Source organism: Lepidochelys kempii, chromosome 9, assembly GCF_965140265.1.
Source record: "Lepidochelys kempii isolate rLepKem1 chromosome 9, rLepKem1.hap2, whole genome shotgun sequence".
NCBI lineage: Eukaryota > Metazoa > Chordata > Testudines > Cheloniidae > Lepidochelys > Lepidochelys kempii.
Genome location: NC_133264.1, coordinates 89,728,206 through 89,855,039, shown reverse-complemented (window position 1 = coordinate 89,855,039; position 126,834 = coordinate 89,728,206). Strand labels below are relative to the sequence as shown.

General features: G+C 42.5%; 1 protein-coding gene across 4 annotated transcripts; it reads right to left on the bottom strand.

Annotated features, from left to right (window-relative positions):
* Nucleotides 1–23,879: 23,879 nt before the first annotated feature.
* Nucleotides 23,880–117,086, bottom strand: KIAA1210 (KIAA1210 ortholog). 4 transcript variants are annotated; one of them, XM_073361358.1, is made up of 12 exons: nucleotides 116,967–117,086; nucleotides 63,190–63,266; nucleotides 55,341–55,509; nucleotides 49,925–50,054; nucleotides 45,970–46,128; nucleotides 41,603–41,668; nucleotides 35,874–36,083; nucleotides 34,309–34,405; nucleotides 31,231–32,832; nucleotides 30,355–30,506; nucleotides 29,346–29,451; nucleotides 23,880–26,057 (listed from the first exon to the last, which is right to left on the bottom strand). In XM_073361358.1, the coding sequence occupies exons 2-12, from the start codon at nucleotides 63,254–63,256 to the stop codon at nucleotides 25,882–25,884; spliced, it is 2,934 nt and encodes a 977-aa protein (XP_073217459.1). In that variant the 5' UTR covers nucleotides 63,257–63,266; nucleotides 116,967–117,086; the 3' UTR covers nucleotides 23,880–25,881. The 4 variants fall into 4 exon arrangements, with proteins under 4 accessions (XP_073217459.1, XP_073217457.1, XP_073217458.1 ...); XM_073361356.1 differs by lacking the exon at nucleotides 116,967–117,086 and adding an exon at nucleotides 91,162–91,374; XM_073361357.1 differs by lacking the exon at nucleotides 116,967–117,086 and adding an exon at nucleotides 91,162–91,374 and having other exon boundaries at nucleotides 23,880–26,054.
* Nucleotides 117,087–126,834: the final 9,748 nt, after the last annotated feature.

Below are 126,834 nucleotides of genomic sequence, written 5' to 3'. Positions count from 1 at the left end.
ACTTTTCCATATCAAGGATAAGGAACTGTAGTGGGGATGTGCATGCTCCCACTGATTCAGAGTGCTTTAGCTTGAACAAAATCAGAATGCCTCCAGGACTTCATGCCGCCATCAGAGGTAGAATTGGACTAGTTATAGTGCTTTGGTGATGGAGTACTTGTTTCTGGAGGCTGCTATCTTGTGTACCATAATCTAAATTTTCATTTAAAATGAAAATTAAAGAGTCAGATTACAGTGCTCAGCACCTGAACTGTCACGGGTCTGGGCATCAGCTGCCAGGTTAGTGATCAGAGCCATGAGCAACTGTGCCTAGTGGTCGCAGCCAAAGGTCAGGAGACAGAGCCAAGGGTCAGAAACCGAGCAGGGCTGGGAACAAGGCAGGAACGGGAGTATTTGATGCTGCAGGTGTAAGTGTTGACCTGCTAGCTGCTAGGGCTGGGCTTCAGAACAGGTCTCTTGGTTCCTCCAGCCAATTGGATGGTCTGGCCAATCAGGTGATTCTGCTGTTAGTCCTCTGTTGCTCATCTGGGAGGTAGAACCAGCTGGTCCCAGGCCTAGCTGCAACCTGACATGAACTCAGTGGGAGTTGTGGGAGCTGAGAACCTTTGAAAATCAAGCTTAAGGGTCTCTAGCCTTTATGGTTGGGGTAACCTAAAAGATGATACTCCGGTGTGAATTGATGCAGTGATGCCTGTTTGCATCTGCAGATAGCCTGAAATAATACTCTGGAGGGCAGCATGAACTGCCTCTGATTATTTAAAGGGTTGTTAATTCTCAAGTGTATTAATGGCAATTTCAGTGTCAGCACTGTAAGCTACTGAACTACTGATCAGATCAGGCAAGAATTTACTGTGCGTGGAATCTCATTTTGGTGTCTCAAGTGGGTGGTTTGTTTGTAGGTGGAACTTGGGAGAGAATCAGTACTTTCTTTTTTCCTATCTGAGTCCTGCCTTCCATAAAACCTTTCAGGTTGCTTATTGTTACCTGGAAACACTAAATGTAGGTATTAGAAGCCATAATGGAGCATTATTGTAAATCATTATTATTTTCCCCCAATATAGTAATCAGTTAGACAGTTTTCTGCATATAGTTCTTTCTATCTTTCCATGTAAATCAGTTCCTCCAGATCCTTCATTATTTTTGTCTCTATCTTGTGAATTCCCTCTAGTCTGTTGATCTGTTCTCAGCATTGAGGATCCTGGAGCTGTGTGCAGCATTTTAGGTATAATTTCAACAGCACACCTCATTCATAAGAACCTCTACATTTCTCCCACCATCACCTCCTTTTTGCCATTATATTGCACTGCTGGTAATAGCTCACCTTACATGATCACTCTGGTTACAGTGTGTATGGTAACACCCATTGTTTCATGTTCTCTGTGTATATCAATCTCCCCACTGTATTTTCCACTGCATGCATCCAATGAAGTGACCTGTAGCTCACAAAAGCTTATGTTCAACTAAATTTGTTAGTCTCTCTAAGGTGCCACAAATACTCCTTTTCTTTTTGCGGATACAGACTAACACAGCTGCTACTCTTTGAAACCTATTAATTAAACAAATGGAATTTCATAACCTAGCACATGTCTGAATTCTGTTAGGAAATGAGACTCAACCACATTATTTAGCTGATTTCACTATACAGATCGCTCTAGTCTTCAGACTAAATATTATTTCTTCAAATTGAAGATGAAAATTGTAATTGGATATAGCCACAGATGTTCAGAATACAGAGGACAAAAATATAGGTTTCATAACTCATGAGTTATGCAACCAGTAGCTTTTTCACAAATTAAAATGTACATTTAAAGCGAAATGAATGAACAAAATCAATCTAAGCACAAATAAAACTATACTCATATCCTTAAAGCAGTGTTTTTTTAAAAAGTCCCTCAGATTTTAAACATTGTTATTTTTTTCTAGAAAGGCTCATCAGTGTTTAGTGGATCTGGTTCCATTGAGACTATTTGAAATTAAGGAAGTTATTTATATACCCAGGCACAAAAACAATTTAAGGTTACCTACAGAAGTGCTGGGGTGTCTGCACTGGCTTCTCTTTGAAAATAGGACCCAGTTTAGAATCTCTATCCTTTATTCAAAGCCCTAAGTGGGATAGGTCCCAGTTACCCAAGAGAGATTGTATCTCCCTCCATAAGCATCACTTCCCATAACAACTACATTCCATTGGAATTACAAGGCTCATAAACACAGGAGACTGAACTTTCATGCTAGCTGGATCGAGATTACAGAACTCAATCTCACAAGAGATAAAAACGACCGGAGCACTAACCGCTTCCAGAATTTAGCTTTGCTCCATTAAATTCTACACATACACACAAGTAAATGAACAAAACCAATCAAACAGGTTCTCCTACAGGCTAGAATGGATGACAGCAAAGAGAGAGAGATTCTTATGTTATTTCTATTTTTAATTATTCAGGAGATGCTCAGATACTATGGTTGGGGGTGGCGGGGCATGTAAACACAGAGAGAAGGAAATAGAAAGTGAAAGAGCACCCTGGGGGAATGAGATTATATTCCCATATTCTTAGTACCAGTGGGATAGAAATTTGTTCTAAAATATATTCAGGGATTGCATAGGTGCAACTGAGAGCAGATTTTGACGACCACAGGTTTGCCCATGTGTCACTCAGGGCAGATGTTGCCCTGCAAAATCCTAATTCCTGGTTATGATGCAGTATCTGGAAGAGGCCCTGATTGTATTTCAAATCCAAGTATGAGTTTGCAGGTCTGGCTGGCACTGTTTTTATTTTTAACCTGATCATGTTGATTGTATATCCAGATCAAATTTGGAGTCCCACAACGCCATTTTACAGACCCTTTTCAGAGCAGAACTGCACTTCGAAGAATTCAGAGGAAAAGAACTGAGATTACCCAAAATCTTGGTTTGAGTAAACACATAACTATTAATCCCTGTGAAGGGGATGAGAAAACAAGAAGCTGATCACTGCAGAAACAAAAGACTTTGAAAACTTGTTCTATTGCTCCATTTATAAAATCTTGATTCCTCTAAATACTTCTGTTCATATAGGCATGTTTCCCACAGTCCTGCCAAGGCCGTCCCCAGAAACAGATGCTCCTGATCCCTTCAGAAAATCTATTAATCTTCCCCTCAAGAATTTGACATGACTTGGTTGGCTGTTGTCAGTTTAAGTCAAGCTGTATGAATGTCAAAAGAGTCAGGAGTAGAATCTTATTGGAAACTAAGAGGGAGAAAAGCAGAGGAAATCCCCTGCAATAGTCAGGACAGTCCTGCTTCTGTGTATAGCACAAAGCATGCTCCTCACTGTCCCTAAATGCTTGGTGCAGTTACTAAATAAGAAGTGGCATCTCAGTGGGCTGCCTCAGTGGATTAATTTTAAATGCGTAATTCAATACTGTATAGACCACATAAGCCTTTAGGAATAGAAATAGAGGTTTTATAACTGAGTTATGTAAGCAAGTTTTTAGAGCTTGTAATGAGGCTTGGCAGAACTCATTTATTTATTTATTTATAGTAATGTTGATGGACAATATTGATTATTTTTAAGCTTTTTCATTTGAATCCATTTACATTTTCACGGTTGTGTGAAATTATGGGTTTTAAGCATTTTTTCAATTTTTATCTATTTACATTTGTGCAGTTGTGGGAAATTATGGGAGGGTTCAGAGAATAGTTATTTAATTACAGTAGATGTTGAGATCCAAAAAGTTAAAACTTTGCAGCCATTAAAACAAAATTGTCAATATCACATGTCAAAATATACCAAGTAAATATCTTTAAATCAAACTCTATTAAGTTCTCAAGCAGCATTTTTCTTACTTAGCCTCTCTGTAAATTTCGATTATCATCAATGAAAATATTTTTCTGACTGTTTCTGAGTGCACAGTGAAACGGGGGTTTACCAACATTTACCACTACAAGTCTAATCCTTGCAAGCCTACTTCTAACACAAAATTCCAAGTCCAATTCTGAGTGTAAAACAAGTGCTACCCTTTTTCCAATATTTTCATCTTCGCTCTGGTTAATTTCTTTCAAAATTTATTTCAGTGTATCAAATCAAAGCACTTTCTTCATCCAAGTGGACTACATTTAAATAAAAATGTCTCACTGCCAATGCCAGAATCCAGCTTCTTCCCTCGCTCCTTAAAGACAAATGTACCTCAGATTCCTCCAGTAGCTCCCCAGTCAAGGGCTTATGTCAATGACATTTAAAGAATGCCATTGAATCTGAACCCTCATTACCCTCAGTGCAGAACTGAATGCTCGGACCAAGTCTTGAAATGACCTGTGTGGTCTCACGAGGCCTAAAGTCAGCCGAAAAGATTCTGGGGGACACCTCTGGAGAGATCCAGTGCTGGAGAAGCAAGCACAGCCCTTCTTCATGTCAAGGAAGTCACTTTGGCAGCTTTCAGCAAGGGAATGGGGAAGAGGGAAGCAAGTGTGTCACCTGCGAACTGGGCAAGAGCTTTATGTCCACTTCATGCCTACTGTGGAACCACAAGGCTCAAAGCATGGCTCTGGGAAGAAGAATGAGTCAGGTCTCTTACTCTCACCCCATCCCAGCTGGTCATGGCCAGAATGAGAACACCAGGGTTATACCTCCACATACACATGAAATGACCAGGAGCAACTTTATAGCACCGGTGTTAGAGTAAGTGGTCACAGGAGTTATTAAGTGATTCAGCTATTATCTGCAATTTGATCCTACAGCTGTTACCTGACCAATGCAACAGACCCCAAAATACAGAAGCTTTGTGGGAAAAAAGGAAGTCCTACCTTAATACTGTTTTTCATGTGCCAAACAAACTGTTTCCCACAACACAAAGGGTCGAAGCCAGTATCCATGCTATAAATAACTGTCACATTTCACTACATAAAAAGGACAAAGATGTCAAATTAGTGCAAAGATCTCAAAAATGGAGCTTCTCACTCTTCTTTTGGACACGGGATTAATAGTTGCCCTTGAGTAATATAAATCCCTATTTCTTTATATATACACACACACAAACCAGGTGTGCAGCTTTAATTAGCAGCTTCAACAAATTAAAAATATTGCATTACTTTGAAGTTAAAATGACGGACTTGGGCAACTAGCAGAAATACGTGTAAGGCTATGCTGGTACCTTAGCTAATGTGAGCTGCTCCCTTTTAAGATGTGCACTAATATATTCGGCATCAAAATAAACGGAGCTGTGAAACTCAGAGATTGGCATGAATAAGAATCACAGTTATAAACATTCCCAAATATTACCGCAGTGTCCCACAGCAGATCTGATCCTACCGCTTCACAATAAGCAGAACCATAAGCCTTTCTGAATTTTGGAAAAGTTTGTACCTAGCTTCATATCCAAACTTTGTGGCTCAGGTCCATCATATTATTGGTGTGAACAATTATGTTTTGAAAGTTCTTCGTAAGCGAGACAAACTTAATGATTTAGAGCAATCCAAAAAAACAGGCAGAATTGCCTAAACATGAAAAAAACATTAATTATGGGCCAAGTTCTGGGGGTGCTATACAGAAAACCCAGACAGTCATCTAGTCATTTTTTCATTGTGGAACAAATTCTGGTGGAAGGCACACTAGCATAAATCTGGAGTAACTTCAACTAATTTCAGTGGAATTACTCCAATTTTATACTGGTGAAACTGGAAATAGAATTTGGCCCTAAATTCTTTTCCTGGATTTATTGTTGTGTCACAATGAAACAAAAGGCCTGATTCTAATCTTATTTACAGCAACATAATTCCACTGGCTTTAATGGATTTATTCCTGATTGACAGAACTGCTAATAAAATCAGAATGAAAGCCCAAACTTCCCCCAAAGTATCATTTAATACTGAAATCCTTCCTGTTATTTTACATTTTGCTTGGAAAATTGCATGAAATCTCCTCTTATTGCAGTAATTCCCTAGAAGGGAAGCTCTTCGCTGGAGGAACATGATTATAGACCCATATCACTAATTAAGATGGATGCAAAACTCTAGCAAAAATGTTAGCTAGGTGCTTGGAAAATTGTTGATCTTATCTGGTTATTCCAGAACAAATAGGATTTTTTAAGGTCTCTTCCTCAGCAGACAGCACAAAGAGACTGATAAACTGCCTGCCTGATGCACAGAAATTTGTCATTCCTCTGCTGCATTTTCAGGTACTTAGCAACGCCAACTGGCCCTACCTATTTCACATGTCATAGGCCAGGAGGAATTCATTTTGAGGACAAGATTATTATGCAATGGACTTGTTTACTTTAGCACAGGGTGGGCTCCTTTTGCATTATGGAACAGAAGATGACAGGGTTGTCCTTTCTACCCTCCGGTGTTGTGATCTGACAGCACAACCTCTCACACAGCTAAAATCAGGGGCCCTGAATAACAAGGCCTGAGAGTTCCTGGGATCAGTCAAAAACAGCGAGTAACTTGTCAGCGAGAATGGGGAATGACAGACCACTATAGTTCCCAACTCTGCCAACTTCTAATGTTCTGAACCATGAGTTGGGCCACAAAACATCACAAGACTAGTTAAAAATCAGGGCTTCTGGGCCTGCAAAGAGCCCTTGGCTCACGTTTTCTCCTCTTCTCAGTAATTGGGAGGGCCAGAAACCATTTTTTTCCTACCAAAGCCAAGACACTCGTGTAAGCACATGACCCCAGGAGCTGAGGCGCTAAGTGAACATCAACTTTTATGACACTCATGACAAAGTCACGGGAGCCAGCACCACATGCCTGGGAGATGGCTCCTCAGCTCTCCTCCACAGGGCCCTTCCCCTCTGTCAGAATATGTCTCCACTCCAAACCCCCCCAAGAGCCAGTGTCCCCCCTCCAAAAAAAACTCCACCTCTGTGACTAGGTTTCCCTTCAGCTCCCTTCCCCAAAAGCTAGGGTGACCAGATGTCCCGATTTTATAGGGACAGTCCCAATATTTAGGGCTTTGTGTCATACAAGCACCTATTCCCCTACTCCCTGTCCTGATTTTTCACACTTGCTGTCTGGTCACCCTACCAAAAGCCCCCCAAGATCCTTGGGCCTCCCAGTTCCCCTCTCCCGTACCTGAACCTTCTTTGGAGGAAAGAAGTTACTGGGCAGGGCAGAACTCACCGCAGCTCTTTCCTCTGGAATCAGCCCAGCCCTACCCCCTGCCTTCCCAGAGTGGCCCCCTCCCTCTATACTCAGGGTCAGTGGAGGTGCTGGCAGGGCTGAGAGCAGCCAGGAGAGACATAGCAGCCCCTAGTAACACTGCAGCTTCCTCCAACCCACTCAACAGGTTGCTGATCATAGGGGAAGGTGAGAGAGAGACAGAGCTGAGGGCTGTCTCTCTCCTGCTCCCTCCCTCCTGGTGGGGGCTAGAAGTTGGTGAGGAGAAATCTATTAATAATCCTCCCCAGCTGAAAGTTGGTTGGGTGGGGAGATGCCCCTTCCCCCCATGAAGTGATGCCTATGACCGAAACCTTTTGTGCTATGCTACCACCTAGCTATGGCATGGAAGATTACTAGCTCTTTCCAACCTGCTATCCTTTTATCCTTGTTCTTCCATATTTTATATTGCACTGCAGGAAACCTACCATGCAGTTAAAAAAAAGTATTGTCCAGTCCCTGAATCCAGTGTAAGCAGGGTTAATTCTCTACTAACTGTCTCTTCAACATTTTTTTGTTTATAAACAATTTGAATATGAACTAATGAAACAGGAAGAAACCATTTTGCCACCCTGACAAGACTGCATCAGCAGAGGAAGATCAGTGCTGGAGCCAGAGACACACAGAATGCCGGATTTCCACCCACTAAACCTAATCAGAAATATTCAGAATGTACCTACACGAACTGTGGGAATCTCTTGCTGTCCCCTGTGTTTCTGGCTGAAATGCTCATGTTACTGGGACGCTTGGTTTGTTGGAGTTATCTCTATAATGACTGCTCAGCAGATATCACTGGAGATTTTGAAACATTTTAAAATACTGCTTTGCATTATTTATTAATTATTGTTATTGTTACTATAAAGGCTCAGAGCCTCACTGCGCTAGGCACTGTTCGGACAAGTAAGAAGATAGTTGGTGTCCCAAAGAAATCACAGGCTAGGTGTCAGAACAGAATTTCCCTTTTTTAATTTTCACATTCTGATTAAGTGAATTTTCCTGTCCTGATCTAAGACTAATGCAGAGATATGAAAGGTTGCTTCAATTTCCCCTACAGGGAGTGAATTAATGTGGTCAAAACTGACACTGATTTCTTGTTAGGCCAGAGGATACCAGAGTGTGCATGCCTAAAATTAATGACACATTTACATATCTATGAGATGAAAAATAAACCAGGCTGGCCTCAAAGAAGTTACAAGTGCCAATGAAACTGGGAAGTCTTAACCAAAACAACCAGACATACTGCCTTTATTTTGAGCTGTACACTGAAGCAGTATCCTTCAGACACGGCCATTGAGGCACTCTCTGAGGAAAAACAGGCAGAGCCTTTTCTCCAAGATTGAATCTAATCTAAACGCAGGGTGCCTGATGATATACAGACCCAGTCACAGGGTGACTGGCCCCTTTAAGAAGGAGTAGGGGTGGGGGGGGAGTTTCCAGTGCACCTGGGATTCTTCAACTGCTTCCCAGTTGGATTTAAGAAAGGCACCTGAGCTATATAAAAAGGGAAGCAGGCAGGTAAGAGTTGCTGGAGGGAGAAAGTAGTAGCTATTACTGCCATACTAGACTAGAGAAATGGGAGGGGGGGGGGAAACAAATGGTGAAGAGGGCTGTTGGTGAAGGCTGACTGGAGCTGAGGAATCCTGCTGAGTTACAGGAAAGCTTGTGTAGAGGCTCCCAGAAAGAAGGGCAAGAACCAGCTTGGTTAAGGAAAGCCAAGCTTGCGGGTAGATACGGGAGGGCGGATCCCAGGAGCAGCGATGGAAGTTGCACTGAGGGAGGCCTGAGTGAGTGATACACTCTAGTGGCACGCCTGACCTGAGCCCCCTGGACAATGATTTCTTTCCCACAGCTCATCTGGGCACTCTCAGGTGGCTGGCCTGGGAAGTGGAGCCCAGGACAAGCCTCCAGAAAAGGAGGCTGGAGATGGCCTGTAAGGAGTGTGAGCGGGAAATGATCCCCTGAGGGGGCATGAGAAGCAGCTGTGATTTGGCTGTGCTTCAGGAAAAGTGGTTTTATGATGAGGGGTCTGTAGATTATTTTGGGTCTACAAATAAATTTGTGTGCCAAAGATGGGACTCTGAAAGGACATAGAGACTGCCTTCCTTTTTATGGGTGAGTGAAGGGGAAACTGAGGCAGGTGCACTGGTTGTGCTGAAGACTGCTGCAGGGGGGTGCCTGTGGCAGGAACTGCCCTGTCACCCAAAATAGTGGGACTCTTTGGGAAGCCTTTCTGACTTGCTAGGGGTTCATTCAGCATGGTTTCAACAAGCCTTTCTATGGATAAACTCTCTCCTGAGGACTCCATCAGTGTGGCCCAGATACTTTTTAGTTTGCACCAATGGGTTCAATATGGGGCAGTTAGAGCGCGTATGTTAGAGCATTCTATAAATTTGTACTCTCATAATCTGGTCTGTGGCACCAGGTAGACAAGCCCTGAGTCTGGGAAACGGAAACAGGGCCTACAGTGAGTCATCAACCTTAAATAGCCCTATGCTGGTGGGATGGGAGGGCTACTGGCAGAACCAAAGACTGTGAATGACCCTCTAGGACCAGCCACCCACAGGGGGATGGAAAACTCTAGAGTAAGAAAAGCAGGAAGAGGAGTCCAGCTGCTCCCTAGCAAGGAGGATCAGACCACTGCCAGAACCAGAAGACTCAGTGGGAGGAGTAGAAGCAGGAACAACTTGGCCTCCCTGAAGGACACATTAAAACCCAAAGACTCTTAGGAGTGGTGAGGAAGCTGAGGATGTGAATTGCGTGCAGCTGTGTCATGGGGTGTATAAATCCCACACTAATTAACCCTGGGTTAATAGGAGCCTGAGCCCAATTAGGCCACTGTAGCATCTGGTGAGTCTAAGGCATAATTGCATAGGTGCTGACTCCGTGGGTGCCCAGGGGCTCAAGAATATTCATATTCATAGAATATTCAGGACCTCAGAGGTCATCTAGTCCAACGACCAATTCCCGCCCCAGATCCCTAAATGGCCCCCTCAAGGATTGAACTCACAACCCTGCATTCCCAGTGCTCAAACCACTGAGCTATCCCTTAGAACCCAGAAGACAGATCTTGAGTGTGGAGTTTGATGAGTTCTGTGCTGCTAACAACTTCTGCCCTTGGGGCAGGAAGTCTGTTTATAAACAGAGGCAGGGTGATTAAGATAATAGGCTGTCATTATAGTAAATTAAGAATCATTAGATGATCCTGAAAGCATTCCCAGGCACTCCAGTTAAAATTAGGAAACAAAGGGTAGGAATAAATGGTCCATTTTCAGAATGGAGAGAAGTAAAGTGATGTCCCAGAGGGGCTTGTACTGGTCATGGACCAGTGCTGTTCGACATATTCATAAATGATCTGCAAAAGGAATAAACAGTGAGGTGGCAAAGTTTGCAGATGATACAAAATTACTCAAGAGAGTGTTGCCGGCACCCAGTGCTGAGAGGCTGAACAACAGCTTGAGTTGTTCGTTACCCGGTGTGCTACACCCAATAATCACAACGGGGTGGAGAAGCAGAAAAGTTTATTTGCAGCTGCAAAAAGGTACAGGGAGAATAAAATCTCAAATCCTGCACACAGAGCAGGAAGTTACACAGGCTTTTATACATCCTTTTTCCCAGCATACTTATCCAATAGCAAGCTGCCCCAAGTATCCATATAGCCAGCCAATCCAGTTCCCAGCTAGTTCCCTGACTCTCTGTATCATTTGTTAAACTATACATAAAGCTGCTTTATTCAGCATTGTTCTTCCATATCTGCCCTGTTTGGCCTTGCTTAGTTTCAGGCAATCTGACTCTGCAACATATTGTTGCAGATCCTCAGCATAACTGCTGTGTGTGCCTCCAGGTGGGGGGGAGGGGGGCAAGGACACCTGGACCTAGTGCGAGGGGGCTTCATTGACAATCGTGGTCTTCCATCCCCTCGAGTTATCTAGTGGCCATGCCCCAGTGTCCCCAACAATAGTTTAGCCCAAAACAGACTGCAAAGATTTACAAAGGGGTCTCACAAAACGGGGTGACTTAGCAACAAAATGGCAGATGAAATTCAATGTTAAATGCAAAGTAATGCACGTGGCAAAATATAATCCTAACTATACATACAAAATGATGATGCCTAAATTAGCTGTTAACTAGCAAGAAAGAGCTCCTGAAGTCATTTCCAGTACTCTGGAAGCACTATGTTTCCAGAATACTGCAAATTTATAAATCGTTCTCACTGTGCCTATATTATCCTGAACTCATTCTCCAGCTTCAGAAGACTTAAAAATTATCTCCAGTCATCAATGGGACAGATGTAACTGAATAATGTAGCTGTCCTTAATGTGCATCAAAACAATACCAGGGAACCTAGATGTAAATAAGATTGCTGACAGTTTCATCCAGAAAGCTAGTGAGTCATAATGTCTTTAAACCGGGATGTCAGTGAAGACAGCTTTTAGGTGATTGCAATGATTTTAATATGCTGTAATTCATGAGAATATAATTATATAGTTCATAACAACTGAATCACTAAAATAGTAAAGATACCAATGATAGACGCATATTCAATAACTAGAATATGAAAGAAGTGTATAAATATGCTGATAATAGCCTCCCCCCAAAAACTGGCAGAGTGTCTGCCCCAAACACGCACACCTCTTCTTCAAAAGCACCCATGGGCAAAACCAAAAGTCAGCACCTATGCATAATTGGTTATTAAAGCCAGCTGGGGAGGAGTTGGGCCTTCATAAAGGAAGGAGCATAGAGCAGGGGAAACTGAGGCCAGAGAGGAGATCCATGGGAGAGATAACTAGGAACTTTCTCTCTTGGGCTAAAGGCTGATAAAAGCTAGGGAGGCTGGAAGTTTGGATTCAGAACAGGTTGGGAGGCTCTGCTGTGAAAGAAGAGCAAGAAAGGACTCTGCTGCTATTAAGCTGAGTCCCAACAAGAAGCCCTGATGAAGGAGGGTGGGGGACCTGGAAAGGAAGCCCAGGAAGCTGGGAGTGTCATGGAAGGCTGCTAGAGGCAGGGAAAACCCTGATTATTGGCACTAAAAGGTAAAGGCTACAAGAAATGGTGATTTGCTCTCCTGTCTTCCTGGAAGAGGGCTCAATACAGAGCTGAGACCAAAGGAGTACCAAGCTGGCAGGAGATGAGGGGTTCTCACTGTGGGAAGCCCAAGTCAAGGATTGGTGAAGTACTGGGAGTTGAATGGGAGTAGGAGCACTAGAACTGATAGTTCCTTGTGTGGTCTACATTTGAAGATACCAGGTAGAACATGTGGATCTTAGGAACCACCATGAAGAGGGGCTGAAGGGACTGGAACTTTGGATATAGTGTAATGGGGACTTGGGAGTGGAGTACCCTGAAGGGGTTTGGAACTAACGTGATTTGGCTAGAGGGCAGAGTCACTGGAAGAGGCAAAGAACTGCCAGGCTGGAGTGACCCTCAGGGGGAATGATGAGGCGGAAAGAGCTGCTATGTCATGCCCTGCCACCCCAGTGGTGAGTCAGTACTTCTACAAGCATTTTTTCCCATAAATCTGTCATTCTGTTGTGCTTACCAAGTACAAAGTGTGTGTGTCTAGAAATTCCTTTAAAAACCTATGCCCCTTGCTTTAACTGTCATGGGGTCCCAGAAGGGTGTAAATGAAGAAACCAGAGCTCACGTAGCCACATGGATGCTGGAGGGAATGGGTCTAAGCAACGGATGGAGTGGGTCAAGAGGGTTGTGGCACTGGCTCCAGGATCTAGGTGACTGGACTGTGGGACCCACAATCCAAAAAGAGATGTCAGAGTGTCTGCAGCTGGGGCCTCTGCCTGAGAGACCCATAGCTAAGAACAGTGATCAGTCACTACCCAGAGCCAGGTTGGTGAGCAGGCCGTGGGATTCAGTGGTTGGGCCCCCTCACAACAGACTGCTGGCAGTTCAGAGAGTGGGACTGGAACAGGTTGTGGCCAGGGAATGCTGCTCCCTCGCTGGTCATGTGTGCATTTTTATGGATTTGTGATGGAGGCAAAAGAGGTTCAAAGTGGACTTTATTTAATAGGGGAAATGAGTTAACTGCCATGAAGCCACATATTAACTCCTCTACAGTTAGCCTAGCTCAAGTAAGAGCAGCCAGACTGTAAAAATAACACTCAAGGCTACGAAGAGTAGTTGAGTTAGTCATTCATCAGCTGCTAACACAAGCTTTAGCCTGTTCCCCAGACGGGCCAGCCCATTTGAGTTAAATCACCCCCACCCTTGAGTGAAGGGTTTTTGTGTGTGGATGGGACTCCAGTTAGGAGCAACAGAAATTGCAGGGAAGACAAACTTTCAGTTTTCAGGGGAGTTGTTCATGTTTGCGAATTTTTTTCCTTTTATTTTGTTCAACATATTGGAGCCTGATCCCCTGCTGGAATAAATCAGTGGAATTACACCAGCTGTGAATCTGTCCCATTATCCCTTGTAGAGCAGCATCTTTACATTATGGATCTTACATCTATATGGGAACTTGGTTAATGTAGCCATTTGCTTTACTAAGTTTATATGGAATGTACAGTATGTCCTGTTTGGAGCTTATCATAACTCAAAAATGTTTCTCTCTCAGAAAAGGATTACTATAGTAGCACCAAAATGAGGGACTTGTGCTAGGCACTGTACAGAGACATAGTAAGACAGTCTTTACCCCAAATAACTTATCTAAATAGACAAGACAAAAGGTGAAGGCGGGGTGGGGAGGAGGAATTATGAATTGCCTAAAGTCTCACAGCAGGTCAAAGCCAACAATCGAATCTTACCTGGTCTTCCAAGCCCCAGTCCAGTGATCCAGGCACTAGGCAACACTGCATCTCTACTTGGTGCACACTGCCTCTAAAGCAGTGAAACTGCAGCACCATGGTACAAAATGAACTTCAAGGGCCTTCAAAGGCACCAACTGTGTAGCAATCTCAAGCCTACCTGGCCAGAAGCAGAAGCTCTCACTGTGAAACATGTAGATGTCAGCAAATCCTAACAAGTACGGTGTGTGGGTGGTTTTTTGTTTTATAAGCTTTCAGAGCAAACACACTCCACTGGTGCCTAGCACTTCAGCTTTACATGAAAGATGTTTGAGGATCCTGGCTGAAGAGAAGCTAGCAATGGTAATATACCTCCACCACCTATATTGTCACCAGGACACATTCATCAAAAGGAGAAATCTACATGAAAGATTATGGAGAAAAGCTTCAAACAAACAGAGTGGGTGGAGGGCGTAAAGGGCCAAATTCACACCTGGTATATTTCCATGGACTTCAATGGATTTACACCAAGGATAGATTGGGCTCCTTACATTTAGCGCATGTTCAAGGCTGGTAGCCTGTAGTCTTCTTCTTCTTCTTTTTTTTTTTATTAAACCTGGTAAATAAATTGACAATGCTACGAGACACCAGGGAATACAGCGGGATAGTTACTGGCAGTAGCAACTCCCTCATGAAACTGTCAGAAGTGAAGCTGCATAAATATCTCCTCTACTTTCTGTGGCAGTACGGCGCATCTGTCTTCCTGTGAAGCAAAACATACCGTTTTCAAGAGTCTTACTGGCATGGATGCAACTGTGCTATTCTGGCTAGCTGTTTTTTCACCTGCACTTAAAGAAACAGTACTTATCCCATCATATTTGGGGCTGAAGTCATACTTGTCAAAACCTGAAGGTTGATGTTAACAGATCATTAAAATAGGATGCCTTTTCCCTACCAAAGAAAAAGACACAGTGAGAGCCATGACTCTAAAATAGTGTAGGGGGAAATATCTAGGGAGTAGGTCAGGGCTTTAACTGTACATTCTGTTGGAGGTATGAGTGACCTGTCCAAGTTTCAGAGCCATATTGGATCCATCACCAATCCTGGATTCCCAGGAGCCAGTGGGTGCACGTAACATCTTTCATTTATGGCTGGAGTAAAGGCTGCAACCATGAACCTTGTTACAGTTATTTTTGAGTTTGTAACCTCCATGCTAGATTGATTGAATGCATGCTATTTGAGCCATGTCCTGTGCAGAACCATGCACTCATAGGAGTGGGAAGACATGCATGTTTGAGAGTCCTTAGAAACTATGTGAAACAGATTCACATTAGTAGGATTGTGCATCATAATAGAGATGGTAGTGGGGAATAAACCTAATTACTTACAAAAGTAATCTGTATAACACCTATTTTTAAGGAAGGTCAGATGTTGAGATAATACAACTTAAGTGTCCCTTCCAGAAGACTGGTTTAGGAATGAAAGGATGCTTCTCAACAAGCATCAAGGTAAACTATGCAGCTGGAAGGAGACACTATATATAGGATCAAGTGGAAAAGGAAAAAACATATTGCAGTACCCACCAGTCCAGGACTGTCAGCCTCTGCGCTTCAGACATAACTGGCTATTTAGATTAACACTTTCTTTATGCTTCATTCTCAGTAATGCTCTTAACTGCATTACCAGATTAACTAATGCAACCATTATTTCTGAAAATTAATGTTAAACTGTCCTTTTTATGGGCCCAATTCTGCTCCCACTGAAGTCACTGGATGTTTTGCCTTAGCTTCTGTGTGAGCAGGACTGGGCCCGCAGGCCCCAATTCAGCAAAATAATTAAACACTTGCCTAACTTTAACCATGTGCATAGTCCCATTGCAGCCAATAAGACAATTCACTTTGGCTTGAGCTTAATTGCTTTGCTGAACCAGGATCTTGTTGGTAGTAGTGGGAAGGTATATTAAACTGTTATGAGTAGATAAAGTACTTTTTTCCTTTGTCATTTTAAGTATCCTGTACTTACCCTTCTGTTGTATCATTCCATCACAGCAAACCATATTCCTTAAAACCAGAATTCTTGTTTTAGGACTGTCAGGCAGTAAGGAGCTATTGCTGTAAAATAATAAATAATCACATTTATTATCAGGGTGGACATAAACTTAGGGATGTTTACACATTAAAATACTTTTTCAGACTGAAAAAAGCACACTGTCTACTCTCAGATATCAATTACTTCCATTAACATAGGTATAGATCGTGCCATTTTTTATTTAAAATGAGAACTTCTAATTGATTTCAATGGAGAATTCTAATTTAAAATCTCTAGTACGTTATGGGTCTCGAATAGGCATGATTCAAAGGGGGAAAAGACTCTACTGTCTTTAAATATAGGTAAAGTGCAATGTGGAAGCATCCTAGGCTTTCATAGGACTGGAAGGAACCTTGAGAGGTCAGCTAGCCCAGTCCCTTGCACTTTTATATCCAGCTGAGACACAAATCACTTTTTTTACTCCTTTCCACCAATAAAACATGGTATCTCTGCAGCTAACGAAGCCAACTGATATGGTTTTACCCTGCCAAGTTTGACCTGTACAATGCTGCCCCCTTGGAAGAGCTGTCCAGAAAACGTGTTAACTTGCCCATTGCTTGTGACTACATATGCTGCAGCTTGGCGTGGCTGTTCCGAGTGTTCACACCACCAGCAGAAGAGCATGTATCCAAAATATTAGGAAAAACTCTGCTCACTGCACTTCAGACAATAAACTTCTCTTCCAAAACATCAGATCAGAGCTGGGCTTGGTGATGTAACCGGCAGAGAGCTGTCACTGCAAACAATTAAAACAAACAAGTTCCCCATGACTTGGCGCCTTTCCCACAGGTTGCTGCTGTCGTTATTTTGTAAATTGGAGAGCTACCTAAATGCAGGTGGAAATGTTTAAATTTAGAAGCTTTCCACAGTGCTCTGGTATACAATCAGCCTCGCTCTTCTGTTCTGGAAAGAGGCCTCTGCAGAACAGAACTGAATTCATTAGCTCAATTTAGATGATGATCTAATTAGACAATGTGATCTAGTGCATAGGGCACTGACCTGGGACTCAGGAGATATGGGCTCAGCCACTGACCCCTTGTCTAACATTGGGTGAGTCACTTCACCTTTCTGTGCCTCAGATCCCTGTAAAATAAGGCTGATTATATTTAGTTTCTTTTGTAAAGTGCTTTGAGATCCACAGATGAAAAGTGCTATATAAGAGCTAAGTAGCATTAACAAATCCATTCTGAAATGGATAAAAGGGAGAATCTACTTTGAGAGTCATGTTGCAAATGACTTTCTTTTTAAACACAGAATATTTATGTCAAGCAATTGCTGTTGCACTAGTATAGTCTGTTAAATGCAAGTTGCTGTTTTCCGTTTAAATGTAATTTAAAGATTTTTTTGTACAATGTAAGAATGCAAAGAACATTTATCTTCAATAAACTGAATAGACAAATTATTTTCAGTGAGGCCTAGTCTACACATAAACTTTGAACTGGTCTAACTATGTCAGTTAGGGGTGTGATTTAATAGTTATACCAGTAGAATCTCTCATTTAGAAGCAGTTATACTTGTATAAACGTGCCTTATACTGACATAGGAATAAAGCAATACTCGTATAAAGCACTTTTATATCTATATAACTGCCCGTACTAAGGGGGTTGTACTGTTTCAGTGATACTGGTATCGTTAAAGCAGTACAACTTTCTAGTGTAGACAAGGGCGACAATGTCCTCCACTGCTTAGGAGCAGGTCTGTTTCCCTCCCTTGGAGCGAGGCCCCCACTTGTTTCAGGATTTGTCCTATAGAGCAATAGCCTCGCAGCATGACACTATGCTTCCCACTCCCTCAGCTATTTAAAACAGAGACTTTGTTTGACATTCTGTAGGCCGGTCTTGCAATATGTTTGAGTCATCTAGGAAAATTGGGACAGGCGGCTGCGCCAGCCACTCCCTATTCACTTACTTGAAACCTTGCTCTTATAAAAACACATTTCATGACTTTAATGTGTTCTCTATATAGACTGGCCAGCTCACTGTGTGTCTGCTTGTTGACAGACTGATTTACTGAACTATATACCAGTTTAACAATTGACAGTATCCCTTTTTACGTAACTTGCCTATAAAGCTTCCTGTAGATTCTGCATGATGGTTTACTCACACAGAAACTCTCCTCTGGTCCTAATGGCTTCTAACTGCAGCAGCACCAGGGGTCTTGCTAGCAGCTGTAGCTTTCACCACACTTTTTATGTAGCTTCCTAAATAAACACAGAGTTATAAACAGAAATGCCCCTCCACTTTCTTGGATCTATCTTTCCTTTGCATTAAGAAAAGCCTTCTTATTGTAATAAATGCAACCAAATTTTGAAAGGAATCTACTGCTCATAGTCATTGGAATGCTTCCTTGCTCTTTGGGGAAGGTTTGAGCACCCTCTGCTGCCATGCAGCAGCATAGTAGGTAGCCTAAAGCCATATGCCTGAGCCATATACATGACTGGCTTCCAGATGAGTCAGTAAAAACCCCAGCCCTAATTACCCATAATATTACATACCCTCTGCACTTCTATGCAGTTTATTTAAAATTAAAATCTTTGAAAAGTAATCTTAAATTTTTAAAAATACCCAGGTAAGCTTATTGCGTTATATGTAGCGAGGTAGGGCCCAAAAACCCAGTCAGGATTGTGCTGGGCACAGAAAATGGAAAGTCAAAGATACTATAATGGCTGTATGAACACTCTCAGGAACATAGCTAGCTCTCATGCCTTTATCACAAATCTCATGATATGTGGTGGTCTTCTTAAAGCCCTCGCTCCTGGAGTCAAGTGATTACATTGAGACTCTCAACTTTTTTTAACGTAAGCTTCTAGCCTTCATGGTTGCAGAGAGAAGCTTGAAAATGTGCACCTCAAAATCCAGAAAACAAATAAAACAGACCCCAGACGTATTTTCTTAATCCCATGATTGATTTTTTTTTTAAATGTTTGGCATTGGCAATACTGAAATCTACTCTCATGAGTTTTTGCAAGGTTTCCCGGGACCAGAGGACCACTGGCAAAAATATTGGTGGAAGGCTTGTTAAGCGGACTGTGTGCACTGCTGGTGCATAGTTCCAGCTTTCAATGCAAGAAGCTTTGGTGAATGCTGTTTTTGCAGTAGTTGCTCCGTTCTCCTGTGTGCAGTTATCACGCCCAGGATTAGTACATGTTGGCTCACAAACTGTACTCCATGAACCATGGGCTGGTCATATGATGTTGGCTCCTCCTCCTTGTTGCCACCTGCTCATTTGCATTAAAAGAGAGCTGAAATATGTCAGCCTCCAAATATTATTTTTCCCTGTAAGTGATTGCTGTAGTGCAAGGGGAAGGTGACCTATCTGATCGTAAACAGGTGGAGAGGTGGTCCCAGAGGTAATCTCTCTATTATCATAATAAAAGCCCAGAGGGAAAGTGTGGGAATCTCTGATGTATTATGTAAAGTCCTTCATAATCTAGGTACTAAATATGAAAGTGATTGCCTCAACTCCTAGCTAACACTTAGTCAGGTGGAGCTAGTCTGCTCTTGGGCCCTATGTATAATGTATATTTTCCACAGTATGCATCCAATGAAGTGAGCTGTAGTTCATGAAAGCTTATGCTCAAATAAATTGGTTAGTCTCTAAGGTGCCACAAGTACTCCTTTTCTTTTTGTGAATACAGACTAACACGGCTGTTACTCTGAAACCTGAGGAGAGTTCTGGTTTTTTTGGCCATGCCCTGCAAAGGACGGGCACTGCTGTGCCTCACTGGGTCTCTTTGTCTTATTTCTATTGTTCTAGTTTTTACTGCTTTTTGGAGGCCTCCACCCCTTGATTTTCCCCACAGGCTACCTTTTGGTCTCTCCTAGTCCTCCCACTAATTGGGAACTGATCTCTGGGAGCAGTGAAGGGTTTTGCTTGATGGCTGTTGTATATATCCTTGTTGCTGTGGACTGGCTTTAGCTGGACCTTTTATTTAGAACCTTTTTTTGAATTTTTTTACTGAATCATGTTTAGATGCCTCGGTATAGGCATGCACTGATTTGTAATCTAATCAATTTATTGTACGATCTGCTTTCTTTTAAGCATGAGACTGTCATCATAGGCAAGAGAGATTTGAAGGAATGTACTTAAAGGTTATCATCAGTATCAGTAGAAAAGCAATAACTCCATGGTAAGAGATGAATGAGGAGATTCTTAAGGGAACTTCTTAATGGGGAATAAGTTACTGTGATGAAGAAGGGCCATGGGAGTCTTGCAAAGGTTCATCAAACCTCAAAGGAAGAGCTGTATAATTCCTTCTATCCATCATATATTTTGTTTTTAGAAGTAACAATATACTGCCTTAAACATATCCAGTTTTGATTTTTTTGCAAAAAGAAAAGGAGTACTTGTGGCACCTTCGAGACTAACCAATATATTAGTCTCTAAGGTGCCACAAGTACTCCTTTTCTTTTTGCGAATACAGACTAACATGGCTGCTACTCTGAAACCATTGATTTTTTTTTTTTGTTTCTAGCCAATAAAGTTGGCTCTGGAAATATTTCAATTCTTCCTTATCACTTCTAGTTTCACCCTATTTCCAAATTCCCATTCACAGGAGGAATGCATGAGTCTCCAGTTCTCTGAATCTGAGGCTGCTCTAAGGAAATCCCTGAACCAGTTCAAGAGAGCTCCTCAGTGAGGAAGTTTTAAATAGGACATTTGGGGATGTTTGACCTACTGGAGATTGTGAGCCCATAGATCACTTATAGCAGCATGTTAAATGATTTCTCTCAAGTTACATATGAATTAAATGCTTCTGTGCTCTATGGCAATAGGATGTACATCCAGAACCATGGTACTATGCAGCTTTTCAGCTTCACACAGCACGCTGTGCCCTTCCAGTCATTGAATGACTGCCTTGAACAAGCATACCATGTAAATTGGCAGGGCCCACAGTTCTCTGATGTCCTGAGAAGAGATGAAGCACGTCTATCCCTCCGAACTCCTCAGTCACCTAAATGAAAAGACACTGAATTGTTGCTGATATCTTGCTGCCCTAGGAAACTGCCTATATGGTAGAGCTTTTAAATGGATTAGCAACCATATTTTCCACTTACTAGCACTGTCAGAATTTGGAGACAAATCAATATGCCTTTAGGCCTTGTTTCTGCTACCACCATTGTTTAGGGGATCTGAGAGTTTTCACAAATGGTGCATAGATCTAGGACCAGTATAACTAACTAAAACTGACATTGAATAAAACTTTATTTGGTTTTTATTTTTCTTTCCTATAACTGCTCAAGCTCACATTTATTTTTGCCACTTTCTAGAGATTCACTTTGGTATATTTTAGGTAGAACTGGCCAGACATTTAAAACTTCTTGCTTCTCTTTAATTGGAAAAAGAACCTTTCAAAATTATTCTCTTCCCCACCCCCACAGATATGCCAAACTGTTCAAATATTTTATTTTTCAAAAAAGTGACTTTTCCCAATTTTTTCCAAAACATTTGTTAAAAATATTTTTCAAAATTGTCCTTGAAATGGTAACCATGTCTAGAACATCTTAGATAATTTTTTCAATAAAAGTATTGGGGAAAACAGATCCATTTCAAACCCTGTGGAACAAAACTCTGAAACTTTGTAATGCTTCAAAAAACTAACTTTTTGATAAGCTCTAATTTCAGGGTGTTTGCATTTTGGAGAGTGAGAAAAAGGAAAAAAAGGAGAAAAAGTATCCATCACCAGGAGAACCTAAAGAGCAGGGGCGGGCAAATTTTTTGGCCTGAGGGCCACATCGGGTTCTGAAATTGTATGGAGGGCCGGTTAGGGGAGGCTGTGCCTCCCCAAACAGCCAGGCATGGCCTTGCCCCATCCAACCCACCCTGTTCCCTGATGGCCCCCCTGGGACTCCTGCCCCACCCACTGCCTCCCACCCAATCTAACCCCCCCTTCCTTCCTGACTGCCCACCTGCCCTATCCAACCACCCCTTCTCCCTGACTGCCCCCAGATCCCTTGCCCCTAACTGCCCCCCACCTCATTCAACCCCCCCTCTCCTTCCTGACTGCCCCCCCGGAACCCCTGCCCCATCCCCATCCAACCCTTCCTCTCCTTCCTGATTGCCTCCCTGGGACTCCTGCCCCCATTCAACCCCCCTGTTCCCTGTCCTCTGACTGCCCCGACCCCATCTACGCCCCTGACCATCCCCCAAACTCCCCTGCTCTCTATCCAACCCACTGCTCCCTGCCCCCTTACCGTGCTGCGTGAAGCACTAGTGGCTGGCAGCGTAGCTGCACCAGGACAGGCAGCCACACTGCCCCACAGAGCACCGGGTCAGGCTCAGCTCTGCAGCCCCACTGTCCAGAGCATTGCACTGAGCAGTGGCATGGAACGCAGGGGAGGGTGCCGGGGGCAAGCCTCCCGGGCCAGGAGCTCAGGGACTGGGCAGGACAGTCCTGCGGGCCAGATGTGGCCCGGAGTTTGCCCACCTCTGTAAAGAGGGTCTGAAAGGAAACTCCATTTGCTTTGCTTTGCTATGCCCAGGAGTATGAAGGTTCATAAGGGATCATCAAGTCTCACTATGAATAAATCTACTCTAGAGATAATAGACATTAAGTTAACACAGACTGCCCAAGGTACATTTATTCCACTCAGATTGCCTTGTTCAGCTGATACCACATTATCAGCTGTGTGCAAAGCTTAGTGCATAGGAACTTTCGTGTAAATGTGAAGGGACACCTTTAGGCTAACTATGGTCTAGTTCAACCAAGGCCATGGGGACTCTTGACCCTGGGAAGATAGGCAGCAGGGCCAAATTCACAAAACGGTGGTGGAGCAGGGAACACAGCATAGCCAATCTACCCCTGGATTCTGCAAACACCTGTGCTCAACTTTAAGCATGCACATAGGCCCACTGGAGTCAGTGATACTATGCACATATGCATACGTTTGCACTGATCTGCTGATATACGCTAAACTGAGAGAAAACATTCATGCACTTTGCTACTGAACCACCTCCCCTCCAAAAGCAGCAGTCAACTATGCCATACAGTGGAGATTTGCTTATTTTCTATTTAATGTGAGAGAAGAAGCAAAACAATTGCTGAAGGCTGGAGCTAAGGAGGATGGTATGTTTAGTATTCCCATCTTTACTCAGCGATACATGCAAGATAGGTGCCAATGATGCTGCAAAGTTCTATATTAGATAAACATTCTATAGCATTTCTATCCCCTGGCTTGACAGCCAAAGGTACCTGCTCCCTGGCTGTACCCCAAAGTGCATCATGCAGTATAACCAGCTGGATGTTTAAATGGACTGTTATTAGGAACTGTTAATTGAGGCTGGTAGGCCTAACATAAGGCCCATACACTTTGATTTTGTTAGGGCAGCCTATTGCTCAGTTTCTATAAACAAACATACTATAGAACTTTACAGAATCCTTCTCATGGAGAGTCAGTAAAATATATATAATAAGGATTTCTAGAATAGCTTCCTGTCCAGGCAGCAGCAGTTCTGCTGTAAGGAGTAGGGAACGTCTTCTCTGGTCACCAAATTCTTCTGATCAACTAATTTAAAAAAACAAAAACAATAATTACTGATATTCCAGTTCATCAAGAGCTTAAGCTCCATTCCTGTCATCAGTGCTACTGTGCCAGCCCCTTGGTCCTGCTGACTTCAAGGTCCACATAGCAAGGCACAACCCAGAGCTTTATTTCAGAATCACTGAAAGAACCCCATACCCCAAAAGAGACTGCATCAATTGTCCAATGACTTCAAAGAAGACTAAAGACAGTCCCTCACCTCTGTGATGCTCAGTCCAAAGCCCTGTAGGTAGAGTTTCCCCCAACCTGGAATCTATACAGTATATCAACCCACCCAGCACAAACAGTTCCTCTTAAAGGTCTATTTCCCTAATGCCAGTCCCTCCCCTCCACAAATCACAACGCATCCAAACCCTGAAAAATTCAATCATGACAATAGCATTTAATAGTAAACCAAATATGGGAATAGAATACAAAAGGGGGACCTCCAAAGGTGAGGATTACAAAAACGTATATACATACCATACAGAAAATGCGAGACACAATATCAAGAACAAAAGCAACAAGGGAATAGATAAATGCTGTTATTTGCAGTAGTTTAGGTGTGTGGTTGCAATCCAGACTGGCAAAGAACAGGAGAGAAATAGCAGTATATAGGAAAGTGCATATTTTAAACAGAGGGTCCGTAAACCATGTTTGTGATGTCACCTGTAGAAAACCATAGTAGATAATGTTTAAATTTGTTTTTACATAATACTTTTAAACTTTAGACAAATACAAGTGCTCCGGTACCTTGCAGGAGGAGATAAAGGTCTTAAAACAGACACTAAGTAGAAGGAAAACAGGCCTGTATTAGCAAACTGACTGTGAAACCTTTACTCTTTCCGATAAACAGTGACTCATCAGAGCAGACCCATTAATTTAAGTGGGACTATTTGTGCGAGTAAGCTGTTCAGCCACATGAATAAGAGTTGCACAATCTTCATGAGCAGTGGCTACAGATTTCAGAAGTAGGGACGCATTTAAATTCAGGCCAGAGCCAATAAGAGGGAGTCCAGATAAGGGGTTACTCCAAGGTCAAACGTTGTTTCACATTAAAGATGCTACCCAACTTGTTTGTGAAAGAGAGACTCTCTCAGACAAGTCATACTTCAATGTTTTCATTTGCTGTACACAGAAAATGTTTAGCAAATGTGCAATGTACAGGCAGGAGCGGTTTGGTTGTCATGACACTGATGTCACTAAGTCATTTTACAAAGTTTATTTTTAAAGGATCTGATTCTGCTCCCATAAAAGTCAGTGACAAGACTCCTACAGACTTCAGTGGCAGCAGAATTGGACTCTAAAAGAGCAGCTGTTTGCCAGCTGTGTGTCTTTAGATAGATGGTCAGCTTCAGCTTCCAGTTATGTACTGATGGGTAAGGGTGAATGTTGAGTGCATCTTTTTTTTCCCCTCTAAACTGTAAAGGAAATAGTCTAAAAACCATAGTGCCATGGATATGGACAGTGGGATGCTGTTTGTGGCAAACAGGCATCCTTCTTCACAGAAAACAAGAGTGGGTCAAACCTTCCCCACCTCTGCCTTTAGCAGGGACATTTCACAAAAGAGGCTTAGGAAGAGAAATTGCTCTATGCTAGAAATTTATAAAGATTTCAACTTAGATATAAGGACCAAATTCAGCATCTCCAAACTACGTTAAGGTCAGTGGAGTTATTCCAGATTTACAGAGGTAACTGACGAGAATCCAGTCCTTAGAAGGTATTGATTTTTTAAAATACATTACAATAGAACACAAAGGCAGTACAGTTCTGGGCCTGACCAGTAGGTGGTATAATACAAGGCATAAGGCCCAAGGCAGAGTGACTCTAGCCACCTAAGTAGTAAGAATCCCCTAAATCTGCCTTGCTGCTTGTGTCTTATTTCATTTAAGAAACAGAGACGTTAAAAATCAGAAGCACAGTCAGACCTGCCCTAGAGACATAAATGCTACTACATCAGCGACAGCCGGTCTGGATGCTCCAGTGCAGAGTTCTAAAACCATTTTGTGACACCAAACAAATTCAATGCTCAAAGTGAAATCATGCAGAATACTGTATTGTGTGCAGGGTACTTTAACCTCCCCTTTTAGAAAGGAAATGCTTCAAAGGCATGAAGCGCCTCCTCTTAGAGCACCACTGTCTTTTAGTCAAACGTGTAATCAGTATGAATCCGTCAATTGGAATTTCATAGTATTTTGTCGTGGAAAATGCTCAGTTTCCTAATGCTGGCGGTTACTGCAAGTCAACCCATCAATGGCATTTCTTCTTCACACATTCACAGCTACAGTCTGTGATGAACGTTCTAAGGCTTTTATCTCATCCCCCCACAGATGGTCTCAGCGAAGAAGTTACTATATGGAGTTAATACAGTTATTGGCAACACAGAGGAGGACACTCTTGTCATTTGCTATTGAACAATCTGAGGCATTTCACTCCAAGCTTTGGCTTTTTTCTTGGCCAGGGACAGCCAGGGTGGTTCAACAGAGCTGCACGGTGTCATTGGCAGATTACAGGATTGTCTCGTTTCCTTTTCAGCGGTGGGGACCACAGACGACTCCTGAGCCATAGGTCCAAGTGTAACTGCTGAGAACAATGCCAGTCAGTCATCAGAACACAGGAGAGTTAGACAGAACTTATGCTAACTTTTTTTCCTGCTCTTTAAAGTGAGATCATCTAGAGGCGAAACAAAACCGAAAGTGACACAATTTCACAAAGCAACAGAGATAAAAGGAGGAATTGCCAGACTAGATCTGACCAGTGGTCCAGAGACCAGTACCCAGTCTGTAACAATGGCCAGTTCCAGCTGCTTCAGGCGAAGGTTTCAGAAACTCTGTAATAGGCACTTATGGGGATAGCCTTTCTCCCAACTCCCAAAATTTAGGGGAGGGCTTAAGCCCTGACGCATGAGTAAATTTTTCCAAAATTCCTGAGGGATTATCATTTTGTTGTTCATATAAATATCCAATTGCTTTCTGGATCCTGCTAAAAACTCTTGGCCACAATTCTAGCTTGTGGCAGGGAATTCCACAGGCTAATTTGTGCGTTACACAATGCAAAGTGGCTCTAGGAATCAGCCATATGATCATGCGCTGCATGGGAAGAATCACTCCAAGTTTACCTTGGGCTAGCAGAGAACGATATGCATCTTCAACACTGAATGGCCTAGAGATTTACCTTCCAGTCTTTACTGCCAACAAAAATACTTCTACTATAAAAATGCTATTCGGAAAAAAATATGCATGAAACCCATACTACATCTTCTCGGACATGTTAGCCAGAGGGGATGGAAGTTGCTAGGATAATGTGACTAGATATTCTTTTCAAATATAGTTTTTGAAATCTGCAGCCTATCACAAGCCTGGTGACATCGGCAGATGCTAAGGAATGTTGATACTGTTGCTGGTAAGGCTCTGAGCTACTATTTAAAAGACGCCTACTTTATCGATCTTATAGAAAATATTGAAGACTGATGTCTTCTGACAGGTTGCATGAGACAGGACAGAATGCAGCCTTACACATAAGCAACTAAAATATCTTGAGGGACAGTTCACAAGCCATTTGACACTCTCCTTTCACTCCAACAGACTATTTCATTTGGAAATATAAATCAGGGCCTGAAAAAGCCAAACTTTTTCTTATGTTTAGTAAGTATCTACAAGTCTTTGCATGGCATACAGGAAGCGGGGGGCAAGGCAGCCGTGCTTCAACACAAACATGAATAGAAGCTATTTATGGGCACAAGTAAAGTTAAGCACAAGGGGCCTTGATCCTGCTGATGTTGAGACCAATAAAAAAATGCCCATTCACCCTGATAACACCTGTAGGCAAAGCCTGTCCCTGGGATCAGCTCAGTAGGACATTGGGCCTCAGCCAGGGTAGCCCTGCCGGGGGCAGACTATAGTGGAAGGGACAGAGCTCCCCTAATAAGCACCAGGTCAAGCTCCAGATGTAGGATAACTTTTTCAACAGTGCTTACATAATGTAGGGACGTAGGCCCAGATTTTTAAAGGTATTCAGGCACTGCTGCACTCAACAGTGACACACCTAAATGATTTAGGAGCCTACATCTCATTTTTCAAAAGGGAACTAGGCACTTAGGAGCCAAAATCCCATTGATAGTTAATAAGATTTAGGTTCCAGCAGGCTTAAATACCTTTTTTAAATCTGGGCCTCAAGTCTCAAAGGGAGTTAGGCTCCCAAGTGCCTAAGTCACTTTTGAAAAAGGGACTTGGACACTTATGAAGATTATACCCATATTCCTCTGTACTGATTGAAAGTCAGTCTCAAGTGCCTTGGACAGTCTCAAGAGCATAGGATTAAAAAAGGGCGGTGGAGTGTAGACAGAGAACGGGCACATCTGAGGAGACGGGCTTAAGGACAAGCCTTATCATGCTAATTGGGAGTCTAAATAAGCAATCCCCTTTTAGGTCTGACATTTGCTATGAGCAGTTGCCAATGCAGGATCTGGTTTCTCAGAACTCTGTCCTAATCATCCCATTTTACCTTGTGCTATACATGCACCAAGCCGCACCTGCTGACTTGTATGGGATGCATATCATACAGGCAAGTGTAGAAAGAAAAGTGTAGAAAGAAAACTTTTGCAACAGCCATTTACAAGACAAAAAGTGTGTCCAAGGTTACCACTAGCTCTGGAAATTATATACACTCCTTGCCCCTCAGCCAAGTCAAATTATTGGCTCCTTTAATAGGAGTAAAGCAAGGGGAGTCTAAGTTTTGAAAGTCTTCCTGTTTTGTTGGTCATGTGGGGACAATGCTGGCAGCAGGGCCTGGTGTTTTTCTGAACTGTTGGGTAATGGTGATTTTCTTGAGAACATCAACATAAGTCAGAGATATTCAGAATTTTCAAGAGGTGAAAGAATTGAGTGACCATAGTGCTACCACTGTGGGGAAAAGACATTGTACACCAGGATGATCCCTGGAGCAAGACAATGCAAAGAAAGGTTTAGTACTGCTGCAACTTTCATGGGTGGCATGAATTTCAGCCAAAGTGAAAATCCAGGTGACTCCAGCAGAGGCATGGGAGTAATATTCAGACCCGCCGTGACAGTACTCCAAAAGGAGACTTCTCAAACTTCCTAACTGCTTACAATTGTCTAGCTTTGTACCGAGTTTACCAAGTCTGGAAATGAAGCTGGCACAAAATGGAATCCTTAAAGGAAAAAAAATGGATCATAGCTGAATCACACACTGTTGAGCTGCAGCTAACGCAGCACTGCTCTCTCACTGCGATTCCTCAGCCAGTCATCCATTGCTATGTCAGCGACCCAGGATGGGGAGGAAGGCGAGAAAGTCTATTCACTTACTTACAGGAAAGCTTTGACATTAATACATTTCATTCAGTAAAATATACTCTTAGCTGCAAGTCTGATTAGTGTTATCTGCACACAGTTCCAGCTCAACTCTGATTTTAGGCATAGCCCTGAACAAGGGCTGGGGCATAAGTTGGATCAGTCTGCTCAGAAAGCACCATGAGGCACACACCTCTCTGAGCCACGGTTACTCCCTGCAGGTTGTAATTTACTATTGACCTCTAGTCACAGTGAGTCACTACATCACCAACCACCCCTTCCACACCCTGGTTCAGGAACTTTAGCAAGTGGGCTGAGGATGGAACTTTTATCTTTTAACCACCCACCCACCTGCTCTGGGGATGGAGTAAGCAGGGGTGTAGCATTCTCAACATGTCTGGACACAGTCTAGTGGGTGAAAAAGCTGAGCATCCACCCTCTGAAGATTAAAGGTTTCTCAGGCTGGGCAGCCAAAAATGGACACACCCAAGAAGTCACTAGTGAAACACACACTTGGACACACACACACACTTAAAATATATACACACACACATACACACACCTGCTGCAGCAGACATAGTGATCTTCATTTGGGATTTCTTCTCCTGAGCACACAGGCTGGGAGTTACGTTCTTCCCCAATAAATTCTCACTCGCACAGGTCACTCGCTTTAAGGGAAAAAACAAAGAATGCAAATAAGGAAACCAGCAACTGTAAATAATTACACACAGGAAGCAGCTCCCCTTTAAGATTCAATCAGAGGTGCACTTTGAGAATTCACCAGAAGAGAAATAGAAACAGGGCGCAGGTGCTATGGGGAATATACCAAGGCAGGCCAGGTGGTTCTCTCTTTACACGGCTTTTCAATGGCATGTTTAACAATCATTACTTGTGATATCGTATCCACTTACCATTAAATCTGTAATACATTTATGATCACAATGATTACTGAAACAACAATACTGCTTTGTCCTTCCTTGGCATTATCTATCCAAGGATCACCAAGTCCTTTACAAATACTACTGAATTCAACTTCGCAACAGCCCTGCAAAGAGGACAATTATCCCCATTTTACAGATTAAGAAAATGAGACACAGGTCAAATGACTTGCCCAATGTCACACAGGAAATCTGTGGATGAACCACAAACCTTTTGCCTCCAAGTCCACTGCCAGAACCACTGTTCTCAATGGCAGAGCAGGGGCTGCGGAAAACTGCCATAACTTAGAGCAGCTTTTTATGGCAGCTTTAAATTGTCCTGGGCATTGGGCAGACCTCTGGCATGGTTCAGAATATAAGAGGCACAAAAATGACTAGTGTAGGAAAGGTGTATTGCTGAGTCTGACCCCAAAATTCCAAGTACCTGAGCTGCAGATATGGCCAAATACACATCTATTCATTTGCATCAGCAATTGTCTGTGGGCACATTAGAAATTGGTTTTGAAAATTTGGTTATACGCATTACTAAAAACCTGCTGTCCAAGAACATCAAATTTAGTATTGTGTAGAGGCATCTGGTCAGACTGTCAGTATTCACAATGGTTCTAGTCTACCAGCCACTCAGTACCGTACCTCCTCTTGATCCATTTTGGTCAAAGTTTTGTCCTCCCTTTTATGTCCTTTGGCAAGAGGATGACCCTGGAAACCTTTCTGCTTTAGTTTTGCCATGGACACCCAAGCTGGTTCAGAGGTAACAGTTTCCAAATGCGGACTAGGGACTTTTTCTATAAAAGAAGAATTTTGGAAGTAAAGAAGGGATTTAGGGCAAGTCTGTCAAAACCTGAATAGTTTTGTGTTATAAATCCTCCAGTGAATACACTTTGAAAAGGGTGTAGATTACATTAATTTCCCTGCTGATTTTGTCTTTGTTCCTTTGCAAGGATGTTTGTCCTTTTTATCTACTGGAGTCTTTAAAGTCAATCAGGACAGGATACAGCCCTCAAAGCAACGTCCTGACAGTACAGGCTAAATGCAGAATGACTACCATTGTTCTGTTATGTAATCCAGTTAGAGACACGTTGCCTTTTCGTTTCCCAAATTTTTAGGGGGGGGGGGGAATCACAACTAGTGTGATACCTGGTTTCTTTCTAAATTGCATTGGCCTGACAATTAGCTGCAAAACAAATTCTACAAATTCCACAAAATCTGGACAAAAACACCTCCATGTGAAAGAAATGGCCCATTTTATATTTCTGATGCTCTGTTACTATTCTAGCTTGAACATATTGTATGGTGGAACTTAAGAATTTTCTTGAATAGCCTAAACCCAAGATACAAGTCCAAAACGACATCAGCTGAGTTACAACAGGGCTGAATAGGATCCTGTATTTCAGGGTCAAGGCTATTAAAGAAATTTTTTACCCTTTTTGTGTCCCTGGTTTGCCTTTATTGAGAATAATGGCTGTGCAAGGCCATTACAGTCTTTGGATACAAGTACAGCGTAAATACCTGAAACTTTGTTAGAGTGTTGCTTCTTTGAGACTTCTTCAGATTTTGTTTTGGGGGCATTTTTCTCTTCCACGACAGCTGATTTTTTAGCTAAAGCTTTTTGGTGGCCTGGAAGGCCGTGAGGTGGCCTCCCAGTGCCTAGTGATTTTTGATCCTCCTTGACAGAACCAGAAGAGGGGGTGTGAACAGCTAATGGAATCTGCTTTGGAGATTCACTGTGGTACTTTAGCAAAGAGGATGTTCTTCTCAGTCTGATCCCAAATGGGTTTTCAGCATTCTGTGTTTCATGCTCAGCCCCCTCCATGGAAGAATTCAAACTGGGCTTGTTGCTCTCATTATCCCTCTCAAAACCTTCAGGCTTATTTTTTGTAGACTCTTGCCTGGTAGTATCCAAGTGAGCTGTTCCTTCAAACAACTCTGGTCTTATGGGAGAGGATGGGGAGCTTCTAGCACAGGAATCTTCCTTGGAATTTGAACCCCCAGAAAGAGATCTTTGCCAGGCAGGAGCAATAGTAAATCTAACTGGTTTTGTAGCAGCAGATTTCAGTGGAGTCTTTACATTTTCCTCTGGGGATTTGCTCTCTTTCCTTGTTTTCTCTTGAGAAGTTACACCACCTAACTGGTTCTGCTTAGAACCACTAAGAGGGATACAACTCTTGAAGCCAGCCAAACTGGAGGCGGCAAGGCATCCGATAGAATGTTTTTCCAAGTTGTTGGATGCATCTGTCTCCTGATTGCTTTGGCTAGCCTTTGAAACAGGACCATGCATTATTTCTGGTTTAAAATGTAGCTCCTTGTTCACTTTACTCTGAGGCAGCATGCAATCTATATCTGACACAGAAACAACCGAGTCTTTTTGTAGGGATGTTTTTGAATCTACATGGTCTTTGGATGGCTGAAGTTCTGTAACTTTGCACATTTCTTTATCATCTTTTGCTGCTGGGGTATTTTCCAGCACCGAAACAGCCATCCACTCCACTTCAGAGGAAGTCTCCAAAGTGGCTAAAAGAACCTGTGACAGACACAGTGCAGGATCTGAATCAGGCCAGATGAAGTTGTTCTCATTGGTATAAGGCTGATCTTCCACTTTTTCTACAAGTGCCACACCACTGTCTCTAGGCTCTTTGTCACTTTGGTCTACAGGTTGTTTTAAGGATACCTTTGTGGCATCTGCCAAACTATTTATGTCCTCCTTTTCCATGGAAATGCCATACAAGTCAGATGCTAATGTGTCCTGAAATACAACTGCTTCTGGTTCAGTCTGTAGAGATTCAGAAAGTTCAATTACTTCATATGTATTTTGCAGAAGTAGTTTGAATTCACCAATAGATTCATCAGAGCAGTAAGGTACCAATACTTCCTCTGCCTTGTTCTGCTCCTCAGACTTTGCTAGAGAAGACTGCACGTTTGGAAAGGACAGTGTTACTTTAGATTGATGATCTGTTTCTATAGGGCATGCATCCTCTTCTAGCAAAGTACAAACTACGTCTGCAGGGGATACAGAATTCCAAGGGTCACTCGTGGAATTGTCAGTCTTTGTTATCCTCTGTGTCTCCTGAGCACCATTTCCTTTTCCATTATTCTCCTCCCAGACCAATGAACCTGTGTTGAACAAAAGAAAAACACATTTATGCTTGATGGTTACAATGAAGACTCCTGCACTCCTCAAACCCCCTTCAATTGTAATTCATAGTAGGTACTGTGGTCATTTGCTAATAGTTTCCCAATATCTGGATACCATTTACTAGATGCCCCAGGCTGACAAACATACTTAAAAATGGGGATGGACTGGCTGGCTCAGGAGACTGGTAATGAAATACATTATATTCCCAGTGGAAGCCAGCCAAGTAATAGTAATAGCTGAAAGCGGCTGTTGCCAGGTGCCTGCTCAGCAGCTGGTGTATCAAATGCATTGTTGCTTTCCGTTCAGATCCTAGTGTGACAGTATCCACATCAGTAAAATCACCATAACTATTGGCACTATTACTGGTAGTCTCAGGGATGCAACATCTGGAAGAGCAGCGTAGGGAAGCTCACCCAGCTGATATCTGCACTGTTCCTGTTCTTTGGCTTTGGAACCTCGATCTCTAGAACTGCCCCCTTTCACAAAAGCTGAATTCACGGATTACATCAAATACACCAGAAATAGTGGCAAAGAGATGCCCAACTACATACCACGCAGAACTGTGAGATTTTAAGAACCCTCAATCCCTGTTCACTTCAATATGGCTTGCAGACGCTAAGTACGTCTTAGGCAACACTTAGCATCCTGCAGGATCAAGCCTTGAGTTTGGTTTAACAAAACACTGACAATGTTACAATCAACCAATGCATTTAAAACGCACTGATCAAAATCAGGGATTATAAAAATGGGCTGTTTGGGAGAAATGTCAGTGGATTTTACTATTGCAGTGAGCAGCGTTTCCCAGACTTGGGACGCCACTTGTTCAGGGCTGCGGGAAGCGGCGCGGGCCGAGGGACATACTGGCTGCCGCTTCCCGCGGCCCCCATTAGCCAGGAACAGCGAACCGCAGCCAGTGGGAGCTACAATTGGCAGAACCTGTGGATACAACAGGTAAACAAACCGGCCAGGCCCTCCAGGGGCTTTCCCTGAGCAAGCGGCATCTGAAGTTTGGGAAACACTGGCAGAGAGGATCAATTATCAGCCAAAAAATAGAGGAAAATTGGACCTGCTTGTACATAAGCTATTTAAAGTCACACTACACTGTCTCACAAGATGGTTTGTTCCAAAAGGTATAATGCTCAGGCAGTATTTACAGATGTAGGATAAAATTTTCAGTAGTGCCTAGGTTACTTAGAAGCAGAATTAATGAGATTTAGGCTCCCGTGAGATATAGACGCTTTTGGAAAATGTTACGCCCAGTGTGATGTCTTCAGACAGCCTTCCACAGAGTTCATCATTTTTTTCCCTCACTTTCAAGCAGTCTGACGGCTCTCAGGCAGAGGGGATGGAGTTGGGGATTTTTTTAAAAAAGTAAACGCTGCCTAGTTTTAAAAGTTTTAAAACAGAATTCTGTTAACAGACTTAACAATTTAGCCTTCAGAATTATGCCTTACCTGCCCGATTTTCATACTGGTCAGCATCAAGGAATTTTGTTGTACTTTTCTTTTCTGCAGTTACAGGAAGACTCTGCTCCTTTTCCAATTGTTCCAGCTAGTGGGATTCAAAAAGACACTTAAGTTTTGTGCAAAAGTCTTTACTTTGAACCAACCCAACTGTATGTAACTTCATTTTGAAAAATATAAACATACACAAGAAAAAAAATCCCTGTATTGTAACTTCAACAATACAATGAATGAAATGTTGCTACTCCAATGAATTACACAGCAAGACATCAAAGCTTTAAAACTACAAATACAGTACTTCAGTTTTTGGTGAGTACCAGAAACATTCTAAGACAGATATATTTTGAGAGAGGGCGTTTTCAAGACATCACAAAGTTACATGGGTGTACAGAACAGAACAAATCAAAGATGTCATCATCAGTTCATAGTGGTAGCCATGTTAGTCTGTAACAGCAAAAAGAACAAGGAGTATTTGTGGCATCTTAAAGACTAACAAATTTATTTGAGCATAAGCTTTCGCAGACTAAAACCCACTTCATCGGATGCATGCAGTGGAAAATACAGCAGGAAGATACACACATTCACACCATGAAAAAAATGGGTGTTGGCATACCCACTATAATGAGAGTGATCAGTTAAGGTGAGCTATTATCAGCAGGAGAAGAAAACCTTTTGTAGTGGTAATCAGGATGGCCCATTTCTAACAGTTGACAAGAGGGTGTGAGTAACATTAAGGGGGAAAAAAGTGGCATCTTTGTGTAATGACCCATCCACTCCCAGTCTTTATTCAAGCCTAATGTAATGGTGTCCAGTTTGCAAATTAATTCCAGTTCAGCAGTTTCTCGTTGGAGTCCATTTTTGAAGGTTTTTTTGTTGTACTATTGTCACTTTTAGGTCTGTGATCGAGTGACCAGGGAGACTGAAGTGTTCTCCAACTGGTTTTTGAATGTTATAATTCTTGACGTCTGATTTGGGTCCATTTATTCTTTTGCATAGAGACTGTCCGGTTTGGCCATTGTACATGGCAGAGGGGCATTTTGGTTTTGGGGTTCCCCCCTTTCTTTTCCTTCCAGTGGGAAAAGGGAGGTGGGATAGAGAAATGGGGGAGGGAGGGGACCAAAAAGAGAGAAATTTTCATTTCAATTGGAATGACAGCAACAAAACAAATTAACTGTGAATCATTTCAGTGAAAAATTCCAAACCAAACAAAATTTTAGTTTCATTCAAAAATTTCCTTGGAAAAGAATTCCCATTTTTGGACTAGCTCTGAGACAGCTACAGAGTTCTCTATTCTATTGATTATTCCCATGTCAAATTCTCACTGTAACAAAATTCTCCCCTTCCTGGGCATTCAGTCAGAGTTTTAAGGCCAAAATAGGAGTAGGTGTCTGTTCCAGTCTCTATTAAAGCCAACGGGAAGATTCCCATTGGCTTTAATCACTTATCCTCCTGTATAACACATTCATGAACCCCAGAGCAGGGGAAGAACAGCAAAAGCTGTGCACGCTTGCACCCGTCTCCCTTTGCTTTGCACTCATCCTCCAGAAAAGACTTACAGGCGTTTGCTGGTTCTTACTGGTAAAAACTCTCTGTTTTCGCGGGTTTATTGCTATCCTGTGCCTAGCTGCCGAGGTATCTAGGCAGCCCATGGGACTGGCCGGGGTGTCGAAGTCAACGGGAAGCAAGCTGCTGACTTGTGTTGCTGGAATCACAAGCGCCACAGGGGACAAAGGGCTGACAGGTCTAGAGGAAGCATCAAAGGGTACCTACAAAACACAAACACATCGCTATTAATTTTGCTCAGATTTTCTGTGCATCTGATCCTGGTTCCCATTGCCTGTCTCACCACATTGGTTTAGAAGCAAATATACTCAAAATTAGATCTATAAAAATATTAACAGCTGAATTTTTGTGTGTGCATAAAACAGACACGCTTCCAGGATGTGTCCATTTTTATATCTGCTTCTACTTGCAATTAACATTTACACTCAGTTTTGTCTGATCAATGGCATTGTACACACAAGTGAGACAGCTTTCAGAGTGGTAGCTGTGTTAATCTGTATCAGCTAAAACCCACTTCATCGGATGCATGCAGTGGAAAATACAGTAGGAAGATACACACGCACACACACACAGAACATGAAAAAATGGGTGTTGCCATACCAACTATAACGAGACTAATCAATTAAGGTGGGCTATTATCAGCAGGAGAAAAAAAAATGTATAGTGATAATCAGGATGGCCCATTTCCGACAGTTGACAAGAAGGTGTGAGTAACAGTATGGGGAAAATTAGCATGGGGAAATAGTTTTTACTTTGTGTAATGACCCATCCACTCCCAGTCTTTATTCAAGCCTAATTTAATGGTGTCCAGTTTGCAAATTAATTCCAATTCTGTAGTTTCTTGTTGGAGTCTGTTTTTGAAGTTTTTTTTGCTGGAGAAACAAGTGAGAGACACACAGTCACATTCCTCTCCCAATTCCTATTTGAATGAGCAGTTAGCAATATCTTCTTGTACCAGCAGGAGACACTGCTGCCATTTTTATAACAAGGTCGTCTTGCTTTTCCTCATGACAGCAAGCAGATACGCTGCAGCAGTATGATTGCTGAAGGTCACAAAAGAAGGACCACTCTCTGTTCCCCACCAACTCTAAGAAAGTTACTATCGATTAATTTGTTCTTTCACTCTTCCCTCTCCCTCAAATCGCAACAGAAGTCACATGTCCCTTTCCGTCTAGCAGTCCTGTACTATTTTTGAGATAAATACACTACGCACAAGACAGCCCCACAACACTGCTATCCTTGGGAATCAAATATTTGTCATCTTAGCAAGAAATGATGCTATTATAAAGGGAGTCAGGGGAAACGTGTGCAGTGAAACCCAAAACCATGCAAAGTTTGTGTGGTTTTGTTACAAACTTGAAACTCAGACCAGGTTTGCTGGAAGGTTCGCACAGAGGCATAGACACTTCAAGCAAGCTTTATAGGTGTGAGAAATCTGCGGTTTTCCATGGTTCCACCACAATACCCAGTGAAACATTTGGATTGAGTTTGGCACTCTCATTTTGGGTTTGCTTGAATTTAAAACAGGGTCAAGAAGGAGTAATCTATGCCGACCAAATAAAAAGTTCCTACAAACCTCTCTGAAGGGAATGTGCAGAGTTTGCCACATTACAAATAGTATGGGGAAGTTATAATGTCTTATTACTCTGTTTCAGTCTCAGGGTTGGTAGGCATACATCAGACAGTGAGAATACATGGGGAAATAGCCTTATAAGGATGCTACATAGCTCCTTTCAGATGAAAATTCCATTGTAAAGACCCCTGGGCAAGTATTTAATAAATGAATATTTTAGATTCGCTGAGCCCATAAAGTCAGAAACTCACAGACTTAAGACTTCAGATGAAAATATTGATGACCATGATGAAACACAGTATTGTGCATTAAAGAAGAATCATGATCTTCAAGATCCTCCAGCGATACATAGTACGGTCACTTTAAGAAACTATCTGCTCTCAATCTTGGCCTGGGACAAGGCCTGTCAGATTTAATTCAAACCATCAGGTTGCATCTGGTTGCCTAAAATTTATTAAAAATCCTTTTACTCTGATTCTAGGAAAGTACTTATTCTCAGCTTGGGTTTTAAATGCAAGATTGGAACTGGAGCTGTGCTCTAAAAAGGCTTTCCCCGTCTGATCTACAGTATTAGTCTAGATATATATATTACATGCTTTTAAATTAACAAAAAGAAAAGCAACTCCCTCTTTCTTAATCACTGTTGACTTTTTAAGTTCATGGAGCTAAAACAAAATCCACACTGAATTTATTAATTCAGTTTTAGGTTCTCTTTTTCACAGTGTGTAAATTCAGGAGAAGAAGTAAAGCAGCAAACTATTATTGCTCCTGTAGAATTATAATAGGTTCAGCAAATCTTACAGGGAGGGGAAAAAAACAAAAACAACAAAAAAAACAGTAACTGTTGCTCGTTTCCCTCGTACAAGTTCTTTCCTCTAACAGTTTTAAAATTACTTGTGGCACTCTGAATTCATGTATGAAAGGCCTGATCCTGCAGTCAGGGACATGCTGTTTTATACAGCAAAATCAGTTGCTGGGCTTATATGTGCACCAGTACCTGATTTTGCAAGATATGTGATGCATTGCCACACGTTCAAGAGGCACAAACTCTGAAACTCTAGTTTATAGGTGGACAAAACAATTAATAGTACTTGCTTATTTTTGTCCTGTAAGTCTAGACACAGTAACCCGTCTTCTTCTCATAGGCTAGCAACATTTACTGAAACCTGGGGCTGGAGGAGGTCTTGACAGGGACTCCAAAGCTATGACAATTTACACCAGCGGAAGATCTGATTCTAGGGATGATAAACTTTCTCCCTAACACTGATTGGATGGTGATTTCCTCTTCTCTGGGGCAGCCTAAAGAAGAGTAGATAGAAAGCCGTCTCCTTAGTGCTTTGTTTTAAGGTAAAAGGGGGAAGTTTGGGTTAGACTATTACGGGAAGACATCTGTGCTGCAACTGGAATTCAAGCAGAAGGAAAATGTTGCAACTAGAGAGGATTTTCCTTGCGAAGTGTTTGGGCCAGGAAACTTTCCTTCTGTGTTGGGACTTCGCTTTGCTCTTTAATTAATTAGAGTTAAAGCAGCCAACAGGGAAGTTAGATTGCTGTAACAGCCATTTGGCAAAGGAGTTTAACCCTGGGTGAAAGCTCCGGAAGAGGGAAAGGGGGGCAAAAAAGATTTGCTGTGATGTTTTTGGAGTAACAGCCCATCCTTATCTTTTAAACAGTCAGGAAGTGTACATTTATAAATACTTAGGCCACTGATGGGAGTCACACACATGCCCCCTGACAGCTTCCTAAAGATGAAGACAGCAGCAGAAGCACTCAGAGAATCCTGGAAGCCAGTGGAAGCCTTGATGTCACATTACCCATCCATTTCAGCAAATCCAGCAGACTGCTAAACTCAAACCATTACATGGGTGTGAAATCCACTTAAGCCAGGACTGTGATAAAGCCCAGTTGTTCTTTACTTAGCACGAAGCAAAGGGAATTCTGTTAAATGGAACAACTAGCTATGGATTTATAATTGCTGTTCTGTTCAGTTTACTGGTTCATGCTCTACTAATTCATAGCTTGATATTAAAGCAAAGAGAAAAAATGTTACTGCACAACTGATGATTAAGGGAAGACATCTTAATTTTAGATGAATGTAAATACAACATCAAGCTAGGCTGCTGAGAAAATCTTTGGGAGAAAGGACAGATGCTGCACTGAGAAGAAGGAGAAAAAGCCTATACAGCTTCCCGGAAATTGGAGGAAGAAAGCAGGAGCTGACAAGTACTGGAACTCTGTGCCACAGAAAGTTACTTCTCTTCTCCCCCCTTTCTCCATAGAAGACCAGGACATGAAACAGGCAAAGTAGGGGGGGGAAGGAAATCATGGTCAGCAAGAAGCAGATATTTTACATTATTTTATATGGAAAAATTAAAAGGAACCACCAGTAGCCAGGCTACGGAAAGGATAGTCTGGCTAATATAAATGGGCAAAAAGACTGATTTTGACTAGCACTGGTAGAATATTAGTTGAACCAAGGATTCAATACACATAATGAGATTTTTATTTTTTTTAAAAAAAGTGCAAGTTACTTGGACCACTTTGGCTTTAGCATTATTTGCCCAGTCCAGTTTGTGACCCACTAGGAGATATAGTTTTCTGGGTAGAGCAGCAATTGCGGGGGGAAAGAGAAAACGGTCTCAGGGAGAGAGCAGAGGCCTGCCATTTCTAAAGAGCTTTGCATCCTCCCCCCACTCCAGAAAGCAATAATGCCAGAAACTACCAGGCGAGGCAGTACTTGCTGTCAACCACAGGCAGAGGAACAGGGTCCATCTTGGGAAAACACCCTCCCCTCCCATCCTTCTCAGAGGCTGGCAGGAGAGAGTGTAAGGGAAGAGAAGGCCTCCTGAGCAGTTTAATTAGAGACTGAGGATTTGGCCTTGGAGACGCTGCTCTACCTGAGTAGGGCCTTGTGAGTGGCGCCCCCTCGGGAGGGTGCACGGGGCTGTACACAATCTTCTGCCACCATGCTGCCTTGGCCTTACTTGCAGTTCCTCCTAGATAACTGAAGAGTTAATTCTTTTCTTTTTTGGCAGGTTTCCCGTATGGGGTGGGCAGTATGCTACTCCAGCCAGATCAGCATTTGTTGTGACCCCATGAAACGGCCCTTCCCTTTCTTCTCCATCAGGGTGGGATGAAGATATCTGGTGCTCGGGGTGTAGCCAGGGAGCAGGAAGAGCCCTCCCACTAGGCAGTGGCTATCTCATGGGGTAGGCAAGCTCCTCTGCAGCCCTATTTATAAGTGATGGCCACTCGTGTAACAGGCATTTGAGGTCACCTGGGGAGGGTTGGATCGTTTCCCCAACTGCTTTATTGGCTGTTGGAGAGTGGGTGGCTGGAAAGGGAAATCTGGACCATTAGGTCTGCCTTTAATGGCTAAAGTAGGCTACTGTCGGTGGAAACATGCCCTCTTGCTCTGCAGTCAGCAGGGATAGTTTGGGGGAGGGTCACCCGGGCATGTTCTTCAAGCACATATGCTGGTGAGTAGAGCTGGCTTAAGCCCTCCCCTCCTTAGGTCAGGGATAGGTTGTGCTGGGCTAACTGGAAGATCAACTGCTCCTAGTTATCAGTTATATACTAAAGACAAGCTGCAATTTAGCTCAGTCCCTTTTCCCCAGGACACCTGGGGTTTAGAAAGGGCCAAGAGCTTTACACATGCCACTCCTCTAGCCATTCTCATTTGTCTGAGAGAGGAGTAGAGTGTCCCCCACAATCTTCTGATGACAGACAGGACTTACTGAGCAGTGGCTGCTGTTAGGGCTTAAGGGTGTATATAGGGGAGTGAATTGTTTTGCAATATTATATTGTGCCTCTTAGATTGACCAATACCTGCTAAGTTACACAACAGAGTATGCAGTATGTCACTAGAGCCAGCTAAGCTATTCCCATGAACAACTTATTAGGGGTTTGTGCGTTATCTGCAAACAGACTTCAAAATTTGTGTGAATGTGTTTGTTGTTCAAAACTCTGACACGTGTCTCTCTGGGCACACACGTCATTCTCTGGCTTGTGCATGAACGGTCACATTCACAGTGGCTTTTTTTTACCCAGAAGAGAGATATAGCAGTAAATATGTGGCACGTATTTGGCTTCATACAGACCCTGTATGCACTCTCTCAGAAAACTTTAGTAACAGAAAGAGCGACTATTTACCTGTTCGTCTTCACTGTCTGTCCCACCTAAACTCAAAGAGCTATGGCGCTGAACAGGGTTGGAGGACTGTGGGATAAAATAAGGAAAAGGGTAAGTCAAGGGACGCATTACACACAGGTATCTGGGACTGAATACAAAAGCATAATTATGAGAAAATACAAAGGGAAAACTTAGGAGGGGTCGTTGCAGGATTCCTAATTCATAGCATAGCCTCTTGGCCATTTGTTCATTCCTCATCAGTGATCAGACACAAGGGACTGGAACTTACATACATGTATACCTGTATCCTGCTATCAGATTCATATTGTGTAGACAGGGGACAGTGTACAAAAGCACAGTGCCTTGATAGATATGCAGGATGGGGACATACACCTTAGTGGAGAATTGAGCCTATAGTGTTTTAAAAGTTACTTTGACCTTCTGCCACGGTTAGATATTCAGATTTACAACTAGGATTAGATTCACTCAAATACCTCTCCCCACTAAAATATTGCTGAAACGTTTTTAAAGTAGGAAGAAAGTTCTTGAAAAAAGACCCTGCTACTTTGAATCCGATTGATTCTGATGAAAAATGTGTCTCATAGCATGGTCAGCTTCACAGATGGGTTCAGTCAAATTGCCAATGTCCCTCATTCCTGGGCTGTTTCAATCCGAGTTATTATTATGGCCTCCATTACAGAAGCAGCTGAGAATCTCACAATCTTGAATATATTTATCTTCAAGACACACCCATCAGGTACAGAAGTTCTATTATTAACATTTTACAGATGAAGAGGAACAGAGAAGCTAAGTGACTATTTCATGGTCACACAGGAAGGCTGTAGGATCTCCCAAATCCCAGGTTAGAACCCTAATCACTGAATCATTCTTTCTCTCCCTATATGACCCCACATAAGAACAACCACTGCACAGTTCAAAACAACTGACAAACTTCTAGAAGGCAATAGTTTTAAACCTTAAGACATTTTCACTTGTGGAAACCGTAAGACTATTATGAACCAAAGAAAGAATTATGTTTAGTTCTCCAACAACAGCAGATCATTCATTCTGTCCAAAGTGTGCAAAGAGATTTGACTTAAATGTACTTCTCTGATCAGTGGATAATCATATGCTAACATTTTGCTGCTAGAGCATTCTATAAACTACTTTTTAAAAAAAACCCACAGTACAGATAGAATTTTATTGTTCAACTTATTGTGGAACTAGGCAGACTTCTCTAGAGACCTTATTAACAGATCAGTTTCACTCTTTAAAAGTGCTCCAAAGCATTTTATTATTTGCAGAATCCTAGATAAATGCATGCTTTCCTCTTCCCCCCCCCCCCATACAAAGGCAGTTGTTCACTACCAAGACTTTACAACAACAGCCCCTTTTAAAATCTGTCTTTTTCAAACTGAACTCTGCTTCATGCTAATGTGTTTTTCTCCATCTTTAAACATGCGAGTTCCAGGTCTTACTTAAGCATCCACTTATCGTAGTCCCAGTGCTGAAACAAAATACTGGCATCTTTTCCACCCCCATCTTCAAACCATTCTCTCTCCTGCTGTATAAAGGCTTCACCATGATGCTCCCAAGCTTCTCTCTTGGACATATACAAAATGTTCTGCAATAACAACTCTTTGCGACCAATGGGCCTTGCTACTCCCACCTGCTACTGGGACCAACTCCTCTTCTACATTTATAGTATTTCCATCTGTCTTGCATCTTGATCTATCCATTGTTACTTGAGTTCCTTAAAACATGTTTTCCTCCTCTTGGTTTGCTTTCTCTCTTGATGGAAATCCAGCCACTCTTTCTCCCTGCTCTGCCTTTTTGCTGAAGTTCCATACTTACATTCAGCACTGCACAACTGTACGGGAATATTCCAGATTTTTTCACCTTCCTCTGCAGATACAGCAGATACATTGTAGGCCACTGCCAGAAGATTCCAGATTTGGCCTGTTAGCCCATTCTGGGATGGCACATCTATGTTCTGAGTAGCCTCTACTTAGGCTTTTCAAAGATGAATAGGAGTACTTGTGGCACCTTAGAGACTAACCAATTTATTTGAGCATGAGCTTTCGTGAGCTACAGCTCACTTCATCAGATGTTTACCGTGGAAATGTTTCCACGGTAAACATCTGATGAAGTGAGCTGTAGCTCACGAAAGCTCATGCTCAAATAAATTGGTTAGTCTCTAAGGTGCCACAAGTACTCCTTTTCTTTTTGCGAATACAGACTAACACGGCTGTTCCTCTGAAACCTGTCAAAGATGAATATCGCCCTTGCTGTCCACTGAGAGACACATCTTTGCTCCAGAACCTTGGAGCATTTAGGGATCTCTGGCCAAGTTCAGACTGGACATAAGCAGATAGAACTCCCTTTGTTTCACTTGTGTTATACCGGATCTGAATTTGGCCCATCACGTATTGCAGCAACCAAATCAGGGGGTTTCAAATAGTGCCATCTTTTGTTAGATAGGTTTTGAAGCTGGCTAGGAGTCTTCCATTATTAAAGGCTATGATTTGGTTTCCATCAGCTGCATAAATCCCTTTGCCTGGTTCTTCCCTTCAGCCTTAAATTAACTCAGAGTTGAAGTATGAATTCACTTTTTGTTGTCTTTATGACTTTTATATAAATCTGCCAACTGCCTTAATCTTTCCCAGCAGTGTTTCACCTTTCAGTGTATCTACTGGTTTTCAAGACTGCTAAAAGCAGAGTTTGTTCTAACTTGATCCTTAACAATTTTGTATAATTCTTTAAGAGATAAGCACAGAACACTAACTTTTTGTGTATTTCAGGGACCTGTGTTACATGGTTGGTATTTTCTGAATACTGTTTGTCCATCCTTGTGCATTTGGAGATGTGGATGGTTATTATTATACTATTTTGTGGAAAGGAAGGATTTTTAAAGCCTGGATCTTTTACATTTTAAATTTAATCAGGAACATCCTCTCAACTACGAATATCTTTTATAGCAATTGTCATAACCACACAGCTAAGGGTAGCCTAGAATTCCTCCTTACCTGTAAGGGGTTAAGAAGGTCAAATAACCTGGTTGGCACATGACCAAAAGGACCAATGGGGAAAGAAGATACTTTCAAATCTGACGGGGGAAGGCTTTGTTTTTGTGTTCTCTTGGGAAGCAGAGAAGCACCAGGTCAGAAAACTCCTCCTCCTATAAACCATCCTAAAGTGAGTCTCAATATTGTAAAAAGAGTAAGTAAATAAGGCAGGGCACGTTAGATTACCTTTTGTTTTCAACTTGTGAATTTTCCCTGTGCTAAGAGGGAGGTTTATCCCTGTTTTTTGTAACTTTAAAGTTTTGCCCAGAGAGGAATCCTCTGTGTTTTGAATCTGATTACCCTGTAAAGTTACCTTCCATCCTGATTTTACAGAGGTGCTTCTTTTACTTTTTTTTCTTTATAATAAAGTTCTGTTTTTAAGAATCTGGTTTACCTATTTGGTTGGTATATTATTCTCAAGCCTTTCCAGGAAGGGAGTGTAGGGCTTGGGCGGATATTTTGGGGGAATAGGAATTCCTGGTGGTCCCTTCCCTGATCCTTTGTCTAAATTACTTGGTGGTGGCAGCATACTGTCCAAGGACAAAGGATTTGTGCCTTGGGGAAGTTTTTAACCTAAGCTGGTAGAAATAAGCTTAGGGGGCTTTCATGCGGGTCCCCACATCTGTACCCTAGAGTTCAGAGTGGGAAGGGAACCTTGACAGCAATATACAGAGACCGACCAGGATTTAAGTATGGTGCAGATACACATCCACAAGTACCCCAGCATACCTACTTATCTTTAGGTATGTTTGACAACTGGATTTGTTTTAATTACACGCAAATACAAAATAGCCTTTAAACACTCGGTGACTGCTCAAACCTCTTTCCCACCACTGGACCTTGAGCATTCCTGTCTCTAACTTAATGATGGGTCTTCTATGACTATCTATCTATAAATAAGGCCATTGTTGACCTAGAATTGTAGAAGGACTGTCAGTTTAAAAAAAAAAATTCCATGCACCAATTCTACCCACTTTGGATTTAAACTACAGTAGATTTGATCTTTTTTATACTTCCAGAAATAACTCAACTTCTGTAAACCATTTTTTAACAACCTCCTCTTCCATTGACTTGCAAACTTAAAAAAATGTTTGTTTCTGACGCTGGTACTGAATTTGAACGAGGGAAACCACCATGCATGATAAATCAGAGAACCAGAGGTTTTGTACAAATGAACCCACATAAAAGATGGCATAGAAATAAGGGTAATGATTTATAGAAAAGCATTTTATTGACTGCAGACTTTAAAAAAAAACCAACACATTATTCTACACAGGAAATTCCATTTATCCCTCTAGTACTGAGGTGACATGATGAACATACCTTGCTTGGTGAACATGTTAGAACTTCATGAAGAGTGGAGATTTCTGGAGGGCTTTTAGGTAATCCATCATCTTCTGAAACAGCACCTGTATCTTCCAATTTCCTGCCAGTTATAACAAGAGGAGAAGACCCAAATCTGATGTTCTGTTGTAACTGGAGCTGTGGGGTGAAGGGAAACATAATACACAATCTTAAAATGGCTTTAACTGTACGGGAGAAACTGTCATTATGTACAATTCTACCCAAGAGAAGTATACAAAGGAAAGGGCCATCCAGAAAGCTTAGTAAAGAGTGAAGTTGTATTTAGTTATGTTCTTCTAGGACCTTCCATGAACACTGGCTGCTACACAAAATATTGAAAAAACAATTTAATTCATCAGATTATTACAGACTGACATCTCACCATCCCCAGCAGAACCACAGCCGCATTATTACAAAACACATGGCATTCATGTTGTACATCCCCACACTGTTTTGAATTCCCAGTTTATACCTTAACCCCTAGTAAACTCCACCATCCGACCAAACCCACAGAGTCTGGGTGTGGATAAGTCACCTAATCTTTCTTCAGCACTAAAAATAACAGTTGCCCATCTTACAGAGGTGGTTAATTAGCTAGTGTTGGTAAAGAATTACAAGTGATGGCATTTACCAGAATGCACACAGAATCTTCCAGAGTTTGGAAGGCTGGTAGCTCCTAGAACCCTGGTTTTATCTGGACAATTGTCCTTTGCAAAAAATTCCTTTGCAAAAAAAATAATAATAATAATGACTGCTATACCCCAACCCCCAACAAGCAACTGGGCCCCACTTCTGCACCAAGCAGCAAGGTATTGACAGGAAGAGTTGCTCTCACACAGAGATTTTATATAAAAGGGAGTCCTTTAAAATTTGTGGTGCATCCCAAAAGATCATTTCACAATCTCCCCCAAAAACCTCAGGACATGGGGAGTGATTGTGGCTGACAGGAATCACTGATGTTTGTCAGAGGGGGGTGTGAATTGTTTTGCAAAGCTGCCCCAAAAATGCTAGGACCAGTCTGACCCTGGGGGAGGGCGGGTGGGAAACAAAACAAAAAACCCCAGAGTCTGCAACCTTACAAGTGGCCAGATGTTCCCTCTTAAAACACACAACAAAAACAAATCTCAGGAAACACCAGTTCTGAAGTTCTTGGAGTCAGCTATGTCAGGGCTGGACAACAGACAAGGTCTGAAGAAAACTAAAAATGGCTCATCTGAGTACGCCTGACAGAGACCAAGACCTATGGTCATTTGCTTATTAAACCACAGGTTGGGGAGTTTACAAAGATCTAGGGGCTGATTCTCCGTTGCCCCTCATGCTATATGGTCATTTACGCCTCTGCAAAATGGATGCAAAATGCTACTCTTCTGATGTGGCAGCATTTTACACCTGCATTGCTCTCAAATGTATGGGTGTGAACAACTACAGAGCCACAGGGAGTCAAGCCCAGTGGAGGATTTAGAATTAGTGGGGCCCTGTGCATAGCTTCATTTTTGCCCCCCCCCACTTCCTCGGGACCCAGCCAAGAAAAAGCACACTCTCTCTTATCTCTCCCCCCGTTTTTCATTCTTTTTTTCTTCATCCTCCTCCTATAAGTAATAGGAAGTAAATTAAATAAAGTGAGGTCCCTTGATTAGGGTAGGGGGTTGGGGTGCAGGAGGGGATGAGGGCTCTGGGAGGAAGTTTGGGTGCTGGGAACAGGCTCTGGGATGGGGAAGGGGGTTTGGATGTGGGAGGGATTCAGGGGGGTGGCACTTACCTCAAGCAGCGCGGCTCCCAAAGCGACCGGCAGACCCCTCTGGCAGCGGCTCCTAGGCAGGGGGAAGCCAGGTGGTCTCCGTCTGCCACTGCCCGCAGGCACCAGTGCCGCCCCCGCAGCTCCCATTGGCTGCAGTTCCCAGCCAATGGGAGCTGCGGAGTTGGCACTCGGGCAACGCATGGAGATACCCCCACCCCAGGGGCCGCAGGGACATGCCGGCCGCTTCCGGGAGCAGTGTAGTGATGAGGAAGGGAGGCAGAGTGAGCAGGGAGCCGCCTTAGCCCTGCTGCTGGCACCTCTCTGCGTGCCCCTTGAGGGGAAGAGGACAGCGGGTCTCCATGCACTGCCCGGGGAGGGGGCAGCTCACAGAGCTGCCTCCCCCCACCAGGGGCACGCAGAGACGTGCCTGCAGCCAGCTGCTTCTGGGAGCAGTGCAGGGCCACCGGCCATAGCGTGCAGGCAGCCTGCCTATCTACCTGAACCCTGCTGCGGTGTCATATTTTGGGGGCCCCCTGTCATTGGAAGCCCCGTTCCACCGCACGGTGTGTTTAATGGTAAATCTGCTCCTGGTCAAGCCTCTGTTCTACAACCTCCTTATTCAGATTCTACCACATCGGCCCAAGCGCCCCACAAATTTACCCCAAACCAATCAGAGAAAGAGAAGCAAGGCAATCTGCAAACGCTAGACAGATGACAAGCTGCTCAAAGAATGTAAGAATGCAGCAAGCAAATGAGACCCACTGCACATCTGCACATCTACTCCCTAAGTGGGAGTAAAATCTGCTTCCCTAATATTTTACAAACCCTGCCCACTCTTCTTTATTAAATGCAGAGGGCAAGACATTACAGGAGAAATGGAAAATGTACGCTCTCTCTTGTGCTGGCAATAGTTAATCTACTGTTACTAAGAACTATCTGGTTTTATTGGTGTGCAGCTTTTTTATCCAAATGAGAGTTAAGTTAAAGGTAACAGACTCTCCCCTTTGATTATAAAAACACCCCTGGCAGCACTCTGTTACTATGCAGATTAGTGAATAGTTGATAGAAGAGGAGTCAAGGGGATGGAGATAACAGAATCAGATTAAACAAATGGAAAGGAGCTTTTGCCCCCAGAAGGTCTTGTCGTATGAAAATATTATCTCCCCCGACTGACCGCACTGTTTTGCGAGTAATATCTTGAACTGAAACTTGGCCTCATCTGTATTTTCATGAACAAGTCCCTCTGCGTATCTCCTGCTTTTTAATATGTGATGCAACCTTGCTTTGCAACAGCGGTTCATGCTGACCAATGAAGGCCTGTAGGCGGCCTTGGACTGCATTATCAACAGTTTGCTTCAATCCCCGGGAAAACCTTTAACTTTTATCTTTGTGTTTTATGCTGGCAGCTATCAGAATGCAAAAACCAAGGATTGATAAGGAGGTTGCCAAGAAGGGTTCAGCATGTGCTTTGGAAGAAGGAAGTGACCTAGGAGAACAGAGTGTCCTCAGCTGACAGAGATAGGAAGAATAATGATAGAAATAAAGCTGTTATTAAGAATGCCCTGAAACATCTGTCTTTCCTCCACACATTCATAGTGGTGCTGGACAATACAATACAAAACATTTAAAAAAACCTCTCAGGGCAGAACTGTAGCAGAGGGATGCCTTTAAAATAATACTAGTGAACATAAGAACGACCATACTGGGTCAGACCAATGGTCCATTTTGCCCAGTACCCAGTCTTCTGACAGTGGCCAGTGCCAGGTGCCCCAGAGTGAATGAACAGAAAGAATCATCAGGTGATCCGTCCCATTGCCCGTTCCCAGCTTCAGTGTAAGGGATACATTTCAATATAAACAAATAGCCTTAACCAAAAGGCAGAAGCTATGAAATAAAGAATGGAAGGTCCTTGGGGAAGAGGAACTGCTCATCTCAGGAAGAATATAGGTTATGAAGTCTTGGGGACAGGGGGTTGTCACCTGAGTAACCAGCACAAGGCTGAGCACACCGGTGCTGCTTAATAAATATATCTATTTCTAAGCAGCAGAACAGATTCAAACAACAGCACATCTATTTTCCAACTCTCTGCCATACGCATTGAGGAATCAGCTGGTGAGCAGATCCAAGCAAGTGTTCAGTATGGCAGCTAACAACTAGTAAATTATCCAGTCTTGTGAATATGGAACGTGCTCTTACCTGTAATGTTTTCACTTTCCCAGGTATGTTTTCCTGAGAGGACATGTCACCAGCTGTATTTTCTGGCGCAGATTCAAAAATAAAGACACTGTCATGTGACAAGGCTTTGTTTCCCATGCTTCCTTTGGATCTGAAAGGGAGGGAAGATCTTTGAGCCCACTATCTAGATCTCTAAAATTTCATATCATTCATGTATTCAGATACCTTAAGAGGGGCAGAGCAGTCAGGATGTTTAACTAGGAATCCAGAGAGGTGGGTTCTATTCCTAGTTTTGCCACTGACCTAGGACATTGGGCAAGTCATTCTCTGTGCGTCTGTTTTCCCTCCCACCTTTTGTTGGTCTTGTCTAGTTAGACTGTAAGCTCTTCAGGGCAGGAATTGTATCACTATGTGTTTGTGCAGTCCCTACCACAAATAAAGCCCTGGTCTCAGCTGAGGCCTCTAGGTGCTAACATAATACAAGTAATTAATAATAATAATAATAAAAAAACTCCTTGACTCACACTTTGGGCCTTGCCAGCAAGGCTTCAAAGACAAGCATGTCACAAGGATAAGTCCCCTTTGCAATCTTCCCCTCCCTTCTTACTGCCAGTTTGCTTTTTTGTTTTCTCCATGGCAACTCCACGTATGGCCCTGCTCCTCTAGCTTGAGGAAAAGTTACATTTTACACTATCGTTAGAGAACACCCCCCCCCCCCGCCGCATCCTTTAATGCGACCCTTCCCCCCAGAGTCCAGGGTTACATGGCCTATAAGCCATCAGAACAGCAGGATCTGAGCCCAATTCTCCATTCCAGTAAGGCTCCTTTATGCCACATTACCTGTGCAGAGGGCTAAGACGGTCATTGGGAAACTCCTCCAGCGCAGGGGGAATCTCTGAGTGGCATAAAGCCAGTGTAGCAGCTCCATACCATGCCCTTGCAGGAGACTAGGGGCATCCCTCTGTCCAGCAGTTCTTGGTTGCTGGAACAGCCCCTTCAGGCCTTCATAGCTGGGTGTGGGTCAGATCAGCCCTGATTTCTAGGCAGATGGAACACCACACACAAATCTAGTTCAAACCCTGGCACATATAGAGGTTAAAATATGGTTCCCTAACAGGGTTTCTTCTGTCCACATAGGCAAAGAAAAACTGTTATAACATGACTGGACCACAAATATAGTTCCAATCTACATTTTAAATATGTCCAAGGCCCATCTACAATACAACTAGAGCCATGTCAGGGGACCCAGTTACACCTCCTGAGTACAGTTGGATGAATAACAGATTTCTTAGATAGGTGGCAAATGTAAAAAAAAAAGCTCAAAATGAAATGTTTTGTTTGACTTAAAAATTTTTTTTTATTTGTAATTGGGCTTTACTAAAATTGACAGCGATTTCTAAACAAAAAGTCATTTCAAGGTTTTTACAGAATTCCCCCTCCCCCCCGTATGAACAATTTGGGTAAAATTGATTCAATTTAGTGAAGCATTTCCATGTTGCCAAATCTGCATTTTTTGCAACAACAACAACAAAGTTTCAGACCAAACTTTTTGCCTAGGTCTCCTCCTGAGTCCAGCTCTATGCTCTCCAGAGGTTTAGCTTAGCTAAGGGAGATGATTAGCTCCTGTCTATGCTACAGCTATTAACGGAGTTGTAACCAGGCCCCCTCAATTATAGACAGGTTGTAGTTGTACATTCCCTGTCTAAAAGGCAACAAACATGGGTTGCATCAAAATTTCACACCAGCACTTAGCTAGACACAAAGAGCTCTTTCCTGAGGCCAGACCTGTAATCCAGGTCTAAACCCCTTGGCCCAGCTGCCTTTTAGACAACGTAAATTGCATTTAGCAGATTGACTCAGGGTAAATGGAAATGACTAGGGACAATCCCTTCTCACAAAACTGTCAGGGAAAATCTCCGATTCGATCCAACATTTGCTTTATATGGGGATTCCAGATGGAATGAGGGGGTCTCATCCATTAGTCTCATAACCTAAAATTCCCTCTTTACCTCCAAAACAAAACTCGGGGGGGGGGGGTGTCATAAAGGAATACTCAATAAAAAAAACTCTCTTTCTGCTCCTGCCCTACAGCAAAACCACCTTCTTCTCACATCACTGGGGAATGACACCTGCAGTGCCTGCTTGGCTAACTTCACTTTGCCATTTGAGATGTAGCCAATCATATACTTAGGCGGAGTCTGAAAGCATTCCCCCAGGGCACGTGCAGCAATCTTGCTGCACGTTACTGTCTTGTCCAGAACTAATCTGTGCTCTTGCATTAAAAGCCAGGCCCAGAGCTCATGTTCTTCCCCTTTGCTTTAGCATTATCAGCTAGCTAATGCCTATCTTCAGCTGTTGCGTAGCGTTTCAGTGCAGTGATAAACACTTGCCTGCCTTCACCCTCTAGGCAGTCCCTAAGTTTTTACACTGTGTATGTCAATTTTTAGATAAGCACTTTTTGGATGAAAGGGACTATATCCAGGCAAGATAATTACTGAAGCTATTATGCTGTGGCTAGAAAGATGGTCTCAATTCGGTTTTTAATTAATATAAACTAATACTGATGCTCGTTGTTCTTTATTGATTTATTTAGAACAGATCCTGTGTCTGGCCCTGTATTAATCTCTTTTTAAAACAGCGATGTTCTTACTGTATTTATTTGGAGTCCTTTAGAAAGAGCAGCAGACATTTGCTTGTTCTGGAGACTGTACTGCTGCACCAGTTAGATGTTTAAAAAATACACACACACACACGTAATTGCACAAGACTTTCTACATTTTCTTTTGGCAGTGACAATAGGAGCATAAAAGTAACTTTAGATTTAAATGCAGGTCTAGGACAGATGATTGTAGGACAAGCTTTCCTACATACAATATATTCACAGTGTAATCCCTTCCAGTGTATTTATATTTGCATCGAAATCTAAAGCTGCATTGTTAGCCAATAAAGAGAGAAAACAGATGTTTTAGTCATTATACTTCTACCCCAGTTTCCATATATGAGTCAGCCACATGCATTCCCACCAAGATGCTGTTACTTAAAGCAGCACAAACATGAAGATAGCATTTAAAACGAAACTCCACGACTTGAAGTTTGCTTAATTTCTGCTCCACTAAGTGGATAAAATCAACCAAGGGGAGAACTTGGCCCTAAATAATCCTGCTCCAAATGAAATACACTGAGCAGGAGGGGCTTCTAAGTATGAGCTGGTGTTTTAATCTCAGCATGGAGGGGTGTATAATGCATACTCTCGGGGGGGTGATTGATGGATGCTTTTATGAGAGCAGCATGTTTGAGCAGTGGTTGGAATGAGGAGAGAGTGGCGCACAAGGAGGTGAGGTGGAGCTGCAAAAGTAAGGGATAGAAGAAGGCACAAAACAAAAGTGGGTGATACCAAAGGGATACATGGGAGGGGTGACAGGTTTAGAATTGGGACAGTCTAGGGTTGCCAAGCCTCCAGGATTGTCCTGGAATCTCCAGGAATTAAAGATTAATTTTTAATTAAAGATTATGTCATGTGATGAAACCTTCAGGAATACATCCAACCAAAACTGAAAACTCTAGTCATCAAGGAGGAGTTCCCATCCCATATCTTCATCCCATGGACCTCAGAGTTCAAGGGGCAACCACACAGAGGCCCCTGGGCCATAGGTGTTCAAAGTAGGGGTGCTGCCATACCACTAACCCACGGACAGTTGGCATGCTATGGAAGCTCTGCTGACACAACTCCCCTTACCCTTCCACTGGCTTGTATGGGAAGAGCTCAACACCTCTGAGGGTCTGGCCCATATAGTTAATATTTTTAATTAAATTATAAAAAAAGAGATTACATGGTAAAAAGGGGAAACCCTATACTTTCTCCACAACCACCAGCACCAAAACCACAGCTCTTTGGTATTCTACATACCAGGGATTACAAAGCTTGGGGCCCAGTTCTGCAAACCTTCCACAGACAAAATTCCCATTGGCTTCAATAGGGTCCCTTGCATGTTCAAGAAGAGACCCATTAAAGAATGAGCTTGTTTAGTTTCTCTAGGTATTTATAAAGCACCCAGCTCACTGTGATATCTGGGTATGAACAGGTTTTTGAACAGCACAAAAAATATTTTGTTATAGATAATCAACTCAATTTGATTTCTTATAACAATAAAGTTTTATCCACTTCTTAATCTTCACTTTTGCACAATATTAACTTCAGTTTATAATCTGTGGATGATAGTGCTGGGATAAAGAGCACTTGGGTATGGTGTGCTGGATTAACTGCAAGAGAGAAATCTCTTCTTCACTTTTGCACTTGGAACAGACAGTAATATTCTTATGAATCTGCACCATTTCCACTCTGTGCATCAGCTAACAAGGTTTGGTAGGTTAGTTGTGTGGGTATAATTCCTCTTACCCTAGGTATAATCACTCCCTCTGTCATTGCTATGCTAACAAGCCAAGGCCTGGCAGATCCCCAAATTCCTGCCTACTGCCCAGTATGCGGCGTGCAAACACATAACTCATCACGCCTCCTAAACAGACATTTTTAACTAATTTGTTCCAGGCTGGGTTTGAAAGCAAACAGTTATGTGGATTGTTTCAACAGAGTACTGATCAAATACTTATATTGAAACAACGGGAGCATATTGATTTTAATATTTTTGCAGGTTTGTTTGTTTTTTTAAAAGAATTTTCACATTTCTTGATGGTTGTTAATGGTTAGGTTCTACTGTATGACTTGCTGATGTTCTGGCAATACCTGCCTCTGAGGACACTGGTATCTGTAATAGGTTTGTGCATGTCTCCTTAACTAAGAGACAACAGCTCCTCCTTTGGGCAGGAACGTAACAATATTCAGAATCACATTCAAAGCAAGGGTTTCCCAGCACAGATGTGTAGCGTCTCCCTTGATATACTACATGCATGTGGTTGCAGGTGCAAAATTAGAGGCCTTTTAAAAACAAAATATAGCTCTAATTGTCAGCTTAGTCATAAGAAAATTAACTAAGTGGCTCTTGAAGGCAGAGATTCTGCTGCTAAATTATTTTCCTTTGTCCCAGTCATGAAGCAGGTTAATCTACACAGGCTCCATTGATGCTAAGAAACAGCCACTTGATTTCCTGTACATTCCCTGTATCAGTAGTACTCAGATCACCACTTACTCTAAAGTCACTGCTGGTAAGACTTGCCAGGGTGGATTTCAAACACCAAACAAAGTCTGGCCTATCTGCAGTTTTACAGGCTAAACAGTTGGATAGAGTTTTCCTCCTATGCTGATTTTTGGAGCCTGTTTCAAAGGAAAAAGGAAATTCCTGAAATTCCATCAGCAGCATTAGGACTTGTTTTGCACAAACTTGGACAGAGGTTGCTCCTCAGGGGCCAGCTCAGGCTTTCATTCTATTGCTGCGAAATGTCTGCACAACCTGGTAATTTCTATGTTTCACTGCAAGCTTACCCAGGCTCAGTTGGTGAATGAAGAGCAATAGTATCGAGCGCAGGGATGCTGACATCGCTGCTGGACTGGCTTGGTTTTAAATTACTCTCCCTCCTGGGAGCTGGAGATTCTTTCCTTTTCTTCTTAGCAAAAAAGTTCTTGAAAGTCTGAAATTTGGATTTTTTCTTTCCTGCAATGTGAGAGAACAAAAAACTTTACAAAGGGTGCAGGCGGAGGTTACTATGGACAATGTTCCATCCGAAACTGCAGAGGGATCCTTTGAGAGAACTGCAAGCCACAGCAACCCATTCATTTAACTGAGCAACTTTGTAAATAATTCAGTGGTGGAGTCCTGTGAAATGCAAAGCTGTAATTCTTAGTTGGGCTGTCTATGAAATATCACTACAATAAGCAGATGGTTCCAATATTTCTTTAGGTTTCCGTTTAGGCACACAGCTTATATATAACATACACCACAGATCCGCACATGGGCTATGTAAATCGAGTTTGGTTTACCATGAAGGATAAAGTACATTTTAAATATTCTAATGTCTTTACTTAACTCTTAAGGTCTTCAATTAGCTTAATTTAGCCCTGGATTTTTCAGCCAATTTTGTAAAAAGGACAGCAGTTAAAGGAATACAGACTAAATTTGATGAAAAATTTAAAGCTTTTATAAATCCTAAGATCAAAAGAAAAAGTCTCCCCAATTTAAAAAAAAAAATTTCCAGGAAGACAGTTGCTTTTAAATATATAACACTCTGCTGCAGCATCTGAAACCCAAAAATATTGGTACACTAAGTATCCGACAGTGAAACTGGCTACAGACAAAAGACTTCACTGGGTTTTATTGTCTAAACTCAGAGAAATACACAAAGTATCAAAGAGCATAAATAGTAAGATACATATTAGATTTCTTTTTTTAAAAATTCCTTCACGTATACTAATCAACGGTATTTTAGGGTGATACAGTTTTGTTTGTTTAGCTATTTCTTTATTATTGACTTTTAAATTGACAGAGTCCCTTTAATGACAGTTTGGGGTTCTTTGGTCAAAACCCGTTGTACTAGGTACCCTCAGACTTGACTCTGACATAGTTAGAATGCAAAAACAGTGCAAGGTACCAGAGCACAAACCATTGTTCAATTCATATTCCAGAGTAGCTGGGGTAATACACAGCTGGAGGATTTCTTCATAAACAAGGCATTATTTCAGTACAATTATTTGTCTTCTCTCAGGAATAAGTTAGTCTGCAATGCTTTGTCTCAGCGTGTGCCCAGCATGTACGGCAATTTATGCCAGTGGCTTTATTGGGGCTGAAGCAATGCCACCATCCAGCTGCATCTTGCACCAGACAATAGTCATTTTGAGAAATACACAATGACTCCAGGCTCTAAGCTATACAGTAGCAAATAATAATATTGTCACGCCCTGTTGAGTTGTAGCAGATGTTGGGGGCTTGCAGTTGGTTTCTGCTGGAGGAGAAATCAGTGACTTGGAGTCTGGGTGATCTGCTAGTGTAACTTGATTTATTTACACTGAAACAGGGTACTTAGTGGTAGATTAGCCACTGGGCGAACGGGTCCTGTGCCCAGGGGCCCCAGCCAATTGGGGGCCCCCAGAAGAATGGGCACCCCCCTCACCTTAACCTGCTGCATCCACCCTCCTGCCAGGGAATGGGGTCAGGGCATGGGAGCTTGTCTCACTCCGCCCACCCAGCGCTCCTGCTGGGGAGCCGCGTCACGACCCGCTCTCTGGCAGGAGAGCCTGGTGGGCGGGGGAAGCCCCCACACTCCAACCCAGTTTATTGGAAGGAGTGCCGGGCAGGAGCCCGGGGGGACTGAAGGCGGAAGGGGTGGGGAAGGGGCTCCCTGCCTGCTCTGGCCCAGGGCCCCACAAACCCCTAATCCGCCTCTGAGGGTACTAGCCCTTTAAAGGAGAGAGGAGGTTGTTACCCCATTCCATGTGTCCAGGAAAGCAAAGGAAGCAGTCACTGGGAGGGAGGAAGATGGCCCCAGGGAGTAGTCAGTGTCTGGGACAGGGAAGATATAGGCCAAAATTCAGTGTTACCATAAATACTGATAAAAAAGGACTTCAGTGCCAAGTGCACCATTACAGGAGTATTTATAAGTACGAGTATGCTGCGGAAATAGTACCTATGCATTTATAAGGAAAAGTACACGTGCCAGGACTTTCAACTCCCATATTCCCAACAGCCCCTTCAGCACTAGACTGTGCCCAATGGCTAGTAGGCATTTTCCACCCCACCCTACAGGGGATGCAGCTACTGGGCTGGTTCTCTCAGTGCAGGACACGGAGGTATTTGTCTGCCTGCTCTGCCCAACCCCCACCGACGCACTCCTCCGCTGGGCTGGGCAGTGAGTCTCCTTGTGGCCAGTTTAGTGACCGATCAAAAGCAAAGGGGGCTGGGCTGCCATCTTCCTTAGCTGGTGCTAACAGAAAAATGCCCTGGCGGCCGGACCTCAGGGTCTGGATCTTCCAAGCTGGGACAGTGGGCTCTGGGGCAAGTATGCAGAGTGCTTCAAAATACTTAAGTACCTACTGGCAAACTGCATCTCAGTCCACTGCTGCTTTAAGGGCTTGGGACCAGGAGCCTGCTAAGGTGGGCAGAACAAGGCTCCCCTCCCTCCCAGCCCTCACAAACAGGTGTTGGGGTGATTAGACTCCCCTGGGGAGGCTCAAGAGATTCATTAGTTGATGGGGCAGGTAACTCAGAAGTAGGCTTCAAGGTCTGTCAGGGGGGAGAGAGAAACTGGAGAGGGGGAAAACTCAGCCAGGACACAGCCCCAGGAAGGAGGGCAGTGAAAGCCCTGAACCTGAGGGGATAGTCTACAGGCCAGGGAGACCAGGACTGGAAACAATCCCAAGAAGGAGGACTACAAGACCCTAAATTTGAGGGATAAGTGAAAAGGGGTCTTTTGGGAGTGAATAATATTTAATAAATTAGACACCAGGAGAGGCGAAATATTGTTTCAAAGACCTTGGGCTGTGACTGGATTATTCTGGGAATTCAGAGGGAAACTGAGGCAGAGTGTTCACAGGTTCATCCTTGACCCCAAGGGTTTGCCATGGGATGGTACCTTCCTCCATACACCAGTTCCAGGTGGTCCTCAACAGCATAGAGGCAAACCCTTTTTCAGGAATCTCAATCAAAATACTAATGCCTGGTTCCCAGGGAGCAACTGTGTCCCAGGAATTGACTCTAGTTAGAGAGAGTCTCCCTTGCTGATTGCTACAGGTCCCCCAGAAAGAAACTTCATCACAAAACTAACAAAAACACAAGTATTTCTTCAGAGGCTGTACACTGCCCAACAACAGAGAGAAAGAGCGTGGAAAGACTGTGTAACACCACCACCTAGCGACTCTCACCATAACGATAATAATGAGACACGGCACTTTCCTGCCATGGCTTTCAGCTGAAGACTTCAAAGCACTGTAAGAGATGAGTATCTTATATTATCCTCATTTTACCAATCAGATATCTAAAAAGGGGAGTAAGTGACTTGTGCAAGATCACACAAAGCCCAAGCCAAAGCCCACTGAAGTCAGTAGAGATTCCTGTTGAGTCCAATGGGCTTTGGACCAGGCCCACAAACAGCCAGTGGCAGAGTTGGTAACAGAAGACAGGTCATGTGCTAGCCATTAGACCTCATTACCTCTCAAACAATACAGAAGTCAGGTGGTTCTTCTATTATCTTCAAACCACCACCAGTGCTCATACGAGTAATTAACATTCTAAACGTCTCTCTCCCAACAGTCCTGTACATACCTATACAGCCTGTTAGGTCTCTCTACATTATTCCAAAAAGCAGCTATATACCATCAGTCCAAAATGACTTCTTCTAGGTAAAGGTAAAGAGCATGAAAAGATAACAGTAAAGTAGTGGGGGGGGGGGGAGAGAGAGACACACACACACACACACACACAGAGTATGTGTGTGTACGCGCACACTCATCCTCCATCCCCAACAGGCTTCAACTGCTCAAAGAACAAAGTGTCAGACCGCTGCAGGAAAATTTTTAGAAATTTAAAGGCATCTTATGCATTTATTTATTCATTCTAGTGCCAATGCCATTGGTGAGCCTAAACTAACTAGGTGACCCTCCCTGTTCGTATCGCCATGGGTGTCTGGTATGTATGTGTAGCAGAAAACAAAGGCATTACAATGACATCGCTACACATGCATACCAGACACCCATGGCGATACGAACAGGGAGGGTCACCTAGTTAGTTTAGGCTCACAATGGCATTAGCACTAGACTAAATCAGAAGCTAATGGACGGGGGGAGGATCAGTTCACCGAGCTAGTTGTTCATATAGTAAATTATAAAAACAGGAGTGAAGCAAAGCAAACAAAGAAAGTTGCCATGACTGTTCCTGCAAAAGATAAAACTAGGCAATTTCTTCCCTGATTTTTTTGTTGTTGTTTTAATCAGTATGGTAAATAATTTCAGGATGGATGCCACGGAAGTAGTTTGTAAGCATCAGACAATGAGTAAACCGCAGTCGTTATGTGAGCGATACATACTACCCTAATACAGTTTAAAACTCAGAAACCACCATCAGTTCCTTAACCATCATTTTAATGTTGGCAGTGCCTTGCACATCATCTCAAATAGCCATGCTAACACAGTTACGTTCTGCCTAATTGAATCCCTCCAGCTGTTTAAACTAAATTAGAAAAAGAAAGCTCTTCCCTGAAGCTCGCAGAAACTAGCTGTCCCAACCATTATATCAAAAAGCCACTTCAAGATAACCCTTTCCTGTGTGATCTGTGTATTTAGACTATGAGCCCTTTGGGGCGCCACGTCTGTGTTCTTGTATTAAGTGCCAAATGCTCTCAGAACTCAAGACATAATTCATAACGGTATGCACTTTAGCTTCATGTTGTGAACTGTTGGGCATCAGTTTTGTTTGCTGTTCAAAAAAGTTACCATGTTTCACCTCAGAGGCATTTCAGTACCAGGTGAAGTAACCAAATATTTCACTAGGTTCATAAAGCACATTGTGATACTGGAACTATGGGAAAGATAATCGGTGTTTGTACAGTATACAGTGCCCAGCACAATGGGGTCCTGACCCATGACAAGGGGTTCTAAAAACTGCAGTAATACAAACAATGATAAATAAAAAAGGAAAAAACTTAAGCAGATAACGAATTAAAAATCCAGCACAGAGAGAGGGAGGAATCCCACGTTAACACAACTGTGTATAAAACCCTTCATCAAACAGTTTATGAATGACGACTCACGATTTTTGAATGCTTGGGATTGGCAATACTGCAATTTAAGACGTATGTTTTCCAGATAAAATTTAAAGGGCTCGTCAACTTTAAAAAAAAAAATCATCCTGCTATCTGAAAATGTATGGGCTGTTAAAATTACAAGTAACTACTGTAACTGCAAGACAAGAAAACAAACATTTTGTTCGTTTTTTTTCAAGTTCATTTACTTTGTGCATTTCACAGCACTTTGCATGTAGCCAGTTTCATTTTTTCCCCTCTCTGGTCAGTTCGTTAAACAGTATCCCCTTGTTGTTTGTGTGATTCTTTTACACAGCAACAGGAGAAAGAAAAACATTTTTTAAAAGACGAAAATGTGATTGTAAAATGACAAGACAAAATCTAGGAAGATACAGGGGTAGGAGTAACACCTGAAACGGTCAGTATCGCCAACCTCAAATGTTTAAAAAATCATGTGTCAGATGCCCCCAAATCTTGAGACTGGCTTAAAAAAATTATGAAATCTAAACCAATCATAATAAATTTTAGGTACTTTTTATTTGCCTTCTGGGTTTTGGGCCTTTAAAGTGCACGAAGGCCATATTTGCAAGCTTTTCTCTCCAGCCATGAGGGTTAGAAACTTCATATTAAAAATATTAAGCCAAGAGTCTCATGAAATACCTTGACTCTAGGAGTTGAGACTTTATGAAAAATGCCAAATATTGCCAGACTTGCAAGAGTAGGCAATGCTATGATTGTGACTTGAAGGTGGTCAGAGAGTCAAGCTTGTCTGGCTTCTCTCTGTGATCACAGCCATCAACAGGGAACAGCACATACTGAAAATGCTCTGCTACTTCTAGGAAAAAAATCCAAAATCTGTGGAGTAATCTAATTGACTGGAGCATAAACACTGGAAATCTCAGTCTCCAAGGTTTTTGCAATCCAGCCCAATTAAAGCTATAAAGGAGGATTTGATGTAATGCTACACTTTGTAGAGAGCTAAGAAAGGAAGGGTCTTTTGAAAAACCAAAGGAATGGGATAGCTCTGTTCAGTGCCAGTCTCATTAAACAATTCAGTGTTAACTACAGCAAATCCAGCTCTAAAAGGGTTCGGGGTAAGTTGGAAACAAAAACCTTCTTAGGTTTTTTCATACCCAAATATATATTTAGGGTCAATTCAGCTGCAGACGTTGGACCAAATCCTGACCTCATTGTAATCAATGACAAAATTCTCACAGGCTTCACTGGGTCCAGGCTTTCACTCATGAGATGTGTATTTATGACCAGAACTAGCCAGAAGGAACTTAGTCCTTCCATGCAGTAGGTGTCACACAGATGATAAAGTTCACTAGCTTGCACACTCTACTATGAGGAACCTGGGATGATTTGCACAAACTAGATTTATATACTAAAAAGTGTTATTGGTTAAGCATCCATCCTTATTCTCAAAAAGAAAAGGAGTACTTGTGGCACCTTAGAGACTAACCAATTTATTTGAGCATAAGCTTTTGTGAGCTACAGCTCACTTCATTGGCTGTAGCTCACAAAAGCTTATGCTCAAATAAATTGGTTAGTCTCTAAGGTGCCACAAGTACTCCTTTTCTTTTTGCGAATACAGACTAACACGGCTGCTACTCTGAAACCTGTCATCCTTATTCTCTATCTTCATTCCTTTATCTTACTTCCACCACCCATTCATAGTTCAATTAACAGACATTCTACTGTTCTAAAATTTGCTTATCTATGTAGTCCCATTTCCAAGAGCTCTAGACGCCCAGCATAACGGCTGTGCTTAACTGCGCCTATCTGCAGCCTTTATAGTGCTACATTGCCACTCCTTACTCTGACAGCTAGCAGTCCTGTGTGCATACAGGTCTCTCTCAGCAGCAGAGTTTGATCTATACCGATGGGTGCAGATGCATTTACGCAGGATAAACAAGAAGATTGTTATCATCTGTGAAGTACTGAACCAAACGCTCCATCGATAGATGATATTACAACTGCTCCGGAACTACCTCAGCCCACCTTACTGCTGCTGATACGTGTCTCCTGAGGAACAGCTTGAATAGTGGCAAAAGGCTTTTTGTTGTTTAAGACAGACAGATCTTCTGACTAGACAAGACATTTTCCTTTCTCCCTAGACTGTCGCGCTCATTTGTGGGGCTGACAGAGTGCCAATCCAGGCCACAAGACTGAAGGATAAGCAAATGGGTGGACATCTGTAGCAAACATGGATGCTCATCAACCATGGGGAAGTGCTACAGTGATGACATGGTCCATCACCTCTTCCTTACACAGGAGTTGCCACTGCAACATACACTCAGGGCCGGATTCTAAGATAAGATCCAGGCAAAGCAGCCAGTTCTGCAGACTATGCAGCCCTGTTTGCTAGGCATCCAACATTAGAATTTGAGATAAATATCTTGCACAAATTTATGACTCTCTAGGACTCCACATTGGTTTCCCCAACAAGATTCCCCTGCATACATGGAGTGGCTCTTTCTTTCCATTACGAAAACTCATGAGACTCCAAAGAACAGTTCAGTCATGGCTCCCTTTTAAAGAAATGAATCCCGCTTTCCAACAGCTTGCCAAATTAACTGTACGTGTGAAGAGCAGCTGTTTACCTGCACATTCCTCAGTTATCTCCCCGGCCTCTGGTGACTGTAGGACATCTGTTGGCCCTGTAGCCATGATGTAGTCACTGAAATAAAAGATAAAACCGTGTGTTAATTTTTAGTCAATGCACTCAACAATGTTAGAGAGACAGATTCATTCTACCCAGCAAGGACACTGAACATTGCTGAAATGTTCCCAGATACTAATCACCAAAAAGAGCTTACACAGATATTTTGCACTCCAACCAGTGGCAGATTTACCATGAAACAAATTGTGTGGTGGCAGAGGGCCCCAAAACGCAGGACAAATCTGACAAATGACTGAATTTAATAAGCGTTGCAAGTCGCAAAGCAGTCCAGGCTTTCTGCATTCTGCAAACTGTGCTCTAAACATGGTTTTTTGAAGTAGTCTAGCAAAGAATTTTGCTTCACCATTTTTTCGCTGTCTCGGCAAGAGCATAACAGCAGCTAAGGGAAATCATCACTTGTCACTCGAAGTCTGTCTGCTTGATCTATTATCCAGCTGAACAAAAGCACCCTCCCTTGCACTTTGCAACAATGCCCGTGATTTGCCACAAGTATGTAATGGTTCAAAATCCCGTTTTTACAGAGCCTGGTTAAAAACGCAGGATTAACTGTGTTAAACCTAATTGGGTGGTCCATGGGCCCACCTGTGGCTACACCCCTGCTTTTTCAGACATTTTTAATCTGCCTAAAATCAAGGTCAGTTTTTTTTTTTTTTTAAGCAATAATGAAGCAACACTGAGTCTGGCAGTCAAAAATGCAAAAAAAAAAAAAAAAAAAGGCAAGGCAAGGCAAGGCGATAAAGCTAAGCAAAAAGACAGTTTGTCTTATTTTAAAAATCTTGAAGTATTGAATAGTGGACATTCATCAAAAAGTATGGACGAGGAAACATCTGAATTATCTGACCATTCGCTGAGTTGTGGGGATACCTCAATGACTGCAAAAGTTGAACAAGTGGACTCAAGTGACAATGGAACTACGAAATATTGGTAATTTTGTCAAAGGGAAGAAACCTACCCTTGTATTATGGCCAAAATCTGTTTAATTGGATATGATAGAATATTTCTTCGTAAATAAACCGAAAATCATAGGTGCTATGGAAAATTTGAGAAAAGAGTATAAGGTTGCAGGACGAAAGCAATTTAGAGGTCTTCATGAGTCCCATTTTCTGAGGATGAAGAAAAATGGGACAACAGAAATGAGAATTTGGTTGATTTTTTCGGAAACCACTAAGGCAGTCTACTGTTATTATTTGCAAATTATTCCCTGACCATAGTAAAGGAAAAAAACATTCATCAACAGGCTCTCTAATTGGAGAAACGTTGCAAGACATATTGCTGATCATGAAACTTCCAAAGCTCATATTAATGCTATGTGTAAGTTCGTTCCAAGGTGTAAAGTATCTGGAAGAATTGATTCTGTGCTATTGGCGCAGCTTGAAAAAGGAGTGTTCTTACTGGAGGAAAGTGCAGAGACGTGTTGTTGCCACGATTAAACTGCTGTCTTCTTTGGGACTACCTCGAAGAGGACATGATGAGTCACCATTGTCAAATCGAAACAGTAATTTTTTAACCTAACCTTGAATATCTTAGTGAATTTGACCATTTTCTCAAAGAGCATGTGAAAAATTATCAATATTGTGGCTCAGGGAAGACTAACTTTTTAACACACCAAACCAACGATGAATTAATCACTATAATAGCAGAGTGGCTCAAAGCAATTCACTGATGAAGTAAAGGATGCCAAGTACTATTCCATAATAGTCTATTCAACACCAGATGTGAGTCATGCAGACCAATTAACATTAATTTTAAGATATGTGACCGGCAATGGTGAAGTTGTAAAGTGATTTCTTTGTTTTGTCCCGCTAAAATCCCATACTGCTGAATGTCTAGAGACAACTGTTTTGGAAATCATTGCAAATTTAGGTTTGGATATCAAAAATTGTCGTGGGCAGAGTGTTGATAACACTGCAAATATGGCAGGAAAATATTCAGGTCTACAGGCAAGACTGAACGATGCAAACCCCTCTGTTTATTCATACCATAATGAATGAAGCTGACCATAAATGGTCAGTTTTCAGAGTGGAATGGTGCCCCCCAGGGGTCTGTTCTGGGACCAGTCCTATTCAACATATTAATAAATGATCTGGAAAAAGGGGTAAACAGTGAGGTGGCAAAATTTTCAGAGGATACAAAATTACTAAAGATAGTTAAGACCCAGGCAGACTGCGAAGAGCTACAAAAGGATCTTTCAAAACTGGGCAACAAAATGGCAGTTGAAGTTTAATGTTGAGAAATGCAAAGTAATACACATTGGAAAGCATAATCCCAGCTATATATATAAAATGATGGGGTCTAAATTAGCTGTTACCACCCAAGAAAGAGATCTTGGAGTCACTGTGGATAGTTCTCTGAAAACATCCACTCAATGTGCAGCAGCATACAAAACAGCAAACAGAATGCTGGGAATAATTAAGAAAGGGATAGATAATAGGACAGAAAATAACATGTTGCCTCTATATGAATCCATGGTACGCCCACATCTTGAATACCGTGTGCAGATGTGGTCGCCCCATCTCTAAAAAGATATACTGGAATTGGAAAGGGTTCAGAAAAGGGCAACAAAAATAATTAGGGGTATGGAACGGCTTCCGTATGAAGACAGATTAATAAGACTGGGACTTTTCAACTTGGAAAAGAGACGGCTAAGGGGAAATATGATTGAGGTCTATAAAATCATGACTGGTATCAAGAAAATAGATAAGGAAGTATTGTTTACTATTTCTTATAACACAAGAACTAGGGGTCACCAAATGAAATTCATAGGCAGCAGGTTTAAAATAAATAAAGGGAAGTATTTCTTCACACAAGATACAGCCAACCTGTGTAACTCCTTGCCAGAGGATGTTGTGAAGGCCAAGAGCATAACAGGGTTCAAAAAAGAACTAAATAAATTCATGGACGATGGGTCCATAAATGGCTATTAGCCAGGATGGACAGGAATGGTGTCTCTGGCCTCTGTTTGCCAGAAGCTGGGAATGAGCAACAGGGGATGGATTACTTGATGGATTACCTGTTCTGTTCATTCCCTCTGGGGCACCCGGCACTGGCCACTGTCAGAAGACAGGATACTGGATGGACCCTTGGTCTGACCCAGGAGGGCCATTCTTATGTACCACGTTCCAGGCATTCCTTAAATTTAATCTGCAATGCTACAGCTGAATCTTGTGACGGAGCTACACCTTTTTTTGACTTTGTTCAAAATGTGTATGCCTTTTTTCGGTTTCCACGCATTGGTGGAGTATGCTACAATCATGCTTGGAGCAGTCACATGAAACACATTTGATAGTCAAAAGAATTTGTGACACCAGGTGGTCTGCTCATGCAGATGCTGTTTTGGCTTTGAAAATGAGCAGATGATGAGGATATAAAGAAAACCTTATTAGACATAGCCACATCAAATTCTGAAAAACCACATGCGAAAACTGAAGCAAAATCATGAGCACAAAAGTTTGAAAAGTACAATATTGCTGTTTTTACTCTTTTGTGGAACCATTTACTTCAAAGAATTAATGCCGTCAGCAAATTGCTGCAAAAGGTTGATACAAATTTATTGAATGCTGCACAATTGTTAGCCTCAGTTAAAAGCTGTGTCATGGAAGTTCGAAATGACTGTAGCTCGGTGGAAGCAGAGGCACTAACATTAAACAGAAAAAAAAGGTTTTTCTGATATATCTGATGAGAAGTGTAAAAAAAAAAAAGCAACTAGAGACAATGTAATCAATTTAAAAAAGGGAAAGAAGATCTTTGTTAAGATCGTCAGTGTTATTTGTGACAAAGTAATAGTGCAATTGCAGAGTAGAGGTGAATCTCTAAAGAAAACTGTTGATTTATTATGCATGTTTTTTGACAGAAGCATGGACGAAAAATGCTAAAAGCCACTACAGTAAGAAATTAAGTGAATTCTACCGAGAGGACATAGACACAAATCTTTTTGAAGATGAAGTAAAACATTTCATTCATTTTATCAAAAATGATGAGGTTGATTTTGTAAAGAAAAAGTGTAAAAAAAAAAGCTAACTGAAGAAAAAAATTTTTCTTCAAATTGAATAAGTTTCTTCAGAGGAAGTTAACTTTTATTTTCCATTCATGCATCATCTATACTTTGCATTTTGCTAACGTGTAAAAAATACAAATACAAGCTTTCATCGAGACCAGAAGTTCTCAAACTGTGGTCCAAAAACTCCATTCAGGTGGACCGAGGAAAGGTTATTAAGGTGTATTTTTTTAATAAAGCACTCTTATCCAAAGCACTTTACGATAGTTAGCTAACGGTACAAACAACATTTGGAAAGATCATTAAGTCGTCCGACGAGATCCTCAGCAATTTTCAAGTAGTCTGTGAAAAAAAGTTAGACTACAAAAACAACCAAGGTACCTCACTTTATTTTCATTTACTTCCTATTACTTATAATATAGGAGAAGGATGAAGAAGAAAAAAAAAGGAAAAGAATGAAAAACAGTGGGGAGATAAAAGAGAATGTTCTTTTTCTTGGCTGGGGGCGGGCCCAGAAAATGAAGCTGTGTACAGGACCCCACTAACTCTAAATCTGCCACTGACTCCAACCACAAGTCTTTTCTTCACTTTCAACAAACAACCCTCTTCCCCCCAGCCCGGCCAAAACTTCTTCACAGCACAGCTGTCTTTTCAGGAAGTCAGGATCAAAGCCATTAAATATGCTCAACTAAGAGTATAACATGTCCCAGCCTCAGAATACTGAATCTTTACAGGTTTCAGAGTAGCAGCCGTGTTAGTCTGTATTCACAAAAAGAAAAGGAGGACTTGTGGCACCTTAGAGACTAACAAATTTATTTGAGCATAAGTTTTCATGAGCTACAGCTCATTTCATCAGATGTATTCAGTGGAAATCGCTATTTACTAAACAGCCACAGCTCCCTCCAAGCTACAGTACTTTAAAAGCCTGTCAAAATCATGCAAAAAAGGACAATATGGTTTTTTGTTTTTTTTAAAGTCCAAATACAACTTGAGTAAGAGAGATGAGCTGCTGAGAATTCACATCCTGTCCTATGGTGTCTCCCTCTAGCAGTCATTGTGCTACTCTATCAGCATTATAAAAATGAATTAAGCATTTGCATTGAACCAGCATCCTGGGCTATGCTACACATGTGGACGCTGAGCTCAGCTGTTAGATCAAATCTATTTTGGATTTAGTGCAATCAGCTTTTCTCCATGAGCTTCAAAACCCTATCACAAATAGGTCTATTGATCAATCAAGTTAGCAGATAGCATCATTTTCCCCCTTGACTAAAACAAAATTAAATCTAGTTTTTAAGATCATACAAAGTTAAGTGGCTCCAGTTTGTATTTTCCAATGCTCCTTCAGATACAAAAGCATTAAAGCAGCAGACCACAAAAAAGTTACAGTTCAAATGTCAAGCAACAATGGAAATATGACAGTTTTAGCAAGACAGCTCTACAATAACAAAAAATCGTGTCCTTTGATGCGGAAGATAAATGATACAATATGCCAGAATTTAAGGAGCAAATAGTTTTTATTAATAAATATTAATTTAGATACAAAACCTGCTCCAAGAGACTTTAATCTGGTCTTTATTTGCCATTTTCTGACTCAAAGTGTTTTGTCGATATTAGTTAAGACTTTCAACATCACATGAAGGGAGAATTTTTATACCAACTTTACAGACAGGTAAACTAATGTAACTGAGCCCCAAAAGTATGAAAACCTTATAGTGACAGCACCAGCCCACTGAACTGAATAGAAAAGCCCTGCATTAGACACTGATTGAATTAAACCTTTTTAAACTACAGCTGGTTTGAGGCTGTCTTCAGATAACTGTTAGACAATAATAATAATTGAATGCTAATAGGCAAGTCCGGCTGCCATGAGTTTTTCATTGTGATTATGGAGAGGCATTATGCCTTTCAGATCATCTCTTCTCTTTCTTTTTCCTAATGTTTTGTTATGTTCTTTCTTCTGTAATGTCTACCTTTCCCATGTATTCTGGTTAAAGTGGTGATCAACAGGATTTCACATGGAAGTTTTGTCCTATTTTTTTCCACTGCTCCTTATATATTGTAAATGTTTGTTGCATTAGATTTTCTTTCAGGTAGGGGAAAAATCTATTTGAAATTAAGTGGAAGGAAAGCGTTCAATAAAAGTGTTCAGTAAAACTGACAAATTTGCAGGTCCCCAGATCTTAACTCATTTTTACAGAATGGGCCAGATTCTGAGTAATTTACACCACTGCAAATGAGATCAAAATTTGGTGCAATGTTTTTTTCATGCTGGCTAGTTTTTCCTGCTTAGTTTTCATCTGTTATACATTTATATAATCACTTTATAATCTCATCTGCTCACTAAGAGTCTTTCTAGGACTTCATTAAATTTTGACAGTCATGCTTCTAAATTTTATTATTTAATGCTCATTTTTTTCAATTTGGTAATTTTTTTTTAAATGTACAGTGATGATTCAGCTGACAGGCAGTATCTGAGTCAAATCAGCTCCTGCATTTACCCAATTTTACAGCTGGACTGACTGAGGCATATGGAGGCCAAGTGATTTTTTCAAGGGCACACAAAGAATCTACATCTCGCACTAGATCACATAGCTATTATTGTCCTAAGTATGAAACAGTGATTTGGGAGGGAGAGGAAACATAAAAGAGTTTTTCCAAGCTTTCAATGAACAAATATGCAAATTACAAAACAATGAGCTCTACCAGAAAAATATTTGTTGAAATATTTTAAACAGCCTCAGAATTTAAGAACCTAGGTCAAGCAGGGTCGTCGTCCACTGGCTATGTTGTAACTTACTTGTACTTTAGAAAGAACAGTTGTCAAGATTATGGATAATATGCCCTGGACTGTGGGCATCTGTCATGGTAATGTAGAGAGAGAAAATGACAAACTATCAATAGAAATCCATGTGAGAGTACAGGCATTAATTGATTGAATCCTTGGAACTTCACCATTTCTAAAGCATAATGAGAGCTGACAGACACAGTGCTGTGGCTTGTGTATCAATACAGCAGATGTATCACTGCCAGTCTTTCAATCAGCTGTACTGACCATGTGCAACATGCGAGCTTTCCCACGGCACTAACCCATTAGGCAAGGGTTTTTCAAAAACGCAATATGTATATTGATTTTTGCTGATAAAAATATCAGGTCAAATAAAGGCATGACCATTTGCAGCAACATTTTCAATATACCCTTTGGGTCACGAGACACTGGAGCGCAGGGAGGGTGAAGGAATTCCCAGAGGGACAACACAGATTCTCTCTGGAGCGGTGCGAAATTTCTCAGCCGGCAAATGGGACTCAAGGGAGAGTCCTGGGCCCATTGCACACCCTGAGTAACCCCACTGTGGGACAAACCGGGACCGAGAGAGACCAGAGGTAGGGTGTTCCCCTCTCCTATGACAGGGCAGCAGCAGAGCCGACCCACAGATGCTGCTGGGGACACAGGATTCCCGGAGTCCCAACGGCTGCTGCATTATCCCCGAGGGATGGAATGGTTCGTGCATGGGCAGAGTTACAGACCTACTAGCCCTGTCTTTGGTTCTCTTTCAACTTGCCCCCACAATCTTTCCCCCATTGCATAGGCCTGGTGGGAGCCCCTGCAGTGCAATCCACAGTGCAAAAGGACCCCTTGCTAGGTCTCCCAGAAGCCAGCCACAACCTACACAGAGACAGCATATTGGTTTCTCTATGTCCTGGCCTGTCTGCTCCCATGGGCCGGGGAGGAGGGAATGGAAAGGATTTAAAGCTTAACCATAGCAGCAAGGATTTTGGAGAACACTGTGCTCTTCCCTCCTTGCCATGCCCAATCAGTACAAAACCGATACATTAATGAATTACTTGCATTAAGCACAAAACAACAAAACGGTTTCCTGTATAGTTGTACATATCAAAACAAAACTGACTTTACTGGATCCAATTTGCAGCTGGCGTTCAGATCGCGGGGGCATATTTTAAATCAGTAAATCTCCTGCTGAGATGCAGAGTTATTTTTGAAGCAGTCAATAGGAACTGCCTAGCAATCAACATGGCATTCATCTTTTTTTGTAGTAAGTTTATTGAGTCAACACAGGCCTACAGGCTTGTATCTGCTGCTCCTTCAATATGCAGCTTCCATTAATAACCGCAACATTTTTCATAGCAACAGCACTTACACAGAGCTTTTCATGTGGAAGAACTAATGAGGCCATAGGTGCTGGAACTAGGAGTTCTGCCACACCCCTTGGCTTGAAGTGGTTTCCATTATATACAGGGTTTACCATTTAGTTCAATGGATCTCAGCACCCCCACTATAAAAGTTGTTCCAGCACCTCTGAAGGAGGCCTCCCAACATGAGGGGCAATGCAAGGATCACTAGCCCCATTTTACAAAATGGGTGTGGTTGAGGGCGGAGTGCTTGGCTGCGTTACCAAGGCCACAACGGGAGGCGGCGACATAGCCATAGTTCCCAGGGTTGTGGTCACACCACTCCCCTTTGCCAGCTAAATACATTCCATGCCCAAGTACTATACATTTGTAAAACAAAATAATAAAAAGGAGACGCGATCACCATTTCCTTGATGTTTGTATCACCTATTTAAGATCACCTGCATCGTTAGAGCTCTGAGAGACTCATATTTTCTTTATATAGAAAAGTCTGAAGAATCAAGTTCACTGTATTTTGCATGGGTTTGGGGAATAAATATGGCTGCTGCATTGCCTCTCTGTAGCGGTGGAAAGGCTGGTGCATCTGCCTGGTCTTTAATCCTTCCTTAACTTGCGTCCTGAGTCACACACCCATCTTGGGCCTTCTGGGAGGAGCCTCTGTGGTGCAGAAATCCACAAGGGAAAGGAGCTGCTGTCCCCTTGCTCAGTGTCTCTTTCCTCAAGAATAAATGCTGAAGGCAATAAAGTCTCAAGAATACATGGCCATACATTCTATCAGGCCTGGGAAATAGAAATCTTTTTTCCTCAGGAAAAGTAACAATGCAAACTGGCCCAGGACAAGACATACAAGGTTTGGTTGCAGCTTTGTCAACCATTTTCCTTCAGATAAACATGCCAGCTTAATTCAAGCTCAAGCTTTGATTCTTGTACTGAACACCATACATCATGAGATGGAGCCACATACACGATGGTCATGCCCATAACCTGGTCCTCCATGCTGCTATCCTCCCTCAAGGCGCTCTCCTTAAAACACTCTTCCAGCTGTAGCAGAACCATTTTGAAAAACTCAACCATTTTTGTAGGCCCGTGTGAAAAGGGTGCAAGGGGGAAAGTACTATCCCTTTAAGGGACTGGCTGGAGCCTGCAGCCTGGGGATAATCAACAATGCCCCTGCTTTGCACATTAGGGTCTGAGTTATGTAAACAGGACCAGAAGAAGGCTGCAGACTCCAGTCGGTCCTGTATAGCCCCCATGCACTCTTTCACTGTCCTGATTGCAGGTTTCTTGGTAGATTTCAAGAGAAAGGGGGATTCAAGCAGCATTAGAATTCAGATGACACTGTTCTTCAGAAACTAACAGACAGGTTACATTCCAGCCTGACTTACTTTTTTAACATCTCTGTAGAGGATGGTTCTGCTTCGAGATGTGGTGGTGGATGCAGTAGCACCTTCTTTCTCCAGAGATCTGCTCCTTGCGAGCATATTCAGAGTCTCGTATACCGGAAGCCAGCTGAGGTCACTCAATTAGGGCAAACGGCAAAGAATGGGTCAGACAATCCCCAAAGCTGGTGGATATTCCAATGCTTAGATTTACCCAGCCAGCACTAAACAGGTTCTGTTATACCTTGCTGGTTACTCAGAAGTCCAAAACACAGTTCCTTTAAAGTAACCCAGCCTCAGGCTTCCACCTAGTTACCCAAGTCAGATATGATGAGGATTAATGAAAATTTTATTCATCATATAAAAGAAAAGTTTCTACCGATCCCAAAAAATCAGACACATTACCTCCCAGGTTAATGAATATTCCAGATCTTACCCAAATACATTCTTATAGCCAATTCTTATTAACTAAACTAAAATTTATTTAAAAAGAGAGTATAGGTTAAATGATCAATATACATATAGACATGAGTTTAATTCTTGAGGTTCAGATTCATAGCAGAGATGGTGAGCTTTGTAGTTGCAAAGAGTTCTTTTAGAATTTAGTCCATAGGTTATAGTCCAATATCATATTCAGGGTGTTCCAGCTTAACTGGGACCTCAATCTTGCGACTCAAACGTCCCCTGGTAAAGCTTAAGCAGATCTGAGATGACAGGATCAGGACCCAAAGATCTTTTATACAATTTCAGGCCTTCTTTGACAAGTTGGAGTCTCTTGGCTTATAATAGGCAATCAGGGCAACTTTGAAGTAGGTCCATCACCGGTACATAGCTACACGAATTAACATAAGGCAATTGCCTGTTTTTCCACCATTCACAGATGATTGGTTATACATTTCAAAGAGAGATGAATACAGCGATATTCTATGTTTACAGGTTTCAGAGTAACAGCCGTGTTAGTCTGTATTCGCAAAAAGAAAAGGAGTACTTGTGGCACCTTAGAGACTAACCAATTTATTTGAGCATGAGCTTTCGTGAGCTACAGCTCACTTCATCGGATGCATACCGTGGAAACTGCAGCAGACTTTATATATACACAGAGAATATGAAACAATACCTCTTCCCACCCCACTGTCCTGCTGGTAATAGCTTATCTAAAGTGATCATCAGGTGGGCCATTTCCAGCACAAATCCAGGTTTTCTCACCCTCCGCCCCCCAAAGGGAGGCAGTTTCCACGGTATGCATCCGATGAAGTGAGCTGTAGCTCACGAAAGCTCATGCTCAAATAAATTGGTTAGTCTCTAAAGTGCCACAAGTCCTCCTTTTCTATGTTTACAGTTCTTTTAAATGCAAGGATGTTCTTTTGATCTCTGAATTAACAGAATACAGCATAGACAGGGACTGTTGATTACATTGTTGACCACTACCAATATATATGTCAATATACAAACATTATCTCCCCATGTCTTTAAGGGTTGAATTTGAGTAATTCATCCTGCAGGACACTTAACCCTTTCTGGTCATGTGTCACACCTCCCGTTAGACCACCAGGGCAAACACAAGGCAGCGAGCTGGGTTCTGTTCTTGCTCACGCACCATCAACAGAATTGTTTACTAAATTCCACTGACAGGGCCAAATTCTGCCCTCAGTTTCCCCTCTCCAGCCCCCCTGAAGAAGATTCTAGAGTTGATCATAGTGAAGCTAGTAAGAATACTGCTCAACTTTCAGAGCCCCTGAGAAAATTAGACCTGGAAGCTATTGAAACACTACAAATGTGGAACCTCACCGTGGTCTTTGTATGACGAGCACAGCAAAACTGCACATTGAGGGCCAGATTCTGATCCCCTCACTCATGTTGAGTAGTATCTTACTCCACAAATAGTCCTACTGAGGTAGCTTCTAGTACAAGTCAGGGGGTCTGAACCTGACCCTGAGTTACTGGATATCAAAAAAGGATCCATAGCCTCTTCTACACTGGATTGATCTTGTTAAAAATTTCCCACTGTTGCTACCATCAGCAGTGAAAGCGCTAATGGAGACAGGCCACTGGCTGCTCTAAGCAGGCCTAACAGCATGGTAGTTAAAACACTCCCATTGTGATCAGCACTGGTCATAGTGAGAATGAGAAGTTTAAGAAAGAAAAAAAAACCCTCTAGTGACAGTGAAGCTGATAACTGATAGGATCTTAATAAAGACTAATTTGCATGCAGAGAGAGTTTTCATCCTGAAACTTAAGAAAAGGTTAAAGGCCTTTTCCCAAGGATCACAAAGTAATAATAGCCACCAGGAAGGCTGGATAAGCAGCAAGATGATATTTAATATCAATAAAAATTCTCTGAGGATCACCAAGGGGTCATAATTCCCTGAGGCCTCAGACAGTGCTCGACTCCATGCCGCACAGAGATCTCCAGAGCAAGGAACAGTTTGTAGAAAATGCCCTATTCATCACTTTCTTATTCTTGATTCAATCAAACCCCATCTTGACCTCAATGAGGAGGTTTGCCTGAGTAAAGAGCAGGGCCCAAAGCCGTTAAGTTCTTTTCCCCCACAGTTTGCATTCCGGAGGCTTTTCCTGACAGAGTTTCTGAAGGATTTCTGCTACCCAACAGTGTCTGAAGCATCACACTCTGCCCTCCTAGCGTGCATGTGTGTAGCACTAATGGAAAGCAGCTGGTGTGCTGAATTCTAGTAATGTAACAAGAGGAAATGCCTTTCATACAGCCACACAGGCTCGTCTGTAATTGTGTGAAGAGCCAAAGGGATAAGAAGGGGGAAGGGCAAAATGAGACAAAAAACATTCATAAGCTACCCTTCAAAACTAGGTGGGAATACAAACAGGTGTTAACAACATTGGAACAAGGAACACCGACGCCTCTTTATGTTGTATGGTGCAGCATCTCCATCAGTTCATTCCCCTGTCTACAATCACAAGACTCAGGCCCAGATCCTCAAAAGTATTGAGGCACCTAACTTCTATTGATTTCAATGCTAGCCCTTCCACACTACGACTGTGCTACTTGCAACCAGGTTAGCCAAACCCCCTGCATAATGATCTACAGCATGTTTTCTCCAAGACGTTTTGCAGGAAAAAATATCCTGTCCACACAAGTCAGGAAAAGTATGCTGGAACCATGTTTTAAAGGATTGAAGCACATACAGTTAGGACCTCAGTGTGGGCTGGATTTTAGCCAATATTATGGGCCAGATAGATCCTTTGCAGTTGTAAAGCTATATTGATTTGCACCTGATAAATTGGTCAAAACTCCCCCCCCCCCCTCCAGCAATTCGTCCTCTTTAAACTGCCACCAGGAAACTTTTAGGAGACAATTGGAATGAGGCTGCCCATTCCCAGATGTCTTGTTCTTCCACAATGACGATCCATTATTTTAGGATGGGAATCAGCAGAGAGGTATCCAGGAACTGCACTGGGAGACTTAAGTGCATTGTTGGCCTTACGTGAGCTTTTCAAAGCTTCTTGACCCTGAGAAATTTGGGGGTGGTTTGGGAAACATACATTTAAGATCCTCGAGGATACTGCAGAACGCTGACTTCACCAGTTGGAGAGTGGACACATCCAGAAAGCCTTGCTGCCCATGGAAATGTTGCAAGAGCTCAGCAACAGGAAATGTCAAGCCACTATCGCTAAACAGCAGACATTCCTCATGGTAACAGAGTCAAAATGCCAGAGACTTTGGTATCAGGATGAAACCAACTCCACATGCTTAAAAACAAAACAAAAACTATTCAAATAGCTAGGCAATGGGCATGCTGGAACTGCTGTCTACTGTACTAAATACAATCCTTCCACTGTTACCTGGTCCTCTCCACCCCAAACTGTTTAGCTCCACATTTTGCATCTCATCCTACGTTTAGGCCTTAAACTCTTTTGGACACAGATTGTCTTTTATATGATAGCCTAGTGGATAGAGCACTGGACCAGGACTCAGAAGACATGGGTGCTATTCCCATCTCCACTGCTGGATACTGTGTGAGCTTCATCACCCTGCGGCTCAGTTTCCCCATCTGTAAAATGGGGATAATGATACCAAAAGCACTTTGACATCAATGGATGAAAAGCACTATGTAGGAGCTAGGTATTGTTGTTGTAATTACAGTGCCTAGTACAATGGTCTTCCAGCCCAATTGGGGCCTCTTGCATTTTATGACAATACAAATTATAAATGGCAACAACAACATTGCTGGTCTACATCCTTGATATATCTACATGTCTGAGTCTCACAGTTATCTCATCTAAAGGCACAATCTTATTGTAGGTAACAAAATCAAAAGGACCTGGACCCAAAAGAGAGATTCTGGAGTCTTTTTAATAAGGAATTATACTTCATAAACACTAACAATGGTGAAGAAAATGGACTAAAACAACAATGAACTGAATGCCAGTTTTAAGACATCTGATATTAAGAGTGTGTCTAAACTTTTTTTAGATCCTCTCCAAAAACAGCCAATTATCCCTCAATTGGTAGGTTACAAAGTAGCTGAGGGGGGACGGGGGGGAACACTTCACATAGATTGAATTTCCCTGGGCAAATTGGAATCCAAGAGGATTTAATACAGATATTTAGTGACCCAGGAATTCGAAGTGCATGGAGGAAAGGAGATGCTGGCAGAAACTTTCAGAGGTTTAGCTGTGCCATAAGAATTCACTCTAGTAAAAAACAGTCAGTCAATCCTCTTTAGGTTGTGAGAGTGCAAATAAAATGCAGGCTTGATAATCTCAGATGCTGCTCTTGGCAGTAAATTTGGGAAATCTCTCTTCATCTGCCCTCCCACAATCCAGCTGGTGGTAACATCTACTGCAAGTCCTCAGTGTGGTCCATTTTCGTGACGTTTTCACCATGACAAGATTTTGGCAGGGACCAGAGACCAGCCTCAGGAGGACAGAGAATTTCCAGCCCTCTAATGAATTTAAGCCCTTCCTGGAGAGAGAATCCCCCTCTGATTGGCTGCTTAACCCACTGCCTTCCTCTTGGGGCTGAGCAACCAATCAGAGCTGCTTCTGGAAAAGCTCTGTCCCTGTCACCTCAGCAGCCTAAAGCCAGTCTCAGAGGAGAGAGCTAAAGAGCCCAGCCGCTCAGGGCAACTTCCCTTTCCCCGTCCCCTCCTAGGAGCAACAGGCACTGGGGGGCCCCAGCTTCTCCTCCTTCCCTTGGCAGTACCCTGCCTGGGAAGGAGTGGGTGGGGTGAAGAGCTCCTGGAGCTGGCCCCCCAGCCTGGAAGGGAGAGAAGGAACCTCACTGCAGCACCCCCAGGCCTGGGAGAGTGGATAACCCCTGGACGGGCAGAGGGGGGCAGAATTAATAGGATGGGGGCTGGGTATGGGAACAGAATCAATTTAGTGATGAGGTGGGGGTCGAGCTCCTTCCGTGGGATCTAAAAAAATCACCTCATCCAGTAAATGGCAATGGGATGCTGGCCAGTGAGAAAGTTAAAGCAGGAAGGCCACACTTCATGTGCACAATGGGATCAGATCCTCAGCTGGAGTAAATCAGTAGAATCATTGCTGATTTACACCAGCCAAGAATCCAGCCCTTTGTATTTTAGACATGGAGGAGCACATGACACACTGGAAGAAAACAAGCGTCTATAGATGGTGCATCAAAGAAAATGCAAAGCAAATATTCGGAGAAGGAGCTGAAGGGACCAACATAGGGAAGGAGGAGGGGGAGGAGCAGAAAATAAGAACTGAAAATAAATATTAGAAAAAGAAGGGGTAGGTGGGGGCAGAATTCTGTAGGGTCTTTGGGGTAAGGCCATGAGCTGCAGAGAAGGAATTAAGGAGGGAGCAATGATACAATTTGTATTTTTTTAAGAAGCAAGAGGGATTCCACCTGGTGGGTTATTCTTGTGACGATGGGGCTTTTTGTACCATTAATCAGGGCCTTATTTAATTACAAATCTAGTAAATTCCCATTGTTAAACACTAGAGCTCAGCCTAGGGAAGGAGAACATTCACTTGATCTATGGGGTATTTTTAGAATTACTAAAAGAGCAGAGATCTGTTTCTTATCACAGCCCTTTCTTTGATCATTCATACTCTAAAATGTAAAACCTAAACCACAAAAACAGACCAACTCTTATCTGTAGGGAAACAGGAGAAAGTTGTCCAACTTTGCTCATCCCAGTAAGAGTCAGAAACAGAAAGCCAGCTTTTTACCTTAAATAATTTTCCCCTTCTTGATCTACTGGGGGTGCACACAAGATTTAATTCAAACTGCTGATGTGAATGGAGGCAGGTATTTTTAATCCTGGTGATTACTCAATGAGCTCTGGCTTAGTTTTCCTGCTGTCTGCCTTTTATACCCTTGCTAGTGTGAACAAGTCCCCCAGAGCCTGGCCAATGTAAGCCTCGGGGAATTAGCTCCAGTTGGATTTAAACGGGTGTCTGAGGTCACACACATCCATATGATGTCAAACACTCAGGCCACGTAGTAGCGATAGGGAGTAAACTTCACTATAATGATGGCACATAGCCTGTCATGCCCTGCAAGTGGGTGGAAGTTAGCTTTAAGATCAAGCTAGTCAGATGGCCTAGTGACTGATCAGCCATGCTTTTAGTCTTAACCACTAACTCAAAACCAACCAGACTGAAACAAAATGAGGAATAGGGCTGCATAAAATGTCCTTTGTCTTTTTTGCTTGTAAGCAAAAAAAAGACAAGCATGTACTTTCATCCTGGGAGATTTGTTTCCTACCAATGAAAGAAAGTCTATCTAGGTACTTATACGGCCCTTGTCACGAGAGAGAGCGTACACACTCTCTCTGTTACTCAGAGGATTGCCACCCCAGCAGACAGGCAGGCAAACTCCTTACATAGATTATAAAAGCAGAATGGACTATCAGAATCATCTCATCTGAGCTCCTGCATAATGCAAGCCATAGAAATGCATCCAGTAATTCCTGTATCGAACCCTTAAATTGCAGCTCAAGAAGAGCACATCTTTTAGAAAGTCATTTAAAGGTGCAGTACACAGAAAAGAGAATTGTAACGTCTTCTCTGTATTTACACAGCTACACCCAATGCTGTTACTCCGGAGAGGAGTAGCCAATTAAGAATCCTGCTGGCAAAAGCCCAAAGCTGAAGGCAGCAATGGTGTTTGCCGAAACCCATAGTGACACCACTTCATGACAATAACCAGGCCACTAACTGGAAGGATGCAGTAGCCCACAAGCCATCCCTATTCATCTATCAAGCAGCCCAGGGGACTCCAGTGAGGGAAGGTAGGACCTGTGGGTGGAATGACAGCATCGCCTGTTCACAGATATCTTGAGTGTGATGCAAAAAGACTTCCCCACTTTCTGAATTTCACCTTGTTAACAAACATAAATCATAAGCCTCAGACGTTTTTCCCCCCTGAGCTTGGCTGTTTCTAGGACTTTTTCCTACAGGATACCCACCTCTATGCTGTCCAAGCAACCGCATGAAAACCAACCAGGACACCCACCCACCATTCTCAATTTCTCTCTAGCTCAAAGGAAGATATTTTAACCCCTTTTGTAACTAACAGAAGCAACCTCGTCTGGTTGCCAAAGTGAATCAGCAAAATCACTCCACATCCCAATCAGGTTTCTAGCCACTGACATGTTGCTCCAGTTATATACGGTAGTTTGATGGTAAACAGAATTACACCAAGGGCAGCATGAGCCTTTTCCTTAGAGCTACATATTTCTCAAAACACATCCCACTTGAATCTGAGTGACTATGTGACTCAAGAACTCCACATTTGGACGAGAGTTATACATATGTTGTCTGGCAAACACATAGCCACATATTTCTCAGAATGAATAAGCATTAGTGAATTCTTTATGAATAAGAGTCAAAGAGCATGATTCACTTAATTAGCACCAGACTTCTGGAGTTACAAGGCCAAAAGAAACAGCCCCAACAAAAACTGTAAGTTGGAGCACCCTCTTTGTTCCTTAACCATTCATGCCAAAGCTAACTCATGGCTTGTCTACCCCCAAACATTATACTGCTTTAACTATACTGGCCCTCCATACTAGGGCTTGTATCAGTATAACTATTAGGTTAAAACAAAAAAACCCTCCTAACTAGCATAAAAGTTCTGTGTAGATCATGCCTCTGTTTTCTAATCTAGATCATTCTGGAAAAGCTGAAGTGCTGGTGCTATCTTGATTGCAAATATAATAAATCAGCAATCACTGCTTAGAGTTTGTAAATAGCAAAGGCAAAATCAGATAAAACTGTAAGTGACTGTATTTTTGTGTGTTTGTATGCTGCTTAGCACAGTAAGGCCCTGGTCCATGACTAGGTGCTACCCCAATAACAATAATTAATGAAAATAAAATAAGATAAGAGCTGGGAAGAGCCAACAGGCCTGCAATTAATTTGTTTCTAATATTTTATTTAGTAAAACTCCTTGATTATTGTTTTACCAGCCTTGAAATGTGAACTGGAAGGGATTTGATTCAGGATTGAAAGGTTGTCCAATATCAGATAGAGCTTTGTGCATCTTCTGCTTAACTATTTTCTTACAATACTACTCTGAGCACCAACTTTCAGAATGACAGCTTCCCCCATATTATGCCAGGGGGACTGTTTTTCCTTTCCCCCCTGTGATAGATTCACTCTGGTATCAGAGACAGCTGGGTGGCATTTGGCTCTAGGTCCCACTACACCAATTCAATTAAGTCCTGCATTTGAAGTGCAAATTGGACCCAATAAACATTTTGCTGTAAGCAGCTGTAGCAAGGTTTCAACTTTGAAAGCCAAGTCTAGATCATCATATTGGAGATTTTAAACTCTTGGGGGCTCTATGTATGACAAGGAAATTACCGGCAAATCTCTCCAGATGGTTGGAAGGATACAAAGCCAGATACTTTAGGTTTGTCTACACTGCAACTGGAGCTCATGTGATTGCAGCTTGGGAAGGTGTACCCATGATAGCTTTAATCTAGCTTGCAGAGCTAAAAATGGCAGCAAAGATGTGGCGCAAGGGACCCTGGCACAGGCTGGACGAGCCCTGGATACGTACTCACATTGCTAATCCATGCCACAGTATCGTCACTGCTATTTTTAGCTGTGCTAGCTAGATTAAAGCTAGTATGGGTATACCTACTCAAGATGTAAGCACACCTCTGACTGTAGCGTAGACACACCCTTTAAGCAATACAAGTTTCCCTCAACAAAGACGCCACAATGAAAACTATGATTAAATATTTTCACTTCAGTCTTCTAAAATAAGATAAAACACAGAATTCACATTTAAAATGCTAGAAAGAGTGCCACGGTACAGGGAATCGCCTTCACATCTTTTGGGGTTGTGTCTACCTTTAAAGGGTTCTGTTTGATTTTTAAAAAATGGGGAAAGAATTATTTCAGTTGTGTCGCCCCCAAATTCCCATTTGTATTACGTTAGGAAAATGTTCTTACTTGCTGAAATGGAACAACAACAAATACCCAGTTAGAAGGTTTGTGACGGCAGCCAATAAATATATCTGCAAAAACAAATACCATCCACAGAAATAAGGGGGAACAGAATAAAAATTAGGAGATATGGAGTGATTCATTACCTGCATTAGATTAACAACTGAACTTTCTATGGTAGGATGATCCAAATGGGATGAAATAACTAAAAGTAAATCAATGATCTAATTTTTTTTTAAATGGTATGTCTGGTACCAACTGTAGCTAATCATATTGAATATGTCGAACAGCACTGGTCCCAGTATGGATCCTTGGGTGACACCGCTATTTACCTATCTCATTCTGAAAACTGACCACTTATTCCTTCCCTTTATTTCTTAACTTTTTACCCGTTACTGATCTAGGAAAGGACTTTCCCTCTTATCCCATGCACTTTCGTTTAATACTTATATAAGACAACAAGGCCTGGTTCTGTAAACACTTATGTACCAGGCAAAGAGCTCATTACTGTGAGTAGTCCCAATGGTACAATGCCCACTCGTAATTGTTTGCACAGTCAAGCTCATGATTTGTATTGTCAACAATTCTGTTTCATCTCAGTAACAATGTTTCTTTTTAGTGGGGTGAGTATATACAGCCTGAATTTCTTTATACAGTTCCCCCTCCTAAAAGGCTTCTAGCTAATCATTCTCATTTAGCAGAGTCTCATTGTAGCTGGCCTGAGCTTGGTGCCATAAGGAATCCCAGCCCTGGGCCAAATGTGACCATGTTCTGTAAATCCCGGGTTGGGTATTGGTTCATATCTCTGGCCTTTGAGTTTTCAGTACTACTAGACATATAGTTTATAATGCTAAATATGCTATAATTTAGTTACTTGAATAGTAACGTTCCCTGATGCTCAGAACAAACTGCCAATTTTCAAAGACAAATATAGTGCGTTAGAAGCAACTTGAAATACTTGGCTGAAAGTTCCACACGCCAGCTCAGAAAGTATTTCTATAATATACTACAATTAAGCGCACTTAACTGGTCCACATTTAATGTGGTCACTAAAGATTTCATGGTGCCTTCCAAGAGTACAAGAGTGTGGGTGTTAACCCTCGTGTCCTGGCCCAAAATCCAGTTTGGGCAAGTATATTCTGCCTTCCTCAATTCTCCTGCACTTTCAGTGGGCTACTGCATTACTCTAAGGGTCCAAAATTGTTGCGAAGGGGTGTTTGCATTATTACCTGGATGCTGCCTTTGCAGAAGACAGCAGAGAAGTGGATTAAGAGATTGCTCATAATGGTTTTTAATGTACTTTGGATCCTTTGGAGGAAAGTATTATAAGATAATACAACTAGGATGAGAGCTCCGTGAAATTTTTTTTTTTTATTTTGGATGAATTTCATGTTATTTCATTTTATCTATCTTATCCATGGGATTTGTTGGGGGATCAGGTCCTGCCCCTGGCAGGAGCAGGGGGCTGCAAAGCAAGCCTGCTCTGCACTCACCTTGCAGTGGCAGGTCCTGTCCTGCAGGCCTGGGCCAGGCTCTCTGCTCCCTGTGTTGTGACCTGGAGAATGCAGTTGCAGTGCTGCTCAGGTCTGGCCCAGCTGCCCCTCTATCCTGATGGCCAAATTTGAGTCAGGAGTGCTGCACCCTTGTACTTCAAGTTGCAATGCCCAGAGTGGGGAACTGGGCCCAGCCCTCTGGACCAAGAGCAGCAGGAGCCACTGCTGCTGGGTGAAGTTTTTCATTTTATTTTGTGTTATTTCAGATTTGCAAAAACCATAAGGCTCTAACTATGACATTTGGTAAAATGTGTTTCCAATCTGTGCTAGGGGTTGTGGTGTGTTACTGCATCTCATTACCCATTCAAATGAACGTCAGAAAGACCATGCAAAGTTCATCAGCATATGTACTTTAATTCCAGTAAAGAGTATTGCTGGGAACACGGATTGTGAAAGCCCCATTCTGTTCAGTCAGCTGGGCCTTTCGGAGGTTGTGCACAGCTGGGGTCTCCTCATTGAGGCATATACAACCAGTCCTGAGGGCTTTTATGTTCAGTGTATGTGGAAATGTTGATGGGGGAGCACTACCTCAGTAAGGCACCCTAGTGGGAAGGGGGTAAAGTGTGTGTGTGGGGAGATGTAGTAGTTTACGGGAACTGCTAGTATATTGGAATCCACTTCCTGGACACTACAGTGTTCATAAGCGATGGTCACATGACCACCACCCTATGCCGGAAGCCTACTGACCGCTATGCCTACCTAAATGCCTCCAGCTTTCATCCAGACCACACCACACGATGCATTGTCTACAGCCAAGCTCTACGATACAACCGCATTTGCTCCAACCCCTCAGAGACAAACACCTACAAGATCTCTATCAAGCATTCTTACAGCTACAATACCCACCTGCTGAAGTGAAGAAACAGATTGATAGAGCCAGAAGAGTTCCCAGAAGTCACCTACTACAGGACAGACCTAACAAAGAAAATAACAGAACACCACTAGCCGTCACCTTCAGCCCGCAACTAAAACCTCTCCAACGCATCATCAAGGATCTACAACCTATCCTGAAGGATGACCCATCAGTCTCACAGATCTTGGGAGACAGGCCAGTCCTTGCTTACAGACAGACGCCCAACCTGAAGCAAATACTCACCAGCAACCACATACCACACAACAGAACCACGAACCTAGGAACCTATCCTTGCAACAAAGCCCGTTGTGAACTGTGCCCACATATCTATTCAGGGGACACCATCACAGGGCCTAATCACATCAGCCACACTATCAGAGGCTCGTTCACCTGCACATCTACCAATGTGATATATGCCATCATGTGCCAGCAATGCCCCTCTGCCATGTACATTGGTCAAACTGGACAGTCTCTACGTAAAAGAATAAATGGACACAAATCAGACGCCAAGAATTATAATATTCAAAAACCAGTTGGAGAACACTTCAATCTCCTTGGTCACTCAATTACAAACCTAAAAGTGGCAATTCTTCAACAACAAAAAAACTTCAAAAACAGACTCCAACGAGAGACTGCTGAATTGGAATTAATTTGCAAACCGGATACGATTAACTTAGGCTTGAATAGAGACTGGGAGTGGATGTGTCATTACACAAAGTAAAACTATTTCCCCATGTTTATTCCTCCCCCCACCCCCAACTGTTCCTCAGACGTTCTTGTCAACTGGTGGAAATGGCCCACCTTGATCATCACTACAAAAGGTTTCCCCCCAACCCCCGCTCTCCTGCTGGTAATAGCTCACCTTACCTGATCACTCTTGTTACAGTGTGTATGGTAACACCCATTGTTTCATGTTCTCTATGTATATAAATCTCCCCACTGTATTTTCCCCTGCATGCATCCAACGAAGTGAGTTGTAGCTCATGAAAGCTTATGCTCAGATAAATTTGTTGGTCTCTCAGGTGCCACAAGTCCTCCTTTTCTTTTTGAGGAATTGGGTAGTATCCCTTTAAACAGTTTGAGCTTTCCGTGTTCCATGCTTAGAAATGTGCCAGACCAGCTGTGTGTGTGTGTGTGTGTGTAAGTAAGTAAAACTAAGCCTTGCATGTTGTATATAGCTAGTGAACAGTTATTTGGACCACACTGTGCCAATGTGGTTCCTTCATATTACATTTCCTGTGTAAAGAACACTCAGCCCACACCCTATATCCTCTCTTCATAGGGAACCCCTCCTCCCTCACATCTGCATGGAGTACAAACCCACCAGCCAGCCCAACCCACTTACCCATTTCCCATCCACATCAACTCCTGCTTTTGAGGAATCACTTCCTCAAAATGTTCCTCAGGAGTGGACTGTGGCATTCTGTTACTAGGAACTACTTTTTGTAGTAAGGAATACACTACATAAATAACTGCAAAAATGATTTTTAAAGTATATATTTAAAATAATGAATAAAATTAAAGAGCCAGAGTCTAACGATAGCAATAAGTCCATGCAGTTCTCAGCTACTGATGACGAGGCACTTCTTTGGTGCTTGAAAGCATGAGATTCTAACAGTACTCCTCAGGCATAAACCAATAGCATAATAATACACACTATGGGTGAAATCCTGGCCCCAATGAAGTCAGTGGCTAAGCCACCATTAACTTCCATGGGGCAGGGATTTCATCCTTTGTTGGTGGAGTTCGTGATAATGGAACGCCAACAGACCCCGGTTATTGGTGGTGGGATTGAACCTGGGACCTCCAGAGCATAGTGCATGAGCCTCTACTGCATGAGCTAAATATGGCTGTTAGCTAAGTCTGTAGAGAAAACTCATGAATCTTTCTTTAAGTGGTCTCGGTGCCACTCAATGGGACAGAGCCCCACACCCAGGAGGTGCATGGTTTACACTAACAAGGAACTCAGGGCCATGCCAAATGAGTCCAGGCATAAAGTTTTCATGGATCCCAGTGAACCCAGGCTTCTGGATTTCACACAGGAATAATGGGAGCCAACTATTCCGGATGGTCTTTATTTTAAAAGATTTCTCTGTCCTGCGGTGTAAAAAGACCCTCACTGCTTACAATATATTATGGTGAATATTTGCAATAAATGGCTGTTGTCTCCCCTTCCCCGATTGTCAAGAATTTCCATTCCCTGACCTTGGGCCCCAGCCACGGTGCTTTCCAGCAAGGTGCCGGCTGTTGAGCTTAATTGCCAGCTGCAATCACACTTTCTTGAACAAGTTTCACCGTTTATTTCTGGTGGGAAGCTGCACATTTTTACCTTTTGAACTCTTCAGACTGCTGAACTCAGCAGAATGGGTGTTTTCCCTGCAAACTCTAATTCTTGCTGGCCAGCTCTGCAGGGAGAATGAAGCTACTTGAGTTACATCAAGACTTTTAAGAGTGAGACAGGCTTTGGCAGCAAGAGTATTCTTTACAAACTCTTTTGAGCCATAATGTATTAGCTGACCTAATACTTCATTGTTAGAACGGCTGCAAGCAATTGATTTTTTACCAAGTACGTCTCTTAGGTTACTAAAAATCTGCTTAGATTATATGGCATCCGGCCAGTCACAGTATCATGCGAGTGTGTAGTAAACCACCGTGACTCTGGGAGGGGTGCACACACTTCACTTTCTTTGCAAATATTAGTAATGCTGGGCATTGTTCAGCAGTAAATCACTATCCAGATAAAGCGAAATTACCTGACATTTCCTCCGGTTGCAGTTGAAAACTGCCATATCACATGGATATTCAGGAGAAAACTGGGCGAAATCCTAACCCTACTGAAGTCAAGTGTCAAAATTCCCATGATCTAAGGGCTGGTCCACATGATGTGTTACTGCTCAGCACACCAGGACGTGAATCTGCAGCGCACCAGCTCACGTGCAGCAACGTTCTGTATGGACACTGCTACAGGGCTGTGAGAGTGTTGACAGGGGACATGACTGCAGCATGCTGTAGGTTTGCACCCTGGTTTGCTGCTCAGTAAGTGTAGACCCGGCCTCAGTTACAGGAGCCTCTTGGGGGTGTTCTATGGGCTACAGTGCTGCTCTGAATATCTGCAGTGCTGTGTACTGCAGCTCCGAGTCACACCTCTCTCCCTGCTCCTCCACACCATGTACTCCGGGACTTGTAAGGGGATCCTCAGGAGGAAGCAGCCTTATTGCTATCTACCACAGCACCTGCCCTAGGAGAATCCTTCCAGATACACATCCAGGCCTTTCAGGGCCTCTTTATGCTGCTCTGGCCCTTTTCCCCAACCTAAAGGGGTCAGAACAGGAGTGAGGATTCCACGTGGAGTTTGTAAGATCAGGAGCAGGACCCCAAATAGAATTGATACTTTTAGATTTATCCATGGCTTAATTCCAGTGAAGTAAATGGAATTATGCCAGGAATGAATCTGGCCCATTGCCTTGCACAGTGCATGGCTTGATTACCGAGCAGTATCTGTGTGAAGGTTTACATTTAGGGAGGCTGTTTGCCATGGCTCAGGAGTTACTTGCATGCTAACAAATATTAAAGTTCCACACATCTCATTTATTGGCTTGCTTTACTCAAAGCAAATTCCTCATCATGTACATTGTAAATGTACGTGAAGTAGAGCTCTGCAGTTTTGTCAAATTCCCAGGACTGACACATCATGGGAACTCAAAACGCTGGGAAAAAAGTTCCTAAGAGTCCCATCAAACAGGCATGGTGTGTCCTTGGGTTTGGCCTCAAAAACGTAAGAGGCTTCTGACTCATTTTCAAGCTCATTACTGTGGACTTTACACTGGCTTTCCAGATATAGCACTCAGCAATAAAAGATTTTAACCTGCCATCATCTTCCTCTCCCGCTGTCCAACCTCATTGCAGTATTATATGCACTCAATAAGATGGTAACAAAGATAGTCTAACAGAACGCATTCAGGAATAGTCATGGCTCCAGGAGTCTTTATAATCAGGGCAACACATCAGCAATTCTAGTATGATTCAGTGGACAGGGCAATGCTCTTGGTCTCATGAGACCCCAGTTCGGTTCCCAGTTCTGCCAGTGCCCTACTCTGTGCTCTTAGCTTGTAAACTCTTCAGGGCAGGAACTGTCTGTGTCTCTGTGTTTGTACAGCACCTCACGCTATAGGATTCCAAGGGGCTACAGTGCTGAAAATAATGTGGGGAGAAGTGGTCTGCTCCAACGGAATTAAACAAGAATTATCTCAATATATCATTCCATCGCTAACGAGACTCCCAGATATCTCCAACTGTGTTTTTTTATGAATTGGTCTATGTCAGCATGATTCAAAAATCCTCTTATAGTGATAAGGAGACCTGAAGAAGATAAGATTTTGGTTCATCTGGTTCTAACTAGGCCACTCAGGCAACATAGCTTTCGAGTGGTTCTAGAAAGTTACCTTTAAATAGTCCTTATCCCAGCTGGAGGTAGTAGAATTCTGAATATATAATGGTCATTCTTCATCATAGATACTCTGACAGCATTTTACAAATCCCACTAGAAATACACGCACACGTACGTGTTGGTGCATTCAGTCTAACTATTGGGGAAGGAGGTGCAGTAATTGTGCAAGTCACTGCATTGGGATAGATGTAAATAAGCACAGAACTGGAGGTAGAGCTGTAAAGACTAAGATAAACTATTCTACAATTGCTATTCCAGCATAACTCCCAGTGTAGACATTCTGTTCCAGGACAGACTTTTATTCTGAAGTAGAGTATCTGCCCGGGGGACACATGGGGAGCTATATATATTGTTCCTAACAGCAATAGCTATTCTGCTCAATTGCCCCATGTAGACAAGCCCTTAAGGTCAAATTCCTAACAATCCACATAAAAACTTAACCTTGTGCTCCAAACTGTATCACAATGGGATTTTTTAAATAATAGTTTTAACTGGCAATAGTCAAGATCAAAGTAGAATATGAACATCAGAAGTGAAGATTGCAAAGTGCTAATAATTGCACTAATCCACCCAGGAACTGATCACAAGACTAAGATGACAGTTTATGAAATGGAGTCAAAACATAAACCCAGTGCAGCACCCAAAATAAAGAAAGCCAGGATTTTTTAAGGAAACAAATGCAAACAGTCCATTATTCCACATTACAAAGATAGAGATTCAATGAGATAGAGATTACAGACATAATCAAAACCTATTTCACTGAAGCCTCATCTGGCAATTTTTTATTTATTTATTTACAAATGTTCTCCCAGATTACAGGATCCATTTTTGCCTCAGTCACACTGGATGCTGAATGATTCCTAAGAAAAGTGTTTGAGCAGAAATGAAACAAAAATCACTGGCTAGCCTAAGTATGGGGAGTGGTGTTTTGAGAATGGAAGTAAACAATTATATTTGCCTTGAAAAATCATTTTCTTGGGTTCCTAATTTAAGGCATGAGGTGGCTTTCTCACAAATGCAAGTGGAAACATCTTTACTGACCAAGTCTCCCTCTTGGCTTATTTTGTTAGCAATCGGCACATTCTCTCTCTTTGTGTGAGAATTACTTTCTCTTCTAAATATTTAAAACCTTTTTATAGATTCTGGCTGAGATATTCAGAGGTGCCTAAGGGAGTTAAAATCCAATGGAAACCCTAGCTGAAATACAATGGAGTTGGGTGCCCTTTGAATGTCTGAGTCTCCATCAAAGGAATCAATGCAACAGGCTCCTGGACTGAAGTATATAATCTGAGGAAGGGTGGGGGGAACAGAGGGTGAAATCCTGGCCTTATTGAACTCAATGGGAGTTTTCCCATTAGCAGGATTTCACTCACATATTTAACAACGCTGCATGACAGAAGGATCGTGAGTTTATATCTTAAACTTCAAGATGTAACTTTGTTAGCCTTTTACTGCTATTTTCCTTCCAGTAAATCTTGTACTGTATTATAAGCAGAGAGCCCTCTACAGTCTGCTCACTTAAAATATCAGTCTCAAAACCACTGCATAGCTTTTACAAACAGAATATTTTGTTCTATTCCGTAGCAGGGAGAGTATCAATGGAAAACCAAGGTGTCTCCATAGTTGTCTCAAGCACAAATATAAGCATACAGTGTTCGATTTTATTCTCCCTTCACAGCTGGCTCCACAGACCATGACAGTATAGCAACCAAAATTATATATTTTAAATAAAATCAAAGGACAATTGGACAATGGAGAGCAAAAATGAAAAACACTTTCAGCCTTTATGTTCAAAAGCTGTGCACATGAATTTCTTAAGTAGCATCTAATGCTATGACTAGCTGAATTAATGCAGCTCTTTGAAACTAGTGTGCATTTTTCTGTGTTTCTTATTTTTATTCATGATTGTACAACCAATTTAGGTAATCTGGAAGAAAGATTTTTCTCTTCTTTCAATGTAATGGGACAAAAATCTTTTTAGGGAATAGTAATTTTATTTGGTGCTATAGTTCTTAATCATTATATCAGAGACAGAATTTTAAAGTATCCACTAGAATCAACTAACTTTAGAAAAGGTAGAGGGGGAAAGGTTAGAACGTCACTTACTTTTTACTTTTCAGGCAATTGTAGAATCCAGCCATGGTCCTTCAAGTGAGAGATGTTTAATTCATACTCACATGTGGATGCCAGCACAAAGGTTCTGCAGCTTAGAATCCTGCTCCCCAAATGCCCACACACATACACAAGAAAGCCAGCATGCCGATGCAATTACTAGCCAGATAAAGTTCCTGATCTGAGGCCCACAGTCTCTGCTGAACTGGGTCCAAGGAGGGCAGTGCTTGTTCCATAAATGGTTATGAAATGTTAACTCCCCCTTTTCCTGTCTCTCTCCAACTTTTGGTAAGCACAGCATCCTAAGTGAAAAATACCATATGTTGTTTGACTGTCTCCCTACAGGGCTAATGAGGGACTCCGTTGTAATTAGGATGTGAAGAAGCCCTGAGGAGATAACCGTGGTTTTTATCAGAGAAAGGCAGACAGAAAACAGTGTCAAGAGCTTTGAAACAGCAATAAAAAAAAAATTAAAGGAAAGCCACTTTTCAGCAGTTAAGAAGTAGGGGACCCTTTCAGACACACTATCTATACTGCAAAAATAGGCATTATGCTGCCTCAGTGTAAAACATCTCTATTGCAACAAGCTGCTTTGGACACTACCATGATGATGATGAAATCCCATGCAACTACTGTAAACTCACCCCAAAAGTTTACTTTTGCATATTAACAGAATTTGCTTGGAGTTTAAAGTATCTAACTTAAAGTATCCCTTAGAAAAGGATTACCTGACAATGTCCTTTTAAGACAGTCGTATTTGTACTGGATCTCTCCATTACCATGCTACATTGCGCTAAAAAGAAAGGTACCATTTAATCTTACCACTAATATGGGGCTTTTGTGGGGTCACTAATCAAATGACACTACAAAGAGAGGTAACTAAAGTATTAATATTCCCATTTTCCCCAGTATTCAAACTGGGAAGCTGAGGTGCAGAGGTTAAGCAACTTGCCCAAACTCAGACACAGTAAGCATGTCAGTGACACAGCTGGACTATAGAACTCAGACTAAATCTCCCTGTCTCTAAAACATTCAAAAGTTTTTTTGATTACAAAAGTCACTGTTCAGATGCAAAATGCAGTAACAACTGTGATCATGTTATCCAGAAAAATGTCTTGCTTTCAGTCCCATCTGCATTATATTAGAGATACCTATTTTATTAGGTTCCAAGTTTCTATCTTTCTGCAAGGCTCACTGTAGGATTGCACAAAGCGGGCTACATGGATTCTTTTAGATCTGTCAGCAGCCTTAGGCACCACTGACCATGTGATTCAATTGTAGACCCTAGCAGGGTGAACTAAGCTGCTCTTGAGTGGCTCTATTCCAGTCTTTTGAGATCATAGAATATCAGGGCTGGAAGGGACCTCAGGAGGTCATCTAGTCCAACCCCCTGCTCAAAGCAGGACCAATCCCCAATTTTTGCCCCAGATCCCTAAATGGCCCCCTCAAGCATTGAGCTCACAACCCTGGGTTTAGCAGGCCAAGGCTCAAACCACTGAGCTATCCCTCCCCGATAACCCAAAGGGTAGTCGTGGACAATTGCTCCTCTGCTCTGGGGCCCGCAGGGATCCATACTGCTACCTCTTTTGCTCTACCCGGTGGCTAAAGTGGTTACACAACATTCAGCTTGATGTCTCCATCGTACCTGACCCAGCTAGAGCAATTAATTTAACTATCCAGTGCTTGGATTAATTTGCGGTTTGGATGAGAGCTGGCTGGCTGTGATTCAGTCCTGGCAAGACTCAGATGTTGTTGGCTATGAGAAGCAAATGGAAGAGTGGACAGAAGGTATATCCCCACCCCTCATTAAAGGAGCATGTCCACCATTAGTAAGACAGGGCACAGCTGGAGCGTGCCGATGGGTCTTGGACTTGTCATGGAATCCAGGTGGTGGTTGTGGCAACCAGCACTTTCCCCCCATATGTGCCTGGCAAAACAAGTGCGACCATCTCTTCCAATGTGGGCCTTGACTTGATTACACATACCTTTGACACCTCACATATAGACTGGGTGTAATGTGATCTATAGAGAAGTATACCACTCAGAAGCTGCAGTTGGTACTGAATGCAGCAGCCTGCTTAATAAGGGGAGTTGCATATTGGAAACATATTAGGCCAGTGCTACATGATCTGCACTGGCTCCCAATAAGCTTCTAGCTGAAATTCAGAGGGTTGGTTTTTAGCTATAAAGCCCTAAACTGTTTGGGATCTTGATGTTTGAGAGACACCTCTCCCACAGCTTCCATACTGATGCAGCGATCAGCAGGGCTGTTCAAGTTGGAACTCCATCAGTGTAAATGACAGCCTTCTCTCCGATGGGTCCTCAGTTTTGGAACACGTTCCCTCCATCACTTCCCCACATTTGTTAACTTTTCAGGCACAAGTCAAAGCCTGTCTTTTTTTCCCTCTTTTCTCCAGTGCTTCTGAGGAAGGGGGGAGGGAGGGGGAAGAGGGGGCTGAGGTAGACATATTTATGAGCAGTCCTTTATTTATGTTGCGATGTTAATTTCTGGCATAGACACCCTGAGCAGAAGAAGGGCCTCAGAGTGTCCATGTTATAAATCTGAAGACATAAATAAATAAATTGCAACCTACCAAGTCCTAAAACATAGCCAAGTGTCATCCTCCCCCGTCACCACGGAGGGAGGACAAAGTTTAGTAATGACTGCCTTTTATTGCCAGAGAACTCAAACAACAAGCAGTTTCATCCATCAGGGATGATGCAGGTTCAAGCAGATAAATGCATACAGTTACCCTATTTCCAACATTAAATAGTAATTAGATTTATATGCAAATTAGGTAGGTCTCTCAGAGTCTTGAAGAATTCCCTCCATTTACTAAGTTCGGGTTCACCCAGATGTTGATGTAAGAGCAGGTGCAAAGAGATCAAAGGGCAAGTATTGCCTAAGCATATCACCTCCTAAAATTCCCATGCTCGGGGAATCTCAGCAGCCAGCCACAGAACAGACTTGTTGGAGCCATTAAAGGAGAAACCCTGGATCTGTTAAAGACAGTGGGAGTTTTGCCATTGATTTCAGCAGAGCTAGGACTTCAATCTCAAAAGAGTGGACATAAAGGGTGATGTTGTGACAAGTCACCACAATAACAACTATGTTTGGACTAACGTCCACCCTTAATTATACTTGCCCAATGCCACTTGAAGTTAACAGGAGTGTGGGAGTGTTTCTGAGGGCAGAACTGGGCCCTTTAACATGTACGACGCTCTTTGCATAATGCATATTTGTATCAGTAGAGCAATGTCGCTGTCTCTTGCAATTTTATCACAAATCTCATGATAGTTGATGTTTTTCTTAAAGACCTAGCTCCTGGAGTCATGGGATTAGGAGATAATCTTTGTTTTGTATTTTTAATTTATTACAATAAATTAGTAGCCCTCGTGGTTGCACAGAAAAGAATTAAAATATGACCAAAGGATCAAAAGCCAGAAAGCAAATAGAGAACGGCACATTTATTTTTTCCCTCACTCGTGATTTTGAAAGGCCTGATTTGTGGTGTTTGAATGCTTGGGGGTGGCAGTGCTGTAAGACAGGATTCCCTGAGGCATTTCCCTTGAGAATAGGGCCAGGCAAGAATAGATCTATGGTGGACCAGTCTCTCTAGAAGGGGAAACATTGAAGTGGAGAGAAGCAAAATTTATTGTGACACTCGGGGAAGGAAAAAACAAAACAAAACAAAAAAAACACACCCTCAAATTTAAGAGAGCTGACAAATATACCCAGATTGGAAGTCCATTGGGATAGGGACCATGGGCCCAATATCCCACTCTGTTACACCAGTTTAATGATTGTGCAACTCCATTGAATGTATTTAGGAATCAAGCCCCATATCTTCATTCTCTGTAAAGCACCATGCACCAAGTAAAGGGTATATATGCACGTAACCCAGGACCGACTTGGTCACAGGGGCATTGTTTCCTGGCAGTCTCCATCTCTTCTCCAGGACAAAGTCACTGTATACAAATGTTAAATAATAGATGAACAAACATTACTATAGGAACTGAATCATAAAAATCATACACACACTCCAATCCCACTGTGATAGCATGAAATCCATTTACGAGAACTGGGAAAGATGCTACCTGCAGCAGAATTGAGTATTATTCATAACAGAATTGAAAATCAAACCCAAGCTCAGCAGATAGACGCTTCCAGTCATTGGGAAGATGCTAAGAAGCAGAACATACACCCACCCACTACCACTTACATTTGTAACCTAAGGAGTTTAATCATTGTACTGAATTAATGTATTTGTCAAGATGATTCCATGCTGAACTCCTAGTTCAAACAAACAAGAGTTGGCTAGAGACAGAGAGTCTCCACCCAACATAGAAAGCCAACAGAAAGAATGCTGAAATCAGAACTCCCGCTATTGAGTAGCAACCACCCAAAAAGGAATTCCCAGAGATTACTATGAAACTTTATGACTCGTTTACCCTATGAAGCCTTGGAAGTAGGATCTGGTCCTAAATCTGTCTGGCATTCAGTTCTGGAGAAGCTGCCAACTGCAATATTTATAAGAAAAGAAGGAAACCCCATCAGAAATTTGAATTGCACTTCAAAAAAACATGACAGAATCCAGCAGCAGGGCCCAATTCTGCTCCCAGTGATCTCAATAGCAAAAATCCATTCATTTAGTAGGTACAGAATTGGGCCGATAATCCTCAATGCATCAGACTTTGTTAATATGAAATAGATTCCCTCTCACCTTTCCTCCCAAGAGATGAGCTTTTCCCCCAGGAAAATATGTGTTTCTATACTTTTGTTGTTGCCTTGAAGTTACTTATTTTAATACAAAAATCTACATCTGCTGGTTTTTATTTAGGCAAATTATAGTCCAGTTTCCAAAAGGTGACATTTTATACACATATATGGATCAATGTCTGTAAAACCCTTTTCTTTTTAAAGAGTACTCACTACTTACTGCTATTATTCTTTATCATTTGTGCTGAGTAGCACTTAGAGACCCCCATATTAAGTTTTTCAGCAATAGACATGAAAGCATTTTACAAATGCTGGTAAACATCATCATTCCTATTCTAAAATGGGGAAACTGAGGCACAGATAGGTTAAGTTACATGCCCAAGGCCACATGGCAAAATCAGTGGCTGTGCTGAGGTTAGGGTACCCAACAATAAGTCAAGTAGTCTACCAATGGATCACTCACCCTCCAATAATTAAGCAAGCCTTAAAACATATGGAAGACACACAAAATCTCAGCACTTGGCCACATGGGAGCACTGTACTAGCCAAAACAACAGCAGCGTGCAGATCTCTGCAGTGTTGACAGGGTTTATGAAAGCTGGCGGGGGAAGTGGGGGTGCCCAGTTTTAGGGTTAAGACTCAAATCTGCATTTCCCCAAGGTTTGTGGGTTGGGTTTAGCTGCAGTGTTCCAGTCCAGGTTCATTTTAACTCCACTCGACTCTGAAGTACCTTGGCTTTGCTGACTCAAGCATAAACTTTCCCCATCATCTCAAGATAGTTTGCATGCATTGTGTTTAATTGAAGTAACAGCTGACATGGCTCACATTCGCTGCTGCTGATCCTCTATGGCCTGACACCGAAGCATCACCGGTCGAGCTGAGACGGACATTGGGCACCCAAATCTATCAGTGCATTGTTTCCCTGCTGCATGTGAAAGCAGAGCAAGGAGTCCAAGTGGCAAGTTGCTGAGTCATAGCTCATTTAAAGAGAGGTGTTGCCTCAGCACGGAGGAGCATCACTGGGGAATCAAAGGTAAAGTTTACTTTGGAATTTCTTAACTTCTGCACAAACCCACAGGGAATGAGGCAGGCATGTCCAGGCAGAGCCCAGTTACTCACCAGCCCATCTTTCTCATCTGGGATTACAGAGAAATGTCTTACATTAAAAAGTAAGATCTGAAATCAGAGATTTTTTTCCAGACATCTGTACACATCAGTGTACACACAGTAGAAGCCTCTTCAAATTCAGAGATCATACAGCACCAGGAAATGCAATAGGGGAACCCAAAAAGAGCTAGACACACTGGCATAGTTCCACAGTCACCTCCCACCCAGTGCATCCGCCTACAGCAGAGGTGTTAGAAGCCGCAAATACAGCCAAGAATCAGAAATATGTTTCACATCCAACTTAAGTAGTGCATTTTTTTTGCAGCCCCTGGCAGCCAAGTCTCTATTGAACCAGGATTTTAAAAAAAAAAAATCCTTCACATAGTTAGAACTTCTAAAAAAAAAAAAAAAAATCCACAAGAAGATATTCCAAACACAGCTGGACCACAACCATGTTTCACAACTGTTTTAAACATTGGGTTTTTTGTTTGGGGGGGGGGGGTATTTATTTTTTTTCCTAGTACAGAGGGCCAAAATGTCACGTGAATTTTACATTGAGCAATTCTGGGGGAGGAATAGAAATCTTATAACAAACCAGCATTCATCCTCAGGGCTTAACATTTCTGCTTCTAAGTATATTTTAGGATCTCTGGAATGGCTTCTCATTAAAAGGGCAGACTTTTGGTCTCTCTCATTTTTAGCCTTAACCTCTCTTCTGCAAAGATCTGTGCAGGGTTTACCCATGTGATTGCCATAGGTAACCTATACAGTCCTTGGGGCGAACATTATTTACTAGCTAGTTCTTGCTCCCCCGTTATATTTCCTCCCCAGTCAAGAAAAAATAAATCATATCGTGACTTTTTTCCTTTAAGTTTTGCTATTGTGAGACTACAGCAAAAAAATGTTAGCAGCCATATATATGAAATCTATATCCATTTCTAATGTTTGCATCACCAGAATATCTGAGCACCAAACAAAACTTCACACTTCTATAACACCTTCCACTAAGGATCTCAAAGTGCTTTATAAACTTCAGATCATTTAGCTCTATACCATCACCTTTTAGAGAGCTGCAAAAAATGAGGCACAAAAAAGTTTATGGCTTGGTTTTCAAAGTTGTTGAACATCTGCTGTTTCCATCAACTTCAACATCTCTGAAAAATCATAGTGACTTGCCAATGAGGCATTTATGGAAGAGCAAGGTCTTTTTTGAATCCAAGTCCCCAAGTCTCATCCTGTACCTTAACCACAAGGCAATCCAGCCTCCATGAATTGAGCATTATCATATTTTCTACTAGCAGAGGGGAGATCCTCCTCACACTCAGGCAGGATTTCACACTCTTGGTCTTGCCAAAATATTTATTAAAATGTGACTTTCCAGTTGAGTTGCATATAGAATATCCTTTCCAATATAATGTAAGGAAACTTGTGCGGATCAAACCTTGGAAATCACTTTCTCCATAAATCATGGCACTATTCTCTTTGCATTTGCAGCCCGGATTGTTTAGCTGTATGTTCACAAAAACATGACTGAGGAAACATCTTCTTGAAGTAGGAACAGATCCAACAGCGAGATTCCCTTGCTGCCAAATGAGCTGGGCTTAGGCATTTTCCGTGAAACCCCTTCATTACTACCGAGACTGCTGAGCAGGCATCACTTTTACAGGCTGCAGCATCAGAGCTTTAAAGAAACAGGATTGGAATAAAGTACAATGTTCTGGGGAAAAAAATAAACAAGAACAAGCAAGTGGAGATAAGAGGATTTCTGCCTTTCATAGTTTACATACTAGGACATCCATCTGTGCTTAATTTTAGAGGAAAAAAAAAAACAGGATCAAATCCTGTCCCTGAAAATACAGAACTGAGTCTCTTAGACTGTATCTGCTCTTTATTCATGAGCCTGGGGAATTTTTTAAAATACTGACTTTGGAGTCTGTTGATCTAATTGCACTCCTTTTTACTCTCTGTGCAAGATGTCTTTTCAGTTACTCCCCTGTTGCAGGAGTCTGTGTAAGACAAGCTCCTTCAATACCAAAGATATTTAAAAAGAAGAAAAAGGAAAATATTATTTGGTGCCAGGAGTTGATATTTCCAAGCATGAATCATCTTCTGTGGCTAGCTACAGAACATACCATAGAATACACTACTTATATCAAGGAATTTGAGATAAAGTTCAGTATGTCCTATCCAGATTATCACTGATTGTTAAAATATATTCGAGAACATACTGAATCTATCCTGTATATTCTGGGTCTTCTCAATGCATGAGCAGACAGACGTGAACTCTTCCTGGAGCATTTGGATTTAAAGGTCATGCCACGTGTCATTCAACAGGTAATTTCCCTTAGATTTGCAACCAGATCAGAGACATAGCTTTGGACCTCAGTGTAACACTGCATTAATCTCCATACAATATATGCAAGCATGTGTACTATATATAGTAGATTGATTAGGATTTTATTAATTTACAAGGATAAATGATGCAATATTCATTCATGTATAAAAATGTGACTTATTTCTGGGGAAAATACCAAGGTCCTAATATGAGGAAATGCTACATTTCTGAAATCTGTTTTTCACACAAAGATTGTAAATCCCAAAATGCAAGATTTTAATGGATCTTGATGAAAAGTGGATTTCTTTTTGAGACAGTATAAGAGACAGGTATTTCCTGTAAAAATACGAGCACAGTCTCTATGTTATAGATTAGGAAACTATGGTTCTTTTGTTTGAAGATATGTAAGGCAGAATCTGAACAAAGCAGCTTTATTTCTACACCTACAACACTGACTTAAGAAAATATGTTAAAAAACCACTAAGTTGTAACAACACAACTCTCTCTCCTTGGTGTCCAGTCAAACACAATTTAAGCCCATCTGCAAGAAAATGTGAGAACGCAATAGAGCAGTGGCATGGTCCAAATGCCTCTACCTGAGTGCTTTGGTGTAGATGTTTACTACAGCAACAGGAAGGGTTCTCCTGTCATCATAGGTAACGCACCTCCCCAAGAGGTGGTAGCTGCATCAATGGAAGAATTCTTCTGTTGACCTCCTGCTGTCTACACTGGGGGTTAACCTGGCTCAACTCTGTTGGTAAGGGTGTGAATAAGGTAAGTTTTCTATGTACCCCTTTTTTCTCCATTCCACTTCTAGGGGCAGATCCAATGCCCACTGTGCGTTGGATCAGGCCCTGTATGCTACTAATGCCTGTGCAAGTATTAGCAATACCATAAAAGACCATTTCAGAGTAGCAGCCGTGTTAGTCTGTATTCGCAAAAAGAAAAGGAGGACTTGTGGCACCTTAGAGATTAACAAATTTATTTAAGCATAAGCTTTCATGAGCTATAGCTCACTTCATCGGACATCTAAGGTGCCACAAGTCCTCCTTTTCTTTCTATAAAAGACCATGTGAAGTTTAATGGGCATGCTTCTCTCACAGTAGTTTCTGACCAATATAGCTCCTTTGGCTTCAGTGGAATTACTCTTGATTTGCACCAGTTTGAGTAAGAGGAGAATCCCCCTCACGTGTCTGGAATTTCCTTATAACCATCAACACCCTAGATATTAACTGAAGAAAAACAAATTCAAAGGTGAAGGTCATGTCTCAAGTAACACCTCGCTGGCCATTGATTTAAGCCATAATACAGGAAGACAGGGAAGTGCAATTCTGGGGAAAGGCTGTCTAACTCCAGTGCCTGAAAACACAAGGCTGAATATAAAGTGAGCACTGACTGCCTCAGAAGAGCAATAAGTTCCCAGAAAGTCTCCTCTGTCAGGCTTTATTGCACTGAGAAAAGGAAGGAAACAGAGAAGTAAAAATCACACCTTTGCATCTAGTTGAAATCGATATCAAATTAGTTGATGTTGGTCAATATCTTGTTTTCTTTATTTCACTTCTTCTAGACATGCTCAGAGATGTAGCATTTGGCCCATACTATAAATTGCAAAATAAATAAAGTGTACAGGGTAACAATGGTACCTCGCACTGATGCAGCATTTTATACCTTCAGAGTGTTTTACAAGCATTAATTTCTACAACCACCATGTGATATATATGGTTACTCCTTACCACTGTTACAGACGGGAAAATGGAGGAAAAGTAATTCAGTGACTTTTCCAACATCTGTTTCAGGAAGGGAATGGTAAGGAATTCCCGATTTCCAGGTCTGTGCTCAGACCACAGCTGTCTCTCACCCTCCCCTTCCATTATGCCTACATCTATAAAAGCAATCAGTCAGAAAGGTATACGTACCACTGAGATGCTATAAAAATGAGTACTCTATAAATATGTAAGATAGAAAGATTTATGTCCATAAACCAGATCTTCAGCTGGTGAAAGTGTAATAATTTGTTGAGTTGCTGCTCTGATGACTGGGAGATCGCCGAGTGATGTGCGATGTGGTAGCCCATATCATAAACAATGGACTACCACAAGGCTCTGTACTTGTGCCAACCCTTTTTAATATTTACATAAGTGACATGCCTCCAACTAAATCATGAAAATTTGGATAGGCAGATGATCTTGCCATGGCAATCCAAGCATCAAACCTCCATGACATTGAAAAAGCATTCACTGAGGGCCTCCAAAATATGGAACAATATTTCCAGAAACGAAGGCTCAAACCAAACCCTGGAAAAACAATAGTAAGCGCATTTCATCTTGATGATAAGAGTGCCAAAACTGCACTGAAAGTTGCTTTCTGTGGTAAAAATGTGCAACACGATTACACTCCAACATATCTCAGAGTGAAACTCGACCGCACCCTCTCCTTCCATGATCATCTTGAGAAGGTAGCTGGAAAGATAAAAACAGGAGCCAACATAATCCAGAAACTAGCAGGTACAACCTGGGGTGTATCAGCATTGCAAACATCTGCAATAGCACTTGTATTTTCAGTAGCTGAATATTGTGCACTGGTATGGAGCAGATGCAGCCACACACGACTTGTGGATACCCAGCTAAATACAGTGATGTGCTGCATCGCAGGAACCCTTAAGTCGACTCTAACACCCTGGCTACCTGTCCTGTCTACTATTGCTCCCCCACCGATACGCCGAACTGCTGCAACATTCTGCAAAGCTCAGCCAACCTGTGAAAACAGAGGTCTTCCTATTCACCAAGGCCTTGACAACGCTCCCCCTCCCTGCAACATTGTAAGTCCCGCAAGCCTTTCTGGGAACATTTGTTTAGACTCACGCAATCAGGCTATGATCAGAACGAGGCTTGGAAAGCAGATTAGGCTAAACAAAAAACTTAAAAAAATAAGCACCTTGTGCCAGATCCCATGCAGAAGGTTTCTGGGTTTGACCTTCCACAGTCATCTTGGTCAACTTGGAACTGAATTCGAACCAGCCATGGTAGATGCAGGTATATAATGTACAAATGGAAAATCAAGGACTCCGCAGCGTGGCTATCTACTGCCCATTTTATAAATAAGGAGGCGGCATTTACTGCAATAAATTCTGCTACTCCTGATGTAGCCATTTGGCTCAATCAACTTCAGGTGAAATTGCAGTTGATTCTCTACACCAGCCATATGAAAGAAGAACTGTGATAGCACCAATGAAGTCAACCAAACTGCCGAGTTAAATTATACTCAATGAAGCTTCACCAATTTGCTTCATCTGAGGATGTGTCCCCTTGAGTCAAGAGTTCTGAAATCATTATATAACAAAACATACCTTGTACAGAAGTAACTTCATGCAGGTTCTCACACAGCACCACACTGGACTAGTCAAATTCCATTTCTGGGAATCTGTAAAGATCAGCAGTTTGTTCCCAACCATCTCTTAAATATGTTGGCATTGTTCCCACAGAAAAGGGAAGACAAAATAATCTACTACATTTCCAATTGCAGGAAAGATACAAACTTCAGCAGCATTTTAAAGCCTAGAACTATTTAGCAAATTTGGGCACCCATTCAGCGAGCAGTACCCTCTGATTTCAATAGGGCTACACATGTTGGAGCTAGGCATGTGGTTAAGTACCTTGCTGAAATGAGATCCTCGCTACTGATCAGAGAAGTTGTGTTGCATGTAAAGGATTTCAATCAAAATCACTCTAATTAGGTGCCCATTGCTTTTAGTATCTCAGTTGTCTTAATGTGGGGCTTAATTGATGCTTAGAGCCTTGCTCAAGCTCTCTTGGAGTGAATTTCACCCTGCATGCACAGGAATCAGCTTAACTTTGTTAGTCCTGGTAATATGATTAACTTTTGATGCAGATACACTGATTTTAGCTACAGATTCTTTTCTGCTACTAGATTTAATAAAGTAACTTCCATACAGAGAGATACCAGTCAACTATAAACTTAGAGTAACAGGAAAATAAGAATAAGAGGAGTTTTTAGTGTCATCATATTTAACTAGAGAGTCTTCCTCTATCTCCTTCAGGTTATTAGGTCCCATTAAAGCAGGTAGGCCCAGATTCTCTCTCACAAGAAGTTTCCATTTGGTGCAGTGAGAGAGGGGATCATATGCTCAAGGCAAATCTTTTCTGCATTGGTTAGAGTAGCCTGGGAGCTGCTGTAATTTGTGCCAGCTGGCAATGGTCCCCGAGGAACTATATACCACCTGGGGATAAGCCAGAGCAAAGTACTGATACCATTACTTGGAGGCCAGGTGTGGGGAGTGGTGCAAGAACCAGGTGTACTGGTTCTGCCCCCAGCTGAGAGTTCCCCCCACACCAGGAAAATTCTTAGACAGTCCTTAATGTTTTAAAGGCCTTTAACATATCATTTGAATTCCAGGCCCTTCTAATATTTTAAAGCAACCAAAAGATACAACTGCCGAGTTAAATTATGGAAGGACTTTTATAGTTTGTTACCTTCGGTATCACAATATTCCATATTGTACTATTTGCACATAATGGGTAAGGGTCAAGATTTCACTGAGACAAATGAAACTAAGTATTAAAATTAATGAGTCTTTTGGAGCAGCAACAGTACCAGCCTTTTCCCAGGACTGTGCATAGTATTGTCACTATGAATTGATAGATTATTGCCAAATATAACAGAAAACATTATTACAGTCGCCCCAGGGAAATACAATGGAAGAGTGTTACGGACTAACAACGCTGCACACCACATACAATGACAACATGGTCTGAGTTCTTACAAAGCTAAAGTTTGATTCCACTCTGAAAAAGCAACCCTGCTAAAGTGTTAAAAGTTGCAGTTTATTGTCTTTCTAATTAACTCTCTCTATATGTAAAAATGCTTTCCTGCCTATCTGCTAGCCCTGTTAACTGAAAGTCAAACTGAGATTTTTCTGATAGCAGAAGTAAAAAGTCAGCATATATGACTCTTATACACAGAGGGGTGAGATCTGGTGAGTGAGAGTATGCTGTTTTTCATTAGTCACTTTTCTAACCCCACTCACATGCACAAAAGTGGGTGTGGTATAACTTCTAATGCAGATTCTTTAGACCCATACTATAGCAATAGCAGGCTTGCTCTCCTTCTGTCTCATCATCTCTCTAATTAAGATGGTTGTTACATTGCTTATATTTTGATATTATCTTTTTAATTAGATTAACTTAATTCTACAGACTTGACAAATCAGCTAAAGCAAGAATTTCAGAGATAAAACTCAGATTTCCTTTGCTTTAAGCTGATTTACAATAAGAACCTTAACATTTTTAATGTATTTTCTTCCCTAATAAGCTATTGTTTTTAATTATTGAAGAACCCACTAGCCAGCAGCCTTGGGGGTCTAACATTCATTAAATCCACTCTTCAGTCATCACAATGGTAAGGTAAGAAAGCACAAAAGATGAATTCCAACAAAGGAAATTGGTACTGAAACATAAACCCTTAAAGAAACATATACTGGCAGTTAGTAATACATGTATAAATGGTTTAACATTCCTCCACTTCTTGTATAATTATTGTTCCTATACTGAAGAAACACAGAGGTGAGGAAGAACACGGTGCAGTTGGCCAAGGTGTTGTGCTGAGATTTTGAATTCCAGTCTCTAATGTTGGGTTGCTATGTTATTTTCAAAAAGAAGGACCGGACACTGGGGGCAGTTATAGGGGGCAGACTTTAAAGCCCAGGTGCAGAGCGGAAGTCTGTAGACAAGGTCTTTCTTAACTCTTTTGAAGTCAAAGTCTGGAGGATGTTTACAAAAGGCTTTCATAAGTGCTGTCATAAGGCAGTTACTATGTAGTATCTTCTGTTGATCTTATTAACCTTCTGTTGACCTAATGCAGTGGCTCTCAACCTTTCCAACCTACTGTACCCCTTTCAGGAGTCTGATTTGTCTTCTGTACACTTAACTTAGAAATTACTTGCTTACAAACTCAGACATAAAAACACAAAAGTGTCACAGCATACTATTACTGAAAAATTACTTACTTTCTCATTACCACCATATAATTATAAATCAATTGGAATGTACATATTGTACTTACATTTCAGTGTATATAGAGCAGTATAAACAAATCATTGACCGTATGACATTTTAGTTTGTACTGACTTCACTAGTGCTTTTTAAGTAACCTGTGGTAAAATTAGGTAAATAGCTAGATGAGTTGATGTACTCCCTGGAAGACCTTAGCGTACCACCATGGGTACACGTGGAGAACCACTGATCTAATGGACAGGAGGTTTTTCATATCCCACTCTCTGTATATCATGGTTCTATCTCTTTTTTTTAAACTGAGATTTGAAGGATAAGCTAGACAAATCCACAGTGTCCCATGTGGTGCCCTAACATGTTAAATCAATTCATGCCAGACTTGAATATAACATGTACTGTAGCTGGAGAACCAAGAATGAAATCAAGAAAGCACCATTCACTCCCCAGTTTGGTACATGTTCCCGGATAATTATATTCATAACTTTGCACTACTAGAGCTTCTTTAAAAGGAGACTCTCAGAGCACTTCACAATCACCCAGAAGAAGAGCTCTGTGTAGCTTGAAAGCTTGTCTCTTTCACCAACAGAAGTTGGGCCAGTAAAAGATATTATCTCACCCACCTTGTCCCTCTAATATCCTGGGATCAACACAGCTACAACGATGATACTGAACCCCTTCTCCCAGAAAGGTAGGGGAGCCTACCCCCCAAAAAAACAATGAGATGTGGGCATGGGGTAGGATCTGACTTGGGAATACCTAACACCTGCCTCTACTTTGAAAAGGTCAAAGTGCTTATTAAAAACAGGGGTGGGAGAACCTGTCCCCCTTAAGCCTCTCAGGCAGTGGGATGCCTCTGGGCTTACAGATGGGTATTCTAAGGGGACCTGGCAAAGCTTTGCAAACAGATGGTTTATTCACTGAAAAACATTATTTTTAAGAAGTCAAAACACTTTAATTCAGCCTTTTCTAAATGAAACATTTCAACTTTCTTTTCAAATTGCAGAGTTATGTTAGAAAATTGCCTAGATGTATTTAAAAACAACAACAACAAAAAAACACTGGAAACTAAACTAAACTCAAAATATCTTTTCAGCCAAACAAAATGTTCTCATTTTGGGTAGAACTAAAAATTTTGTTTGGGATGGAAGCACTTCTTTTCTGTTTTTTTATTTCAGTGAGAAAAGCCAAAAATATTTCATTTCCTACAACTAATTTTTCTCCCGGTTTAGTTTGGCTAACAAATTGAAAAATCATTCTTCACTCAGCTCTAATCCTGAGTCACAGAGGTAAAACTCCCACTGACTTTGTAATTAAATGCTAAACTGTATGATACTGTTCAGCAGCTACCTGGTGCTCTGTGTGTAATTTACCTTATCTGAGACCAGATCAGCCATACCTGGGCAGTGCATTAAAGGATCTTAGAGTGAACATCTCATGCATCTTTCTGGAATGGAAGCTCTGTGGGGAGTCCACATCTGGGACAGAGCCTGACCTGCAATCTACTGGGTACAATCAGTACCTGACCCACGTCACTGGGAAAAGTAGCAGGCCCTGTGTGATTTGCTTCAAGTCACACAGGAAGTCAGCAGCAGGGCTGGGAAAAGAGACCAGATTGCTTGACTCCTAGCCCCATGGTGTAACACTGGACAAAGCTCCTTACTTACACAGAAGGGGCTGCATCTAACTCTCTTAGGGAAGCTGAAAGTGTTTTAAAAGCAGCCTAGTCATTCAATAGAACACAAATTGGTAAAATAAATAAGGGCAGAGTTAGTCAACAGGATTAACCCCTTCACTGCTAGCAGGGGTCACTTAAATCAATGGAACATCAGGACATTCTTCTAAAGGACAACTGCAGTGGAAAAACTGATTTTATGGAGATAGTCTACTTTCAACCAATGCTATGTCAACTTTTCCAGCAAACACAGGCAATAATATCGAACCAACTCCTATGAATTATGGTAGCCTCCATTTATTAGTAAATTTTAATCAAACTGAAATGAGATATATATTGCAGTAGAGAGAAATAATTAATAGATCCAGATATGCAAATCTGGTAGTTACAGAAAATGGCTTTGTGAGAGCAGTGCTTGTTGTATAACTCAACAGTAAATAGCCCAGATGAGATCAGCTGTGGGGGTGCGGTCAAAGCCATCAGAAAAATAAACCCACCTGCACTAGCTTCCATTTTTCTTTTGAAGGGTTAAGAAGCTTCTTATAAAGAGGCTGTGAAATTAGCTCCATGTTATTGTAAACTGCCAAAGCACTAGGGAGCACTACTGCCAACCCTAAACCTTTAAAAATCATGAATTAGGCTTCAATAAAATTATGAGATTAAAACAACTCATGATTTTTAAACCAAAAAATAATATGGGGGTGATATTTGTCTTCTAGTTTCTGAGCCCTTGGGAGGGTACGTTCAGTTCAGATTTTCAAGTCTTTCTCCACAAAGGTAGAAACTTAGATATTTTTGTTTTTAATGAAAGCTCTGATTGTCACATAATCCCTTTTATTAGAGCATAAGCTTTTGTGAGCTACAGCTCACTTCTTCAGATGCATATCGTGGAAACTGCAGCAGGCTTTATATATACACAGAGAATATGAAACAATACCTATTCCCACCCCACTGTCCTGCTGGTAATAGCTTATCTAAAGTGATTTCCAGCACAAATCCAGGTTTTCTCACCCTCCACCCCCCCACACAAATTCACTCTCCTGCTGGTGATAGCCCATCCAAAGTGATAACTCTTTACACAATGTGCATGACAATTAAGCTGGGCTATTTCCTGCATAAATCCAGGTTCTCACATCCCCCCCACCCCCATACACACACAAACTCACTCTCCTGCTGGTAATAGCTCATCCAAACTGACCACTCTTCAAGTTAAAATCCAAGTTAAACCAGAACATCTGGGGGGGGGGGGTAGGAAAAAACAAGAGGAAACAGGCTACCTTGCATAATGACTTAGCCACTCCAAGTCTCTATTTAAGCCTAAATTAATAGTATCCAATTTGCAAATGAATTCCAATAGGTGCTGTTGTCGTCATGAATAGGTCGGAATATGAACAAGAGGCTGCTCGGCAGCTCTCCAACATGAGTTTCTACAAGCCATTACCCTCTGATCCCACTGAGAGTTACCAAAAGCAACTACAGCATTTGCTCAAGAAACTTCCTGAAAAAGCACAAGATCAAATCCGCACAGACACACCCCTGGAACCCCGACCTGGGATATTCTATCTACTACCCAAGATCCATAAACCTGGAAATCCTGGGCGCCCCATCATCTCAGGCATTGGCACCCTGACAGCAGGATTGTCTGGCTATGTAGACTCCCTCCTCAGGCCCTACGCTACCAGCACTCCCAGCTACCTTCGAGACACCACTGACTTCCTGAGGAAACTACAATCCATCGGTGATCTTCCTGATAACACCATCCTGGCCACTATGGATGTAGAAGCCCTCTACACCAACATTCCACACAAAGATGGACTACAAGCCGTCAAGAACACTATCCCCGATAATGTCACGGCTAACCTGGTGGCTGAACTTTGTGACTTTGTCCTTACCCATAACTACTTCACATTTGGGGACAATGTATACCTTCAGATCAGCGGCACTGCTATGGGTACCCGCATGGCCCCACAGTATGCCAACATTTTTATGGCTGATTTAGAACAACGCTTCCTCAGCTCTCGTCCCCTAAAGCCCCTACTCTACTTGCGCTATATTGATGACATCTTCATCATCTGGACCCATGGAAAAGAAGCCCTTGAGGAATTCCACCATGATTTCAACAATTTCCATCCCACCACCAACCTCAGCCTGGTCCAGTCCACACAAGAGATCCACTTCCTGGACACTACAGTGCTAATAAACAATGGTCACATAAACACCACCCTATACCGGAAACCTACTGACCGCTATTCCTACCTGCATGCCTCCAGCTTTCACCCTGACCACACCACACGATCCATCGTCTACAGCCAAGCTCTGCGATACAACCGCATTTGCTCCAACCCCTCAGACAGAGACAAACACCTACAAGATCTCTGTCAAGCTTTCTTACAACTACAATACCCACCTGCAGAAGTAAAGAAACAGATTGATAGAGCCAGAAGAGTTCCCAGAAGTTACCTACTACAGGACAGGCCTAACAAAGAAAATAACAGAACGCCACTAGCCGTCACCTTCAGCCCCCAACTAAAACCCCTCCAACGCATTATTAAGGATCTACAACCTATCCTAAAGGATGACCCAACACTCTCACAAATCTTGGGAGACAGGCCAGTCCTTGCCTACAGACAGCCCCGCAACCTGAAGCAAATACTCACCAACAACCACATACCACACAACAGAACCACTAACCCAGGAACTTATCCTTGCAACAAAGCCCGTTGCCAACTGTGCCCACATATCTATTCAGGGGACACCATCACAGGGCCTAATAACATCAGCCACACTATCAGAGGCTCGTTCACCTGCACATCCACCAATGTGATATATGCCATCATGTGCCAGCAATGCCCCTCTGCCATGTACATTGGTCAAACTGGACAGTCTCTACGTAAAAGAATAAATGGACACAAATCAGATGTCAAGAATTATAACATTCATAAACCAGTCGGAGAACACTTCAATCTCTCTGGTCACGCGATCACAGACATGAAGGTCGCTATCTTAAAACAAAAAAACTTCAAATCCAGACTCCAACGAGAAACTGCTGAATTGGAATTCATTTGCAAATTGGATACTATTAATTTAGGCTTAAATAGAGACTTGGAGTGGCTAAGTCATTATGCAAGGTAGCCTGTTTCCTCTTGTTTTTTCCTACCCCCCCCCCCCAGATGTTCTGGTTTAACTTGGATTTTAACTTGAAGAGTGGTCAGTTTGGATGAGCTATTACCAGCAGGAGAGTGAGTTTGTGTGTGTATGGGGGTGGGGGGGATGTGAGAACCTGGATTTATGCAGGAAATAGCCCAGCTTAATTGTCATGCACATTGTGTAAAGAGTTATCACTTTGGATGGGCTATCACCAGCAGGAGAGTGAATTTGTGTGGGGGGGTGGAGGGTGAGAAAACCTGGATTTGTGCTGGAAATCACTTTAGATAAGCTATTACCAGCAGGACAGTGGGGTGGGAATAGGTATTGTTTCATATTCTCTGTGTATATATAAAGCCTGCTGCAGTTTCCACGATATGCATCTGAAGAAGTGAGCTGTAGCTCACGAAAGCTTATGCTCTAATAAATTGGTTAGTCTCTAAGGTGCCACAAGTCCTCCTTTTCTTTTTGCGAATACAGACTAACAGGGCTGTTACTCTGAAACCTGACATAATCCCTTGACTCCAAGAGCTGAGGCTTTAAGAAAAACACCAATTATCATGAGACAAGTGATAACACTGTAGGCATTGGCAACACTGAGTAATATTGTTTAAAATAGTTCCTGTTATTGGAGTTAATTACATATCTCATCTGCAGCTACGTGAGGAGGTATTTTCCAGTTGTAACCTGTAGCACTCATTCTATTGCATATACAAGTTATCAGCAAAAGGTGTGGCGATAAACCTTCCCAGATCAAGACAAACTTATTTGTCTCTCTGTTTAAATTGCACTGTAGATTGGTCTTAAATAAGACACAGTAACTTGTTAGAGTCTTATTGGAAAAACTGCTTTCCAATTAAAACAGATGGTAAATAACAAGCCCTTATGCAAATTGTTCTAATTACTTTTGAAGTCACTGATCAGTTTCAAATGAGGTCTATGCTTGTGTCATTGGCATTGCGTTTGAAAATTATTTCAGAATTAACAACTGTGTGCACGCATGATTCAGGATAACACTGGTGGCCCACTGTGCACGATAGAGTGTATAACGTGGACGCTGGTCACACTCCTATGTTTGAGTTGTCATTACACAGCTTGATGTTCACATTATATAACTACAGATTTTGAAACCAACCACATGGTAAACACAGGCTGTAGTATAAAGCCAAAGATTAATGAAAATCCTCAGAAAAACACTCGCTGGGCCTCTGTTCATTTTCTTTAGTTTCATTTTAAAACTATTTTAAAATGATTCAGCAATACGGATGAAAAATCCTGACCGGAAGGCTTAGAGGAATTACAGCAAAGATTATGCAGTATTGATTATAGATGCAAGAATGTTTATTTGTTAGCACCAAACATATTAGACTTTCTCCCATAGAATCCATCCAGAATAATCATGTAATGAGAATGAGACAAATACTGTTCAGTGCATCTTCATTTTCTCCATTGTTCAGAATTAAGTAACATTCTAACCCTTTCTTCAACAGTTATTCATGATCTTGACATTTTCATCTGTCAGCATCATCTAATTGCGAAACATTCCAAATAAGCGGACTTTTCTTGTATCAATAACAAGGGTTCTGAATGCAGGATCATTCTTCATTTCTTTCCTCCCTGTCTCCCCACCCTCTTCTTGGTAAATGAAGAGGCTAAACAGCCCTTTGGTAGGTATATTTTGTCTGCAGCAAATATACCAACTGATAAATTAAGACAAATTTGGAGAACAGACAAACATTAATTTTGAATCTGAAGTCTGTGGTAATATTTGCACTAGCACTAGTAAATCTTCTGAAGTCCTGAGGCTTACACTAAGACAGCAAAATTAATTTATCATGACTACTGGATCCCAGAGAGACTGGGAAGAGTGGATATTGATTGCACAATATGTGGCAATGGCTAAAAAGACTGTATTATAGGTCCCAAATTACAAGTAATGTTTGTGTAATCAAATCTGCACTGGGCATCTAGGAATCTTAGACATTTGGTTTTAACAAAATTTCACTGAGCATTAGAATGAAAACTCAAGCAAACGACAGTGGAGAAAAACATCTCATTTTCAACCCGTATAGTGATAAACACATGAAGATATTTAGTCTCTGCTGCTGGAGCATCTAATTAAAATTTAGTTACATAGTGAAAATCAGAGTGCAATCTGCACTGTACTGTTAATATATATGTGTTGTACATACATTTACATTATGCATATATAAAGCCCAAGTTAAGGAGGTGCTGAGCAACTCCCACCTAAGTAAATAAGGTGGGAGTTGGTCAGCACCTAAGTAAATCAGAATTGAGGGCACAATTGAGGGCTAAAGAGTTATGGGTTCGAATCCTACACCAGGATTTAACTTCATACCCAGTCTGTGAGGATGTGGTCTTTTTGATCAAATATTTAGGGGCTCAATCTTGCAAAGAGCTGAGGACTCTGACCTGATGTTGCACAGCATTGAACATGTACTTAACTTTAGGCATATGAGCAATTTCACTGACGTCAATGGAACTACTCATGTACTCAGCACCTTTCAGGCTCAAGCCCAAAGTAAGGTATTTGGTTCAACAATAGTCCCAACAGTGCACATTGTATAGTGTTATGCAAAAAATAATAATAATAATAATAATCAAGCCGCATCTTGCTGACAGAAACACCCACTCACAGAAAGTGGTTTCAGTCATGTGTGACCATTTGTTTTTCATTGTATGAATTTTGCAGCAATAGCACCTATATATCCACATTTCCTATAATATAACACGTCACCTGCATGCATACAAAGGTATTATTACATGCTTTTCGGGGGGGGCTGCTGCAGTGGAGAGAGTGGAAATCATGAGTATCTGAAGCTGGCCCTGCAAATATCAGAAAAGCAATTTTAATGCTTTAAATGGCATTACTTAAAAGCCCCCTCTAGCAGAACCTGCTGCTTCTAAGGCATGCAAACTATAGAAGCTTCACATGCCAAGGCGATAGCAGGCAGATATCAAAGATCAAAAAGAAAGCCACAAAAGCCACAGCAGGGGACTGCAAGGCTGCCCAGGGGGAGCAGTTTATGTAAATGAGTTTCCTCCCTCCCACAGTCCAAAACTGTGTACCACCTTCAAAACTAATAAGGCCCCAGTTCTGCAGTGAGCTAATGCAGAGCTCCATTGTCATCATGGCACTCCATGTGGGTATACAGGGGTTCACCCACACCCAGGTCTTAACAAGATCAGCACCTAAGCAACATTGGGACTCATCAGAATGGCTGTCAGGGCTGTTGCACTTCTTCAAGGCCTACCTTTAAGGAAAATGGTGTGACTACACAGGATTACGTAGAGGGAATGATTTGTTGGGTGAAGTAGGGCCATACTGAGGAAGACTGTGTGCACCTTGCTACCCAGGTACATGCACATGGTGCATGTGTAGGGCATGCTCCTAAGAAATCTGTCTCACATGAGTAATTCTTATTCACACAAGCATTCCCAATTGAAATCAATAAAACTATTTGCATGAATAAGGACTAACTCACAGGATGGGTGGTTAGCAAGGAGCAAGCTCTTAAACTGGGGATCGCATCAGAAAAGTGATGCTTAAACAAATGGCACAGTAGATGTGGTTCCCTAGCACTTGTGATTACAGATCATTTGTTCAGTTTACAAGATGAGAGGATTTTTCTTAACGTCTGTGTGGCAAACCCATCCTGAGACCTGAAAGTCAAGTTGGGTTCCTTCTGTGTATTATAGCACAGTATTAAAGATTACACACTTGGGATTTAATGGACAATATTATTGATGATGCATGAGGCAGAATAAAATCCAGCTCATTCCCCAGTAAGCATGTTGGCCCTGTGGGGCTAACATAAGTTAAACACTGGTTTAGAGCATAAAGTACAAAGAGCTGACTCAAAGACACATGAAACAATATTCTGAGAAAGATGGTGCCAGTTTTACATATGATAAAAACTCAGTAATTCACATGAATGACAGGAAGACACTAACCAATACAGTACATGAGCAATGAATATAACCAAGGATGTACTTTATTTATTTGACAAAATGTCATTTAATTTTAATTATTTATTTTACTTCATCACATTTAAACATTAGTGTTCTGTGGTATAAATTAACAAAGTAAAATTTTAGTAGAACAGGCTTAATAGAAGCCTCACTACAGTGGCCTACTGTTAAATCTTTGCTAAGAAGTGGGTAGAGCAAACCCACCAATTTCCTTGTGTGGGCTGTAAGACTGTCTGATTTCATGTGGGTATTATAAGGTGTGCATTGATGAACCCATTTTGGTGTTCACTTATGGGCCTGATATTGCAGCCATTCTGTACATACTGCATAATTGAGCTCTGAATCAGTAAGGAAAGTAACATACCACACATGCAAGTTAAGTGTGATATGCATACATGCAACTTCCGCAATATCACTCGTCAAGACTTTTTATTATTTCTTTAACTTTTTTTCCTTTGAATTTAGTAAAATGCTAATTTTTCCCTAAATACTATGGATATGTCAACTTTAGATCCAAACTCTGGCCCCAATTCTGCAGACACTTCTGTCTGAAAGTAACTTGGCACATGTGAGTAATTCCATTGACTTCAATGGACTACTCTCCTATGTAAAATTAAGCACATGTATAAGTGCGTGCAGGGATGTGGCCTACAGACAACTTAATAGTGGCTAGAAAGAACTGTACTAGAATCATAAAAAGAAAAGGAGGACTTGTGGCACCTTAGAGATTAACCAATTTATTTGAGCATAAGCTTTCGTGAGCTACAGCATCCGATGAAGTGAGCTGTAGCTCACGAAAGCTTATGCTCAAATAAATTGGTCAGTCTCTAAGGTGCCACAAGTACACCTTTTCTTTTTGCAAATACAGACTAACACAGCTGCTACTCTGAAACTAGAATCATAGAATATCAGGGTTGGAAGGGACCTCAGGAGGTCATCCAGTCCAACCCCCTGCTCAAAGCAGGACCAATCCCCAACTACATCATCCCAGCCAGGGCTTTGTCAAGCCTGACCTTAAAAACTTCTAAGGAAGGAGATTCCACCACCTCCCTAGGTGACACATTCCAGTGCTTCACCACCCTCCTAGTGAAAAAGTTTTTCCTAATATCCAACCTAAACCTCCCCCACTGCAACTTGAGACCATTACTCCTTGTTCTGTCATCTGCTACCACTGAGAACAGTCTAGATCCATCCTCTTTGGAACCCCCTTTCAGGTAGTTGAAAGCAGCTATCAAATCCCCCCTCATTCTTCTCTTCCGTAGACTAAACAATCCCAGTTCCCTCAGCCTCTCCTCATAAGTCATGTGTTCCAGTCCCCTAATCATTTTTGTTGCCCTCCGCTGGACGTTTTCCAATTTTTCCACATCTTTCTTGTAGTGTGGGGCCCAAAACTGGACATAGTACTCCAGATGAGGCCTCACCAATGTCGATTAGAGGGGAATGATCACGTCTCTCGATCTGCTTGCAATACCCCTACTTATACATCCCAAAATGCCATTGGCCTTCTTGGCAACAAGGGCACACTGTTGACTCATATCCAGCTTCTCGTCCACTGTAACCCCTAGGTCTTTTCTGCAGAACTGCTGCCGAGCCATTCGGTCCCTAGTCTGTAGCGGTGCATGGGATTCTTATGTCCTAAGTGCAGGACTCTGCACTTGTCCTTGTTGAACCTCATCAGATTTCTTTTGGCCCAATCCTCTAATTTGTGTAGGTCCCCCTGTATCCTATCCCTGCCCTCCAGTGTATCTACCTCTCCTCCCAGTTTAGTGTCATCTGCAAAGTTGCCCAGGGTGCAATCCAGGCTATCCTCCAGATCGTTAATGAAGATATTGAACAAAACCAGCCTGAGGACCGACCCTATAATAAAGGCATAGTCATACATTGGACCAGGAGGGCTAGAGAGGGAAATGAGTGCTAGTCAGCTAGAATATCAGGAACTTTTTTCTCCATTGTTCTCTGCTCCTTTGGTTTGAGTATTTAGGTTTGTTGTCCTCTGGCAGCTTGTTACTGAACAGATTTGCTGAGCCTGTACCATGGGTTTCAGATGGCTAAAGATGTTCCTTGGCTCAAACAAAGGGTGCTTTAAAATTAGGAGTATCCCGCGGAGAGGAGCAGTGGGATGCACTCACACACACTCAGCTCTACCAGGAAATCAGAGGGCGGATGGTACCGAGCCTTTCGGTGTCAGTGGCCTCCAGCTCTAATCTCTCCGCCTCCCTAGACACTTAAAATAGACATAGGGAGCCTTTTGACATCCTGAGCACTGGCAGCACCGGCTGCATTAACCCTGGCAGCAAAGATTAAATGCAAAAGGCACCGGGGTGAGGAAAGAACCAGCGACCCAGCTGGCAACGGGGAGTCCACGGTGCCCCTCACAGGCTCACCCCAGCGCCTGCCTCCGCCCCCCCGAACTGGGGGACCCCCATTCCCAATGCCCCCCCCGGCTCCCAAGCCCCCACCTGGGGGCTGTACACGCGCCGAGCTCCTCACCTCTGGCCTGGCGAGGGCCCCCCCCCAAGACCCGACCTGAAGCCGGCACAGGCTCCGAGGCGCCGGCCTCTCCCCCCGGTGCAGGGTCCCTGGGTGGGAGCGCCCGGCTCCCCCCAGCACCGCACCCCGAAGCCGGGGGCAGAGCGCAGGCTGGGGCACGGTCCCTCCGCAGGGCTCCTGCGCTCAGCCCCTACCCCAGCAGGAGAGCGCCCCGCACGGGGCTTGGCATCCCGGCCAGCCCGGCTTCCCCCCCCCCCCCCCCGCCGCCGCCGCCGCCGCCCGCGCCCGCTGGGACCCGCAGCCCCTACTCACAGGCGGGGACCCTAGGCGCGTCCGGCGCTTCCCTCTGCCGGGGCTCCGTGCGCTCCGCGCCGCCGGAGCGGCCAGTCGCCGCCCAGTGGCCTCCCCAGCCTAGCGGGCGGGGCAGCGTCTGGAGAGCGGACTGCTGTCGGGAAGATCCCCAGACAGGCCCATGTGCAGAGCCGGGCGCTTCCCCAAGGTGGCTCCCAGCTCCGGGTGGAGTCAAGTTCTGCGAGGCCCGATTCCGCCCGGCCCCCCATTGCCTGCAGCCCTGCGCTCCACCCCAGCCTTGCTTCCGCTCCCCGATGGCTCCAGCCCCTGGCTCTGAATCCTTCCCTCTCCCCAGCAACAGCCCTCGGGCAGGGGCCCTGGATAGCGTATTTATTATTTCCCCCCTTTCACCAATGGGGTAACACTGGAGCACAGAGAAGTGAATGACTGTCGCAGGGACACCAGGAGTGATGGGGGGCTGGAGGGGCTAAAATCCATGGGTCCTGATTCCCAGGCCACTGATCTGACCAGTAGAACCTGAAACCCTGCAAAACTGCCAATGAGGTGAGAAAAGCGAACAGGAATCCCACTCCCAGGTACTTCTGAGAGCTGGGTTATACAGGTTTGCTTGTTTTGAGTGGGACTTGCAGCTTGATGGGTGTTGATTAGTCTCAGCAAATGAAAGAGCACATTTTAAGAGGTGGTGGGAAAAGTCCTCTCAAGCAATAAGCTGTGAACTCCTTGGAAGCATGCAATAATTTCATGTCTATAGTGCATGTCATCCAGAATGTCTCCCACAAATTTTGATATATAGATATCAGCAGTTGAAATGCAGCCACTTCTGGGGTGGTGGTTAGCAAACTGGTGGACAACTGGAGCACAAAAAACAATGTACAACAGCAGGGGGTGTGTGCGCAATTTTGCCTAAGAACACACGGAAAAGCCCCTCTGACCAACAATGCCATGGGATCTTTCATGCTTACCCAGAAACTTGATTTTAAACACCTACCCAAAAGCCCTACACACTCCATGGAACTCAGTGTTGCTTGGGACCTTAAGCAAAGGTCCTGAGTAGGGGTTCTTTCTGAATTCTTCACTTTGCAAATGTACAATAACCTCCCTCTTTTAATAACTTTTCCTGTGTTTGTCACCTCACCTGGAGCACGTGTGTCCTTGGGATAATATAAACTTGAGATCTTGATTCTTATATGTACTGTTTCACCATGCGGTACAATAACTATTTTGAAGAACTCCAGCAAGGAACTTGAAATTAAAGGCCTGAACCCACAAGTGCTTTTATATAGAATAACTTGGCCACATCAACTTCATCTGTGCTCTTTGGGCCCTGTTGTCAATTTTGATGGCTTGATACTCGAGTGTGATGTGGCTCGTTTTCTCTCTTTTTCAGGCTAGACTTTCCAGAGGGTTGATTTGTTTTAACTTGGTTTAATCTGTTACTCTAGTGGCTGTGGTAGCACCATTAGAGTGAAGTTTGAGAAGAGCTTACTTTTTAACAGCTGTTTTTTCTGAGTGCTCTGAAATCCAAATATATAGTCAGGCCAGGTCTACACTACAGACCTATATTGGTAGAACAACATCACCCGGGTGTGTGAAAAATCCAGCCCCTGAGCTATGTAGTTATATTAACCTAACCCCCCATGTAGACAGTGCTGTGTCGAGGAGAGAGCCTCTCCCCTTGACATAGCTACTGCCCCTCAGGGAGGTGGATTAACTATGCCCACCTGACGGGAGAAGTTCTTCCATCAGCGTAGTAGCATCTTCACTGATAGCTGCACCGTTGTAGCACTGTGCATGAAGACAAGCTCTCAGATTGTTTTTAGAATTGCTGTGCCTCACTGGGGTTCAGGGTAGAGTTATTAGTACATATTTGAGGTCAGTGGAGCAAGGAGTTCCCAAGATACAGTGCCACTAAAATAAAGCAAAACCAAAGGATTAGACAAGGAAATATGTTGCCCCCAAAACATTTTAATGTATAATTAATACATCTGAATATCGCAGAGTCTCTGCTCCATCTGCCCCTCTCAGGCAGCACAAAAGGAGTGGATTCCCCAGCAGGCATAGTGCTGGCATAGCTGCTTCTATGCCTCCTTCCCAGGGGTCTTTATATAGGATGCATGGCAATGTAGGGGGGAACAGCTAGAACACACTCCCTATGGCTATTGCCAGCTGGCAATTTAGAGCAGCCCCTCAAGCTGCTCTAGTCTGTGGTGAGGATGGGGCAGAGACTCCAGGACCAATATTGGTTCCTTGAAGAAGAAAACCTGTCCAGTAAATATTCAGGAGGAATATTCTCCCACCTGACAAAGTTATGATATTATGTTTAGTGGTTAGCTGGTGGTAGCGTCTTTTTGATTTGTTTCGTCTCATTCTCCCCCTGTCCACCACCACCTCCAAACGACTCTGGTAACTATTAAACCTGGCTGCCTTTTTTAATTATAAGCTTTGTATATTTTGAAGTACTGAGGATTTGGGACATGGAGCCTTCCTCCAAACATCTCCGACCACATGTATGCTTCTTCTACATATTTATAACTTCTGTAGCATTTCCCATGCAGCCTACCAGAAATGAATGATGGTGACCAAAAGGATCTGAAAGAATTTCCCTGTGAGGATGTGCCTAGCTAGAGCAGCTGTAAGTGAATAGGAATGGGAGAGTAATGGATTCTTCTCTTGATGTTCATTGAAAACTAACTCCCAGATCACTACTTAGCAGTTTCACCTTGTGTCAAAACCAAACATGAGCTAACTGTCTTAAAATGATGGATAAAATCAGAAAGCTGATGATAAAAGGAACCACTTGTGGAATGAGACAAGAATTTGGCTTGCACCTAGAAATGTGTCAAATCAAAACTGGTTTTATTTCATTGAACTAGACATTGAGATGATTTAGGAGACTGGAGTGAAAGATATGCCTTCCACATGTCTCTTTCTGCTGTTGCTTTCCCACTCTGGCTGCCACTGCTGCCTTCTCCTTCTGGCTTTCAACTTGGCCATCATTCTGTCTTCTCTATGGTGATATCTGGACTTGTCTACACACAGAGCTGCCCAGCCTAACTAGAAGTTATTTTAAACTGAGCTGGTTAAACCAATGCAAAAGGCACATTTATTCTGCTTAAGAGTGGCATATTTTGCTTTATCTTAAATAGATTAGGAACAGATGTTAGCTAAACAGAAATAAGTCACTCTTATCTGAAATAGGAGTCTCTACACTGCCTGTTACATCCATTCAACTAAACTGGTGCAAGTTTGTGTAGAGACAACTCCTCTATCCTACTTTCTTTTTCTTCCCTTTATCCTCTTTCACTACTTGGGCAGATCAATATAATGGCAGGGACACACACAAAAACGAGGGCACTGATATAATGTGCCCTTTTGGGAGGGGGCACAGTGGCACTAGTACAGACAGCAACTACATTATGAGATTTTAGGACCAGGTAAGTAACTTTCACATCAGTAGGAATTGGTCCTTCTGAAGACTACAACCCAGAATGCATTTAAATGCATTGTGTAGTCTCTTCCCTGCCCCCCAACACAGCACTAATGGAAGTGAGTTGTTAGCATTTCACACCATCTGCAACAGTCTTTTATCTAGGGGTGTGTGCTAGGTCAGTCTCTGTCGTATCGAGTTTTCCAGTTACTTTCCACATTCAGGTTTCAGAGAGGCAGCCGGGTTAGTCTGTATCAGCAAAGAGAACTGAGGAGTCCTTGTGGCACCTTAGAGACTAACCCATTTATTTGGGCATATGCTTTCGTGGGCTAAAACCCACTTCATCGGATGCATGCAGTGGAAAATACAGTAGGAAGATATACACAGAGAACATGAAAAAATGGGTGTTGCCATACACACTATAACTAAACCAATCCATTAAGGTGAGCAATTATTAGCAGGAGAAAAAAAAACCTTTTGTAGTGATAATCAGAATGGCTCATTTCAAACAGTTGACAAGAAGGTGTGAGTAACAGTGGGCGGTGGGGGAATAAACATGGGGAAATAGTTTTTACTTTGTGTAATGACCCATCCACTCCCAGTCTCTATTCAAGCCTAATTTAGTGGTGTCCAGTTTGCAAATTAATTCCAATTCTGCAGTTTCTCGTTGGAGTCTGTTTTTGAAGTTTTTTTGTTGGAGAATTGCGACTTTTAGGTCTGAAATTGAGTGACCAGGGAGGTTGAAGTGTTCTCCGACTGGTTTTTGAATGTTATAATTCTTGACATCTGACTTGTGTCCATTTATTCTTTTGCGTAGAGACTGTCCGGTTTGGCCAATATACATGGCAGAGGGGCATTGCTGGCACATGATGGCATATATCACATTGGTAGATGTGCAGGTGAATGAGCCTCTTATGGTGTGGCTGATATGATTAGGTCCTATGATGGTGTCCCTTGAATAGATATGTGGACAGAGTTGGCAACGGGCTTTGTTGCAAATCAGACATCAAGAATTATAACATTCAAAATCCAGTCCGATGAAGTGAGCTGTAGCCCACGAAAGCTTGTGTTCAAATAAATTTGTTAGTCTCTAAGGTGCCATAAGTACTCCTGTTCTTTTTGTGGATACAGACTAACACGGCTGCTACTCTGAAACCTGGATCTCTAGTGCTTACCTAAAAGTCACTGAGCTGGCCCTAAAAAACTCCATATCGTAGCTGGTACTAGCTCAGCAGCTTTCTTGTCATAGTGATGGGCAAAGAGACCTATTTGGCAGGACCAATTCAGAAGCAGCAGGCCTGGCAGCATGACTGATAACTGCAGAAAGAAAACTGTTTGAAAACCAGACGGAGTAGCAAGCTTCCACCAATATGTTTCTCCAAAAGGAAACTCAATAGCACATTGTCAAGCTGCTCCAGCTAGCCGGTCTGCCCCCGTCTCTGACACATTCTCCAGAATTCTGTAATGAGTTCCATCTGGAGCTTTCTTAGGCTGCAGATGTTCTGATTAACCAGTCTCCAGTACTGACATCACCCTGATAGCCGTCGGTATGTCGGATTCTTCACTTTGGGAGAGCTCGCTCTTTCTGGCACCTATCACCATCACATTCCCTTCTCCCTGGTGACCACTGAGGCACATAGTTCACCATCGAGTTCATTTGAATTAGTAGCTCAATAGAGAGAGAGAAAAAGACAGAGGATGCTGCTGCACAATCAACAGTTGAGAGGGGTCCAAGAATATGGCATGACACTGATCCCTGTGCAGAGGGCCAACACAGGGATAATCCCCCACTTAAGACTTCAAAGTAATGGTTAAATGAGACTTAAGTGTTGCACAGGCCTGCTGCGGGCCTTCTGCACAGGGGTGAAATTCACCCACTGACTACAGCACAAGATGAAGGCTGCTCAGTACCCTTGTAATAAATCCCACTTACTGAAGCTTTGCAACACTAGTAAGGACCCTGTTTTCTTGGCCTATGTAGGCAGTAGTGACTTGGGAAAAGTGAGATCAGAACTTCTGCATCATTTATGTTCCTTGTGAGTGAGTTAAGCAGGAACTGGAAGCACTATACCCGAGTGGATGCGGAACTAGATAGGGTCAAACTAAGAAGGCCTGGGTTCAATTCCCAGCTCTGCCACTCATCTGCTGGATGACTTTGGGCAAGTCACATCTCTCCTGGTACCTCAGTTTCCCCATTTGTAAAATGGTAATAATGATACTGATCTCCTTTTATAAGGCACTTTGAGCTGTAAACATGAGATGAACTAGGTTTTATTATTATATGTCTGTCCCAGAAATCCTGTCTATGCTTGGAGAAATTACTGCCAGACAGGGAAATTGGGCTCTTCTCTGCACGTCTGACACAGAAGGGTTTTAGGTGCTAATAAATCCCTTATATGCATAGGTGCTAAAACTAGGAATGCTGGGGGTGCTGCCACACCCCCTGTCTTGAAGTGGTTTCCATTATATACAGGGTTTACAGTTTGGTTCAATGGCTCTCGGCACCACGACTATAAAAATTGCTGCAACACCCCTGCTTATATGGTACTTTACTGCACGGGGGATGCATATTGTAGGTTGGAGGAGGCTATGCCTCCCCAAACAGCTCCACATGGCCCCACTCACACTCCACCCCGAGGTCTCCTCCAGCTTGCCGCTTTCCCCTTGGCCCCAGCCCAGGCAGGCTGCTTCTCTTCCAGGGAGCGTGCTGGGGCTAGGACGGCCGCAGCCACCCTGCAGCCAGGCCTTGGGGTGTTTGGGACTGCCCAGTGCTGAGGGGCCTCCAGGTGCTGGGGCCATGGCGCCCAGTGCTCCAAGGCTGGGGGAGCTGGGGCCATGGTCCCTCGCGGGACTGGCAGCACTGGGGCTACTCAGCCTGTGCTCAGAGGGAGGGGTTGAGGGGGCTGGGGCTGCAGACACGGCACCCAGAGCTAGGGGGCGCTGGGACCACCCACTCAGTGCTTGGGCCACCGGCGCTTGGGGGCTGGGGGCATTTGGGTGGCCCGGGGCTGGGGTGGGGTGTGGCTGGGCTCCGGTGTGGGAAGAGGGGCAGGCTAGCATCTCCAAGCCCCCGGTTCACCCGCCACCCATGCTTTACTAATACTAACTCAACCTCACAAATGTCCTCATTCAATGGGAGTTAGGCACCTAAATACCTTTGAGGATCTGGGCCCTCGTCCCTAGATTAATAAGAGAAATGGCTAGAATGCTGCTAGCAACAACTGTGTTTAAATGTAGCTGGAGCTAAAATAATTCTGATCCCATTGTGAAAAGAACTTTGGTTCTAATCATCTACACACTAAAGAGAATAATCATAAGAACATAAGAACGGCCAGACTGGGTCAGGCCAAAGGTCCATCTAGCCCAGTGTCCTGTCTTCCGACAGGGGCCAATGCCAGGTGCCCCAGAGGGAATGAACAGAACAGGTAATCATCATGTGATCCATCCCCTGTTGCCCATTCCGAACTTCTGGCAAACAGAGGCTAGGGACACCATCCCTGTCCATCCTGGCTAATAGCCATTGATGGACCTATCCTCTATGAACTTATCTAGTTCTTTTTTGAACTCTGTTATAGTCTTGACCTTCACAACATCCTCTCACAAGGAGTTCCACTGGTTGACTGTGCATTGTGTGAAAAATTACTTCCTTTTGTTTGTTTTAAACCTGCTGCCTATTAATTTAATTTGGTGACCCCTAGTTCTTGTGTTATGAGAAGGAGTAAATAACATTTCCTTATTTACTTTCTCTACACCCGTCATGATTTCATAGACCTCTATCATATCCCCCTCCTTAGTCGTGTCTTTTCAAAGATGAAAAGTCCCAATCTTATTAATCTCTCCTCATATGGCAGCCATTCCATACCCCTAATCACTTTTGTTGCCCTTTTTGAAACCTTTTCCAATTCCAATATATCTCTTTTTGAGATGGGGCAACCACATCTGCATGCAGTATTCAAGATGTGGGCGTACCATGGATTTATATAGAGGCAATATGATATTTTCTGTCTTATTATCTATCCCTTTCTTAATGATTCCCAACATTCTGTATGCTTTTTCGACTGCTGCTGCACATTGAGAGGATGTTTTCAAAGAGCTATCCACGACTCCAATATCTCTTTCTTGAGTGGTATCAGCCAATTTAGACCCCATCATTTTATATGTGTAGTTGGGATTATGTTTTCCAATGTTTTCCTTTGTGTTTATCAACATTGAATTTCATCTGCCATTTTGTTGCCCGGTCACCCAGTTTTGAGAGATCCTTTTGTAGTTAAGTTGTGCGTACCCTGTGAAAAATGTCTAGCGGCACCCTTGTTCTTTCCTACCATTGTAAATTATAAAGAAAATCAAACCAACTACTTCCCATCCTAACTTTTAATGAAATGCCACAGTGATAAGCATAAGGAAAAGCAAATACATTGTCATGAATGGGAAATGGCTTTTGGAAAGTATGGTAAGATTTGATGCATATAACTGTCTGATCACTATGAACTCAAACCAAGTTCCTCTGTAGAGTATATGACCAAGTTTCGTACTTCAGCCTGATTTTTCACTTCATTGCACCTTGTGTGGTGCTTCTCAGCTGTGCAAAGAGAGAATGTAATGTTACCATTCTGATTTGGTAGCATTTTACACTCATTTTAGTATAAGTATTAAAATACACTACCAGGTGCTAGGAGCTGAAAATTCAAGCCCCTTGGTAGGTACTTTTCCCCCCTTCCCTCAGTTCTCTGGTGACACAGGCAGTTAGTAGTGCACAATCACTGTCTAGACTCCAGTACTTCCTTCTTCAGAACACTGTCATAAGTAGAAATAGATGGAATACTACAGCAGGAAAGAGCACACAGTTTTAAGGAATTAGAACTGGTAAATCAGAAGCCTCTCTGTGTTAGCCTCATGGGGCCCCATCTTGAAGTCCTTACTTAGTCCAAACTCCTATTGCAATCAAACTGAATAAGGAATTCCAAGATTTAGACTTCCCATCCCCAGTATAAGCTAGTCGTCTGTTGCTGAACATCTTGGAAAATGCACTCTCAGAACTATCATTTGTGCACTGTCCCTTCATATAACAAAAGGGTGAACACATGGGACCAACCCCACATAGAAGTGGGTATGCAGGTGTATTTGGACTCTCTTTAGTAAATACTATTCAGATCACTCATTTTTCAAGCAGATAATCAAAAATGCACAGGCTCAAGTTTAAACCAGTGGAAAAGAGCTCTTTTATCAGATTAAATGCTAGGAAATGTATAGAAAGAATGTCTGAGTCTTACTAATAGACTAGCTATGAAGCTTAATGATGGGTTGTAATAAAACAATCCATGCTCCACTTGTGGTTATTGTGTATGTAAGGTCACATTTCTGTATTTCAGTTTGCACAACAGCACAGATACAACGGGCCTTTCCACTTCACCACATCAATTTGAAAAGAATGAGCAGAGCTTTTGTATTGTTTTGTAAGGCAATTACAATTTGCTGGCTGCTAAATCAGATTACAGTGTTTCCTGATGAAACCCTCATTGTAAGCATCTATGAAATCTAATTGATACATTATGGTTAAAGACTAAGGTGATGTTCTAAAATACAGCATGAGCTCTGCAGCAAACATTAGTGTGCTCACAACACCATCTAGTGTTAATTTTTGGCAATGTAGCTAGAAAATGCCTCTAGTCTAGACCAGAGGTGGGCAAACTATGACCTGCCCAGCCCTTGAGCCCCCAGCCCCTCCTCTGCTGTCCCCCTTCCCCCACAGCCTCAGCTCGCCATGCCGACAATGCTCTGGGCGGCGGGGCTGCGAGCTCCTGCCGGGCAACGAGGTGGCGGGGCTGCCAGACATGCTGCTCTGAGCAGCATGGTAAGGGGGTGGGGAGCAGGGGGGTTGGATAAGGGGCAGGGAGTCCTGGGGGACAGTCAGGGGACAGGTAGTAGGGGGCGGTTGGGTAGGTCAGGGGTTCTGAGGGGGGCCATCAGGGGGCAGGAAGTGGGAGGGGGCGGATGGGGGGCAGGGGCTAGGCTGTTTGGAAAAGCACAGCCTTCCCTACGCGGCCCTCCACACAGTTTTGGAACCCTGATGTGGCTCTCAGGCCAAAAAATTTGCCCACCCCTGGTCTAGGCCCAATTCAGCCCTCTTCCTGTTTCTCTTTCCCATAATTGCTAAGAGCAAAATAAGCCTCAACATGTGAAGTGATCCCTCTCTAAGAGATGATATGACATGAATAGCATTGTGGTGGGGCAATTATAACATGTCTTTTAAAAAGGACGGTACAGTTTATTGGAGATAATTACACTTTAGTGTATGGCAAAGTGCAATACAATGTTTTGAAGTATCCTCACACATGGAAGTTCCTTTGATTGCAAATGTCCTAATTAACTATATATACAATTTGGGATATGCCTTTTATGTTTTATTGGTGGATACTAAAATAATAGGGGGAGAAGTTTTGA

Coding starts and splice junctions, on each gene's coding strand:
- KIAA1210 (XM_073361356.1), bottom strand. CDS start 91,196: ATGGCTGGATTCTACAATTGCCTGAAAAGTAAAAA. Junction 50,055..55,340: donor CATTCACCAACTGAGCCTGG/GTAAGCTTGCAG, acceptor CCTCCCTTTCAG/ATCCAAAGGAAGCATGGGAA. Junction 34,406..35,873: donor GTAAGAACCAGCAAACGCCT/GTAAGTCTTTTC, acceptor GAATCCCACTAG/CTGGAACAATTGGAAAAGGA.